Here is a 144179-nt window from a genome sequence, read left to right on the forward strand (position 1 = left end):
GACTCCCCCAGGCCACCTGGGCTGGGAAGCCCGGCCGGCTGCACGGCAGCAGGGCAGGGCTCGGCCGCACAGGGCTTGGTGGCAACCACGAGCGGGGGCTTGGAAATGCTTTTATTTATCGCCCTTACTGCGCCCCGGAATCACTGCAAAACACTCATCCTCGGCTGCTCTGACCCGCTGGGGATTAGAAAGGCGGGGGGTGGGGGGAATCTCACGTCAAAGTCACTGACTGTGAAGCCAATTAGAAAAGGAGCCTTTTAAAACAAATATATAGATACATTTTGTGGAGATCATGCCGTTTCTAAAATTAGCCCCAAGCCGGTGGAAAGAAACTGGGAAAGAAGTGGGAAGAGGGGGAGACCGAGCCTCATCTCTCCCAATAAAGCTCAAAGTAGACAGGATTAAGGATCGGGTCTGCTAAAAACGCTATTCCGGGACTCAAAAACTAACCCTTTGAGTAGTCAAAATGCTGCATGAAACCGGAGGAAGCACATGCACAGTCCGGGTAATAGCCGTGCCCGTGTCATTAGGGACATTGTTTCTCGGTGTCTGAGCCCTTCATCGCTGGTGGCGGAGCTGCGACACGCAGCCTAGCCGCGTCCGCCTGTCCGTCCGTGCGTCCGTCCCCTCCAGCAGGGCTGCTCTGCGAGACGGCTGCAGTGCAGGCGTGCTCGCCTGGCAGCTCCTCGGGGGCACCTTCCCCGAGATCCCCTTCTGATTTATAAGCGGAGCTTGTGTCTACATCCACAACAGTTTAAATCTACTTCAAAGGAGTTAAAGTTCTCAGACGCTCAGTGAGTGTTTTTGCTGAAAAGGGAACGTCTGACTTTCATATGTCACAGGTAATTTTTAAAAAAAGGCAGAGACTTTGTATTAAGCCCTTTCCATCTGCTAAAATATGTATTTCTCTTTGTGTTGGGAGCCAGACGGAGTTTCCTTCGCATGAAACAAAGTAGAATGTACTTTTCTTGTATTACTTTTGCTGTCACTTAAAATGACCCCAAGCCACAGGCATTCGATAAAACGCTTTCCGTATAAGACCCATTATTTACTTGGTAGTAGAAGAGGTGTTTTTTTTTCTTTTTTTCTTTTTTTTGCATATAGGCGACCCCGCTTCATTATTAAGCTCGCCGCTTTTAGTGGTGTTAAGTGTGCAATGAAAAAGGTCACTTACGGTGGAGGTTGGGTTCGGTTTGCGTTTTTTCCCCTTTTAAATCCCGACTAATTTCGGGGGGCTCGAGAGAGGCCGGGGCTTCCCTCTGCCCTCCCGGCGCTGCGGCGGCTTTCCCCCCGCAGGGCGAGGCGGCCGAGCCCGCACCGCCGCGGCCGGGGTGGGGGGGACCCGGCCGGGACCTCCGCGGCCGCCCGCGCACAGGGCCGCCGCGCCTAGGCCGGCCGCCCGCGACCCCCTGCACCTACCATCCACGTACCGCACCGAGTGCCCGGAGCAGGCCTGGGGGGGCGGCGGGGGGGCGGGCCGGGCAGTGTGCAGCTCGGGGGGGCCTGGGCGCGGGTCGCTCGCCGGAGCGCAGCGGCGGCACCAGCCGCGTCGCTGCCCGGGCCGCGCAGCGGGCGCCGCCGTGGCCTTTTTCCTCGCCTTTCCCCCCCCCAGCCCCTTTTTCCTCCCCCTCGAAGTGCTGCCCGAGCGCTTAGCGAGCCCCCGGCGGGGCAGGCGCAGCAGTCCGCGGGCGCGGGCAGCGGCGCGGGGGCGCGGGGGCGGCGCGGCCGCGGAGCGCGGCGGCGGGCTGGCCGCGATAACAAGGCAGGAGAGATTTAACTGGAGTTGGTTTTAAAACAGTATATTGTAGGTAAGAACAAGTCAGCAGAAACTTACGCGGGGGACCTGGCCCCTCTCCACATTCACATTTTTAGCATATAGTGTTTGGTGACAAGATCATACAATATTTTTAGCCACTGTATGGATGCCCGAGAGCTTGGAGCGTGGCAAAGGAGAACATCCACGAACACAACAGAGACTGGATATTTAACACTTCAGAACACAATACCGTCTTATAAGCAAAGTTTAATAAGGGATTGAAACACTTCGTTCTAGGCACATACATGAAAATAAGTGCATCTCGTACACCTCCTCTACACCTGCAAGTTTCTTGGCAATAGGTGGATTATTATTATTCATAAATATGAAAATTAATTGAAAAATACGTTTCTGACCTACGAAAAAGTTTATCTGTTTTCATCAGTGGGATAACACTGTAATGAATATATTTACATCTCATTGGAAGAAACCGAGAGCTTTTTTTCTTTTTTTTTTCTATTTTCCTTTTTCCCCTCCTTCCCACCCCCCGCTTTTTTCTACCGCTAGTCCAGCTGGGTCCCCAGTCACCCGCCCCACCGACAGGCAACGCCGAGGAGCTGCCCGAGCACATCCCGGGGCTGGGCGCCTCGGTGCCCCCCCGGCAGCGCCGGGAGCCCGGGACCCCTCCGCCGGGGGTGGGGGGGGTGGGGGGGCGGCCGCTGCCAGCAACAAAGCTGTCGCCTATGTAGCGTCCGTGTGAGCCGGGCGGGGAGGTGCTGATCTCCGTCCTTGTGTGCCCAGGTTTGAAGCCGCCACCCCCCCACTACAGCACCTATGAATACAGGCCGCGTCTCCCCACCGAAATGGCCTCTCCCCCCACAGAGGATCTGCTCGCGATGTTGATTATCCAGCTATAAGAGCCTACTGTATAGAGCTGCTCTCGCCTCGGATCTGCTGCGCCTAGAATATTAAAAACCCCAAGCGGGTTGGATTGAAGGATCTTGTTAATGCAAAAAAAAAAAAAAAAAAATCTGGAGAGTATGGAGGACAGCAAATTAAAAGAAAAACATTGCCAATGACTCCACAAATTGAAAAGCCTGCCTCATCCGGGTTTGTTTGGAGGGCGCAGGAGGTGTCTGCGTGTGGGGGGGGAATGTTATTTTTAAAGATCCAGCTTTATTAATACGTTAAGAAAGAGCTCCCTTGGTAGTATGTGTTCTTACAGCTCCGTCTCAGATCCTATAAAACATTAATGCACTGAAAGCTGTTACAGAGATCTGCACCACCAGCTAGAAGCATTGTGAAGCCTTTACCTTCAAAGGAGCTCCATTACAGAAACGATTTTTAATTTTCTTTACCAAAAAAAAAAAAAAAAAAACAAGGAAAAAAACCAAACCCCAACGATACAGGGCTTTTGGCACACATCTCCGGTTCCTGCTGTAGGTACAGTGCTTCACATGGGGTGTGCGCACACGCAGTCACTGTCCGTGTGGTGTGCACGGCCGCAGTGCGCACCCACACGCGCAGCCCAGCGCGCACGGACCGCGCTCGCTCCCCCGCGACGAGCAACCCCCCGGGCAGGTTTCGGTGTTACCGGGCTGGGAACACTGCTCGCACGCAGCGGTGGCCGGAGCGAGGGACAAGGGCGGTCTGTCAGCCCACAGCCCACGCAACACACAGGCACACGGCTCAGAGCACCCGCTCCCGGTCCTCGACTCCCTGGGGAAAGAAACCGCCCCCCCGACCACCAAGCCCGTAGCAAGCGAGCAACCGGAGCCGTGACCGCCGCACGCCGTGCCCTGGGCACCTCCGCACGGCCAGGGCAGCGCACAGCGACTGCAGTCCGTGCCATGAACGCTACAGGGAAACAGCCGGGTGTGAACTCAGCAGAAACTCCGGCTGACGGGAAAAGGTGGCTCCAAACGTGCAGGCCAGGGCGACACGCACGTAAACCGTGGCGAAACGTCTACAGCACAGCCCAGGCGGGGTGAGTTCACCTACGGCACTGCGCTGCCTCTGTCTCCAGTCGTCTCTTCCTAGGCCTCGACAACTCAGCCCTGAACTCCCACAGTCAAGTCAGTTTTGGAACATCACGTGGTTTATACAACTTTGTTTCCCCTAACAAGCATTTTTAAGTTCTCCCTTCCAACGCCAGTATCGTAGTTAAAGATCGAGGGAGTACATTTTTGGGTTTTTTTTTCGGTGAACTGTTGGCATGTTTCAAGCAACAAGACTCATGGGTTGTGGGGTGATAAGTTGATTTTTTTTGCTAAATTCTTTTATTTTTGTTTAAATTCTCACTTCAATTTTAATTCTTGAAGAACAGCTTCGACAACATATATCGCACTCATTATAAGAAGCAAAGGGTTATATCAAAAATTATTAGTATAGAATCACAGAAAACCTGGTTTGGAACCAGAAAAAAATACAAAACAGATATAGATACATAGACACAGGACAATTTTTTATAATTATTTGGAAAATGTTATTTTCCCCTAATTCTTGTTTCTTTTTTTCCTTTATGCGCATACGATGTTTTAAGTTTTACAAAAAATGAAAATAAAGACTAATATCTTACAAAATGAGTAACAATGTTCGTGGTAAGTGTTTGCGTGTGGGGTTTCTTGTTTGTTTGTTTGTTCTGCTTTCTACACAAGGTTCAGTTCGGCTCCAGCGCTTTTGTTTGTCTGATTGTTTCTGTACAGAATATATCCACATCAGTCCTCAATAAATCCTGGAAGATCCATTATTCTCCTTCTGGTTTTATTAAAATCCCCTCGGTCCTCTTTTTTTTTTTTTTTTTTTTTTTGCTTTTTGTCTTTTTTTTTGTTGTTGTTGTTCCTCCTCTCCAAAAACCTCCACAGACACCAGGTCCTTTCTCTGCCTCCCAAACACGGCCACGCGCGTGATCCCCCTCGGGGATCGGGTCTTTGGTGGCCCGCCCGCGTCCCGGGCCCCCCCTGCACCCCAACTGCCCCTCGGTGCGTGCGCTCCCGCCTGTGCCGCTCCGCAGTGTCCGTACCGGGGGTGCGGGCCGGGCTCTAGGAACACTGGATGGACATGTAAGGCCAGTTGAAGCTGCTCCCAGACAGTAACATGTCTCGGATGAGGGTTTCAATGGGGGTTTTACCTACCAAGCGGACGAAGAAGAGCTGCTCGATGACGGAGGAGGAGACGGTGCGCAGCGAGGGCAGCCGCAGCAGCAGCTTGCCGAAGCGGCTGGGCTGGTTGGGGTACTGGCTCCGCACGTACTCCTCCAGGGCGCACTGCGACTTCTCCTGCAGGCTCTCGATGTGCGCCGCGTCCGACAGGCCGCAGGCGTCTGCGCGGGCCACGCACACGCGGCAGCGCGGCGGCAAGGCAGGGCAGGGCAGGGCGCGGCGCGGCGGCGGGGAGGCAAGGGGCAAGCGGTTAGTGCGGCGCCCCGCCGCGCCCGCGCCCGCGCCCGCGCCCGCGCCCGTGCCCGCGGGGGATGCGCGCCCGCGGGGGATGCGCGCCCGCGCGCCCGCGCCGCCCCGGGCCGCCCCGCGCCCCCGCCGCCGCCGCCGCCCGCCGGCGGGCGCGGGAAGCAACCACAAGAAAAAGGCCGGGGGCGGGGAGGGGTCAAGCAATGAGGGAGGCAAGGTGCGCGCACGCGGCGAGCGTGGTGGCATGGCTGCAGAGGCCCGCGCCGCGCAGCGCCCGCGGCCCCCCGCCGAGCCCCCGCGGAGGCGGGTGCGCCCGTCCCCGCCTGGGGCCGCGGCCGCGCACCGCTCCCAGCCCCGCAGGCCGCGGAGCAGCCCGGCGCAGCGCGCCCGCATCGCCGGCCGCGCCAGGCAGCTGCAGCTCCCCGACACAAAGCTGCGAGCGGCGGCCGCGGGGGAGCGCGGCCTCGGCGCGGCCAGAGGCGCAGCCCGCGCGTACCGGCGCGTTTCCCCTGCGGAGCTGCGGCTACGGCCCGCGCACCTTGCGGAACGGCACCAGCTAGGCAAAGGCACACCGACCTGAGAGCAGAGCCTGGAGCCCTGCAAACCTCTACGTTTACATATTTGCACGCCTGTGCGTGTATGTGTGCAGAGGCATATACACACATATACAGAGAGAGATGCTTCTGCATGTCTATACGCACACCCCCCCCTATCTCTGCGTGGGCATAACCCCAAACAGAGGATAATTGTGCAGCGGCTGCTCAGCAAGAGACTCACGCAGCAAAGGAACCCACAGCCACAGAAACGTGGCGGGTTTGCCTCCATAGTTCACCTATCCACATTGTTTCGCGGATTAATAATAAATATTTAAAAAAGCATAAGGATCACAGGGAGGCAGTCAGCCGGCAGTGCGGTTTAATATAGATCAAAGCCAGACTTTGCTAATATATAGATCTGTATATGAATTAATGCATGTTAATGGCCCCAAAAGGACATTACAAAATTGTGAATGTAGAATTACGACCCTGGAAAGACACAACAAATTATTCAAAGCAAAAATCTGTAGCATCTGCATTTTTGAAGTTTATGTCTTTCTATATCAAGAACCGGCTTTACAAAGATTTCTGAACACCTTCATCTACAATACTATGGCCTCGAGCAAAAATACAAATAAAACAAGCCATAATTCAAGAACTTCTGAAGAAAGGAACCTTTGACCTGAGCTGTGGACTTGGCATCCCTCAGATATACAATTTTCTGAGCCAGGCTGTTCTGCTAATCCATACTGTACCTTTAACGCAACGATATTTTGCAACATCTAAAGCACCAGGTTGCAACATATATATGTATCAAAAGCACAGGCCTGCTCTTGTTTCCAACATATACCAGAACCACAGGCCTGTTCATATGTTGATTGCCACAAATCACACTCCATATTTACATATATCTTGCTATTTTACATGCATTATCTGCCCATTATGCATTAGGATCCTATTCAACTTCCAAACAATGCAATATGAAAGGGTTTTACTGACACCCTAGCAGGGCTTTTTTTTCTTTATGCCCCATATGCCATACCCTTAAGGTTAGTAAAATATTTATCAGATGTTTACGATAGGTGCACCTATACTGCAGGTCACTGGACAGTGTAGATGAGTGAGTTACTTGCTAGGAAGGTGACAGCAAGGGAGAGAAAAATGCGTCTTGGGTTTTGTGTTACATTTCCAAACGCTTAGGATTTTCTCACGCCGATAATATCTATTGAGCTTTAATTATTTTAAATGGTCTGGCATATGCGTTTATTTGGATTTTTTTCGCATCCTTAAAGCTGGTGTGGGGGGTGGTGGTAGCTTAATTCTCCATTTAAAACGGGATTAAAAATAATAATTAAAGGATGCAAAGCTCAAGTAGATTATTCATTCCAGAGAGGTGGGATCCATGGAAGTGATCCATGGAAAAAATAATGCAATACGTGTTTACCAAAGGTGAATTATTACCCCATCTAAGAAAGCGGGGCAATGTGAAAATTCTGTGCGCCTCACTTTTTTATGTGGCAGTGTGTCAATAAGGGAAAGCTCTATATTTCTTCCTGCAGTCTATGGAAAAGAAATTATGTAAATAAATAACCATTACTGTTCAGCACACTCCAGCCTTCCCCTTTGTAGTAGTGGGAATGTATTTCATGTTACGCGTTCAGAAGAGTTTAGTGTTCAGAAAATATAGGTGTAATCAGCTGGCATCTAACTAGAAATCAAAGTTCTTATTGCGCTGCAAATAGATTTATTGGATTTATGTTATCTAGCCTGGTCCTTTCCTGGAAACATTTATTTATTACAAGAAAGAGGTAAGTGTATGAACTAATAACGTTAAAAAAAAAGAGAGAAGAAGAAGAAGCAAGAAAGCAGCAGGTTTTGGGTCATGACCCAGTCTTTGGATGGCTTCCAGAATTTTCCGGATTAAATATACTATCCGGAGCCCAAATGTAAAAACCACAACAGGAGAAACCCATGCCAGCTTTAAATACTTAGTCCTCAGCGAAGGACTTAGGACAATATGCCTAAAAATGTCTTTTCCATCAGTCAAAGTTTGTTTAAAAGTTGGATGACTTTGAGAAAGGCTTCCCATGAATTCCCCTCTGGCTAAGCAATCAAAACAAGTTTAGTCAGAAGTGGAAATGTGTGGATGGGGGTAAGGGGAAGGGGGAGATTACTCCTGACAGCTGTATTTCCATTTTCTGAGATGCCCCACGCGATCCTGCTCCAAAATAATATTATTGTTCCCTTTCCCAGCTCCATCCAGGCTCTGCGCGGTTGTGGGACGCGGCTTCTCCCCTACTAAACATTTAATTATTACGTTTGCTTTTAATACATGGAAATGAAATGCTTTTCTAAAGCCACTAGCTACATTTCTGGCCGAGGTCGATCGTGTGAGGGAGGTAAAAGAAGAAGAAAAGAAGAGAAAGTGTGTGTGTGGGGGGGGAATCCCCCCAAAGTGTCCTCATCTGGGGCAACCGCCTTCCTGGGACCTTTTGCGGAGAGAAGCGCTCAGACCCAGTCCAGCCTCTCGCTATTTAGGCATAATCTCCTGAAGCTGGGTCTGAAAACAGGAGGGTTCTCCCAGATTGGCCCTATTTATTGATGAACATCCTGAAATGAATGGGAATGGAAAGTATGCAAGGCTGCAGGCAGGCTCTGGAGTTAAATCAGCCTGATAAATGCTGCCAGGTCTCTTTGTCACTTTTGAAAAACATGTTTCCATCAAGAAGACTTATTAAGACAAAATGCATTAAAATGTCGAGCTGGCTATTCAGTAAATCTTCCATTTGTTTTAAGATCTGCACTTTATCCTCTGCAAAGAAATATTCCCTCCAACACTAAGACTGCATTTGCACTGGAAGTAAAAGGGGGCAGTCACAGTACATGTCTTCGACCACCCTGCATACAAATTAGATACTCCTGTCTAAATAAATTATCTGATGTTCAAATCGATATTAATACTACATTTGCTACATTACAATATTGTGCAAATTTAAGAGTCATTTTAATACAATGTAAATACTATTTTTCATGCATGAAAGGCAACAAATATTGATGGATTATAAACTGCTTACTGTTAAACAAGGCCTTTGAACGATTTGCCATCTTTGTTCAGGAATGCTTTTAATTTTGCCTCGGCCTAGTTTTAAGTCAGATTTATTGGAACTATTTATTTATTAGCAGCTCGGAAGGTCAGTTTAATAACAAAAAAGAGAAGGAACCGAAACACGACAGAGAAAGGGGAGGAAAGAGAAAAAAAGAAAAACAAACCAGCCCCAAAAGTGGCAATTAGCCCCATCGCGGCGATAATTAGAATAATAATTAAAAAGTGACATTGCGAGGCTTCTTATCTCGCCTTGTTTCTATTTCCTACGTTTCCTCCATATCATTCGTCTTTGATGTTTATAAATTTCTCTCGCGCAGGTTATAATAATAAAAGATGCATTATATTCTTATAGGCTACAACCAGAGCACTTCAAAGGCGATGTTAATGCACTTTCCTGCTAGTTAATTTGAACCATCTATCATAAGAAAAATTGTTAACATGCATGCACGCATGTTTCCACCGCCTCCACTTAATTTGCTGTTTTTTTAGGCAATCTGTTAAAATTCCAATATTTGTGCGGTTTCGCGCGGCGGAAAGATTTATCTCCGGGCTGGGACGGGCCCCCTCCGACTTCCTGCTCCTGTTACGTTGTTGGGTATTTTCCCGAGCTCGAGCGCGTTTCCGAGGAGCCCCCGGCGCCCGGCGCCCGCGCCCCCATCGCCCCCCGCTCGGGGCGCCCAGGGGGCCGCGGCGTTTCGGAGCCGCGTGCGCGGTGCCCCCTCTCCGCGGCCGAGCCGAGCCGAGCCGAGCCGAGCCGCCGGCTCCCCCCCGCGCCCGCGCCCGCGCCCGCGCCCGCGCCCGCCGCGGGAGCCCCCGGCCCTGCGCGCCGCCGGGCCGGGCCGAGCCGGGCCGAGCCGAGCCGAGCCGGGCCGAGCCGAGCCGGGCCGAGCCGAGCCGAGCCGAGCCGAGCCGGGCCGAGCCGGGCCGAGCCGGGCCGGGCCGGGCCGGGGGCGCCGCCCGCCGCCCGCGCTCACCTGAGGTGAAGAGCACGATGGCCTTGAGGCAGCTGTACTCGGCCGAGTCGACGTGCAGCGCCTTGAGCTTCTCCACCTGCTCCTGGAAGATGCGGATGTGGTCCATGAAGGCCACCACGCGGTCGGCGGACATGGGCGAGGCGTGGAGGCCGGCGGCGGCCAGCAGCGGGGCCACGTGCAGCGGCATGGAGCACTGCGCGGCGTTGAGCACGAAGAGCTCGCTCCAGGTGAGCCGCAGCAGGGCCACCTGGTCGGTGATCTGCAGGTCGGGGAAGAAGGGGATGTTGCGGGCCCACTCGACGGCGCTGAAGAGCAGGCGGGCGGCCAGCTCGCAGATGTTCTCGATGCCCATGATGTTGTTGGGCTGCATGCACTGGCTGCCGTAGCGGGAGGTGGGGTAGGGCTCGGCGCGCAGCAGCAGCGAGATGTATCCCGAGAGATAGCAGTGCCCGTTGAGGGGGTCCCCGTTGGTCAGCGCGTACTGGCCCGGGTTCGGCTGGGTGGGCGGCATCCTTCCTCGCTGAACCGCTGACGGAAAGAAGGAGAGAAGCAGAGGAAATGTGCATCCGGGAGGCCGGCAGGCATCGCCCGGCCGCGCCGCCAGCCCGCCGCGCCGCGCAGCGCCGCGGCCCCCCGCGCCCGCCGGCCGCGGCCGCGGAGCCGGCGCCGACCCGCACCGCCCCGGCGCGGGCAGCCCCAGGCAGCGGCAGCCAAGCGCCCCCCGCCCCCCGCCCCGGGCAGGCTTAGCAAAATAAACACAGATTAAAAAGCGGAGGGGAACGGGGCGGGGGGGGGGGGAATAAAGGAAAAAAAGCCAAGGCAAACAAGACAAATCCGCCCCCGGCCCCCTCCCCGCCCGCAACAAAAGGCAACCCCGCACGTAAAAATAAAATCAAAGAAATCCTCCGGGTGGTAGGAAAGTGGGGTTAAAAATCACAGCCAGCTGTTATAAACATAGCCAAGCTCTGTTGTGCATCCCAGCCGACTGCCCTGGTAGCACTGAGATTTACAAGTCAACTGCTGAGATGCTTTTTTTTTTCCTTTTTAAATCATAAAAATAAATGCGGCCACATCCTTCAAAAATATCACATCGTTACCCTTAAAACTGGAACAGGTCACAGCCCCCCAGCTCCCCACCGCTAACTTTATTACACAGAGCAAGCTTTCCGTACAGGACCCCCCTCCCCCTCCCGGCAAAGTTCTCCCTGCTAAAAGGAAGAGAAAGATTAAATATTATCAAGGGAAGGGGGAAAATAAAACAAAAAGCTCCGAACTTACAATAGCCAAACATTCGTGGAAAAAAAAAGGGACGGTGTAATTAATATCTTTGGTGCGCTGTCGCCACTGCAAAAGCCTGCAGTCAGCGTTGCACAGTGAATGCACAAGCTTGCAACTGCAAAAACACTGGATTCATTAACCATCTCCACACAGAGCGTAAGCATGCCTCGAGTCCCGAAAGCTGACCAAAGTTTTTTTTAGCGTGTGTGTGTGTGTGTGTGTGTGTGTGTGTGTGTGTGTGTGTGAGTGAGTGTGTGTTTCACTTCATCAGTGCCAGCGTTTTAAACCGCATGCCTTGTAAACAAAGGTAACTTAAGGAGAAGATACGGCTGCTCAGGCTTATTTCTATGCACACATGCACACGCACACACATGCACACGCATGCACACGCACCCGCACACGGATAATTCATCTTTGCAGCATGCCACATTTTCCCAACTTTCCCTTTTCTTCCAGGTCAGCAGAGCACGGACGTTGCCCCCCGAGCCCTCCGCGTCTGCCGGGCCGGACCTTGCTCCGCCTGCCCTCCAGCCCACCTCTCCCTCTCCGATCTGCTTTTAAACTTGGCAGTTATTTTTCAATTAGCTGCAAGCACAATCCTAAGTTTGTTTTTTTTCCCAGACGCCTACCAACAGCCCCTGGAGCTACCAATGAAGTCGTCATATTTGCGAGCTCTTTCAGATCTGGAGCAGCTCCATCCCTTTTCTTGTGGCATATAAAATATAATTTTAAAACCAATTAAGGCAGTAGTAATCCCCACTCCGCAAAACTGACTGTTTCGCTGATGTGACTCTAAGACATCTTTAACGATAGTCACCGGATAAACTTTAACTGTAAACCGAGAAATATATTTCGAGGAGAAAAGAGGGCAGGAAATCTTCCTACGCGAAAATGAGCCTTAATGCAAGGAAAACCACAGCAACTCTCGTAAAGGAGAAGAAAAAGAAATAAATAACGGAGCACTTGGAAATGGTGAGGAGCCCACTGCCAGATGCGGACTATGAATTCTGCTAAAATGAGAAGGATCGGTAAATAGGTTATAAATCGCAATTTGTATGCAGGCTTTAAGGAGAGGGTGGAGTTTGATGAAGAAATAAAATGAGCAGCGTGCTGAAAAAATGACAGAAGTACAGAAACCCGGTTCAGTCACAAACTTTCCTTTGAACGCGTGGAGTGAAAACAAGGCCACATCTCGCACAGAAGCACACGCCGGGGCACGGGAGGCACGGGGAAGCGCAGGGACAGCAGCACATTTCCCCCTCTCTCTTTTTCCCCCCTTTTCTTTCCTACTTACACGTCTTTCATCTTTCTTTCAGGAAAGATGAGGCCGGGAATGGATCTACCGAGAAGCGTTGCGGGTTTTAAAAGAAATGATGGGGCGGGAGGGGGGGAAGGAAGCTGAATGGAGGCACATCTCGTACAGAGGGATGCATCTCCCCCCACCTCCCCCCCAGTCTCATGCCAACAATAGACAAAACCACATCCACACGCACACAGAGGCGCGCACACACACACACACACACGCGGAGATAGCGGCTAAATGATAAATATTTACCGAGCGATCATAATAATAAATTCTCGGCACAATGAGCAGGGAAGGGACGAGTGTGGCGGTGCTGGGGAAGGGGGTGGGGAGGAGCAGGAGGAGGGCAGGAGGCACAAACCAAAAAGCAAAAGAAAACACCACCAACCACCATCAACAATAACAACAAAACCTGGTGCAAAGCTGCCAGATGGAGTGCAGACACAGGGAGAGATTGACATGTGCATGTAAATATAGCGAGACCTAGATCGCCACGGAGAGCTGTAAATATATATATATATGTGTGTGTGTGTGTGTGTGTGTGTGTGTGTGTGTGTATATGCGCGTGTGTGTACGCATGTACACACACACTCTCTCACACACTCGCACACACGTATATGGAGGCACAGGAGAGCGATAGCGTAGTAGGGAAGAAATATTCACCTTCCCGCCTCATGCCCACTTTGAGGCACTTCTTGAGGCGGCAGTACTGGCACTGGTTGCGGTGGTGCTGGTCGATGGGACAGTTCCTGTTGGCACGGCATGTGTACGTTAAGTTCCTGCGGACGCTCCTCTTGAAGAAACTTTTGCAGCCCTCGCAGGTGAACTGGCCGTAGTGCTTGCCGCTGGACTTGTCCCCGCACACCACGCACTCGATGTGCTGCTGGCTCTGGCCCGAGCCCTGCTGCCCCGGGCCCTTGTCGCCGGCCGCGCCCGGCGTGGAGGGCGGCCCCGGCTGGCTGGGGGTCTGCGGCGTGTGCGGCGCCGCCGAGCCGCCCTGCTGCTGCGGCGGCTGCTCCCGGGCCGGCTGCGCGGCGGCGTTGGGGCCGCTCGGGGTGCCGCCGGCCACGTCGTCCTGCGGATCGCGCCAGCTGCTAACTACCATTGCCATATCTCGGGCCCGCGGAAGTGCCGGGGAGCGGCGCGTCTCGCTGCGGGCCGCCGCGCGCAGGGGCGGGGGGCGCGCGGGGGGCGGGCGGCCGGGCGCCGCGGCCGCGCGCGGAGCGAGGGCACCGAGCCTGCCGCCTGCCGCCGCCCGCGCGCCGCCGCCCGCCGCCGCCGCCGCGGCCGTGCCCGGGCTTTGCCGGGGTTTCCGCGGCCCCCCGCTCGCGCTCGCTGCCTCGCCGGCGCCGGCGGGGCGGGGGCGGGGGCGACGGAGGGCTGCCTTCCGCGCTCCCCGCTCCCGGCAAGCGCCCGGCTCGCCGCTGGCCGCCGCTCGCTCCGGCGCTGGCCCGCTCGGCGGCTCCTCTCCCGCCCCCCCCCGCCACCGCTTCAAGTTGCAAAATCAGAAACGGCAGATAGGGCTGTCGGGAGAGGCATCCAGGAGAGCAGCGCGCCGGGCACACGGGCGGCTCACGGCGCGGCGCGCACACCCGCCCGCACACCCGCACACACACACACACACCCGCGCACACACACACACCCGCGCACACGCACACACACACACACACGCACAGAGCAGCGCCCGCACAGCCGCGCACACACCCGCACCCGCACCCGCACCCGCACACGCGGTCCGGGCGCTAGCAGCGCGGAGCCCGTGCAGACATAGAGGAAGCCGGAGCGCGGAGGAGGAGGAGGAGGAGGAGGAGGAGGAGGAGGAGGCGCGGGAGGAGGAAGAGGAGGAGGTCGCGGCCGCCGCTCGCCGCTCGCCGCCGCCGGGGCCCGGCCGCCGCCGCCGCCGCGGAGGCTCCCGCCGCCGCCGCTGCAGCCGCCGCCGCCGCCGCCGCCGCGGGCTCCGGGGCCGCCGGGCGGGCGCTGGGGGCACGGAGAGGAGCCGGCCGCCGGCGCTCAGGGCATGGAGGTGTCCGGGGGCCAGGTCCGGGGCAGGGCGCCGTCAGCCATGCAGGGCGGCCGTGCCGGGGAGCGCGGTGGAGGCGGGCTGGGAGCTGAGGCAGTTTGATTTCGTGCCGGTGGCGGTGGTGGCGGAGGAGGCTCCGGTCGCGTCTCTTTCTCTCGCGCTCTCGCTCGCTCGCGCTCTGTCTCTCTTTTTTTTGAGGAAAAAAATACAAAAAAAATCGGATGTGACTAAATTCGCAGAGGAGACGAATTCACGGCGAAGTGTAAAAATAGAGAACGGGAATAATAATGACACACGCAGGAAAAAGAGAGATCCAAAGTAGGTCGAATAAATAAATCCTCTTCTTTTCCTCTTCCTTGCCCCTTCCGTCTTCTTCTGTGAGAGCACACGGCGCCGGTTGCAAAAGAATCGGTGGAAATCGCCCCCAAAAAGGTTCTCTTTTTTGTTTGTTTGCCTAAAAAAAGTATTTCGGGTAAAAACTCATCAGCCAGAAGCAAAACCCTCCCCCAAAATAAAAAAATAGACAAGAATAGTCAAAATAATAACGGTATTAAGATGTGAACGCGTTCTCTCTCTCTCTCTCCGGGCTTTTTTCCCCCTGTCTCTCTGTCTCTTTCTGCTTTTTTCCCCTGTTCCTTTCTTTCCTTTTTTTTTTAGTTTCACCTCTCTCTTCTTCTCTTCTCCTGCAGAAATGAAGCGAAAGACACAAGGAGGAAGGGTGGAAAAAAGAAGAAAAGGAAGGAGAAGAGGGAGAGGAAGGGGAAAAAAACAACTAATAGAATATGCAAGAAAGGGGAGAGAGAGAGAGAGAGGGGGAGAGAGAGAGAGGGAGAGAGAGAGAGAGAGAGAGAGAGGGAGAGACCCAAAAAATGAATGCGTTTAAACGGGAAGCCTAGCAGAGCAATGTTTCCGAAAGGGGGATCTGCGCGAATGTCTGTATATAGTGAACTTTGACACTACTATTGAAACTGACACGTTTCTATGGAGATCGCTGCCTTATATGGAGCTCGTGTCAAGGAGCCAAGAGAAGGGCTGCTGGCAACTGATAATCAAAGGCGACTGACTGGTCAGAGCCCTGAATTGGGGGGAGAGAAAATGGGAGGCTAAGGTTAGCCAAGCCTCCTTCACTCCATTGGTTACCCCCCCCCCCCAGGTCTTTTTTTTTTCCTCCTTTTTTTTTTTTTTTTATTCGCTGCTACCTACTGACTGGGATGGGGAAGGGAGGGGAGGAGAGAGGGGGGAGTGAGGGAGGGAGGGGGAGCGGGAGAGGGAGGAGGGAGGGAGAGGGGATTCTTCTGACAAGCACAATTTACATTGAGATCGCCCTGCGCTGCTATTTACTTTGAGACCTGATTAGTATGGGTCGGCGATGGTCTCCCTCGCTGCCGCTCGCTCTCACACACCCCGGCACACACATCAAAAGCGGAGGATGCATTGCGATAGGCGGAAAGGGGAATTAAAAGGGAGCGATTTGGGCTCACCGTGAAAAGTTTTTCATATTTTAAAATGGGATTTCTGTGTCTGTTTTCAATTGCAAAAGCCAGGCGAGGGATTTTAATGATGGAGAAGGAAATATGCTTCATACAATAAGGAGTGTGTGTGTGCGTGTGTGTGTGTGTACACACTCACTTACATATTTACATCTGCATATACTCCCGCTCCACTTTGGGCTATTTTTGTTGTCGCTCCTTCGCGCTCTCATTCCTCACCTAATATGTCCACCCTCCTCTCATCACGCTGCCCATCGCCCCGTGGGGCTCACGGTGCCGTGAAGCGGGATCAGGAATCAGCACCCTTCTTTCCTCGGGGAGAGCATTTTGGGGGGAGGGGGTAAGGATGGGGGAGGGCCTGGACCAGACCCCGCGCGGGTCCCTGCGCCCTCCGCGCACCCTCCTGCGGAGCGCGGCACGCCGCCGCGGGGCCCCGCGGCCAGCAATAAACCCCGAAAAGTAAGTTGTGGCCGCGCCGCCCGCGCCGAGCGATGCGGGCGGAGCGCGGGCCGCGGCGGCGGCGGGGCCGCGCCCGCGGAGGGCGGCGCGGCGGGGGCGGGCGCGGGGGGCGGGCGGGCGCGGCGCCCCCTCCGCCGCGCCGCGCCGCGCCGCGCTGAGCGCCCGCTCCGCTCCGCTCCGCTCCGCTCCGCTCCGCCCGGCGCGGCCCCGGCGCGGCCCCGGCGCGGCCCGGGCGCGGCGGCGGCGGCGGCGGCGGCGGTGGCGGTGGCGGTGGCGGTGGCGGTGGCGGCGCGGAGCGGGGCGGAATCGCTGGATCCGGCTGCCATCTAGCGGACAGGCCGCCCGCCGAGCGCTGCGCCGCCGCCGGCTCCGCGCCCCCCTCCGCCGCGCACAAAGCCGCTGCCTCTTCTGAAGCAGTAGGAAGCCACGAAATCTTTTTATGGCTTTTTATCCCCCCCCTTTTCCTTTCTTCTTCTTCTTTTTGTTTTTTTAAAGCAACTGCACTGGGGAAAAGAACCCCCTTCTTTCTAACTGTGTACCTCTCCTAGCCTCCTTTCTCACGAGCCGCCCTTCCCTGAAGCCTCCCCCTTCTGCGAGAGGTTTAAAATTTGCCTTAGGTCGGGATCCTGTCTGTGACAAAGAAGAAACAAACCCTAAAAAAAAAAAAAAAGGCGAGAGAGAGAGAGAGGGAGAGAGAGGGAGAGGGACTACCCTCTTCTTAGCTCCCATAAAAGTTTATAATCAGATTGGAAGCCGGGGGAAAAAACTGCAGGGGGAAAGGGGATGAAATATATGACAGAAGTTTTATTGTTATTATTTTTGTAAAGAGATGTTGCTTTCATTAAAAAAAAAGAAAGCCTCAACTTTGATGTATCACGATCACAATTTTATTTTTGTGTCAGCGCTGAAACCTGAGGCTGAGAGGCGCCTGGAGAGGAGAATCCTTCATCATTTCTGAGCCCAGAATAAACGCTCGATTTTGTCCTGAAATAATGAAGAGATTTTCAATGAGTCCCTTGGCCAAGCCGTCTCTATTGTACATTGCATTGATAAAAAGGATGTTATTGACTATGCAACAGTAGGCTCCTTTCCTCCCTCTCCTTCTTTCCAAATAAACTCTCGGTCCTGTCTCTTGGTCAGTGAAAAGGTGAAACGAATAAGATTAAATCAGACAAAAAAGCGAGCTCCGTATGTATATCATCCAGATTTTACTCCCCAGACTGTGAAGAGACAGGGAGTAAAAGAGGCAGAGCAAGACACACAGAGAGAGGGAGAGGGAGACGCAGAGAGAGAGAGAGAGACAGACAGAGGCACAGACAGGAGACAGCCTGGGAGAAGCTGGACCGACCGAGCCGCCGCCGAGGTCTCCGCGCAGCGCGCACGGCCGCCGCTGGGCCGGCCCGGCCGAGCCCACCCCAGGCAAGTACCGCGCTCCGCCGGGCCGGGCCGGGGCCGGGCCGGGCCGGGGCCGGGGAGGGCGGCGCGGGGCTGCTCCCGCGGGGCTGCGCGGGGCGGTGCGCGGGGCTGCGCGGCGGCCCGCCTGGCCGCGGCAGCTCTCCCCCTTGGCGGCTGCGGGCTGCTCCCCGGGTGCCGGCGCGGGCCCGGGGTCCCGGGGTCGGTGCGGCGGGGGCGGGCGGCGGCTGGCGGGGCGATAGCGGGCGGGATAGGTGCAGCCCGCAGCTTTCAGCATGTTGTCCTGGGACATGACATCCCCCCCCCCCCCCCCGGGCACAGAGACGTGCGCGGTATTCCCCCCGCTCGGACAGCGCAGTGTTTATCGGAGCTGGCCGGCGCCGATATTGCAGGCACAAGCACCTACTCCGCGTAAATACCGAGCACGACTTACACTGCTAGTAACGGCGGCCGGCTGCCCGGTAAGGAAGTGTGAGCATACTAATGCTCTTGTCTTTCACCTGCTCTGTTTGTTATTTGATCACCTAATGAAAAGATCGATGGCAGCCTGTTTATCTGGGCGATAGTGTCAACAGATTAAAGGGGCAGCAATCAGATTCCTCTGAGCTGGACTGAGGCAGGAGGAAGCCCAGACCCACTCGCATTGCTCTGGTCTAGAAGGGTGTGTGTTGGGGGGAGGTGTTTTCTCCCCTCTCCTTGCTGTAAATGGTGCTGATTTTCATTTGCTGCTTGTAGAAAGCAACTATTAAATATGCATTTAAAAAAGCCGAGGCTTCAAGGACTGGTAAAGTTTGCGGGATTCCCGAGGAAAAGTCCATCTTCTGTGTCCTGTTGTTGTGCGGGGAAGGAGACTGGTAGCAGCTGAGCTGGGACGGAGTGAATCTATCAATAAAACTGGTCTCATTCCTCAGCTGCCCAGGTTAAAGCAAAGTTCAATCGACAGGAGGCATTTCCTCTCCCCGACAAATTACAGGAATACTTGAAAGTGGTCACAACTCACATTTAATTGAGGAATGAGCTTTGATTGCTTTTTAACCTCAGCGGATCTGGAATGGGCAGACGAGACCGCGCTAGCAACGCTGTGAGGCTGGGGACTCCCTCAAACTTCGTGTTCACTTTCCCTCGCCAGACCCCGCTTTCCTCAGGCGAGGGTCCAGCCTGGGAGCTGGAGGTCGCAGGGTTCTGGGGACGATTTATAGTTTGCTGTTTGGGATTTTCCCCCTTTCCCTCTTTCTCTTTCTCTCTCTCTCTCTCTCTCCTTTTCCCTCCTGGAGTGACCGAAGCCGGGACCGCGCTAGCTCCTCTCTGCTTTGCAGTTCTCTTGTCCCCTCCGGAAAGGAAAAGTTAATTCTGGCAATTAGTGGTGACAGCTTCTAAAACCTTTTTCTGACGGGAAGCGGGAGGAAAGCATAAAACCCAGTCGAAGGTGGTATTATTCTGTAAATAACACAGGAGAATGCTACATGTAAACTGGGGGTCGAGATCTGTATTCTGTATTTTTCAAAACAAATGTTAAGTGCCTGCTTCACCTGCCAAGCTCCACAAAGCAATATGTATAAATACACATACACACCACACACGCGCACGTACATACATATAAATATATATATATATACACACACATACGCATACATACGCGGTGGAGTACATGAAGGGCAATAAATACCTAGACTGCTGTCATAGGACCCAGCGATCGGCTCTGCCATGCAAAAATACATTTCTCGTTCCCAGCTTTTAGCATTTCTAATCATCCCCTGCTCGGACAAGAAAATGCGTTAAAGATGGGAAACTATAAAAGAGCCCTGGCATTTTGAACCTCCGTTCCGCGAGCCCGTGCGCTGCCCGGTCCCTGCCGCCCCCGCCGCGGGTGACCGCCGGCGCTGCAGGGCAGCAGCCGCGTGAACCCGCCCCCGGGCTGCGCTGCCGCGGAGCTGCGGGCGCGGGGAGCGGGGGGACGCGCCAGGCTGCAGCGTCCGGCCGGGCCCGGCGCGGTCCCCAGCCGGCGGTGCCGGGCCAGGCCTCGGCAGGGCGCAGCGCCCGGGCAGGCCTCGCTTCCCGCCGGCAGGGCCGGGGCCTTTCCTCCCAGGCCTTTTTCCTCTTAAAAAAATTTTTTTTTATTTTTTCCTTCTCCCTCCCCCACCGCTTTGGCCACATCTGAAGGACAACCGAGAGCTTTTAACAGCACAATAAAAGATATATTGACTGCAGGTTGTGTTTTATAAGGGGGAAACGACCGCTCCCTGCTTTGGGAAGTAGTCTCCGGTGGGTTGTATCACCCCGCGCAGCCGGGGGGCGGGGGGGGGGGGGGGGGGGGGCATGGCTGGCCTCTCCTCAGGTTTTTAGGCTGTTCACTTGCAGCCAGCCCGCAGCACCTGCCCGGCACCTCCCTCCTGCTCCCCCTGCTCGGTGGGTCACACCCCGAGGGGGGGGAGTTCTTTATGCAGACCCCTTTCTATTACCCAGGGGAGCAAACCACTGCGAGAATAGCCCCCCCCCCCCCCCCCAATTTTCTAGCATCACTTGTGGCAGCGGCAGCCTTCAGGCCCCCGCGGCAGGTAGCAATAGCTCCGCGGGGCCAAGCGCAGCGGGAGCCGCCGAGGGGCCGCGGGCGGCCCCGGGGGCCCCGACGGGGCCCCCGGAGCGCCCGCGGCCCCTCGGCGGCTCCGTGTGCCCGGCCCGGGCGCGGCCGCCCTCCCTCCGCGCCCACCGCCCGCGCTCCCGGGAATTATTTTAGCCCTCATTGGCATAACGCAGCGTGACAGCGGCCCCCCCCCCCCCCCCACTCCCGCAGCCTCCCCGCCACCCCCTCGGCAAGGCAATCTGCCGTCAGCGCCGTCTCCCCAACAGCCGGGGCTGCTGCGAGCTGGGTTTTGTCATTTGTTCGCTCTCAAAAGTTCTGGGCGCCAGCGTCAGCCTGCAAAAGCAGGGCGCTGAATCACAACTTTGCGCTCGCCATCCACCCGAACAGCAACGCCTGAGCATCCGAAGCCTGCCTCGAAAAAAAAAATTAAGTAAAAATCTGTGCATGAAAGTTAAAAAAGCGTCTGCGCGGGGTGGGCAGAGCAAGCGCCCAAAGCGAAGGCCACTTGTCTAGAGGTATAAAGGAGCATGGCAATTCCCAAGTAAGCTCCAGGAAAAGAAACTGATGACCCCTTGATGCAAATCAAACCTTCCTATATAAGGCAAATCTGGGAATCATTTTCAACACGCTGGTGAATCCAGGACCAAATATTTACTTTCGGCACAAATTAAGCCGCGGTCATCTAAGCGCCGAAGCCAAAAGAAACAAAAGTGTACAAAAGCCATTAACAGGAGGCTTTGCGTTGAAACACATCTGACTGCATTTTAAATCCTCGACTTCTGTTAGGGATGAATTCGGTGTTATTTCTTATTCTGAATTGGGCTAGAGCTTTTGATGAAGAGTTGACGTTTGGAAACGAGTTTGAAAGTTGCTAGATTGTCCTGACGATGCAATCGACTGTACTATATAATCATCTCCTTAATAGTTACCTGTCAAAGATCCCATTTCTTTTACTGCAGAGATTAGTCTATCAGAAGTAGGTCTGAGTTGGACTTTTCGCAGACCAAAGATCGAATACGTTAAAGCATTTAATGTCACTTCCTCCCCTGCCTCTAAGATAAAACAGTGCAAAAGTGTTTTGCTCGGGAAATGTGGCTGGTAACAACAGTGGTGATATAATCATATTTACCTCGTCAGAAGTTGATCTAAGTAATAAACCTTAGCATTTTCACTTAAACTGTCAGTAGTAAGATATGTTTATTATGGCGTATTCTAGCTGCGTGGGGAGGACGAGGATGAGCTTTAGGTAAAGTTTAAACGAAATAGAATAAACGTATCAAATCGCTCCAGCCCAGCACAAAAGCTGTAAATGGCTGCTATGTATTTTACCACGCAAAGGCTTTTTTATTCACACGTTTCTAGGGGCGAAGCCCGGGCATATACAACGGTGTCGTTAATAAAGTATACAGAATTGCATGATCCTACCAAACCGGGCTAGAGTTATATGTTTTATTGTTAACCCCTTGCACTGAATCTTCTGAAGCTGAAAGGGAAAAGGAAAGGGCTTTTGTCCGAGCTGATCCTTGGCTATTCTGGGGCTCAGGTTGGTGTGAAAGGGACGAGGAGGTCACTCGAAATCTCCTTTTATCTACTCCTATTTTCTCTCTGGATCAGCAACTTTGAATAGACACCATCTAATCGCTCGTAATGGAAAAGAAAAAAAGGAGAGAGAGAGGGCTCTGGAGCGACGAAAACGCGGTCACTCTGGGAGCGCCGGGCCGGCTGCGGGCGTGTGTGTGCACGCGTACCCCGCTGCCCCGGGCGCGCAGCCCCCGCGGGGCCCCTGCGCGCCCCCTGCGCGCCCCGCACACGCGTGGCCGCGGCGTGGCCCGGCTGCCCCGGGCTCAGGGCGCGGAGCCGGGCAGCGGCGGCGGCCGGGGCAGAGCCGCACCGCGGAGCCCTGCGGGTGCTGCGCTGGCGGTGACCCTGGCAGCCCGGGCTTGCTGTAGCTCTTCCCGCGGGTGGCAGGGGGCGGCTGCTCCCCCCGGCCGCAGGGAGGGAGGCGGGGGGGGCCCGGGAGCCCCCTCCCCAGCCGCCCCCCGCCCGCCGGGCGCTGGGCTGCGGCCAGTGGTACCAAGTCCCTGAGCCCGAGTCGTGCGCCAGCGCCCGCGGGAGGTGAGTGCGGGTTCCTGTCGCCCACAGCGGTCGTCTCTCCAAGGCTGGCTATTGTGTTTAGAGAGCCAGGGGGGAGGGAAAGGCAGACAAAACTGGGGGCCGCTGGCCAATAGAAGCAGCTGTGTTCCAGGGGCTAGGGACCTCGCGATCCGAGCCAGGACACCACCTCCTCCCCTCGGGCCGCTCAGAAACTGGCATTTCTCGCTGAGTCCAGGATGCTCTCGCTGTAAATTCCTTTAAGTGACTACTTTGTTGCTAAGGCTACAAGTTCCCATCCCAACACACAAATCTTGCTCACTCCAGGACCAGCCCAAGCCCTGGGCAGGAGTCTTGACTTAAGAAACCTACTTCAAACTCCTTGGAGTGCCTCCCTGCTAAATACCTGCTCAAGCCTGCAGTCCAAATGAGGGACTACACAGTCCTGCCCCTCCTCCCCTCCCTCCGCTCTCCCGTGATACGTTTTGCTGGGACCTCTGGTCAGAGGATGGCGAGAAGAAACCCAGCCCAGTAAAGATTAAATTAAGTAGAAGAAATCCAGCCGGTATATATTTTGAAGCTCCGGTGGGGCGTCAAACCGATGTTTAACACATTTTTTCCACTCACTGTGCACAAGTCCTGAGCCTGCACCGCCTTTTAATTTTTTCCACCTTGGAGGAGGAGGAGGGGGAGGAGGAGGGGGCATTTGCGAGCACTGACAGAAAAGGGCTGCCCCGACCGCAAACCTGGCCCCGTGCCCCGCCGCCGCCGAGGGGCGCCCCTGGGGGCCCGGCCCCTGCGGGCTGGGGGGCCGGGGGTGGCCCAGGCTGCCCCCAAATGCGGAGCTCCAGCTGAAAGAAAGGGGCTCGGCGCTATCTTAGCCCACCAGCCGCCTCCTGCTTCCTCCCCGCACCCCGCCGCCCTCGCTCGCCCATTTGGCCAAACCGGCTGCGGCCCCTGAACAGCCGAGGAAATACTGTTTTAACAGCCCGGCTGGGCACCGCGGACAAATGTTGGCGACCCCGGAGCCCCCCGGTGCCCAGGGACCGCGCAAGGGCTCCGCGGCGAGAGCCCGGCTCGCTCGGTGCCGGGGGAGAGGAAGGAGCCCGGAGGCGCCGGGCGCCCGGGAAAGTTAGGCGTGACTCGGGAAGCGCTTGCGAATGCAAATAGAAATGAATAAATAAACCTCAAACCAGGTAGTTTGGGTGTAATAGTTTAGCAGGACTAATTGCAGACAATGGAGCTGAAATGACTTCTCCAATTAGCTGCTGGTTGGAGTTTAGTTGGAGGAACTGTCAGCTCCAGCGATGGGTAATTGCTTTATTGCTCACAAAACTATCATCTATTTAGAACATATGTGCTAATTACTCTGGATGGGCGTCGGAAAAGAGACCATAAATCTGTTAGCACTTTAAAAAGTCTAGGGTACTTGTAAGCAACCAAGCTCCCTTCCTTGGTGCGTTAAAGGCGAGAGTCAGTCCTGGATGACAGTCTTCCCAAGAATAATAATAAAAAGATAAAAATATCAAAATAAGCCGCATGTGCGCTGGGGTACATTTGCGACCCTGGGGCGGGGGCAGGGGGAGAAGTGGTCATCTCCAAGTCAGGAAACCTCGTTCCATAGATCAAACTAGCGCAATAAATCACTGCTGTAAGAACGATTCTCCTCCTTAGCTTTCCACTATTTTTTTGCAAAAAGATTAGTTTAAAAATCTTTTAATTGGATTACTCTGGAAAATTAATCTCCTTTAGACTTGCGAAGTTTGTGTACCAAATATTTGGAATTAATTCACTGTTACTAAAAGCATCCGGGATACCTTTTGTTGGAACTAACTAAGAGAAAGAACAGGTAGGGAAGGTGACATTTTAATGTATGCATTCGTGTGCTCTCAGAGCTCTCTATGCATATTCATTGCTATATATGTGGCATTATAGTGCACAAAACTACTGTTGTAAGGAGATAAAACAGAATTGTTTTTTGGGCTGCTATGGATCAAGGCTCCATCACGGGGTGGGTACCCCTGGGGAGGAGAAATAAAAAAGGAAAACATAGGAGAATTTGCGGGGGGGGTGGGTGGGTGGAAGCCCTGCTTGATGGCCGTGGCTGATGCCAGCAGGGCCGCCAGGCGCCTTCGGGAGCTGCTGCTCCCTCCGGGAAAGCGGTGGCTCTCGGGGCCGGGGCGCCCCGCTCCCCAGCGCCTCCCTGCCCCGCGCCCGGGGGAGCCTGGCGCTGCCTCTGCCCCTGCCTGCGGGGCGGGACGGGAGCGGGGCGGAGGGGAGGGAAAAAAGGGGAAAAATAAAAGTTTTGCCTGCTCGAGGAGGAGTCCTGCAGGCTCTGCGCTGTGAGGGCGCATCCCGGGTCGGAGCTGTCGCTGCCCCGCTCACCCTCCTCTACAGGCGCTGCGCTCCGCACCTGAGCCGCGGGGGCCCGCGGGCGCGCACCCCCCGCCCGGGGCTGACCCGGCACCGCGGGGGCCGCAGCGCCGTCGCGGCCCCTGTGCGCCCCTCGCCAGCCGGGGCACCGCGCCGGCACGCAGGGGCATCCCCTACTTCTAAACCCAGCGCCGCTGCGAGCAGCAGCCCTGCGAGGTGCGGTTAATTGGCGGGGGATGAAGGCGTAATGACTTGCCAGGAAGACGATCGCGATTCTCTAATGCGCTCCCCCCCCCCCCCCGCCTTCCCTCCCTTTTTGTAAACACCGACATGCCATCTCTCTGCTAAAAGAGCAATAAAGCGGGATTCATTTGTTTATTTTTACTTATTTATTTTTCCCCGAAGGAAACAAACCTGCAACTTGTTCTGGGTGATTTATGCGCAGAGTGTGACGGTGCCGGAGCCGCGGCGGCAGGGCGGGCGGCGGCGGCGGATCCGCGCCGGCGGATCCGGGCTGGGGCAGCGCGGTGGGGCGCGCCGGGCCGCAGCAGGCGGCAGGGACGGGGGGGTGTGGTTGCGTGTGTGTGAGCCGGGGTGCGCGGGCGAGCGGGCAGCGGGGCCGGGCAGCAGCAGGAAGGAGCCTTTTGCCCTCCCGAGCGCTGCCCGAGCTCCGCGCAGCGCGGATGTCACTTCGGCCACTTGCGCCCGTCCCTGCCAGGGCCCCAGCAAAGCAACCTCTCCCCCAGCGAGCAAATCCCATCCGCTCTCCGGCGGGTTTGCCTTTGAGGCACCTTCTTTATCTCTAATTAGAGTTTGCCATTTCGGAATCAGCATTAAATTTTTAGCGTCAGCCGTTATTGAACGGCGAAGCACCGAATGGGATTATGTGCATTTAATAAAACATGTGATACAGATGCACGCATACTTCTACATCAGCCGCACGGAGAGAAAACATACACAGAAATGTACGCACGTAAACCCACAGAGGTGGATGGATATACCCAAATCCCATACTATAACTTAACACGCTCGTACTCAGACATGTATCCAAGCCCAGATCCGGAAACCCTGCACACACAGGGCACACAAGCGTTCACATACAGCCGTGTGTGCATAGTGTGTGTGTAGACACACATATGTGATCCCTGTGGGGATACGCACAAGTACGTAGCTATTTCCAGCCAGAGTTTATATACTTGCTAAACAACCCTGTGGTCTGCAGTGAATTCATTATTACGGTCCTAATCCGGCCGTAAATCTGTTCGGTGTCTGCTCACCTTTTACCTCCGGCTCTGTTTTTTTTTTTTTTCCCTTCTACCTCGTGGCTTTTCCGCTACCTCTGTTGAATTGCACACAGGTAAAAGTTTCACGTCCCTGTGCTGTAGCTAAACAGATTAATATACACTGACAGACTCTTTATCCCTCTTCGCACAATGTTAAATGAATCTTAAAGTCCCTTCTGAGACAAGCGGGTCTGTCTGTCTGTCTCCCTGTCTATCTGCTCACGCTTTGGATGTGCCCTGTGGAAACTGTTTACAGTTTGGAAGACTCTAACCTTGATTTTCCGGCTTTGAGCTCCCTCTGGAAGCGGAAAGAGCAATTACTCCACATTACTGTACATATTTTATTGCAGTGATAGATCGCAGGTGTTTCAGCTGCGGCTATTGTCTGCCTCCCTCCCGCAGCCCTTTAACCGGGGAGGAGCAGCTGCAGGCAAGTCCCGGTTACCGGGAGCCGGCCCGCGGCCCCCGCCGCGCCGCTGCTGGGGTGCCCGGTGCTGCGCCCTGCCGCGGCGCCCCACCGCCCCCGCGCAAGCCCGGCGGGCGCGCAGCTCAGCGCACCGCTGCCGCGCTCGCCCCGCGCCGGCCGCTGCGGGGCCGGGGCCGGGGCCGGGGCCGGGGCCGGGGCGGCCTCGCGGGGCTGCGGGAGCAGCGGGGCAGCCGGCGCTGGCGCCGCGGCCGGGCGCAGTTGGCGCGGCGGGTCGGGGCGCGGCGGGGAGGCACGGGCTGCTCTCACTCCCCGCCCGGTCCCGCGGTAGCGGACGGACGATCCCGGCGGGGCTCGGGCTCAGCCCTGCGCGGTCGGGCGGAGCTGCCACCACTGGACGCTAAGTTGCTGGGATTTCTTTTTCTTGCGTTGGAAATGCCTGCGAGGGCCGAGGCGTTTTGCCCGAGGAGCGTTAGCTGGGTGCAAGGGGCACATCCAGCCTGTGGGAAGCAGCGGCATCCCGTCCGTTTCCATTTGAACTCCCCCGCCCGCCTCTCAGCCCTCCCGCTTTGGATGAAGGCAGGAGGCAGCTCAACTCCCCGCAGCCTGCGTGCCCCCCCCGCCCCCCCCCCCCCCCCGAGAGCTGGGTCTGCGCGAATGCGCCACCGACGCCGTGCGGGGGGGCGGGGGCGAGTGGCAGCGCGGCTCGGCGCCGTGCGCGCAGCGGCGTGGGCGGCCGGCGCACGAGTGGCCGCGGGGGGAGGCTGACGGCAAGTCCCCGCACACGCGTGGCACTGCCCGGGGCGACACGCCTCCACCCGGCCGTGCAGCTGCCCGCGGGTGGCCCGGCGCGCACGGGCGCTGCTGGGGCTGCAGGTCCCGCCACGAAGCCGGCGAGGGGCCCGGGGGGGTAACGCCGCTGCGCGGGGGGAGAAGCTGGTTTTGCCGCCGGCGGCTCGTGCGCGCTGCCCGGGCGCCCCGCTTGTGCGCCGGAGCGCGGGGAGGCTGGCGGCCGCCCACGCTCGCTATAGATAGCTCGTTTGTGGAAATGCATTTTCTCAGTTTAATTGCAGGAACGCTTAACGTCTAACGCACGGTGCAACGCATGGCAGGCAGCAGCGACCTTGCGAGATGAATAGAGGCTGTCTTCAGCCGAGAGGTGGGGAAAGGGAGGGCAGGGGTAGCGCCTGAGCGTGGGAGCCCAGGCAAAGAAGAGAGCGGTGTGTGGGGGGGAGTCCAAAACAAAGACCCAGGCCAAGGAAATGGCTAAAACCCCAGAACAGCGCGGTTTGGCTAGAAAGTGCCTGAGATGGTCGCTTTTAATTTAAGCTATATAATGGCCCTTTTGAGAGGAAGCCAGAGGATTCATTTCCAGCGAGTTACAAAGGTGCAGGGTGGAGGCAGCCGGCTCGGCGGTGCCGAAGCATCCCTGAATAGCATTAAAGTGTGTCATGGATCAGTGTCACGGTGACGTATGGCACCGCGCAGGGATCACTGTGAGTGACTGGCGTAATAGACAGGCAGAGTGGACCAAAGTCTCCTTGACAATTCTTAGTCATATGTCTTGGGGGGATAGTTTTACATTTGTGATCCGTTTATTTGGAGCCAATTCCGGGAGAGACACACGAAGAACATGACTGACTCTTTCTAAGTGGGATGAAGATGGGCTTACATGGCACAAAAGATTGCGGGGAAAATCTGAGGAGGTCGCCGGTTTCGGTGCAAAGCACTTGGCAAAACACCTGCTGTAGCTAATTAAATAGGACGCCTCTGCCTTCTCCAGCGAGCCTGAGACAGGGGTGGCTAAACCGTGCACTGCTCAGCGCACCGCTGCGCTCCCCAGCAATCCGGTGCAGAGTTAGCTCAGCATCGCACACGTCGCCTGCCCCTCATTAGGATACCCTCGTCTCGGATCACGACCTGAGGGGTGTAGCTCGTATCCTGTTTCTTAGGCGTGTGCTCTGCGCCGGGCTGTGAAATGCTGAATCTGTGCATAATATCAAGTCGTGCTTCGATAGTAAGTGAGAAACACACTAAAGTAGCATCGGCGTAGTTTCTCCAAGCAGACAAGCGGGCTAGGAAAACGCACGTTTTAGAAAGCCACTGAACTAAGCGGGCTGCACACCAACATTTACCTTGCGCCTTTCGCCACGACGGGGAGAACCCGAGAAACCGGAGCTTCGGTTTTTCCTTTTGTTTCCAGGCACCCTCAGCTGAAAGTGGCGGTCTGGGCTTCTTTTCCCGCCGCGCACTCGTCCCCGAGGCTGCGCCCTCGGCTGCGGCGCCGCCCGGGCTCCCGGGCCCCAGGAGCGGGCGCCCCACGGGCCCCACGGGCGGCGCGGCGCTGCCTCGGGAGCCCCTCGCTCTCCGCCGCGGTGCCCCGCTCCGCAGGCAGCCCAGGGGGCTCGCAGGGGCCCGCTTCCGCAGCCCGGTCAGGAACATTTGTCACCTCTAAAACCACCCAGAGGCGGTATTTATCCCGCCGAGAGCAGGACGAAGAGCATTCGCCCTGAAAGGGGAGTCGCAAAAGGGAAACCACCTTTCAACCCGATACCGCAAAAACGGCGGCTCCAGATGTTGTAAGAAGTTCACTAAACGTGTGAGCAGGTAATGCGGGGAATAGTGACATTGTGAACAGAAAACATCTAATTAACAATGACTTCATTTGATTGGGAGGATGAAAAAGCCTTTTTAAATCAATCCAGATTTACTGGCCTAAGCACAGCCAGTTTATGAATATGGAGGCTCTATCGAGTCTGCCTTCTTTCAAGATGTCATCTGAGGGGTAATAGTATAGGTGAAGTCATTTAGTTACACTGTGGAAACTTTTATAGTCCCTTTCTTGGGAATTTAATTCAGTGCTTCTTCATTTTATTAGGAACAGACTGACTTCATCAACTGCGCTCTCCATGTTTAGAGGCACGACTGCTTGAAGCAATTAGGCTCCCCAATTAGCATACTTCTCCTGACCCCAGCAGCACCGCCAGGTCTTTACATTATCCATCTCTTCAAAGCAGGGGAAAGTCAGAATAAAACATGCCTCCCAAGTGTCCGCGGTGGTGAAACCAACACGCAAGCGGGCTACCAAAATTACTCCTTTGCCCTTAAGGGCCGGGGAAAAAAGCCTCCTAACAGCACCCTGGTGTTTATGTTTCAGCAGCACGGGCGGCCCTTCCCCGGCTCAGTCATTCCGCTGCGGTTCTTCCCTGGGCTGTTTTGCGCGTTTTGCACGGATTTCGAGCGTGTCGCGAAACCGCCGACTACCTAATGGCTGTTCTGCCCCTCGGTTTCAGCAGGGTCTAGCGCGACGCACCGCCGAGCGGCGAGGAGCCGCTGCGAGAGCCGCTGCCGCGGCGGGGCGAGCGGGGCCGAGCGCGGCCGAGCGCTGCCGCCCGCGCCTCGGTGCTCCCGGCCAGGAGAGGCCCCCGGAGCCCCGCGCCCGGGCGCAGCGCCGCCTCCCGCCGCTGCTCCCCGTCGCCGAGGGGGAGCCGCGCCGCCCGCCGCCCCTCCGCAGGTGCCTCCGGAGCCCAGCGGCGCCTTGAGCTGCCGGCCGCCGGGGAAGGTTAGCGACCCCTCGCCGCCCGACCGCCGCCGCACCGCGCTCTCAGCACCGGGTGCGTGGCGGTGCCGCCGGCGGCAGCAGCAGCGGCTGGGGTGCCCGGCCCTTCGCGGACGGGCGGTCAGCGCCCCTCGCCCGGCCCCGGCTCTCGCCGTCCCTCGGCATGCGGGCGACCACCGCCGCGCACCGGCCCTCGCCCCCGCCCGGCTTCCCCGTCCCCGCCCGCGGGCTTCCCCGAGCACCCGCCGGCGCGGTACGGCCCGCAGCGCGCCCCCCGCGCCTCCTCGCCCTCGGGGGCACCCGCAGCCCCCGGGGGCCTCGAGGAGCCGCCTGGCCCCGGCGCCCCGACGGCCCCTCCACGGGTCCCGTAGCAGCACCCGCCCAGCACGGCCGAAAGGACTCGTGTTTTCCAGCCGTACTGAAACCCCGCGGAGGGGATGCGCGGAGCCGGCGCTCAGCAGATAGAGCCATCCGCCCAGAGCTTCACGGCACTACGGAAGAAAAATCTCTATAAAACGAAATAGGCAATCAACTGAAATCTATCCTCTTTAAATAAACTGATTCCTTAGTATTTTCCCAGTGTTGCTGTAAGTTGTTGTCTATGATGTCCCCCAGGGCTCTTTCCTCCGCTCTCTGATTTGGTGTATAAAAGCAGCTCTGAATGATGGATTACTGTGTCATTGCAGCCTGCGAAGGATTAATTTGTTTCATTGATTTCTCTTTAGGCAGATTGCCAGAATTCTCTGCTTCCCACCTTTCCCCGGGACTTCCAGCAGTAATAGACAGTAATAGCCTAAGACAAATCAGCCCATTCTTGTAAAAATAGAAACACAAAATCCTCAAGTCCCAGGAAAGCCATAAAGAAGTTTTTCCTTGCTGTGCTGTAAAATTACCGATTCTTAAAAGGGAGTCCGACTTCTCCGACCCCCTCCCCCCGTTACAGAAAAGCTTGCAGGGCCCTTTGGAGGGGCTGTTTTAATAGCAATTTCAGCGAGTAGTTGCAGGTAAATGACGGGTATTTGCGGTCTTGAACAAATGTTTTGTTCATGCTTAACAGCCGGGGTAGGTGTCCTAGATGGACTAAGTACACCTCACAGTCAATTCTTTCTTAAAATCCGGGGCCCCTCTATAGCTGATCTACTACCGATCAGTCTGCCTGTCTGGGCTACCGCGAAGAAACGCGGTTATGTCGGGTCTCAGAGAGCCTGGCCTGCCGTGGGGGTGGCCGGGACGGGGCTCCCTCAGATCAACTCGTCTGCATGCTTTTGGGTGAGCTGATCGCAAACTAAGGCCTTGAAACACTGCCATGTGGCAGGAAAAGGGGACCCTGTCCAGTGCATGTTATGGGGAAGGGCGAGGGAAGGAGAGAAAAATCCCATATTGCAGCCTGCTGCTGGTAGTCAAGCCACAGCACTGCCCTTTCCAGAACTGCTTTACCGTCTGCAGACATGGGTCAGCTGTGCTACTCTACTTGTTTTCGCAATGCAGCACTAAAAATTGTATTGATTTAGTGTTCTCAAGTTAAACTTTAGATGTAATTAGTCATGTGGTAAAAAGTAATGTTGTCATGTGCTAATGTCTTTCCAGTTCGGGCTTCTGCAAAGCTATGCCATGCCGAAACAGCACTTTTGGATAGCACTGAGAGTAGAGAAGCATTTGTTTCACTTCTGCATCTGCCTTATGATGAGAGTAGCTCAATAGCTACTTTCAAAGGGACAGCAAATTTATTGTACTGCATAGCACAGATACAAGTGCATGGCAAACCTAGGAAATGCTAGAGTTTTAACCCTATTTTTTTCTGCTTTCTGGGAGGATGTTAGCCTGCTACTTCCTATGCTAATTTACTGTAATTTCAGGTCAAATCCATCGCTTGGGTAACAGCAAGATATTCTTGCTATAAAGCAAGAAAATATTCCTTGTCCTGCCTGAGCACCATTCGTATATTTACTTGCATGAGATCCCTCTATGTCACGTAAAGTCCAGCTTTTCTCCATCTAATGTAGCATTTGAAGGAGTTGTAATAATAGTCATAAGGAGGGTTATGTATTCGCTCCTGGGGATCCCTGCAAATCCGACATTCTCCAGGGAATGTCTTCCCAGCGGGTTAGCCTGAAGTAAGGAAAGGGTGGCTGCCGCAGGCACAGCAGCCTGGAAAATGCTGGTGTCCTGGGGAAAGCCACAAGCTTCCCTTCAAAGGCTTGTCTGGTGCTACAGAGCCTCCCCTTTCCTGGTATAATACAGCTTCATTTGGCCCAGCATCCTGACGGTTTTTCACTGTCAAGCAACTTTGAAAGGAAAGGCACAAAATGCAGCAGCTGGCAGTTTCCCTGCTCCAACAGCCAGGCCCAGAGAGGCTCGGAGGTAAAAGCAGGACTTGCCTTGCTTGGGAGCAAACACTCTCATCTTCTCCACCCCTTCCTCCTTGTTGATCTTTTTCAGCTCACGTAGGGCAAATTTTCTGCTCCTTTGCCAGACACCAAAAAAAAGTTTTGCTCTTGGCAAATAATAACAACAATATTCTTGGCTTGGACAGTCTGAGTTACAAATGGAGACAGATTTCCACCCCCGTCCTTCCCATTTGCAATGAAACAGGCAGAATCCCTCACAGATCAAACTTAAAAAGCTTAAGTGAAGCTCGCATCCTTTCATCCCTGCAGGACTGGAGAGAAACAGAGTCTCTTAGATTAGCAAACACTGACCTCTCGCATAGCTCTGGATGTAGGATTAATATCTACTGAAGGGACAGCTGTATGACCCTCGCACATACACTAACGATACATTAGGGCTGCCACTCTATCAGTTGGGAGAAGTCTGTGTGAAGACATGCTTTCCACTAGGGAACAAAACAGACTAGAGCTAGCAAAGCCATTTGTGCTCTACTACGATGCACTTTAAAAAAACTTGCTTCTCGTTTCTGGAACTCAAAGCACAGATTAGCCGAAATCTGCATGCTTCACTGCGAGGTTCTGCTGGATACAGACCACACACACAATTTCCAGCTGTGACCCTGGGATCAGTACATCTTTGGGCAAAAGACCTATCTTCCTATGCCAATGCTGGATTTGCACATAGCAGAACATTACTTAGACTCTGCCCACATAAAGTTTAGACTCCCCACAGGATTCTTACCGGCTGTGCAATATTAGCATATCTATTCCCACATAGATAATTTAGAAGAGATTTGTTTGTCTCCAGGATTTTCCATCCCTCTCCCTTTATCTAAAAAGAAGAAGAAATAGAGGTGAATATTATGTTTGTCAAACTCTCTTCCCATTAAGTAGGAAAACTTTATGCTAGGAAAACACAGGTCCATTGTTTCCTAGGGTTCACTGGATAAGATACGGACACTGGGTCACACCCTATTTTCATGTTAGTCTAACTGTTTTCATAACACACGAATTCCACAGATGTAACAGCAGGTTCAGTGCATTTTTGAAAACATACTTATTTTAGTTATATAAATGAAAATAAATGCTTATTGTTTAATCCTGTATATTAAACACTAATGGTTTCTTGGAGTTATATCCGCACAAATATTTGGATGTTCAATATTGAACTTTCCAGCCCTTGATACTAGGAGAAATGACAGTGCTGTGGGCTCCCAAGCACGCCACAGAAAGAGAGAGGGGTGCGTCCTTCAGAACAAACTCCATCAAAGCCTGCATGCCTAGCAAGCAGCCGTTCAGGGAGTACTAACCTGCAGCATGGTCCGTTGCAGATTCATACCGAACCTGTTGCCAGAGTTAGGTGCCTAAGCTGTTCCCTTCTCAAGGCAGGTGGATGAAAAGGTAACAAAGGTGATGAGATAAAATCGGCACCTTTTTATCCAAGAGTGCTGTGGTTACTTACACTTACCAGAATGTGGGAATCCCCTCTCCTTCCCAAAGGAACTTGTGGACACACGTCTCCTACAGGCAGTGCTATCCGATCTTCATTAGCACAAGCGAAACAAAACAGAGCGATGAACTACGGAAAATATTAAACCTTGATTAATTGTCTCTCTGGATCACATCAACGTAACTGCCTGTGGCTGGAGAGAAAGGTCTGGTGAACAACACTTTGTTCGGCTGGTGTGCTGCAGCAAGTCATATATTCATTTTTTCCCGCTGAAGCTGCATAGACTGTCTCCAGACAAATTGGTCAGAGAGCATGAGAAGACATGCTGGAGCTTAACTGTTAAGAGTTTTCTTTTAGGGGGCAATACGGAGTGGACAATGTGTATTCAAATCCCTTTGGGCAGAGGAAAAGTTACATCAGCTTCCAATTTGCAACAACCAAACCAAATGCTCATCAAATACCTAAAAAATGGCTCCTCTGTGGTACTTGCAAATGGAGGCAGGTGGCAGAATCCCAAATCCATGAATCCAGGCCCACGACCAGAATAAACTTGAAATCTCAGCAACTGAGCTAAACGTGACTAAGGCCTGCACGCATACTGCAGGGCTACAAGGCTGGGCACTCTAAATGCTCGGAAAAATGGCCACAGGCACAAATACTGGGGAGATCCTTCACGTGTTGGAAGCTTTTATCCTAAGCACACTTCTGGAGATACTACTTACCTGATCCAGAAGTTCATACAGAGCTGTCTGACTGTAGAAAACTGAGGTCGAATGTGAGATATATCAGATGGAGCCGCAACACATGCAGTAGTGTAGAGACAGTGCACTGCTAACCGACCAAACTGTTAATGGGCCAAAAATTATCCAACAGAACAGTTTCCAAGGACAATGCTGATTTGACAGAAGCATGTTTCAGAAGAATAATCAATTTCATCACTTTTTTAAATAGGGAAGCATCAAAACATTTTGTTACAGCAATCTCAAAATCTTATCCATCACGTCTAGTTCATATAAAGACAAGAAACAAGACTAAGGTGAAAGAACCTGTCTTAAAAATGAATTCTTCATTAAGGTTAAAACAGTGTATTTTGAGTATACTTAACAATTTTCTGACATTTTCTGAGAGTCTTGAACTTTGTTTTTAGTTGCTAGAGGCATAAAATCTCAGAATTCTCGATGATTCAAGTATTGGCTTTGGTTGGCCCTTATCAACAGGCACAGAGCAAAACAAACTGATGGAGAAGAGAAACAAAGCCACCTTTTCTGATGGGTACAACTGGGAATAGTGTCTTGCTAACCCTGAATCCATCTCTTTATATACTTTGTATAAGAAAATTGCTAGGCCCTGGGCCCAACTTCTGGATAGTATTAATGGGAATATGCAGACTGAAAAGGTAAACATGCAGTCAGACCTCTGACACAGTTCATTTTTGCCATGTTCAACAGCAGGGAGTAGCTTTCTTCTTTACTGAAGACCATATATCCCTAACTATGTGTGTGAGTAGAATGAAAGTATAAACAATAATGGATAAATGAAAGTAATGGAGATCTCCAGGGCTCTATGCAGATGAGAAACTTCAGGGAATCTCACCTACGTTGCTGTCAGTTTACTTCTAAGAAATTAAGCTCAAATTGCCCAATGAAAAATCAGAAAAAAATTGGTATGCCAGGGTACAAACACAGTCAGACTTGCCAAAAAGTGGGCACCACCACTTCTACAGAAAATATGTTCTCCCAACAAAGACCAATAATTGCATTTTTCATTGAAACAGACAATGACAAGCAACAGCTGGTATGTTGTGGGTGTCTAAAAGTCTGCTGCGATTTAACTACAACTTTCCTTTCTTTTTTATATATTCAGCTAGAAATTTAAATGAGGTTGCCTAATGTATGAAATGGCATTCAAGTGGTTAACACTCTCAGACTTCTGAGCAGTATTTAGAGAGGAAGTATGGTCTCTTGCCCACCCATTAACCTCTGCTATTATGGGGCATTTATACCAGCAGCAGTAAAATTCACCTCCCTGTTGTATGTGTTGTTATATCAAAGATCAAAGTTCTGTAGTTTGCAAAAACATGGAAAGTACAGCATAATTAAATCTATTTGTTTAGCTAAAACTCAGTGTTTAATGAATAACAAATTTCTACTTCTCTGCGAAGGGCATGAACACTGACACTGTATGAATGAACATGGATTTCTTGTTTTAGTTTTTACAGACATCTATTTACTTTTCAGTGAGCAAAAAGTTAAAAGTACATGGCTTATTACATGGGTGCCTCATTACTATGACCACAGACAATGTGTTAAAAATGGTGGGATCCTACATAGTTCCAGTGCTTTACATAGCTATTAAAATTAGCTACACCAACCATTCCTTTCATTTTACACTACGTTAAACAGTGCTAAAGAAATACTGTTCTGGCTCCAAGCAACTTTTCAGCTGTACTATGTTTCAGGATACTGGGGAGACTGTCGCTAGTAAACCATATTGTAAGTTCCTTTCGGCTGTTTGCTCAAAGCGAAAGGGAAGCGCGGCAGTCTGATCCCAGGAAGCACTCCTTTCTAACATGACAACCCTAAAATTTCTGCATGAGCTCATGACTGCTGGAAAATGATCCCTGCTGGACATCCATTTCTAGAGTGGTCAACAAGAACTTACAACAACTGCTAAAGGCCCCTATTCAGCTAGAAACTTATTGGCAGTGACTTCAGTCGGAAAAAGTATCATCAAACCTAAATCCAGTCAATACTGCACACCAGACTAAAACTATATTTTGACTTCGTGGGTTTTTTTTTTTTTTTTTTTTTTTTGCATTCTAAGCCATTTTTAAGGTGACATTAGCAGGGAGAAATGACATTAAAAATGAACTTTGTTACTTCTCCATCAAAATTAACTGTGTTTTAACTTCTGATTTCAGGATTTCCCCAGGCAGTTGAATAGTAAAGATAAAATTATTTCAGTATTTTATTATGTTAAATTTTCTCTTCTCAGCTTAGTTGACACAGCTAGAATAATCCAGTCAACTTTGCTATTTCATTTTTCGAACTTCTGTTCTTGTTTTCATTCACTGACACAACAGTATCCCATCTGGACAATAAATATTTCCATAGATTTATGTTCAGAATGCTGCATTTTTACTGGAAATAAAAGATGTTCGAATACATGAATTTTGCAACTGGTTACACTTCCACTGTAGTTCAGATTTGGTTTGATGCTGTCCCTTTAAAAAGACAACAGCCTTAGAGAAGGTGGAAAATGTAGGCTCTGATCCGTTGTGATTATTTTAAAGTAGCATGAGAACATCTGTAACAGTAGGGATGACCACCCTAGCATCTTGGCTATATTCCAGTTTGGCTAACTGCATCCTGTTTTGCTAAATTCAGGTTTATTTGGGAGCTTGATCCAAAGCCTACTGATACCACTGAAATCAGTTTTCTGTACAATTTCAGTGGATCAGCCCCTTACAAAAGATATTCCTACTCTCAAAACAAATCGTGTTGTGTTGGTCACATTCTAGTACGGACTGGACGTACTTCACTGCTAGGTGAAGTTATGCGCATGTCCTGTGTATTCTTTTAATGAAGAAATAACTTTTGGGTTTAATAGGAAAGTCTAAACCTCACATCTGGATTGCAGATACAGGACCAGCAAAACACTTAAAATCCTTCTGTTTAAAGTATTATCAGTGCAGTTGTAAAAATATATACTAAATGCATTTTATTAGTTAACACTTCTTCTTTCTCTGTCATACATAAACCCCTCACCATGTAAAACAAAATTACATCAGTATAAATGTAAAACAGAACAAGAGGCAAAAATTTGTTAATAGATCTGCTCTGTACACAGGGGAACATGCCAAGAATAAGGTATGTCACGAAGTGGGTGCACTGATCATTTTTAGATCACAACACTGTCTGATTCAGTTGTCAGAATACCAAAAACACATATTTAGAAAATTAGAAGATAACAATAAAATATCAAAACAATGAGTTGAAATTTCAATGTGTAATGCTACCTGTGTGGTTGAGAAGTTTTGATCTGTAGCAAAAATCTGAAAAAAAACCTAAACGTATTTTAAATCTGCACTTCTACATTTAAACAACACAGGTATTAAGCTATGACTTCTGCAGAAACAGTTTCCGATTTAGAATGGTTGTTTCTTGTTTATAGTTCTATCAGATCACTGTTAAAAATGCAAAGTTGGAGGTCACATCTTATTAGATAATCATACAGCGTACGATTCTGTAGTGTCCTAGCTACAGAAACAGGGTAAAGCAGCTGCTCTTAAACAGATGCTATGGTATATGAATTATGTCATTTCTATAGTTATAAAACAACTTGAGAAAATGTACTGTAACAATATGATCTATGCTAGGATTGATTACCCTAAAAATCCTTTCAAGAGGAAAAACAGAGAGGGGGAAAGAGAAAAACTGTTTCCATCTAAGTTTCATGTCCTAAAGGTTTAGCTTCTGTGGAGAAAAATCTCGTATTTGGTTGTTACATACAGCAGTCACTCCATTTGTATATTCATTATGCACATTAAACATTCAAATATATTCCTTCCAGTAAATATGAATAGTTTAATTTGTTCTACTGAAAGAGAGACAACTATCAGAAATAGCAATAAAAGTCACATAATGAAATAAGAATACTAGAAAATCCACGGATTTTAGTACGGTCCATTATTCATTCAATTCCTGGCAGCCTTTATGATTACAAATCACTTGATTGACTAACTAGACATTCTCAAAGTGAATTATGAATCAGGTTCATTTTTCCTGCTTGAGAGTTGGTACATGTTGTAACTCTTCCACTTTGTGATATATCAAGTTCTTGTAAGAGTAATAAGAGATATAATCAACTCTTTATTTCAGGACAAATAAATTGCCTTCTCAAAAATGAAATGTGGTTGCTAACATTTTAACAGTGTGCAATGTAATTCCTTCCTGCTATTCTCAGAGTGTAATCTGCTGTGATGACACAGCTTTTGAGTATTTGACTTTGCTGAAATTATTTTAAGTGTCTTACACCCACACTCAATGCACATTGAGCTCCGTGAAAATGTGGCACTGGGACTCAGACCGGTCCTATGCCCTGTGGAAAACAAGCCTCAAACATCTAAATAGCAGGCGACATTTTGCCCTTTTGTGACTAGCCCTGATCTAAGGTTGGAAATGCTGGACAGTTTTAAAGCTGTTTAAGTTTACTTTGAAAAAAGTAAAGTGAATCTCTTCTAAAGTGTGCTTGACCCTCAAGTCCTTTTGCACGAAGAACTCCCTCAGGCTTTTGTGGAAATTATGCAAGTGGAATGACGGACAGACTGGGGTGGGAGCTATTTGTAGAACAAATGCACAATCAGATCCTAAATCCCCCCTAGAATAGGTTTAGTGAGGTGCATTTTACTTTCGAATGGCTACAGGGAACCCAAGTTAAAAAAATGAAAACCAGATTGAGGCTGCTTGAAATCTGTGAGAGTGTCCAAGGTGAAAAACCACTATAAAAAGCATTTATGCCCTGCATCTGTATATCAGATGCAGCCCCAACTGCTGGTCTGACAGTCTTAAATAACATCTCTTAATACTTGTGTGCAGGGGGAAGACTGTAGTAGTGTCTGCCCCGGGCAGCAAAGCTAACTTCCATACAAGGAAGCACGGAATAATATGGACTGGAAATGGTGTGGCTGTGGAGTACACGATAGACCGCAAGGTCTGAGAGAAAGGGTACATAACGTCCTCTGGTACACTCACTGAACAGTACATCTTCCCACACTGGGTTCTGTTCAAAAGCCTCAACAGAGTTCCTAATTTTGCAGATAGGAGAGGATTTTTCTTGCGGTTAGAGAGACAATCCCAGTGTTTGGGTGCTTATTTTGGCTCCGGTAAAGGGACAGACTGATACTCAATGGGTCCACATTATTTATAGAACAATTTCAAAGACTTTAATTTCCTCCCCTTCCCCCCAAACACAAAAAACATATCTCTAAAGCAGGATTTTGTGAGAGAAAAAATGTATTACCACTTCATTTTTTGGAAAATCTTAATGTGGTCATTCATTTTAAAAACAATGTTTAAAGACTTCAGATTTATTTCTTATTCATCTTTCTATCTCAGTTCTAATCCTCTAATAACCTTAATTAAATGCTGAGTCGTTTAGAATATTATTAAATAGCTTTCACAGGATTTTTTTTATTTCTGATCACATCATGAATACAGATTATTGAATATTCTATTCATTTAAAAATTATGATTAAGAGTATAATCCCCCAAAAGATGTTTGTAACAATTTTAACTAAGCTGTATTAATTGAATTAGGGGATAAGAAATGATTTAAAGGGTGACCGAGAGGTAAAATCAAAGCCCACGCAGTTTTAAAATCTAGTGGATTAAAAGATTGGTCAGAATGGAAGAGGTGGCAGGTCAAAAACTGAACTAATGGTTCAAATAGAAAATGCACTTACCTTTAGGCCACGTGCCTGTCTTTCATGGAAATCATGTGGAATGGCACCAGATGTAATATGGTTAAACATGAAAGGGAAAAAGTGCTCGTTACGGGTCAACAGACTGCACATTGCTCATTGTCAGGCAAAGGTGTGGAACATGAAAGGACATGGAAAAGTCTGCTAGAGTGTTACCACGTCTGACAGCATTGTGTCCCCTGACATGCCCAAGCACACCAGAGCAGGTCTCAAGCATTCATATAGCCTTCAGGCTGGCATCTTGGCAGAAAGTTGTGTGTTGAGCAGCACTGAGACAGCAATGGCTTTGATGCATTTGGTTTAGATGTTGAATGTGTGCCTTTCCAGCATTTGTTCCCATAGCCTTGCACTTGGTTTGCAACTCACTGGTTGTCAGCATAGCATAAATTCTGTTGGGCTATTTTTCCTATTGTTTTCAAACGTTCACAGGGGATTGCTTCAGTGCAGCTTTTCTGGTGCTTTCCTGGGGCCATCTCCCTCCTCTTAGCTACATACATGGCTTTACATATGATGACCCTAGCACACCACCTCTCTTAATGGGAACATAGCTCTAATGTATTTCAAACCCCGTCAAGGTATTTTTACTTCTATTCTTTAAACTCTGCGCAAGTAACTGAAGCTACTCACATATGAGAGGAATTTCCAGAGTCCTTGGTAATTATGAAAATTACAGTACCCTATGCATTCTCTAAAGCGGACCTGAGAACAAACCAGTGCCTGTAAGGCTGAGACTGAAGAGAAGGAAGATATACAAGCAAATTAAAACCTTGATCCAGAACTTAAACTAACAGGAAGTGATGACCTGGGTCGGGCATCTTTGTTTAAAAGATGGACAAAGACAATCTGGTAAAAATAGGCTTAAATACAAGACTATCATCAGAGAGATTATTCTCTGCATATCGCCTGCACATGAATTCCTGAAAGTTACACAACCATCATTTGCGAATTAAAGCAATCTACATGACAGCTTTAAGGAAGAGCAGAATAAATCAGCCTGCATTACCAAGAGATCACTGATACCAGGCAGACTGTGCATGTTTCCTCTTTTTTGAAACTTTTTGCTGGTTTCATAAGCTTGGTACTGGCTCAGGGTGCCCAGGGGGAATCTAAAACGTTATGCACCCCAAATAAAGCTGTGGAGAGGCTGGCTGGGAGAAAGCAACTCTTGCACCCTGAAGAGAAAAATATAAAATACATTTAAATTTGATCATGAAGGCTAAAACACTGTAATTACTGATGGAAGCATTAGTTTTATTGGCTCAGTTATGTTGTAGGCTGGGATTTAATCTGTTTAGATCTTTTTCTTCCAAGCTTAATAGCTTTAATTATTTTTGCAATGGAAAAAATCAATACATCCTTACACACTATTAATAAAAAAATCAAATATCATTGATGTTTGAAAACAGAAATCATAAAGAACATATGGAATTCATACAACTACATACAAAGCAGAACATTAATAAGATTAACCTTTACTCTATCAGAGATTTTCAAGAAATACCACTATATTTTTTGCAATGGCTCGTATCTGTCATTTAACTGACATGTGATCTTTGCTACGTTTGCCAAATCACTGAGGCCTGAATACCATTCAGCAATGTTAATTTTGTTTTCCTATTCCAGCCTTTACACAATTATTCTCATGGCAATCATTCTAGCCTTGAGTATAAATAATACTTCAAGTGGTTTGTTGATATCCAGAAAATGATGTGTATCTACATTAAGAGGTTCTGGAATCTAATGGGAGAACCATGCATATTATTAAGCTGAAATGCCTATTTCTTTCCTCCCAGATGGGAAGTAGTACAGGGTAGTGCCATGGCATATGCATTAATTTTATTCCTTCCGCAAATTTTAGCACATATTATTTTTGCAGATTTTGAGTCTTTGCCTCCTACCAAATATCCAGGAGATTTAAATAGGATTTTTCTGCAGAAAAGATCTCAATCTTAACATTTAGGACCCTGGATAATTCTCAGGTGAGCTAGAGAATAAGGGCATGGGAGCAGTTCTGTTCTGGAGAAGAATAACAAAAGATTGTTTCAAAGGAGGAATCCTTGTGGATTAACAGAGGCAAAAAGAGAGCCTGAGAGTAATTTTGCTGGCTTCCAAATTTCAGGTTAGATCCTACAGATTGGGTATGCTTGTTCTGAAGATTCTGTTCTAGCAATAAATAAAGGGCACATTTTAATCAGGGGGATAACAGCTAAAATATAACATAAAACATACATCCTTGTATCTGTTTGCCAACAAAGTTGCCTCATTAATATACACACACATACTCTTCTATTTAAAAAGCAGTCTTTAGCAGTTTCTTGCTAAGCCTGTGGACTTCTTGCACACTGTCTTCCACAATTTTTATTTCATATTATATGCCTCTTCTGATCCCAAGTCTTTCCTTTTTTTTTTTTTTTTTTTTTTTTTTTTGTCCAGTGGTATATTTTTCCTCCCCAGAACCTGAAAGACAGTATGTTTACACGGGAGTAAGTTATGTGGGAGCATTTCCTTCAGCACTTTGCAGATATCGAAAAGGCCAAGTTTAAAATCAGGATTGTTGATGTTTCCAGATGTGCAAACATGCTGAGGCCTCAGCTGAAAAAGCTGATGGTCTGAGGAGATACAAGACAGTATAAAACACTGGACTTCATCACTCTTTTCTCTTTGCTGCTTTTCTTTCTGTAACTTTGTCTTTATGTATGTTTGGACTCCACAGTTCACACCCATCATTTAAACCTGCTTAGGTACAAGTTACGTACATCAGTTAGTGGGAGTGGCTCTAGAGAGCCAAGTCTAGAATTGGTATTCACTCTTACGAAGAGTCCTGTTGGGCACAGGTTCAGCAAATTGCTGCAGATTCAGAAGTTGACTGTCCTGCCAAAGACTGGAATAAAATTTCTCCTGTGCTTAGTTGAAGGCTAAGCTTTCACTTCCAGCTAGAAAGAGGAAAACAGAGATAATTACAGATGAGACAGTGGGTGAAGAAAAGATATGTGGTATCCTCCATAATCCACAATGCAAAAGAGTTCAGGAGCAAACTGAGCAATAAATCCTACCATGAATGGATATTACCTTGTGGACAGTGGGGTGCATCCACACCAGAACTTTATAACCCTTGAGAAAATTTTTCTGAGTTTTACTTTCTTCTTGTGCAATGTGCAGATGGTGCACATACTATCACCAAACCCAGCACCTCCACATGCTAGAACAGGACATGTACTGCATCTGAGAGCCCCGCTGGCTAAAAAGCAAGAAAGCTGCCACTAAGTTCTACCCTGGAAAGCAGGGAGGTAGTTTAGTGCTGAACATAGCAATGGAGTTGTAGGTTGGGGGTCCAAATTTGCTGCAGTTCCTCCCAGGGACATTTAAAAGGTTTTAATCTGGCAAAGTTTGTGATGGAATAACCCTTGTGACTGGGGACCTATAGGACAGCTCAAGTCGGGCTTCGTACGAGTGTTCAAAGGGAAAGAAAAAAGCACTGAGGTAGGACTCCAGTCTGAGGACGAGCTGAATTCCAGCTCAGTGGTGCCTTGACAACCCTGTCACTCATAAGGGAAAAGGTTTTTGCTTGTAGGATTGAAGCAGTCCCTTTTGAATTTTGCATTTGAGCTGTTTTATAAGGCAAGGTATTTTCTCCACAAATGGTAGATCTCCCAGCTTCCTGCACACTCAGAATTTATAGCAAATTGTGACTACCTGTCACACACGCATGATACCTCCAGTAGGCTGACTGGCTGTATCTTTCAGCTCTGGATCATGCATGCAGGCCTTCAGCAGGAACAGTGGTTCTCACTCTCTGGAGGTTTTCTGAAAGGACATATGCATCTTTCTCCAGAACAGCGAAGGACAATATGGCGTACTGGTGCATATCACTCCATCCGAGCAGCACATGCCTCAGCCAGATCAGCACCAGCTATGTAACACGCATTCTAAAAGAAGAGATCTGATGGCAAAACACAACAGTGCACAGCCAGCTGCAAGTCTACACATAGATCAAACTTTGCAGTACCTGTCTAATAGGTCTTGGCTTCAATTCATCCCACCTACATTTAATATCTAACTTAGAACCCTCTCTCTCCCCACTGACTGGTTGGGGGAGTCTGTGGTCACAGCACTCTTAGCTTAGACATCTCAGTTAAGTGGTATCACTAAATAGGATGAAGCCAGCCTTTATTTCGGCAGTTCTTTTTCTGACATTTTTTTCCCATCAGCATAGATGTAATCTTTGTCAGGATAACTGCTGTTGTGTCTGAATTCTCCTTTGTGCTCTTCCCAGCACTACAGGCAACGCTGTACTGCAGCATCACACCCTGCTTTGGAATGCTGTTCCCTCAAGACTTCCATGGCACAGAGCGACGGGTAATGTTTTCTGAGCTTCTTCCACTATTACCACATTTTCTATAGAGGTTCAAAATGGATTATTTTCATCTTGACATGCAAATGCCTAGGCTGTGCCCTTGGCTGAGATCTCAGCATTGACTACAGAAGTAAAAGATATGGGGGTAGTAGCTCTTTAATATCACATGTGGAAGTGGCAGTCTCATTTCTTAACAAAAAAAAAAAAAAAAAAAAAAAAAAAAAAGCCACCTTAGCCCATTGTGCCTTGCAAAAAAGAGCCTAATAAAAATACTTCCTTATGCACTTATTGAATACTGTATTCACATGCAGTCTGCAAAGAGGCAGATGAACATTATGTGCAACTCAAGATCTTACTACTGTACACTGATCTATCCATTTGCTGTGCCAAAGTATTGGTGGGAAGAAAAGATACACATGAATAATTTTATCAAGTCAGATTACAAGCCTAAATATGAACATTTACTAAATGATGGAATTAGATCAGAAGTAGGAAAGATTTTTTAAGGCTCTTCTCTAAATGCATACAGAGCTCAAAAGGCCAAATTCTTCACCAGTTTCCACTCAGTACAACACCAATTAGGTAAATAAAATAATATGACCTGTAAATCGGTACAGGATACAGCCCACAGAAGATGTTGATACGCTGTAAAAGTCATTGAGTGGTTCTGTGTTAACATGAAAGAAATGATATCTGACCACAAGAGCACCAGCACTGACTCACTGTTTCTAATTATTATTATATTCTTTTTCTGAAACAACAACAAAACAACATCAAGCAATTGCCTCCTGGCTAGTATTCTCAGCAAACCCTCATGACTATTGACTCAAATGAGCAACCCAGCAAGTAAGATGTTAGCTTAAATGAAAATTGTAACAGAGACAAAAATGTCAGCCTGGGAACTGAACTAATAAGGGAAAGAATGTGCATGAAGCTGCCGGCACAGTTTTAAACCTCAAGAAGAATAAAGGAAAGCACAGCTACTGAAATTATCTTGCGAAGCTGAGGTAAACAACAAAAAAATCCACATCCATCTTTGCTTCACGCAAAGCTGATGAGTGCAAGACTCTTAACAGTTATGGCTTAAGTATGCCTTTACACGTTAAAACTCAAGACAGGGTTTATAGTACATAGTGAATTAAGTGAGGACTGACAGTTTAGCAATCCAGTACCACTGCCAGCCAGTCAATTTTCCAGCTTTTTGGCTTACTTACAGGAAAAGTCAGAAGCTCATGGTTTCTGTGACAACACAGGGTTAGGTGACCTGGATATGTCCTTCGAAGCAGTTCCTGAGGAATAAATAGGCTGTTTGTAAACAGGATGGCAAAGTACTCTCTCTCAAGATTTCGAGTTCACAAAGCATGAGGCAGCAGGGTGAGGAGTCACAGGGGAAAGGTGACAAGCCATATTGGGCCTGTTCTGTAGAGCCTCTGGCTGCCGTTCAGACTGAGGTCTTGGAAACGGTCCACTGACAGGCCTCCTGCCAGGGGATTTGTTACTGTGAGAGCTTGGCTTAGACAGGATTTTATTATAAAAATTGTCTTGATTCTTTTTCTGTCTTATTAAAATCTATCCCACCCTTCCTTTCCACCCCAGAAGGAGGAATATTTTGTATATATCTTAGTGAAACACACAAACAAATTCATTTCCCACAGATAATATATTCAGGGTGATTTGCTTTTCAGAGTCAGAAGATCAAAATGATGAATTTATTATGCAAAGTAATAATTGCAAATTATATTGGCAAACTCCATTTCAGAAAAAAATAGGGTATTAATATAACTAAAAGGATTAAAAAATACTGGCTGTTAACTTGGGGCTACTGCAGATATTTTAGGAGGTTATATATCTCTGTTCCACCTAAACCACCAAAGGCAGTAGCTTTCATTTTAAAGGTCTAGTGAGCTACCATAATTAATGGGCCCACCTAACAGCATATGTCGCACTTGTATTGAGTGGTAGGACCTGGTGCATATCATGAAAGAAAATGCAGGCAAAGCTTAGCGTCATAAAAATTTGCATTTCCTTTTAGTTTAATTTTTAGTGCAAAGAAGTGAAATATATGAGAGTCAAAACACGAAAGAAATTCACTCCAGGTTTTAGGTCAAATTAGTCTGGGCCTTTAGTGAGGTGAGTGTGGGAGACACAAAGCTGACTGAACTGCATTTTTTTGACTCTCTGGATCATTATAGGATCCTCAAGGCTGTATTAACAATCCCTTGGAGCTATATAGCACTTTCCAAGGATTACTGGAGCAGTTCAGCTGCACCAGGTGAACCTGAGAGCAGATGGCTGTTCCACCTCCAAGTCGCCCAAGGACTGCCCCCCTCTTTTGGTTCTTTATGGTCAGCAACAGAAAGGTTTCAGGGTAGAGGTCTCTAATGCGCTTGTCAGCCATAAAAGATTTATTTGCTTTGCTGGATCTATACATTATGCCAGGGATACTCAAAAGATTAATTTGCAATCAAGGTCTTCTTCATAGTAAGTACAGCTCTCTGCTGCTATAGAATCCTTTTCATCTCTGGCACACATGTCCCATTAGGAAGTACTCTGCAGTAGATTATATTCTCCAGGATAGTTGAGATTTGTGGGTAATTATGAGAAAAATAAAGATAATGTGCTTGTAAACCCTGCAAGTAATAGTTGCTGTACTAATGCTGTAATTCATTGACATGACACCATTAGAAAGTGATGGAGCTTGTTAAATTAAAAGCTGTTAGTGACATTTTTAACATACTTTTCATAAAAGCATTATGATCTGAGGAAAAGGATGGAATTCAAGTGCTCCAAAAGTTCCACTTTGGGCTCTGGCACACACGCTAGCTATGCTCTTAAGCTAGTCCTTAGCGCTTCACCACCAGTGAGGAAAATGCTTGAGGATCACCTGCCATTACTAAGTCCAGTGCAGTTCCTCAAGAATTCGCATTTTGAGAGCCTTAGTATAGCTAGGCTCCCAGGCAATGTCAACAGGCATTTTAACCCTGTCTGCTTGTAGCTACAGCCTTATGCAGTGTGCCTTTGAGAGATGGGGTGATAGGTATATAATATTTGAAAGGGACTTTGAAGATACAGATGCTGTGAGACTTCTACACATTATTACAAACAGAGAAAAAAATGCGTACCACTTTTTTTCCTCACATCTTTTCTCTTAATGTACATTATCAACAGTCATTACTATGAAAGGAGTTTCACCTTGTGGAAAACAAAGTCTTTGGAAAAAAAAAAGAGGGGCAATTGCATCCAGTTTTCTGGTCAAGTCAGTCTGGGCATTAGTATAGATATAAAATATATAAATATTATATATAATATATAAACATAATAATATATAAATATAAACATAAATATAAAATATAAAATATATAAACATCAAGTTAATATATGAATGTCACACTTATGGTAAATAATTTCTTCATAGAACAACAAACCTCTGTTTTGCTTTTCGAGCAGAGCAGCAGAAACCATTCCTTTCACAGATTATTACATGGATCTCAAGACCAACATGCCTTAAAACTGACAAAGGGAAGCAGTCTGCAGCCTCCAGCACCTCCCATCTCACCCAGTCTGCAACACCAGTAACAGGCACAAAGGTAAACCTATTCCTCAGATGTCACAACACAGTTTCTCCAAGTAAACATCTAACTGTGCTTTTTTGTTGCTGATAATCTTGTTTTGGTCTTAGTCTTCCCAGACAGGTGAGAAAAGACCAGTCAACTCCTGTAAAAAGACACTAACTCCAGCTAAAAGCATAAATATAATCTGAAACAGGAACTGCAATTCAGCAAAACCAGACAGGGCTAAATAAATACTAAGCCAGTTCTCTCTTGGTACTTGGACAGCTGTGCTTATGAGGGAGACAGTTTGGGAACAACTTTGAGTATCATCAGAAGCATCCGTTGATAGCCATTTTTCTGTGCTTGATGTGCCAGCATTTTGATATGGCATGAAAAGTTCCTGTCACTCCCATTATATGTTTGCAGGGAAATTCCTATCCCAGCTGATGACACAGAGAGCAAAGAATGAGCTAGTAGGACACGTATTAGTGAGAAGCCATCACTCCAACAAAACACGTGGCATATTGTTTAGCAACAAGTGGTGAAGTATTACAATGGTTACAACTGAACTGTACTTGTCAAATAAACGTACTAAGTATGTCTTATTTCCTGCTAAGGTGCAATATGGTCAGACAAAGCTAGCTAGAGATATTCTGCTGCAAGCAGAAAATGCTCAGATTAAAAACCATGCTGGTGACACCCCAACTGCATTAAAATAATAATATAAAAATGGAAAGTCAGCTCTGTACTTCCTTGCTAAGGTATAAAATCTGATTTCAAGGTTTTAATTCTCTCTACTGCCTTGAAACTTGCAGAATCATTTAAGTGGGATTTTACCTAATTTCATCCTTTTAAATGTTTGGCAGTCTAAACTGCCTCTGCTGCCAATGAAGAGAGAGAGGCATGTGCAGGAGTCAATGCAGCCCGAGAGAGGCAGGCTTTGGATAACTGACTTCAGAAGACGTCTAGGTGATCTAAGTCTTAAGTGCCTCAAAGGCTGGCATTACAGCAAAAGGGTCCCAGACTGAAATCCAAAATACTGAATGAGCAGCCTGTGTTTCCTGTCCAGCACCTCAAAATGGGTTCAAAAGAGCTTACAGAACTGTCTATTCACTTGGTAGCCAAAGAATCTCCTGAGTGTAGATCTTACATGCTTTTTTCTTTGTTTTCCAAAGAACTGAGAAGGGATCACTGTTTTCTGTTAAAATACTTCTGGAAGAGGAGACAGAAAGTGATAGTGCCTTCCCCCTTCTTGTATGTAATAGCTTTATTGTCAGAGCAGTCACACAGGAAGAAGGACACGTGGGTCCCATTTCCCCTTCTGCCTCGGGGCATTCAAATTCACATTTCCCACCCTTTAGGGAAAATGCTAGAGTCAAGGAGAGAATTCAGGATTCATGGGGCCAGTAAGTGAACATAAAAGGAAGCACAGCTCTAATGCTTAGGGCATCCTTTTGGTTCCACTCTCTGCTCCCAGGGTTGTTTCTGCGTTTTATTTAAAGACTGTTTCATGTAACCATACACAGTCCTGGGAGCAGGAGTGCACAATAGCATGGTTTCGCTGCCTTCCGATAACCCACACAACTGAACTGTGCCTCACAAAAAGTATAAAATGCACACATTTGTGTGAAGGAAAATTAAACAGATTGGGACTACTCAATTGACAAAAATGAGTATGAAGTAAGAAGAATAACACTATTCACAATAATGAATCATACTGAAGGTAAATCAGGTTCTTCTGTTTATCTACTCAAGAAAAAAAAGTTTAATGAAGCAGAAAAGATTCTAGTAAAAGGAAGTATTTTTTTCCTTTCTCATTTTTAAACAAATGCCATAATTAACCTGTTGAACTCACTGCTACTATGCATAACTTAGGCCAAGAGATTAGCAGGCTTCAAAAAAAGGATTAGACATTTATACGCACAATGAAAATATCCATAAGCCAGAGTGGACAGAATATGATCTCAAACTCTTTTATAGAATAGCTTACCTCTTAATACCAAGTGAATCACATGTACCAACTCCTATATTGTCAAAGATCTTGTGAAGCATCTCTGCTTTCATCCAGGATCTTTACACATCATCCCTATAGCAAACAAAAAGACAGCTAAAATATAATATATATTTCTGCATTACTGCTATTCCAAGAAAGCAGTTGCTGAATTGCTTACACGGAATAGTGATATTTACAAATGTATACTACATTTGTGTATTTCTTAAATTGGAATTTTTACACTGTAAGTGAAATTTAGCGCTAGTAAGCAAAGAAAAGGAGAAGCACCATCTGACCACCAAGCTGTCTAAGGTTCAGGGACCAGAATTCTGAAGCCATTTCCATAAAATGCAATGCATACCCATGAGAGTTTGAATTCCCACTTTAAATGTACTCTTATTTGGAATAAGACTTCTCATACACAAGCAAGCTCACAGACATGGCCTTTATAAAAGTATATAACTATACACCAATAACACAGGGAAAAAAAATGGGCATCTACCAGACCCTCCATGTGTGCATGCCATGTGGGCTGAAGGTCTAACAGTTCTCTTTCCACCCAGTCAGTCGTGGGTGCAAACTAATGCTTGGAAAATCAGAGGGCACTTCTGAAAATTAGGGCTGGTATCATCAGCTGTGTTCTTGGTGTGGTGAAAAGAACCCTTTCTCCCAGACTCAGTTATTAAGAAGTAAATAAGGACAGGCTGATCTTAAAATAACTGTCCACATTTTTTAATTGGATTTAGTCTCCAGGAGACCATAAAAGTTAAGAGAAGACTAACTCTCAGATTATATTAAGACAATAGGTATTTACTGTCTGTGGTAATGTGTATCAAATGTATAATCAAATTGCCTTGGAATTTATTCCCCGATCTCTTTTTCCTGTACCATTTTATAGCAAACCATCCATCCCTTCTAGTTCCTAAGCAATGGGGCTTTCCCTCTAGCCCTTAATGACACTATTTCTCTAAACTCAGTCAGCATGAGGAGACCAGCCCATTTTTGAGTTTTCAGGTTTGTGCTGAATATATTACTTTACTGCTGTGAAGGCTTAGCGTGGTTTCTTCTCACTGTTTCACATTCTCAAATTGAGAGGAACAATCATGTGCTCTTTATATATAATACAATGAGTTAAGCACTGGCTGTACCTCCCGAGGGTCCCTGGGCCCTCAATTGTCACTGAAGTCTTTGCAATTCAGAGACATCCAATAGCAAAAGTGATCAGGACCAGAGAAAGTGTTTCCTAGTTACAGCTCTTTTAACTGATTAAGAGTTATCAGCTACATTTAGTTATGAGTGATATGTAATAATTCCAGAGGCACTTTGCTCTTGGTTTGTAATTTGTCAGAGTTACTTTGTTACTGTTTTGCAAAAGCAACAAAGGGTGTTGCAATTGTGATTCATTTGGGCAAATTAAACCTGCAGTGGGATTTCGAATGCAGGCATTTGTCCCCTGGGATTACACATCCGCAGTCTGTGGAATTATTTCTGACATTTCATCCATCATACGTTCAGAATAACTACACAAACTGGTGCTGTTCTCTCCCTACTCAAAGAACAACTTCCATAGAACCTTCCCACGGAAATATCCCAACCTATTAGTGTCAGGAAATTGTGCTCAGAGAAGTATAAGAAAAAGAAATATCTTTCACAAGTGAAGGCAAAAATGTTATTGTACATCAGTAATGTACATGGGGAGCTCTTTACATAAATATATCAGAACGGTTCTTCAGCTGGTGTGAACTAGAACATCTTAACTGGTCTAGATCTATTGATTTTGTTCGGGTCAAGAATTTACACCACAGGATGACCAGATCTGTAACTCTGAAGATCTGGACTTGTTCTCCTTACTAAATTGCCAAATTGGTGTTAAATGAAATGGGAGGAGGACCGGTCCTCCTAATTTAAAAAATCCTCTCATTTGAAAAATTAAATTTTAAAGCATATAATTAGTTTTCAAAATAGCCTCTCACACCCTACATTTTTCAGCCTTTTCTCAATGTCGAGCACACACTTTGGTGGGCAATGTGTTTATTCCAACCAGTTCATTCCCAGATAAATATGATAAAACTATATTAGCTGTAATATTTAAATATCCTAGCATCAGTGCACAAAAACTCTGGACTAGCTCATTATTAGAGAATAATACCCCCAAATTGGTTTCCCACTCTGAAGAGACCTCCAAGGATATACTGCAATTACAGGAGGGCTTTTTTCCTTTAATAACTAATATAATGTGCTTTGAAGTAATGTGGTCTCACACTGAAATCTACAATCAAACACCTAAACTAACAGAAAAGGTAAAACTACCACAAGGGAGAATTTAGAAGCGGAAGTATATAATCAGATAATTGAGAAGAAAGTTTTGAAAAGGATTGCAGAGGAGTAACAGGAGATATTACTGGTGTGTTTCTTACTTCATTGTTGTTTTCTTTCAGTAAAAGTTCTATCAGCTGGGGAGAGTTGCTCACTTCTTTGAAGCTAGCTCTTGTTTCTCTGAAATCAGATTCCCTATTCCCAGGGCTCCACTCCGCGATGCCAGCACAAACATACATCAGCAGCTGCACAGCACTTTAAAGAGTTAGCAAGACACTATCAAGCAATTACTTATTCCATTTTAGATCTACGCCCATTATTTTCATTTAGCAAGTTTGAAGTTGGGAGAATAAAAATCAGAGAAAGCAAATAAACATTTTGGAAGTCTGCGCATTGCACAAGCTCACCTACCTTTAATTAAAGAGACAAGATCCACAGGTGAGAAATGCTGATGAGAAGAATAATCCCTCACTCATGAATAAAGCCATATAGAGCATTTTGGTCTTCCCTTTGATGAACATACTGAGTTTTCATACACTGAGCCAGTGCCAGCCGTACGTCTGCAGCCTGATCGGGAAGCAGGTGCAATTCTAGCTATCGCTGCACTCTGACAGCAGTGTGTGAGGGCAAGCTTCATCTATGGTGTAGTCCCTTTACAGTCAGTAGGGCTGTGCTGTGGGTGAGTTCGGTCTGTAGAATTAGGTGAATTGAATTGGAAATTCTTGGATTGCTCCCACAGAATTACTCATTTTTTTCACTGAATCTAGATTTCTGCTGATTTCTAGAGTGTATGTGTGTGTGCGTGTGTGTGTGTGAAATACAAGCTATTTACAGAAAGGGAGAGACTTTTTATATAAACAAATGTACATTTATCCTTTTGCCCGAGGTTTATGATAACTAAAACCATCAACAAACATCTTATAAAACAAGCAACAGTGGAAACATGAACTGCCTTCACCCCAGAGGAGTCTGTGTGATTGCAGTTATTAATAGTATTCACAGTGTCTTCCATTTGATACCAACAAAGCCAAGCTCCATCCCTACAAAAAAGAAACAAAATCTCCCACAACTCCCTGCAAACTTATGAGAAGAGATGGACTTTGCAGTTCACCCTCAAGTTGTCTACTGGCCTGTAAGGCATTTATTAATTTTGGTAATAGAAGTACAACACAGATTAATCTGCAGAAAAGCTAAAGACATACAGATACAGTTGACCACGGTGAGGAATTCAGAATATTTTAGGCCGTAACTTCCTGACACATCATAGTTTTCTAAGCCTTTAGCTTCCTAAAACTCAGCCTTTTCTTATACAAATAAGCCATTCCCTGCCTAAACAGAGCCAGAGCTTCTCGTAAGTACAGTCAGACATGCCTGATTGCTGTGAACGCAGAACTCGGATATTTCGAGGGTAGCAGTGTTAAACTGCAGGCCAGCTAATATTCCTTCTGTTAGTTGTCCCCTTCAGCAAAATTGTGGGACTGCAGAAAAAGGACCTTTCCCCTCTGCTTCCCTCTCCCCCTTCCCTTCCCTGCAAAACAATGGTAGGTTGGCAGTAAGTCTTACTTCTAGGTGAGCACTGGGAGTGAAGCTTCCTCCTTATATTCTAGCGACAGAGGTGGCCAATATTCCTGTGAGAAAGATCACTCAAACTCTTCAACTGATTTATAACCTGACACTTCATCTATCCTCCTTTATTAACCTATGTATGAGTGTATGTAACTGATTAAATATCTCCAGTACTAGAATTTCAGAAAATTATGCTGCAGACAAAGTGAATCCTGGTCCACCAGAGCATGGGCTCAATTCAGTAATTGTACTACAGGAGCAAGACCTGAGAGGTTTGTGAGCAGTGCTAGGAGCCAAGCCTACACTGACCTTTTTTGGTTACTTTACCGCCTTTGTCCCAGACCAGTTTAGTTTCACTGAGAGCATGTGTTTATGAACCAGGACAGAAAGGGAGAAGGAACGAGACAGGGTGAGTGAGTGCCCAACGCATCAGGAATATAGTCAACTGATGGCTAAGAATTTTCCCAGACAATGTAAAATTAGGTTACTTTATGCAGTTTTATCCCCTAGACTTTTTTGAAAATATAGTTCTGCTTCTAAAACATGCACAAGCAAAGAAAGATATTGTGGAGGGTTACTAGAACTAGCTGAGTAATTTATGCTGGGAGTGAAAAACATAATTTACCTGTGGCACCCATATGGTGGCAACAGCTTTGTTAGTACAAACAAACAATGAGAATAGTTTGGGATAAACAGGTCTCAAGGAACATTACATGAAACTGGTTCACTTTGGTTTCAAAAATGGTCCCAAAGATGCTGAGGGAATAAAAAAACATTTTTCATTAGTCCATTCTCCCATAATGTTCAAATAATTAGGATGTGAACCTAAATGATAGACTTAATCTGTCTTTCTGACAAAAGGGTGGAGGCCCAAAGAAGATCTATGCTCCATGATGACCCTCATTCCCTCCATCCTTTTCATGAAGCAATACATAAAGCCACATACTAGATCAGCCCTTGTCCTTAGTTCCCCAAATTGTTCCTTATTTCTAGGCCCTCTGCACCTGAAACCTTCAGAAAAACATTAACAACTCAAAATGGCACTGACAGGATGCAAGACACCTACAAGGCACTGTAATAGTCCTGCTCAGCAGAGAAATTTCATTTGGATGATAAAGAGGAACTGACTGAGAACCCAACACAAAATCAACTACTATGCTGTTCTTTGTTTCCTGGCTTTTTATGTCTAGGGAGAGAACTAAATACTTCTAGATGAGTGGAACTAAATTTTAGACAGGTAAAGTTGGGTGATTTGAGTGCCATGCATTTTTTGCAGCAAGGTATTTCTATGAACAATATAAAACAAAGTCCTTGGCAAATAAAGAGAAGTTTTGTAGCATTTTATGGTAGCACCTATGCATCTCCCAAAAGACATGACAAAGCTTCAAAAGGCCATAACATCATTTCATGTATGACAGTAGCTGAAAAAGACAGCACAAGGCTCTAGGCTGCACAGAACAGCTTGACTCTGTATTCTTGAAAATCCTTAGAAATTCTGCCAAAGGACTGGACTAGGTATGCTAGGAATGCTGGATTAGGCTAAGGAGAGAATTAGACTCATGGGGATCCTTTCTAGCTTCATTTAGATTCCTGGCATTGGTCAGAAGTTAATAAATGTAGGTAAGCAATTATCAAACTGTGTTTCGGCATATGCACGTGGCATGTGTTCTGGGGAGAAAATCTGCATTTACTTTGAGCATTTCTACACATCAGGGTTATACAACACTGGAGGCGTCAATGATGGCAAATCAAGATGAAATTCCGGTCCTGCTAGGGTCAAATGCAAACTTTGCTTTTTATTTTATGTGGAAAGCTTGTCCCACTTAAGTCAAATGCAAACTTTGCTTTGACTTAAGTGGGACAAGCTTTCCACATAAAATTTGCAAATTTCTTCATTCAGACATAATGTCCTATGTATCAAACAGCTAAGGTCATGAATGCCTAAAATCAATATGGCCACAAAAGGCACACAAAGAGGTAAGTGCTCAACCATTATTGCTAGAACTATGGTTTCCTTACAAGAAAGGTTAGCCCTGACTAGAAAGTCTATTGCGTGACAACATCACAAAGACTAATCAATCATTCCAACAGCCAACACCATATAGGGCATTCAGAGTAAAATGCTTATTTCTGGTCTGCAGTGTGCATCACTCGACTTTCTGCAGTCACTCTACATACAGAACCTTTGTTGACATCAACAAAGCTGACAAAAAAGTAGGTGTGAAGGTGACCCTAACTTCTGCTTTGATTAAATGACTTTATAAATTGTCGCTTTGGAGGGGGAAAAAAGGGAACATATCATTAACCTCTTCCGAAAGAACTGTACCTCAACCAAGTATAATCATTTTCCTAGATTAAACCACCATGACCTCTTCTTACACTACAAATATTATCTTAGCTCAAATGTGGTATCAGTAAAAAGATACTTAATATATTGACCTAAAATAATTTATGCTAGGACTTGCCTGTGCATGGTGCATTCTGGAAAGGGCCATGCATCCTCCATTGCAATTATTTGCTAGAACGTACATTACAAAGGACTGAGTTCCTAAAGACGAGGGTTCAGTAAGACTGTCCTCACTGTAAACTACCTCTAAGATATCACTGAATATTTAGGATGAGTCCTGAGCAATTCACAAACACTCAGCTATTTTTTTATTTTATTAAAAAAAACAACAACAAAATTTTAAAAAGATGCATAACCTTTAGCTATGGGAAGTGTCAAAATGGATCTAAATATCTGCCAAGAACTAAATGATCTTGCTTTATTCTTATCTGGGTATCATTTTGCTCAATCAGAACTTTAACATTCCTTTCTTATTCTGAGTGTAAGACCACGCTATTCACACTGGTTTCCAAGTATGACAGATTCCAGCCCAATCTGATACTGCAGTGACTGTTCATTTCCCACTGGTGATCACCCCCTCATCTTATGGTTGCAAAGAGAAACACAGAGAAGGATCAGAAGAATCTCTACAGTAACAATGTACACTTTACATGCAGTTATATTCTGTCACTGAAGCTAAAACATTGTGGCCTGCTTCCTTACCTTGTCATTTGGTTTGGCGCAAATCTTAAAACTTATTTGGAGATCAATATTATTTCTTGAGCTTGTTTCCTTTTCTTTTTTTTCTGTATCTTTCTTACTAATATTTTGTATGGGTCGGTCCATGCAAAACAGCAGATACATAAAATACAGAAATTTCTAGACAGCACACTGGCAAAGACCTGAAAATGCCGTTCTTAAAAGAACCCTGAATATTTTCTTCATCATGTATAATTTGGACTGCACTAATGAAATTGCTCATGCATATACTTGGTATACAGGTTCTTAGGATGTTTTCATTTGTTAGACTATAGCTCCACTATACACGTCTGTCTGCTTGTTTTTCACTACTTTTTTAAAGATCTTCTCTCTAGCCCTGCTTGCAGTGCATGAGTTTAATTAAAATCTGCAGATGTTTTCCACAGACTACGTAGAATGGGATTTACATTTCACCAGTGAATGCTCATTGGCTCTTGTTTGAATATATGTGTGCACATTTCAAATACATAGGTAATAAATAGATCCTTTCTCAAGAAACAACAGCAAAACACAACAATGTACAAGCATGCACTCTGCATAGCAGTGAGAAAGAAGACTTCAGTGAAGGACTATCCCAGATCTTGTAGCTGTCACTTTTGCAGTATATGCAGAGATAAAGAGTATATACAAGAGATAAAGAGGAAGCTATAATATAAACCTAGAGAAAAGACTCAGTTTTCATTCCACTTTAATTTGCCAGAGCGTGATCTTTCGCCCACATGCTGAAAACAGGAACGTGTCTCCTCTTCCAGCCTGCAAACCAGCAAGCTAAAAGATTGACAGCTGCTTGAAGAGAATGCGCACCTTACCCTTAGTGCCAGGCAGACAATGTTTTAAGCACAGCCACAGTGATGAAAGGGCTGGGAGGGCTCACCTTTCACACCCCAACTTAAACAAACACAACATAATGTCTCCGCTGCAATCCAAGTCATTTCCTGCTGTGGCATTCCGGACACACACTTGGCTCACTGCATACTTTAAAACATAACTAGTCTACATGCTCCTGTGTCATTTTACATCACTGACCTCAGCCTTCTAGAACTGCGGGATAATGCTTCCCCTAGTCATGAAGGCATCGTCCTACTGAACTGCAGCTTTATGTTTACAGAAGAAAAAAAGAATTAAAAAGTCCTTGTAATTAATTATTGATACAGATCAGAACTGGCCTCTTACTTTTTGAAAACCAGTGTAAAATGTTGCAGCTAGAGAGTTCCTTTCCACTTAGTTTTTCTCAGGAAATTGGGTCTGTTTGCTGCATGCATACACATAGAGACAGACATCTCAGTTCTGTCTTTAGTTTCTTCTCATGAAAAGCACTCTGACTATTTAACAGGCATGTGGGATCCTGCATAAATTATGCAGATTTTATATGATTCAAATGATAAAATATAAAATTACATTGCATTTTGAGTATGCACATACACAAACCACGTGGAACATTAAGGTTGGACTGGAAATTCCTTTTGCTTATTTGTATTTTTTCATCCAATAGCCCCACTGATTTCAACTGGGCTGAATAAGAGGTCTTACATAAGACCACAGTCTGGTCTCACTTTAAGGGCATTCCAGGGCTCCAGTCCTGCAATCTGATCTGTGCATAGACACACACATACTTAGCTGGTGTTAGTGGGCTGCTTTTTTGGCACTAGAATGCATTTCATGGATCAAGGCCATAATGGTTAAGTTAAATACCCCCAGAAGAACACAACAAAGCTCCATTGCAACTTTTCATCTGACATTTCTTAGATTACATTAATTCTTAGATTCACGGATGTGTGCTGTTTCTCCACAAATAAGATAAAATGGTTTTACCATGGCTTTAAGAGGACAGATGAACTTCACACAAAGATTATAGGTATTATGAACCAGTAGTTTTTAGTATGTTTGAGGCAGACAATAGCAATAGACCAGTAACGCCTACAGAAAAGAACTGACCCTTTTAGAATACCTGTTCTCTATGGGAATCTTCCTTTGAATTCTTTTGCGCCACCTGTTTTTCCTTGTCTTTACCTACACTGAAGTTTTCAAACTTGCTTGTGTATATTTTATCATCCAAATTCCAATTTAGGTGCCTAACTGAAAGTTACACCTGTTTTCAGAAAGAATAAGTACCTATGAATGCTGTTTAGTTCACACAAAGATGGATGTGACCTCAAAAAACTGCCACTTTGGCGCTGAAGCTGAGATTTCTAGCATTACATATCAGGATTTGGAGATGTTGGTGTTTAGAGGCTGGATCTGACTGTTCTCGTATCCCAGAGGGATCTGCTCTCACAGTAAGGTAGATTCTGGGCCAACACCTTTTGAAGTCAATGGAAAGTCTCCCACTGACTTCCAAAACAGGCTGAGCTGGGCCTGAAATCTACAGCATATATTTTTCTTTTCATCCACCAGAACAATCTCCCTTATCGGTATCTTGGGTATGGAAGGTAAATTAGCTGCCCCAGAAGTTTAACAGACCCTTACACAGAGGTGCAATTTCTGCATCAGTGAAACAAGGTACCTACACATTTTACCGGACTTAAAGTGCCAACCTGTTTTCACTACTATCCATTTTAATATTATCTGGGATTAGAATTACAACTACTCTTTACAGTGTACTTTTCATATACATTTAACTGGACTCCATCTGGCTCATTCACTGATTTCTGTGCAGTATGTTCTTATTCTCTTTTTACAGACCTATCAAAGCCCTCACTCCTTTAGTACATGGCGTACTGGTAGGCTGATGCACCCACATGAACGCTGTTCTTCCAGTGGGACTCACACATTGGCATGGCCGCCAGGAATGACATTACAAATGGAAAGACTTGGGCTTGACATGAATAAAAGTATCCTGTCATACCACAGATGAGATAATCTTTAGTGACATAACTGAAGATTACTTTCTAAAGTATCAAGACTAGTTTAATCTTAACCTTTCTGGTTACTGACTTTCAAGTACACCATCATGAAGTCCATACATATCTATAGTTTCAATTTTTAAACAGATTTCCGTAGGGTGTAAGCAAAAATGGTGGAAGGCCCAGAAAAACTTTGCTCTGGGACTTCAAAGCTCCTTTGGCTCATAAAGCAATGCTGATGTGCTACGTACATAGAACTGGTTTTCTGGGTTAGAGCAGGACCGGAAGGTCCTGAAAAGAATCCATCCAGAACTGAATGTTTTCTGCATTTTTTTCTTTGGCTCACAAAAAGTGACGTAGTTCTCTACAGAGGTGCAGAAGTTCAGTAACCCATTGTTTCAGGAACTACGAGAGAATATCCAACACCCCACTTTGGACAGTCATTTCAATGGCCATCAGGAGCTGCAGAGCATTTTGAAGGGCATCCCAGAGGGCCTTCTCCTAGCTGGATTTACAAGGAGCTCTGCTGATCCTTTGGATAATAAAAAGTCTGCACAGATTAATCAGGACAAACACTAGATTTCTTACCTGTTTATCACTTCTGTACATTTTCCATTCAGCAACTAAGTTACCTGTCCACATGTCTGGCACAGTCTCCCTTGTCTGTGCACTTGAAATGCACAGAACAGAGCCATCAAAATCAGGATGAAGGCAGAATCTGAATCAGATTTCACTACTGTAGTGGAAGTAATGCTTCTTGGAAGGTTACTCGTGATATATTTCAACTATCTTCAGCTAGTTGTTTAAGATGAAACTTTTGTTATGATTAGAAAAAAGTACATCCTTCTAGTTAAGCTTCTTGTTTTTGCTTCAAAAAGACACCTTGGGGCAAAGATCAAGATGACAAAGCTTAGCCCTAAATGTAAAGGTTTGAATGTAAAGGTCAGAAAAGTTTGAATACTTAAATGTAAGAGGTTAAAAAAGAAACTAGTATAACTCTTTAGTTATATTTGTTTTCAATACTAATCTTACCTATACATATGGAAAAGAGGGAGATATTATCAGTCCAAAAAGATTTTAAGCCACTTTCCCTGGCAATGAAGGGGATAACTCTAATGAAACAATTATTTGCATGCTAATATCAACAATAATGCCAGAAAAATTAATGCCACTGAGTGCAGAGGAATGTGCAAACCAAATGGGGGTCAGAATCAGGAGAACTGAAATGTGAATATTCAATTAACGATAATAGAAAAGATGTGGGACATGGTATGTAAATGAAGGCAGCCTGGGGCCAAATGTTCTCAATAGTGAAGCCAACAAGATATTAAAAACACCCCACATGACTGTGTTTTTCAGCTCATGAACAAATACATGGTGAAAATATGTTTATCTGTTCTAACAGTGAAAACAAACACTTTCCATAATGTATGTATTAAGAGGATGTATAATTTTCACAGCATTCATGGCTAGGAAAATGTGACTACATAAAATAAATGCCATGGAGGGGAGGGGGGAGAAGAAAAGAATGCTAAGGACAGACGCTTGAGCAGAAAAAACTTGCTAACCAGAGGTTTTTACATGGACCATGGCATCCCATGTCCCACATGCTGATTTCTTGAGCAGACCTGTTGCCAAGAAAAATTTTTCTTGGACTCTAGAATTTATAGGATGTGCTTGGCTTGCATCAAGAACACAGCAGTTTCTTCCTCACACAAACAACTCTATCTAGCTAGGCTGGATATAAACAGAAAGACTGCTTCACTAATTATTTATATAAAGACAAAGATAGCTCCATTCTGGAAGGTTCATAGGAACTTGATTTTTTTGTTTTTGGTCTTACTTTCTTTTTAACTTACAGGGCTGTCAGACTCAGCTGAAAAGCATCTAGACCTTCATCCACAGGAAGGTAATTTGCAAGTTTACTACTTTTATTCGTGTAGTTATATATTTTCTTGAGACTAATGATATTGCTTATATAATAGTAAGGTAATTATATAAAGCCAGGTTTTTATCTAGACAAGAAGCCTCTCTTCCTGCATGACCCCCTGGCTTTTGAGACTAGTTGTGTACATAAGGAGTACTCAAGAGTTACCAAGACTGAGCTCACTTTAAATGTTTACATTACAAGAAGAAGATTCTGACACGTCCTGGAAATGCACTACGCTGGCACACTCCAGCAAACACACCCCTGACTTTTTGAAGTTAATGTGACTACTTTTCAAGTGAAGTTCATTCATAAGTGTTTTCAGAATCAAGGCAATTGTTTTATAAAGTGTGCCCCAGCCCCTTTCCCCTTTTGTCCCCTCTTTTAGACCAAGGAGTTGAAATATTGAAACAGGTTTAGGGTGGTAAAAGCAAAATAATTTTCTGAGTACTACATATCATTTTCCTCATTCTCTCACTTGTGCAAGAAATACAGCTACTTTGGGCTGAAGTACAGCAAGTACTTAGCAGCTTACAGGAAAACAACAGTGAAAGGAGGTAAGAGAAGAAAGAATAATGCAGCCAGTTGAAAAACAAGCTGCATTTCAGACAGGCAGAGTACTGCTGAGGTGCAGTCAATTAGTTCCTTAAACTGAATCTTGCAAGTACTCTTACTCTATTTTAAGCATATCTTAAGAGACTGTGGGATTGGGCCTCAGTTTAGACTCTAGGATTAGCATTCCTCTTGTGCAAAGTACCATGGAATTTTAATGAATACGAGTAGTGAGAATTTCTGCCGTCTCCCAGAGATTTGTTTATTTACTGATTTAGAGACATATTTAACATCTTACTTTAGTGGTGCATCTGCACCAGCGTGATATTGGGGCAGTGGTTAAAAACCGCACTCTGAGAAGGGAGTGGTGTCTGAATCATATATGCTCCTAGACACGCTCTCTGAAAAAACTGTTCACAGCTTAAACAATGATATATGAAAAGGTTTCAATAGACAAAGCTATGGTGTCAAGGAGTCTAGCCCCATTTGTTATGGGAGCTTTCTCCATTTAAATAAAAGATAAATTTAAGATAAGATTTGAGTTTCTATTGCAAACTTATGGCTATTTTAGCTTAGGACCAGGACATCTTTAGTACCTGATTAGCTTAGCACCTGGTTTGGTCCAATAAAGTTTTCGCACTGAAGTAATGCAAACAGGCCATTCATCCCAGGTCCTCAAAGGCAGCTGGGTATTTAACTCCATTTGATAGAACCTAGCAGTGACTTTTAAAGGTCTGTATTCTTAATTTTTCTTCTTCCCTTTAAATCTTTCTTCAGAGTCCCAGGGACCCACTAGCAACCCAAGTAAGGAGAATAAGATTAAGATCTTTCTGAGACCCTTTAATTTGGCTCATAATTAGCCAAAAAGCTTTGGTTAGCCTGAGAATCAAGACAAGCGGCCCAAGTATCTTGCTGTGTTCAAAACGTTGTACAAATCTGCTACACAGTATTAAGAAAACTGATCAAGAATACTGTTCTTAGCTTTGAGATGAGGTATTTTGATCTAATTAGTAGACAGTAGTAGTAGATAGCATCACAGTAGATACTTTGGGACAAAGTTTTAAACCTTTCATTAACATTTGCTTTCATGCAAAAAGTAAGTAACTGCATATATGATATCTGGTCATACAGTTTTGAAAATCTGGCCTGTATACTTTCTGTTAAACAGAACCAGATAATAACATGCAACATGATCATTTTTATTTCAAGAGTATGTAATGTTTTGGATGTTAATTGCTTCTTGAAATGAATATAAATTTTGACAAATACCAGGAAAGCCAACAACCTCAAATTAAAAAAAAAAAAAAAAAAAAACCCAGACCTTCACCACAACCCACAAATCCTCCCAAAGCATTTTACATAGTTTCTGAAGTTTAACCACACTCTCAACAACCTTCTGGTTCAGTTTCTCAAACTACAAAAATTTGTGTCCATCACTTAATTTGCTTCACAATAGCACAGGTAAATGATTATTTCTTTGCTGAATTTTCATATTTTTAAAAAGATAAATGTTTTTGCTACAATTTAAGAGAGTCACTTTTTAAAAAATAAAAGTTTAAAAACTGCTGGAGCCGAGACAACATTTGGTGAAATCTGGCTAGATAATATATTCTCTCCATGATAAATTCCACAGAGTGAATATTCATAGCTGAAGTAGTGTTCCCTGAGATACAAAATTTTTAACAGAACTGAGATTGTGTTCTTAACAGCCTACATAAGAAGGGTTTTTTAAGCAGCTAATTACCTCTTAAGTAAATTAGTCTGCTTGTTCCCCTACTGACTCTACTCTCCCTAAAATGTATCAAGTTACTCTTGTATTATTTCCCAAACAATAAAACTATGAAAAATCAATAGCAAAGTTCACATGAGCAAATGGTTATCTTCTGCATAGTTCACTGTACGTTGAGATAGTGATTTTATGAGTATGGGGCCTGATATTTTTCATAGAGGTGTTTCAGTTAGGGAAGTCAGTAGCAATAAAGCTATGGAAATGGTAGCAAAAAGTCAACTGCACATTTGAATACTTAATTTTGTGGCTATAAACAGCCACGTCACATCTCCAGCAACAACAATAGGATGGTTTTCAGCACTGCTCTACCAAGCAGGCATGTTTTCTATTTTCTTCTTGTATATACAATTAAAAGCATTCCCAGCAGAGAACTCTGCCTTGCGTTCACTTCTGAAACAGAACATGCGGAGAAATGGCTCTCAAAAGTCAAAATTCTGCCTTTACTTGGGCCAAACAATGAAAGAGTGGCTCAGCAGTATGCCATTACTTCTAAAGCTTCCATTAGAAGTTTGGATTCACTGACTAATTGTCAATACTTGCCCCCATGTGCAATTAGTAAGAACATTTCTGTTCTAAAGAAAAGTTGTTTTTCTTTTGCACAGAAAGGTGAATCTACCTTTAATCAGACAAGAGATAAAGAACTGCACATAGTAAGTATAGGCAGGTTACCATCTTGCTCTAGGATACCTACACCAGTGCCTGCATTCTTGTTGAGTAATAATGAGATACCATAACCAAACAGTAGAAGATGCATGTCAGATGGTTTTCCAATAACATTAGAAAAAAAGCAGCTGATGTATGGGATATTGAAGGCAGATTAAGTTGTTAATGTATATTAGTATATTCTTAATTTCCTTTTAATTGAAAAAGACATATTGACTTTAATTAGAACCATTTCACAGGAACTGTCAATTAGCACATGTCAAACTAGTTAATTCAGAACAGAATTCTTTTAATTAGGGTCTGCTTTCCTTTAACTGTGGGGCCAATGAAATCAGCCTTTCCTTATCAAGATTTTAAATGTCTCTAAGACATACAATACAAATGTAGTCTCTTATCTATTATTAGAAGCCCATATGGATAACATTAAAATGATGATGCTGGCATTGTTCATGCAGCACAAATCAGAGTTTCCTTTATGACTGCCTGAAAAAAAAAAAAGATGGCTTTGAAGAAAGACTATTTTAAATACACAGATTTATCCTACTTTAAAGAGACTACAAAATTTATGACATGCATGTTCACATTTAAAGTATTATTTAATACGTCTGCTCAAATAAATGGGCCTATTCAAACGTTTTGTGTGTTCTATCAGCCAAAGACACATAAAACATTTTCAAAGCATGCAGTAACGTTCTTCCCTTAAATGAACTGTAATCAAAAAGGGAAAACAGACTCAATGATTTTTTGGGGACAATATAAAACCAGCATTGTTAACTTTCATTGCATGTGAAGATTTAACACTGATTGCTAATCCAGTGGCTGCAAACACTAGTGAACTAATGTGATCTCAGTTACCAAACAGCATACAATCCTAGTCTTGACTTTCACATATATTTTATAAATATGTCTGAGTTTGCTGATGACCCTTGATTCACGACTTATGTAAGCCCCCCCCTTGGTTTCTGGGGTTTGCCATGTGCAACACCTGTAACACTGGTGATGTGTCTTCAGGAATAGGAGCAGCTGAGAAAAATATAACAAAAAATGTAAAAGAAATGAATACAAAATCTAGACTTGGTTTTATCATGAGGTTTAGCCACTGTTTTACTGACCTATATCAACAGAGGATTACAGAGATTAGTGAAAGGAATACTTAATAACTGAACTGTGGATTCCAAAGAGGATTATCTGGTAAGATATTTTATGTATCCTGATGCTTTGTTGAACATATTAGGGACCTGATTATGGGCCTGAGTAACTCAACAGTAAAAGAAGCATCGCTGCCCAAAATGGAGTATAATTGGAATTCATTAAAATTTAAAGTGTTCTAGAAGTATACTTCATCTAGGATCCTAACCAAACCCTTTCTTTTTCCAGGACAACTTTTTGGTATGTGATTGGTAATACTATTGCAAGAACGCTGCGTGCTAAAATGTGTGTTAAGGCTTCTAAAAACCTTTGAGTAGTGGATGAACTTTAACTTAATGAACTATTGAACTGAAAAACTGTGTCCTGGAAGTTCTTTAGATCGTGCAAGAAGCTCTGCAGATCTGTCACTTCACTGCCCACCATGCTGTACAAAGTGTACCTTGAGTATAAATTAACAATTGTACTGCTACTTTTTATGCTACCTATTTACAATCACATTTTAGAATAAGACCCTTATATTTATTCATTAATCCTATTGTGGCCCACATTAAATCTCTACTTATCAGTTTAAATACTTACCATAATTTAGAATTACTTAAGCAGATCTAAGTCACTTTGACATTGAAGTGCATAACCCAACTTCTTTTACAATATGGCAGAAACAATGCTTTGGATTTTGATCATATTGCTCAACTGGTAGTATATTGTTTGCTTCAAAATGGCAAGTAGCCATAACCCTTCCTTTAATATCATCCCAACATCAGCTGCGCACAGGAATTATGGGTATGTTCACCACAGAAGTTATACAATATTAGGTGACTGCCTTTATGTTTATATACTATGTATTATGCTGAAATGCTCTTAACTGTAGGAAATTCCATGTTAGATTACAGTGAACTTTTCAGTTCCTGCAGTATCACAGTCAGGTGAGTAATAATTTATCTAATCCATATCTTACAGCTGGGACAACTGAGAAACAGTTGTATGGTGAGAAAATAACCTACTCAAGCCTTAAGCCATGCTGGTTAAAAACGGAATTCGAGCAGAAGCTCCTGATTCCCTTCTGCTGCATGTACCTCTCTGTAAATATACTAATAGCAGCTCGGTGCACCTCTCAGCACAGCCCACTATGTGCCGTATCCTTAAAGCAGCACAAGCAATTTTCTTCCTAATTAATACTAAGACGATTCATTGCTCAGCAGCAGCAGCACTAATATTTACACACTTATGGATCTCATGATTAAGTAGCAAGCTTTGACTTCAATTAAACCTGACAGGTTCTGATAGCAAAAAGTCATTACAGAACTGCAAAAGCACAGGTACTGTAGCAAGATCTTTACAATTATCTATATAATATCTTTCAGCCTCTGTTGGCTCCTTGATCTTCTGTGGCAGTCCCAACTTCTCCGTCAAGTTTAGTCTGTGAGAAGTTGAACTTTAAGGAATAACTATTTTAAAAAATATATGAGAATGCTACAATATACAATGGATTTCACCCAGTTTGACATTCATTCTGGAATGAGTACTTAATAAAGATTGCCCGTTTGAATCATGTACTGTTCATGTATTGTTCATGAATCAAACCAAGAGCCATTTAAAAATGACTAGCATTAGGGAAACTTAATAGCTTTTTAACAGATTATTTAAATGACTGTAGCTCTGATTTCCAGTCATTCTATCCAAACAGCTATGGCAGAACTACCCCTGAAAAGGGAGTAACTGTATGATTAAACTCTTTTGTTGTTGGATTTAAGAAATGTTTTATAAAAGAGAATTTCTCAATTATGTATTCATCTTTCAGAGCCTGGGCATGGAGAGTGTAACAATTTGATCAAACCCCGCTGAAAGAACTAATGGTTTGGGGGATTCATTCCATTTTTTCCAATCACAGCTAAGAAAGCATTTAAGTACATGCAGAACAGACAGTCTGTGCAGACTGACCAGTGTGTAAATCACTTCCTTGGTAGTTTCTGGTCTCTATAGTTTGGCCTGTCTAATACTTCTGCAGTGTGATGTGACAGCATTCAAGCAGTGCATTTGTGCATTTTTGTGGCCAAATTATTAACTCATCTAATTCCTTGTTTTTTACTTTGTTGGTAGTATACATCCAGATGTAATTCAAAACAGCAGATACTTTTATCTGTTTATGTGCTTGTTGGCTCCTTGACATGATATTGCCAATGGCTGAACTCTCAGTCCCTTGCTCCTTTTTCAGGAAGGGTTTTTAGCCGTGACAGTTGTGCTTGTGCTAAGCAATTATAGCAATCAGTTTACAGCATCCAAAAATGTAGCCCCCGCCCATTAAATTGGGAGAGTTTCTAATTCCAAGATGAGTCCTCCAGACCAGTGCTTTTAATTTACTGTCATTGTTTTAAAGCGTAAGCCAGTTTTTCTAGGGAATTATGGTCCTTTGAACAACTTGCTCTCAATTTCACAGGCTATTTCCAATAAACACCATGCATCTTTGTATTAATGATGAAAACTGCTTACACAGAAAAAATAATGCTAAGGTACCTAATATATACTGCTTACACAGAAAAAATAATGCTAAGGTACCTAATATATGTACAGTTATTTGTAATGCAATTTTGTAGCTGAAAACAAGGACAGTCAGCCTGCTACCCCATCTTGTCTAAGAAGTGATTGGTGGACCATCAGCAGTTCACTGATCATAGATTATGAGCTGCTATTCTAGTTCACACGGTATCTACAGGCATATTCCTCCAGGTCACATCGCCTCATGCTACATCAGTGTTAACTATTCCTTTATTAAATAATTCTCCAAGCATAACTAAAGCATTTGGGTTGTTAACATACATAATAAGTTACATTTAAGAAGGTTTCAAATCAGCACATTGTATTTTGTAGTGAAGTCATAAAAATATGCTAACATGATAAGATCTAATGAGGGAAATGTTGCATGCAGATGTCTGTTTGCCTATTATCCCATAAAATGACTGTATATTTTTATTTATATGAGTAATGTTAGACACAAACACGTTACCAAAAAAGCATTCATTTAGAAAGTGTATAAACACAATATGAGTCTAATAGAAGACACTGTTTTAAAACATGTTTCTAGTGTTTACAAAATGAAGAAAAATTAAAAAAATAATTGTTTCTAAGTACATCTTTTTTATCGCTCATGATGAGAAAGAAATATAGGTTCTCAGCTGGCGTATTATTTCTGATGTGGCTGCGAAGTGAAATTTGTGCTTCGCGTCATGTATCCTTTACATGATGCAAAGGAGTATAATTTTATTTTTGTTTTATTTGAAGGCTCTGTCTAGGCACATTGGCCACCAATTTCATTTTTATTGCAGTGCATGGATAGCAAAGTCACATATCCTTACGTTAATGCAAAGGGCATAAGAAAGGAAAGGGAAAGTATAATTTTTGTTGTTGCTGTTGTCATTTGAAATTTCCATAGTGTCTGTGCACATTGGGTACCATTTCATTTTTATTGCACTGCACTGATAGCAATGTCACATATCATTAAGTTAACACCAAGTTAGAAAAAAAAAAAAGAAAAACATTTTTTTTCCTGCTATTACCATTGTTTGAAATTTTTGTACTGTGTGAATATAATTTCTGTGGGGAGGTAGAAGCACTAAAATATCTAATATCCAAGGTAAAAAAAGGTGTATCTATTTAAGTTTTCGTATTGCTGTAGATGACAGTGACTAGAAATGTAATGCTACTCATTTCTTATCTGTGGGATAAAGTTTTTTCTAACATCTAGAAATGGTTAGTCTGGAAACATCTATCTTTCAGGAAAATTAGGATAATCCCACAACCTAATTTCCCCAAATCAGTAAATTTTATTAAAGGGCTTACCTCATACATCTTAGAATACCTTCTACGTCCATCTCACTGACCTTCAACCCCTGAAGAGAGAACGTGACCCACACTTTGGGATATGGAGGGTTAATAAGCAGTTGTGGTGGATCCACTCTTCATCATTGACATGTGTAAATGACTGCCACTAGGATGGACATAGTGCTCATCTAAATGGGGAGCACCATGCTGCTGTGTGGCTGCTCTGTTTTACGTGACAGGTCACAGTACAGGTCAGCACTAATAGCAGGAAGGATTACAGCCCTTGGGCTCCTTTGGGAAATTTGTGCCTAAGTATGGTGAATCTATTGCCAACGATTGTCTCAGTTTTGGAGGGCAAAAGAGGCCAACTTGTTTTATTTTATTTAATCTATTATTAACCATTCCCGTATCATGCCCAATACTGTCTCTTTATCCTTGACCTTTGGAGCAACTTTGTTGTTGTCCTGTAATTCAATGTCCCTTTTTAAAGAGTCACCTTTGGAAAGGCAGATACAGGGCTGCGAACAGGAGATGGCAAGCAGGACCTACATACAGCTACAGAATCTATAGTTGCTATAGACTCCTAGTTTGGATAGCCCCAGTGTATTTCAGCTGGGACCCCTGCTCTTCTCTACGTAGAATACCAGAAACAGGCTTCTGTAACTCATACTTGAATTAACGGCTCAAGATAGGCTGCTTCTAAGGAAGCCCTCTTTCCTTTGCATTGCGCTCGCAATGTTCTCACCTGGAGCTGACAAGGGAGTTCAGTCTATGGAGGATGGTGTCTGCCAGCGTATTCAAATGCTGTCACATCCCAGTCCTTTCTGTCACACAGTTATTTACAGGTAAACTCTTTTGGGGCATGTGGTTTGGACCCCACATGGACACAGATAAATCTGTGGCAAGTCCGAGCTGGTAATATGGAGACACTCTGGAGGCTCTGTTACTTGTAGTAGGATGGATAAACCAGTTTCCAGGCTGCTCTACCTTTGCCAAGGAGTGGGAAAAGGAAATATCTAGACTGAGATTTATGGCGCCACAACAATCAGTCTACAGGAACCAAGCTGAATTTTGAAAGACAAAGAGAACCTAGGTCAACACACACTTAATGAAAGCTGTATAACGTTAAACAATCACAGATGTATATAATAGATTTCACTGTGTCACAATAGGCTACATCATAATAAACCACCTGAACAAACAAATATATGACAGTTAGTATGGTTTACATTTTCAATGCATTTCCTCTTGCAAAGAGGTTTGCAAAAGCCTCTTCTTTACCCATTGCCACAGGCTACTTGTGTGCAACAGCAGCATTCTATCTTCAAAATGTCACATACAATGAAAGAGGAAATCATAAACGAAAGAGTGGTCAAAGGAATCCCATGAGTCTAGCCGTTTACACTGAATTTGAAGTGTTAGTACCTGTACTGCTGCTGCTGTTCCTTGGACGGTGTCCATGAAACAAACACTTTTCTGCAAATAACCCAGTGACAGCGAGGATTGCTTGTTCCACAAATGACAGTCACAGATGTTGAGTGCAACCTTTAACAGTGCTGGTGTCCTTTTCCTCCTCTACCTTGAGCAAGACAGAATAACAGTGAAATATTTTGTTAAAATAAGTTAAATTGTTAAAATGTGTTAAAAAAGCAGGATAATGCAGCAGTTTTGTAAGAAATGCTGGAACGGGACTATGCTGCTGAGCTCTCCATCTGGAAGGAAATCCAGAACCACCCTTTCCTAGCAAGCTGCAGGAAGAACAGGAGAGTGTGTGTTCGGGGGGTTGTAAAAGACAAATTTTAGCTTGTTTCTAAATGACTCCATATGTTTTTACTTGTGTTGTATACTTTCCTCTTGGCTATACTGGGACCTTCTGTTTTATACTGGCACGTCCCAGAACATTTTAAGTTATAAAAGACATACTTATCTCAGGGCTCCACAAAGCATGATTTCTTTTCCCCTAGATTTTTATGAAGCTCAGTGGGACTAATTCTCTACTGCTCTGCACCTTGTGTAGTCATTTATACTAATGCCAAGTGGGTGTAAAATGCTGGCTATGACATGCCTTCAAGCAATTGAGCTTGAGCTCTGGGATCACACACCAGAAAGTTGTGTCCAAATCTTACATCTTCAGTGTGTGTTAAGCCTGTCCAGATACTCCAGTTGTTAATAAGCCACTTTCCCTCCCCCTTTCATCTCCGTAGTAAAATGCTGACAAGTCTTTCTCACAGTACTTGAAAAGCAGGAGAGATCAGACACACACATATACACATACACATATATATGTATATATACGATTTCCCACTTTTCACATCATAGATATTAAATCTATAGTAAATCTGCATATATACATATATATGAAGTGTTTTAAAATGACAGGCTTTTAGCAAAAAATTAGTCTGAAATACTGTTATAGAACACAAACTCTTAGTGTGAAAACTGTGCTATCTGAAAACAGCCTGTGCCAGGTCTGAGCTACGGGGAGGAGAGGCAGGGGAGCTGGGGGAATTCTATGTGCAAGCCGTTTAATGCTCTGCCTGTGCCAGTCCCAAGCACCGGGCTGGATACCAGGGGATTCTTATTTGCAAGCAGTTTAACTGTTTGTCCAGAAGAAATGGCAATACACCATTTCTCAGCAATGGCAATTTATTGCTTTACTTGGATACGAGTCCTGGCAATTTTGGACATCCACAGGATACCATGCAGAGTACAAGGGCTCTAATCTTCAAGACTGGCCAACATTCCCAGAGCTCAAACCTCAGCTGCACATTTTAAAGGTCCAAGAGAGACCTGGGTGGGGCTGCAAGCAGTTCTGAGTTTGAGAGCAGGATAAGCTGTCCATGTTGACATAGCCATTACTCATTATAACCATGTTGACATAGAAATCACCAAAGTTCGGCTTTGGTAATTTCAAACCCACACTGCAGTGGCTGTATAATGCGAGGAACAATAGAGAAACAGACCCAGCATACAACACATTTTAATCAAACTCTTCATATGGTTTGATTTCTAAAGGATCTCTCCTCTGCCTATTGCCTGCATTTTAGTGGCAGTCACCACAAACATTGGCATGAGACTGACTTACAATGGAAAATATTAGAAGGAAAAGCAGGTTTTCTCAATATGTTGAATCCACTGCCAAAATCCCTTCGCAACCCACCTGCACTCTGAAAATTTACTCATCAGGGTAAGCAGAGTTAAATAACAAGGAATGGATTCTACCTGCTGTTCATATTTTTAAAATAAAGAAGAAAAAAAATCATTTTTATCATAATCAAACTCATATTGATAATATCAATTATCTTCTGTGCTAAAATTCCTCCATGTAAAGCTCTGGGATGAGTAAAACAGACGATGAAGAAACATGTCCTCAAATAAATTCTGAGTTTCTGTTAGAAATCTTATCCTTGGGGCCTTCCAACAATAAACGCTTTTGACCTGGTAGCAGCCCACATCTCTCATCTCAGGCATTCTTCAATGTATGAGCTTTGTTCTTACGCACATCTTGAATAATTTATTGGATAAACTTTAGAGCCAAAAATTCCTACTTCTTCTAATTTGATACAAGATCATTTATGGCTCTGGTAGCTGAGATACACACAGTCTAGTCTCATATCTTTGGAAAATTAAAAAAAAGTAACTGACTTATGGTAACCAAGAATTGGTTTTGCCCCATTCTTTATGAATAGGATAAATTAGGTACTGATAGCTTGTAAACATTAGCATACTTTGGCAAAGCCAATTTAGTATGAAGCATAGTGTGGAATAGTAACTGTCCTGATAGTAATACCAGGAAAAGACAGCATTTTTCTGAGGGCTGTATTTACCACAGGCAAACCTTGCTACCCCTGTTCATTCCTTGCTCAGGCAAAACTGCGTTCCACGGGAATTTTGCCTGAACTGGAGAAATCAGGATTTGGCTGTATGTAGTGAGTTAATTTCCTCCCTCCATGAAGTCATGCTCTGATTAAAAAAGAAGTAATTATAATTTTTCAGCAAATTAACTCTAAGTTTATTAAAACCATTCAGTCTGATAATCTTTATTGTCAAGTTGTATTTAATACTTATTATGAGATTAAACTACTAAAGTATCTGTAGGTCTAGGAAATATCTTCAAACCTCAGTTATAAAAGAACTGTATTAAAGCAAACATTCAGATTAATTGATAATGGAACTGTGTACTGTCTGACAGCAAAGAAGGAATCTCAGAATAAATCTATTAGCACTGGGTGGAATCTTGAGGTCATTCCCTACTCTCTGCAATCACTTTCCTGAATGCTTATACATGTAAGAACTGACTAAAAATGAATTAAGAACTTCAAGATTTAATCTGACTTTATTAAAGTTTCTGCTGAGTGTTTACTGCGTCTGAACAGCTTATGTAAATATTGTAAGCTGTTGCATAGCATGCAATTACTGTGCAATAGATGAGGTTATAGGCTAGTTAAAAGTACGTGCCTTGATTATAAAATAAAAAGAACCATTGCAACATTCTGCATAATTTCAAAAGGTATGTGAAAATAAATTTATCAAAATATAATATAGCATCTTAATGTTTACAACAAAATATTAAAATCTTAGATATAAAATAATTAACAAGTACTTTTAAAACAGATCATTTCCCTCTACATTTGAATACATTTAATAAACAAAACTACATAATAAACCAAGAGGCTGCTAGCATGTTCTACAGAAGACTTGTTATGTTTAGTGAAAAAATATGAAGAAACGTGCTAGGACCTCTTTGCAAACCTCTTCTAATATAAAAGTAGTACTAGCACATTTGGTCAGTCATGAAGGATAGCACAATACGGTTTGGTATAAATACAAAAAAAAAAGTTAGACTGGGCCAGAAATTCAACAGAAAAGGCCTTGCCCATCTCCTCATAGAGATATTTTTCCAGACCTTCAGTACAACAGTTGCATTTTTTTTCAGGTTTTTATGTAATTATGGGTAATATTTAAATTTCCTTTTATTGATAAGTATCAGAGATATTGAAATGGTGTTTGATAGTCTGCAGAGGTTCTGTCATTTTCCTGGCATATGAAAGGGATGAAAAGAAAATTATTTGGAAGCAAAATGATTACTTCTCTGCCCTACATAGATCTTTATATTCATCATAGCAACTGATATCATGTCATGCCATGTCATCAGGTAATTTTGTGTATTATCCAACAGCCATTCTATTTGGCTCAAGGATGCATTCCAGAGATTGGCTGAGAAGGAGAAAAAAGTTCACTGAACCAAGTGTTTCTCCCTTTCTCTCAAAATACTAGTATCGGAGCATTTATCATAGGACACTGCATTCAGTTATGGAGAATTCCTTTCTGCAGAACATGAGGGACTTGCAGATTTCAGGGTGACTGTTTCTTGTAAACTGAAACACTGCTCATGGATTACATTGTATGACTGTCCATCCCTACATCTATGCCACATACGGGAAGTTAATGTGGAAAAAAATCCCACCATTTTCTCCTCACTTTTCAAAGTTAGAGAGTAATTTCCTACTTCATAATATGTTATGCAACATAAAGAAATATATAATCTCAACTTCTGCCTTTCCCATGTGGATTTTCTCACCCTTGCTGATTGTGGTGCTGATATTTGAGAGGCACGTGCGCATGCATGCACATTCTGCAAATAACTGTTAACAGGTGCTTTTGTGGACCTAACTGGAGTGGTTTAAAAACTACAGCCCTCAGATGTTCATTCCTGATCCTCAGGTAGAAGTTACTTCCCCTTGATAACAGATTTTGTAAAAGTTCCTAGTCTGTTTAAGCACCAGATAACCCAGCTTAATCTAAAGAACCTGGACAGGAGGTTAAGATCCACTGGTTTGGTTATCACCAAACAGACTGAGATTGTCTCCAGTTTTTTAGAAATATCTGAGAAGCAATTACTTCTATATTGGATTTCCTAATCACAATGGACCTCTCCATGAATTCAATTTGTTCATAACCTTTTGTCATATACTATAAAAAATCTTCACGTATTTCATACACTCACACACAATTATATAAACAAATTATATAAATATTTACTTTATAAAAATACAAAGTACACATAAAGTGCCACATAAAATACCCATTTATTAGCAAATGGTTAACTGCCTGTGCCAATCAATGCCTGGACTGTATGGTTACCTGTCGAGTTTGCTATGCCACTGCAGGAAGTGGAAAGCAGTAGCAAGGAAAACATCGACCAATTGACAGTGTGGCTGGTTCAGCAGAGGTTCCACCAGAGATGAAGGAAAGGAACAGTGGAGTTCCGGGAGTCCAAAAGGCCTCTATGATTTTCTGGAGCAGACTATAAAGTCTGGAAAGGCAAAAAAATAAGGCGTTTTTTATTTCTGAAAATTGTTCTCTGTAGATTTGTTTAGTATTTTTTGTTTGCACACATGATTAGCATAATAATAACAATAACAATAAACAAAAGAATGTGACAGAATTCCAAAATGCTGAACCGGAAAACACTTATGGGAGGGAAGAATTGTTCTTCCCTCAGCTTTATACTTTTTTTTGGGGATATTCTCATCAGAAAGTTTCAAAAAGCACTAAAAACCAGACATCGCCTATGAATTAAAGATGGAATACCATCTTGGCTTTCTAATGTTCTTCCAAATTCTTCTTTATGGTTTAAAACCTCGAAAAGATATTTTGTCTGACCAGTTCCATGCTTTCTTTTCCTAATAATATCATTAAAAGCCCTGATGACATTCAGGGTAGAACAATAACTGAACATGGTAGACACAGGAAGGCACTGTAATTTATTATTTCAACGTTAACATAACTTCTTACAATAGATTCAGGAAAAAGAAAAGGATTAAATTAATGGCCTATTTCATTTCGATTTTTGTTCAAAATAAAAACGTAATTGATTTTCTGCCTTCCAAGTATAATGATGCTGATTTGCATTATGAAATAAAAAATGAATTATTAGGCAATAGGAACTATTCCCACTGATGAGAAGGTCCATAGTTTTTTCCTCAGCTTTGTTTAATATGCAGTATCTTCTACAAGAAACTGCTTTTTTTCCTTCTACAAGAAACTGATTTTTACCATGAGATCATACAGGGCCAGATAATGCCTAGACCTAACAGAGCCATATGAAAAAGTTGGAAGCCACAGAAATTCTTTGCATCTTATATAGCTTTGGCTTAGATGACCAGGATCTCAACCCTGGAAAGCATGAGAAAAAGGGGCAGAGAGCAGGCAGACTCCTTCCCAGACACCAGACAGAAAATCTGACTGATAAAAGGATTTTGCAACCTGATTGACCACTGCAACTGGGAAAGCCAACACACCACTGCTTTCCTCAGGGCGGTGCATCTATTCTTTCTTACTGCCATGGGCAGTATATAACTAGCATACATTATCCCAAAGGAAAAATAACGGTAGTGAAACCAAACCAAACCATTATTTTCACTCTTACATATTTAGAAATACATCAAATAGATTGTAACACCTTAAAAATGGACATTTTAAAAACAATTACCAACACATTCATCTATTTTAATTAAAAAATACCAAACTTTCCGGTAACATATGCACTACCAGGTGCAGACACTGGTGCAGGTTTAGTATTATCCTCAATAAGCCAAATATTACCACTGAGTCATGGCAACCTGAGGAGAAATCTCATCTGTATGTAATGTTGCAAGTCACTGTGGATGAGTTGAAGGTGAAAAGAAAAACTTTCTAGGACTATTAATCAAAACGTGGTTTAGTTTAAGGGTGGCATTTTATTGATGTCTATTTAGTTGAGGAGTATATTATCCAGCAGTGATTAAACCATTTGCAGCAACGATTAGCTAACATTAAGTTATTACAGTTAGAGGAAATGATGGCAGTACAAAGTATTCTCTTACATAAATAACAAAATATAAGGTATATGAGTGTAAATAGTGAAACAGAAAAAAAGTATGCAATCACAGAATCACACAATGGTTGAGGTTGGAAGGAACCTCTGGAGATCATCTAGTCCAGCCTCCCTGCTGAAGCAGGGTCACCTGCAACAGGTTGCCCAGGACCCTGAGCAGATGGCTTTTGAATATCTCTAAGGATGGAGACTTCGCAATCTTTCTGGGCAACCTGTTCCAGTTGAACAATACACTTGAAACCATTAAAAGGTTCTAAAACTGATTTATCTGTGATCACCTAATCTTATTTGGGTCTACCTCTCCTCTAAGCTTTCATTTTTTTTGCCAAATGAAAGACAATCATTAGGACTAAGCTGATTCCTAACTCCTATGACTTCATGTTTTATCTAAAGCACTTGGAAACAATCCTGTCTCAGCTTTATTTATTTTGATTTGGATTTAGGTAAAATATAAACTTAAGAAGGGACCTCAAGAACTCAGAAAAACTTTAGAGTTGAAATTCTGACAGGTAACATAAACTAGAACATATACTATGACAGGCAAAGAACAGTCAAGAATAAAAGATCAAAGAAGCTACGAGAAATAAAAATAGCCAGAGATTTCTAGAAAAGAAATCATAATTTTAAATTAGTTAAGAATGCAAGGGGTATATGTGTAGACAGTACATATGCCATTTAGAATGCCAAAGACAGAGGACAACCAAGTAGAATGGTGAATTAACGGAGGACATACATACCTAAATTTCTTTATTCCTTCCTTTCTTCACTTCACTTCACTTCACTTCACTTCACCTGTCAAAGAAGGGCTGTTTTTTACCATACATTTCAGTGGAGTTTTAGTTAGTTAATGGGGATTCCACAAATCAGTCTAAGAGATAGCTGTAGAAATCAGATTTCAGATAATATTTCTAGACGTTACTATTCTCTTTTTCATATTCTCATCCCATTATCTCAGTTTACTATCTTACAGTGGTTGTCATTAAAGATTCAGCATTAACCCCAGTTACCACACCAGTGTTTGAAATACTGAGCCCATTTTTTCTGATAGGATAGCGACACCAGGGTAGGTATTTTAATGGCAAACTCTCTCATTATTTTTTTCCCCATGATTACTGTTTAAAGCCTTCAAATATTTATAGAGTTTTATCATGTCTCCTCATGGTCAACACTTACCAACAGTTAGAACATAATCTTTTCCAGCCAATCAGCTTCCCCAGGCTCTTAATGCATTTTTGTTTCTATATTCTATTCCAAGGTCACTTTTCACAGGAAATAAAAATGTGGTCTTAACAGGCTGATGTATGGCATAAAAACAATGGAGCATTTTGAGGGATTCAGTTATAGCAAATTGCCAGGACTGAATAATCTCCCTCCAGAATTCTGAAGGTAAAAATTAAGTACAATATGTATTGATAGGGATAAATATTGTCTTTTTAAGATAATAACGGTAATAACAATATATAACCCTCCCCCCCACAGTCCCCTCCTTCTTACTGATTGGAAAGGCATTAAGCTCTGGTTCTGCTTTCCTGATTTGTTCTGCAGGAGCAGACTCTAGAGCCTACAAGCAGGGTAGTAATGCTGATGAAGATCTGTGCAAGATCTGTTTGCAAAGAGCAGCTAAGTAGCTTGTGCTACAAATTTTACGGAATCTCATATTTAAAAATGTAACAATAACTAAATTGGACCAGCAATGAGATAAGGTTTTTGGGTGTTTTAAACCTGTGATACAGGCACTACTGTCATACCATCATACTAACCACATGCTGTTGGCTACAGGAGCACATCTAGGTATGTTTGAGAAGGATACCGTGAACATAGGTTTAACTTATTGTGTCAGATTGCAAAACAAGCACTTAGGCCTCGGTCTGAGGTGACTGACATCAGTGGAAACACTTGCACTTGGCTTTAGACTCTGCTTTAATGCAGAGTCTGTAAAAGGTAAAGCTAGGTCAGTGGGGGTAGGCAAAAAACCAAAGGGCATGTCCTCAGTTATACTCAGACCCCCGATATAAAAAATAAAAGGGAACACGATTAGACAAAAATAAAGGATTGTTCTCCTATCTGGCTTGAAATCAAACTGTGCAATCTACTGCCATTCACTCAGATATTTGGACTAGATTTTTTTTAAAGGGTTGGATTAGTACATTATTAGTATTCATTATAAGTATTCTCATATAAACAGACAAATATGTGACTATTTAGGGTGAATGCTCTTTTTCAGCTTCAAAATTCTGCAACTTAGAGCGAAGTTTGGCTATCTAAAAGTAATCAAACCGAATGCTTTATGCTGTACAGTAACCTTTTTGCCTGAAGAGGTCAGGAAGGAAATATTTTCCCACACTAATGGGTAACCTCAGTTTCATTTTTCAGTGGCTGACATGTTCTTGAGGTACTTGCTTGTTACCACTGGAGACAGAACGTGCCATTATCTAGTCCTTTGTGGCAAAGCTGTTACCACTCCAGTTAGGAGAAAATATTTAACATTCAAGAAAACATTTAATAGTTGCTCCCTTTGCTTCTCAAGGTATAAGTTAATCATCTGTCTTTCTACTGTCCTCTGACTTTTTGTCTAGCTCAGTTACACTTTCAGTCATTCAAATCTAATTTTAAAGATATGCTGTAAATCTTTAAATCTGGGCTTTATTTATTAAAAAACAAACAAACACAAAGCTAACATATAGCATTCAATAACTGTGATTCTCCTATATGCGTAGGTACAAAATTCCATGAATACACCTCTGCCTAATGAGAAAGCACAGATGTTCTGACAAGCAAGAACAACAAATAAAAAAAAGTTGCTATTCTGTCAAATACTGTGTGCGTATCAGGGATCTAGAATACAAAGCAGACTTAACAGCAATCACATTTTGAGTAGAATTCACTTGAATGTAACACCTTCTCCCTCTAAGGTTTTGAATGTGGTATCTTAAAGTAAGATCACACAAATTACTCATTCTGGGAACAAAGGCTCTTTTTTGAAAGCTGTCAGCTTGCTGACAGTTATGATGAGCATTTACTTCAGGCTTGTAAAACATATTAATCAAACTTGTTCCTATAGCTTCAGTCCAAGGAGGGTTACTGTTTCTTTTAGAGAAATGTTTTACATAAGTGAAGAGCTCTGAATACGTATATGCCTTGAATGCAAACCACCATCTATGCCATTCATTTATTCATAATGAATAAATAGTAGTCTGCACCAGGCTTAAGGAAGACTGAAGCAGTATACGGAAATCTGTTTATTAGGAGACTATCTGCAGAAGACCTATGCACCATTCATTGAACCTTGAAAAACATTTGAAAATACGGGTTGCATTTGCAAACTTCAATGTATGACATGGAGAGCTGGCAAGCTGCCTGGTTTGTACTTAAAGGATTGTCATTCTGGGAAAAATAAATTTCTCTAACTAGACAAAAGTCAATGTTTTCATGTTTTACTGCAATCAAACTGATATGGCTGACAATTTAATGTCTCAACACTTAAAATATCTGTGGATAATCAGTTACCTCAATCAATCATAACTACAAGATTTCTCTATTTTCAAAGCCTGTATACATATGACTGAGATATTTAACAGTTTAGAGAGAAACCTCCCCATCCTTAATCCTTCATGATTTCTCTTGAGCCATGCAGTTATTTTTTGCAAATGCATGATTTGAAAAGTGCCGAAAAAAAATTCCAACCCTGCACTGCAATCAGATTTTGAAACCTTTGTGTTAATGTCCTGTTTTATTTAATTTTATGTATATTTTATAGTCTGCTTGCCTGTCAAAACGATGTGGAAATGTGCCGGCATTCCAGCTGAAGACATCATTATGAGTGAGAAAATGCTCAAGGCTTTTTCAAAGTGGGTGCTGAAACATACATTTCTCTTCTCTGACTCCAGGGGATGCTACCAGCTGCCCCAGTGGACAGGTATCGTGAGGTCAAAGGCTAGCGGTGCCCTGCACCTTTACGATTTGACTGTGAGCAAAGTAGATAGGTAGTTTCTCAAAACTAATAATAAAAATAGCAACAATGATGAGAAGAAGAAGAAGCTGACAACAAAAATGAAAAGGAACCTGCAAGAAGTGAATTCTGGGTAGCACAACACTTGGCAGAGCTGATTTTAATATCTGACAGGTTGAGTTCACTAATCTTTGCTATTCACATTGACGTGAAACTTCATACGGTTTTAGAGATTTGTATCTATTAAGACATGCAGCAGTGTTCCTACAACATGAGAACAAGTTTGTTAGCGCCTACCATTCTTCTTCAGTGATAAAAATTGATATGAACTGTTTTAAATGCCTGGCAGATAATTACTCTGAACACTCAATAAGGAAAGCTACACCTTTAGAGCCTGCTTTATCTTTAAAAAAAAGAAACCCAAAACACCAACAAGAAAAAACAACATTCTTCTCCTCCTCTGCCCCCCACTCCCCTCCCCTTTGGTTCTTTGATTACTTGGAGCCTTGTAATCAAACTAAGCTTAGTTTCAGGACCCTTGGGGCAGTATCTCTTAGTTCCCTGTCAGGCTGCGTTGCAAAACAATCAATCTTGCTCTTGCACTCACTTGGCGGAAGTGCCACGACACGAAGAGTGCAATGCTTTGCTCTTGCTGTGAAGCTTCGATGACAAAAGTTTTTATCAGAAGCCGACTGTATTTAGGGTTATGAATATGCAATGACTCTCATTAGTATTGAAGCACAGGAGCATGGGCTGACATCCCCCGCCACTTTTAGCTGCTGCAAAATCGTCTAATGAATTGTCTTGCTCTTTCACTCACACAGGCTTTTCTGTTATGGCTCCCAGTTCCAAGGGGAGTTGCCCAGTTTGAGAATACTATTGACTGCAGAAATTAATTGCCAAGAACTGCTCTTGATTTTGTTAAACAATGTTGAGACAGTGTTTAAATTGTCAAAACAGAAAACCATTAAACTCTACAGGAGATGAAATCATCACGAGTGAAAAGAACCTGTATGTCTATATACCACGCGTAACAATTCACAGGCACATAGGGGTACTGTAGATATGCATATAGCCTTCTAATCATACATACACATATGGACAAATATACATGTACATATCAGTGAAATCAGGTCTCAGAAATCTGACTTTCTGTTGATTTATCTATTATTCTTCCAACTAGAACAAACAGGGACAACAGAAAGTTCTCCAAATGAACAGGACTCCAGTACAATGCTATTTGATCAACCCTTTAATATTCTTTCTTTTTCCTCTGGGACCCTGCCAAACATTTTGCAGTTCACACATCTGCAATCTTTCATGAATAAGTTACTGATGAGGATGTTTCCAACAAATGATTAAGGTATCTGGCTTGATTTGTAGTACTTGAGGAGATGTGAAAGCATTCAGAAAGAAGTGGAAATGACCCTTTTTCCCAAATGGTTAAATTAAGTATTTTTTTTCTATTCACCTGAAATTTCTTCTGACATAAAAGGAGCTTTTGTGACTCTCTGCAGATTGTGAAGGATAGAGTGAATTGAAATGGATAATATATTCTAAGAGGCATAAGTAGCATTCTGAAAGGTGTGCACATACTGCAAATAATAAAGAATATGAGGTCTTCCCACGAAGATGTCAGCCCCACACAATTCTTAATCCATTTAATCAGTAATGGAAATGGTCCCAGTGCAAGGAGGAGGATCTGTTTAATTTTGACTGCGATTTTTGGCACTGTTACTCTAATGTGAGCTTAGCTTACCTCTTGACCCAACCCCAGGAGTGCTTGTTCTCATCAGCTGGAGAAAAAAATAAACACAAAGAACATCTACATGTTGGGAGTACCAAATACAAGTGCAGCTTAAAGTAAATGCAGTTCTGACAAAAGTGGCTCAAGTATCATATATCAAACACTTGTTACCTCTCTTGGCCTTAGTGATTGCACGTGACTAAGAAAGAGTGAGTGATAAAATCTGAAGAAAGATGAAACCAATCTGGACCTTTTTAAAGACCATCAATCATTCTGCGCAGCCATGATATTATTAGTTCCAGTAAGCCTTGTTCTCCCATTTTATGGACATCATAAACCCCCCACCCCTAGACCAATGCTACCATGGGAAATCATTTTTATGGGCAGCATCTTAGTGTGGACCAATCAGATCTAATCACATAACAAGCTACTGAATTATTCAACGTTCTCCCCAATTTTGCATTCTTCCTGCACTTTGCTGTCACTGCAGGGTTTTAAAAGTCTGTGTTTTTACAATATTTATTAAGAAGATAACCACACACAGGAATTTTGCTTTCTCAATATTTTTCAATGATCATTTATTCCTTTAGAATGTTACAGTATAGACATTACTATATAGAGAATATTCCTTCTAAAAAGAATAGCAATCCACAATGTGGCACTCAGCTCTAAACTCTTCCAGCTTTTAAAATACTGAATATCAGGATAACAATAGTGAAACGATTGTGTTCAAACATAAAATATTCACATTTACTGAGCAAACTGTAACCAGCATGTCTCTTAGCTGTTGCTATGAATACAGGGCTCACATTGTATATGAAAATATTTCAGTTTTAATTGCAAATCTGTGCAGAGATGATTTGGGGTCTGTAATTAGCACATAAATTCCAGACTTTGTGACTGCTATGAAAACACACATTATTTATGGAACGATTAACTAAACATAATTCAGTGTTTTTTGCTTTCAACAACTACTGTATAAGTCTGATTTAATAAAATGAGAAAAAATTCCCTTCTCTTACACTTCGGTTTACATTATGAAGCATTCATTCCTGTGCACTGCCATTCCCCACTCCACCTGCAGTGGACTTTGCTTTCAGTGACTCTATGCTTCCCTCACACCTTGGGGAGGTTTCTTCACAACCATAAAGTGCCAGGCACTTAATTTGTTTAAAATGAAAGCTTGGATTATGCAAATAGCTCTGAACTGAACGAACTGAGTGTGTTTATGTGACCTCCATCCTCATGCTTTTCATCCAGGCTAGAAGTGGGAATAGATAGGAGCCCTGCCTGAGCTGGTTTTAAGCCACTGTATGCAGATTTCTAGTTATCTGGACAGAGTTACTAGAAGGACAAAGTGGTGTCTTGTTCCCACCCACTTACTGCGAACTGCAGGCTCAGCCACTTATAACTCTCGTCGGTTGTAACTGGCAGAAAACATCATCTTTTCTGTTGGAATTCTTCCTTACGGGCAATCCCATGTATTTTCAACATTAGTTGTTCACACAGTCCTTTCAGCAGCAATAATTTTTGGGACTCTCTAGCATCCTAGGGTTTAAAAATGTAATTTCTGGTTATACAGAACTGAACTTTTCCCTTGCCAATTTTGCACTTATCTCTAGGTTAAAGGTTGGAGCTGCCAGTGAGGGGCCTGGTCACTGTGTGTACACCCAGAAGCAAAATGTTCATCTGCCACGTTAACAGATGAAATAATAGAATAAACACAGCTTAAGACAGTAACAGCAAAAGTACGTAGTATGGACTTAATTTACATCAGGAAGTGACCCACTTGAAACTTTCTCCTTTCTTAACTTTTATCACCCTCTTAGAACTACTCTGTATACAATTTTGATATTGTTGAAGTAAAATTCTTTTCCACTCTTTGCCTGATATCCCAACTGAGAGACACCTACTGTCTCACTGACTCAGCAAGTCCGGAGAGCTTCTATATCATGAACCTGACTCGGAGACTTGTATACCATAATACCCTTAACAACCACCACAGTAATAATAGTAATAATCATATCAGAATCAGCTCACCTCTCCCAAGGCTGCATCCGGACTGGCTTTCTTCCCCTTGCATAGATTATAATGTAGGCCTTATCCACGCAAACACCATGCCTTTAGGAGTAGTCCTCAGCAGCCCTAGTGGGAAGAAAGCAGGTGGGCTAGATCTCAACCCGGGGCAAAAATGTGAAGGTTCTTCATGTGAGGCTAGTAGGATCTGCCTGCCAGTGTTCAAACCTTTGGCAAACAGCTGGCTCCTGCTCTGGAAGTGATACCTTCCCTTTTGTCCCTTTGATTGTCAGTGATAAAGCAAGGCAGAATACGTGCAACTACATACCGCACAGCCCTGCAGTCAGTTTTGAATTTAGATTTGAATTGTGATATCAATGTCACGGTGCACATGCTCTGAGAAAGTAGTTACGAAGAATAATTGAGAGATTCAGTGTGAAGCCACTGAAAGCTGTAATTTAAAGTTCCAGTACTACTATTACCATTAAAATTTAAAGTGACAGAGGCCCAACTATGAATGGTTATTTTCTTAAATAAAACCATATTTCTATCCTATGTGAAAATTCATTTCTGACTACCAGTCACTGTCACCAGAACCTATCTTTGTGGCTTCTGGTGTCAGAAGAGATGGCGAGTCTTATGCCTGTGACAATGAAAGAATCAACAGGGAAGCAAAGCTGGGAGCCTCTTTGGAGACAGCCGGAGTAGATTGATTTGCATGAGAATCAGCAATGTCTCCAGCCTCTACACTTAGCAAAATGAAGCACAACTTTAGTAGCGCATAAGCAGAGATTAAACAGGAGCCCAGACCTAGCCCTTGGAAACTGGAAATGGTATCCAGGACTTACTAGCCAGTATATTCAAGTATACGAAAAATGCTTCTGAGTATTTATTTGGCTGGTGTTAAACCTAGAAAACAGATGAGCAGGTCATAGAATTATAAAATAACTTTAAAATGTCAGTGGGACAGGTGGCGGGAAAGCCGCAGGACTGCAAACTCTTGTACTGGTCTCACAATATTGGTGTTTTTTCCTCAAAGTCTGGCATGAGGAGATGCGATGAGAACCTGAACTTTTATTGAAAAAGGAAGCTGCTGCTTTCTGGGAACAAATAATTTCTTAACAAAGAATCTCTTAGAAAGTGGCAGAATTCTGCTTTCTTTTGCACAAGGACTTCCAAAAGTCAGAGCAGTATTTGGCTCACGGGTAGCTGTAATGCAGTCTAGGAATTTATGGAAGTAGAGCTGTCGTCGAAATACCAGCCAGGCCATCCAATGTACATACGTAAACAATTCACATCAATCAGATGGATTTATGTTCATTTATGTTTCATGTTATTATCAACATAAATGCATTTCAATTCCAGAGACAGAACAATGAATCCAGTGTTTTCAGGTGAGAGCAGTGACACACAAATAACCTGGGACAGCTACCAACAAGTATCCAGGTGGAAAGGAAAGCAGAGGGCTTTTTGAAAACCTGACAGAATCAATTATTTCTCCTTACAAGTGATATCAGCATATTAAGTTATCTTCCTAGCCAGCTCTCAAGCAGCTGCATTCAAGATCATGATACATGGTTCTCACTTTCAGTGATGCTACTAAATGGGAGGATGTGAGAAGCTTTCAATACTTTGGTCATCATCAGCTAAAACAGCTGTCTTTTATAAACCTTGCATGGAACAAAAGTGGAAATGATCAGAAGAAGAAATCAGAGAAATCCCTCAAACTACACTAGACAGCATTCATTGGGAGTGGTTTAATGTAGAACAAGGATGTTCTCTTCGAAGGCACCTCCAGGGAAGCAGGAAATGACTGCAAGAGCAGAACAGAGAAATATATCCACCAAGTCACAGCATAAACTCTCTGTTTAGTAGTCAGGAATATCTACGTTACAAAAGAAAGCCACAGAGCAGAGTATGGAGACAATACTGTGATGTAGTGCATCTTTTCCCTGGCTACTTCTGAGGTCAGGCATAGAGAGCATCTGTGAAATAGGCGTTTAATTATGGACTATAGACTGTGATGGGCAGCAGCCTTCTGGAATACTGGCAACTGTTGAGGACACTGAATACACATATATTCAGTGATGAGGACTCAGCGCTGTCTGCTACTTTAAGTATTTGAAAAGGGAAACTGCACTGCAGCCAGAGGCTAGTACTGCTCCATACCAGATGCTGTATAAACACAGAATCAAAAAATCTGTTCTCTGCATCTAAGAGTTTACAATGTAGGTAGTTAACTGGAGAAACTTTACAGCCCTGCTAAGACAACGCTAGCAGTGATTCTGAACTCTTGAGGTAAAAATTCATCCCTTTTGTTACTTCACTGGCATCTCTGCACTATAGCAAGAATGCATTTGGTTCTGTGTTTGACCTGACTAGGGCTGACTCAGAGCTGCTCTGCAGTGTAAGTAAAATTGCACCTTGTAGCAGCACCAAGGCAGCTCCTCCAGGCATCATCCTTGTGAATACCAGGGCTAACTGACCTCCTTGATTCAGCCTGGGCTGAATGCATATAAACAGCCTGGGCTGAGACAGACTAAGGAGATGTAGAGGAAAGGGGAATCCAGCTCTGCTCTCTCCTCTTTGGGGCAGGCCATCACCTGCAAGGTATTTTCCTGCAGCAGCAGTGGTGCAGAACTGACCTATCTGTGGAATTGGGTGGCATTACATAAACTGCTTCTGCTCCTCTTTTAAGCTGTTGGACCATCCAGGAACAGTTCTGTTACCACTGACCGTGCGTCTGTAATAAGCATGTTCCTTCCTTTGTGCCTTTCTGACGCTTGGGCTCTGCAAAGAGCAGGAAAGAAGGGCCCCAAAGAAGGCTAATTAGTGGTGGCCTGGTGAATGCTTGTGAAAGCATTCAAGGAGGAACACATTCTGTATAGATGGACAAAGCTGTGATTGCTCCAGATTCAAAAAAGTAAGTTTTTATGTTATGCACTGTAGACTTTCCTTACCTGTTTTAATTTTTAACAGACACATTCCTTTTAAAGTATCAGGAGCAGTATAAGTTTAATGTGAGCTCAGAGGACCATGCAACACAAGCATAACTGACTCACTGCCATCACTTGCTATAGATGCATTTTACCTTCCCCTTCTTAAGTCTGTTGAAGTTCTTAACGGAAACAGAACATGCTGGAGAGCTGGCATTTGACACAGAGCTTACAACATACTAGTCAATATTGAAATTGGATTTGAATTACTGTGCAAGTAATTGCCAATAAGAAAACTAGAGTAAAAGAGCTGTGAAAAGACATAAAGCACCTGCATAGGCAAAGGAAACCAGGAGTAACCTCTGTTTACAGGGGTCAAAGGTTTGAATTTTTTATTATTGTACCAGGGAACTGAAACCGCTTTTTAGGTGTGTGGCTTTCTCCTGTAAATTTAAAGTTTTGTCTTACATGGAAGTTTCGTGTCTTTACACTAATCAGTGTCACAACGAAAAAGGCCAAACAGATGAACAATATTTATACTGAACCTTTGAACTGTTGTCCCAGTACTATCACTCTTTTTAATCACAGAGTAGTTCAGTGTTTAACTAACCTTACTTTCATCTTCTCTGTCTCCCCTTGTGCTAGATTACCCCAGCTGCAATAAACACTGAAGAAAGCTGTAACATCCTGAGTAGTGACTATAACTTGTCCTCCCCTTAATGACAGGTTTATGCAGTTCGTCAAAACCCATCATCTGAACAAATAAGATTGAATTACTTCAATGACTGGTGGATTGGACATATGTTGAGCTGAAATAAAAGCAGTGAGGTATCTACTTATTAGGGGTTTCCTAATAGAAGTACTCTGGGTGTCTTACTGAAAGACAGCCTTACTGTCATCTAGGGTGTTTTCTTGGAAGCCTAAATAGTAAAACAAACAAACAAACAAACAAAAAAAACCCCAACCCCCCCAAAACTGAGAAACACAATATTTGCTGTATTCACAAGACAAAACCCCATAATTGAGAAAACATCACTGTTCAAAAAATTTGAAGCCACTCCCAATTATAGGGGATAGACTGGTGCAGAAGTCATCACTCTCTGTTCCAGGATTACTGACAATGTGCAAATATTGCACACAGAGTTCCAGACCAGACTGATGTTTCTGTTAAAAAGGTCAGTAGTGATGGTGTCAGTTGTACGTAACAGTTCCCAGTTAGGTTTCAGGGTAAACACCACGCTGAGTAGAAGCAGAGCTCTTCTATTCTCTCAGTGCTTTTTGTTTCTCTTTCTTAACAAAGTGCTTAGTAAGAAGCAAACCAGAAACTCAAAATCTTTTTGTAGGTTTTTACAGAGAAGTATGACTTCACAGCCATTTCTTGATTCTGCAAACAGGTATAACTAAATGCACACAGGTGGTATAACTTAGTGACTTGTGGGAATTACTCCTTACCTATAACAGCATGAACCAGAGAAGGAGAGGATCTACTTAGTTGTAGTTTGGGGCTGTAGTTCCATCTTCAGCCCTACCAATGACTCTCTTGGTAGTCTTCATAATGCCATTTATTTTTTCTGCATTTTGCTGTATTCCCCCAAAAATGAATATATTAACACTTTCCAATCTCATAGTGAGGCTAAGAGTCTTGATTTATGCTAACAAAGCATTTTGAGATCCTTATACCTTTACACAGAAATGTAGAACTGTAATTATTACTAGAGATTAGCTGGCAGGTAACGTGTATCACCTTACAATATCCCCTTTTTTTCCTTTCCATTAACAGACCTTAACTCATATCTTATAAAGATACTATTTGCACAGGAACAGAGGTGAACAAGGCCATTAGAACTGTCACTGAGACAAAGGAAAATGTTTTCTAGTTGAGACAGCTCATTAACAATCTAAGCGATGATGGAATCAGCACTTGGGGTAACTCCAAAACCACCTACTCAAACTGGCTAGGCAGATCGTTAGAGACAGATCCTGGTGGCTCCTGTGATTTATGTTCATGGCTATTAAAAGCAAAAGAAAGAAAGGTTTCAAAGCTGTGTTTGTATTTGCCAGCAGAGCTGTTTGTGATTTCCATTTTGTTGAAGATTTTTGTTTCTGTTTTATCCATTACCAGACAGAAAAAAAACCAAAGACTTTTACTAATTCTTATCTCCTGCTATTGACATCACAACCAGATACACATTTGGAAAAGCTACTTAGAGTATTCAGTTCAGTTAGTATGTTAGTGGTGTTCCTGGACTGGAGAATGTATGTAACTATGTATGCTCCATTATTTACCATTCTTTCAGCAGAGGAACTAGAGAGGAGGAGAAAAGGAAAGGAAATTTGTAACCTGTTCATCTGCATTCCTCTATCTGTGCAGTACTTATTCTGCCAGACAAATAGAAAACTAGGATGTATGCCTCTGTCAATTTACACCTTCATGAACAATAAAATGCCCTTCTATATAAAATAAATAAGTGGGCACTACTCTAAGGCTCTCAGTTTATGCTTTCTTCTTGTCATATTCTTCCCTTAGTTCTTTAGTTTATGAAGGAAAAAATACATGAATTACATTCACTTAGGAGCTGGAACCAAAAAGGCTCCCAAAGTATAGGCTTTGGAAGAGAATGCAGAAGCCATCATTAAAACATCTTTCACTTAACCATGTCTACATTAGGAGTACCTTATTAGGTATGCTGAAGACCGCATCACTGGGGGCAAAAACTTTATCAACTTTAGTTTCAACTTCAGTTTGGCCCTAATTCCTGAGAAATATTGAGGGTATGTTTAAGGGGTATGTTTCAGACTATCTTTACTCAGGAAAGATAGTCTCATTTAAACCCATTTGAGACCAGTAGGACCCTTTTAAATACAGGCATATGCAGTTCCTGGCTAAACAGACTACATTTTCGGACTCAGCAGGAAAAAAGAAGTGAATGTTGCTGTACGACCCCCATTTTAGTCCTAACATCATAGCTCCTACTTCCCTGGATATAAAAGGTCAGTGGTTAGGCAATATATGCTCTGATTTTGGTTAAGAAAGATGTTGCTCTAACGAGCCTGAATTACATCAGCCACAACTGTCGCCTACTGGGAACCTTGAAGCAGTTACCCGTCGCCAAATTGTCCACGTATGGTCTCACCAAAGGCATGGAGAAGTATCCCAGCTTCTCTCAGTACAATTAAAGACAAAACTCCCCAAGCCATTCCAGTACTCTAAGAGACTCTCAGCCTCCTCTTCTAGGTTTCTCCCTGCTTTCAGGCAAAGGAGAAAGAATTAAACCAGCAGACAGAAAATCAGGGAACAACTGCATTGCTGGTCAGGTTTGTTTCTCCAGCTCTGTAGTAGGCTTGAAAAATGCAGCAGCAATGGGAGGGTGAACAAAGGACCAGCAATGGGACTGTCCTCACACAATGAAATTAAGCAGTCCAGAGTAGAATGACCTGAACTCTTGGTATAGACATAGCCATAATGTTTTGAAGGATGAGGCCCTTGATTTAAAGCACCAGTAGAAAACTAGAGGTAAGTTAAACTGTCAGATATAGTGAAATGATGACAGATCTGTCCATGAACGTTCAGGTCAAAGAGTGGATGTTCCTCAGTAATATTCAGGACTATAACCATACACAGCAAGACAGACACATGATGGCGGAAAGAAAAGAAAAATTCTCCTTCATCCCCCACTATCTCAGCCCACTACCCTGCATAACCTCTTGTAGCTTGAAGCAAGACAAGCAAGTCAGCATTTCACACCATCCGACAGCTTTGACATGACAGGTATGGTATTTTCTTACCCACAGAATTGCCAAGGAAATCCGCCCTAGCAAAAGTGCAAAAGTTTTCAGTGTAAGGAGGTGGGGTGCAAAAACTGGCTTGTAGGCAAAGGTTGAAATGACTCAATCTGAAACAAAATGTAAAGCAATTACTGTTAGGGAAAAAAAAGATCATGCTGACATTTAAAGGCTGCAGTGATAGTATCTGTCCCTTCCAAGGCTGACATAACCAGCCTTGATCTGATCCCCAAATGTTTTTGGATTTTTTTTTTTGGTATTTGGGATATCCTTTTTTTGGAGGTGGGAGACACTGGCACGGGTTGCCTTAACCTCAGTTGTTGATGCAGAGAAATAATTGCCACCCCAGAAAGGTAATTACATATGCCATTGTTTATACGCATAATAGGCCTGGAAAAGCATGTTCTGCAGATAGAAAAAAAGAAAATCCTGCTTTCACATCAGGGCGGTACACTATGTAAAGTGACAGATTGCCACAAATAGCATTCAAATCCTTGCACATTAGTGGTTGATTTTTCTTCTAGGGAAAGAGAGAGGGGGAGGGATGAACACTGTGGAAAAGGGTGGAGAAAAAAAAAGGAAGACAATTTTGTTCAACAGCCACGGTAATATATCCAGTGGTTTTCGCTCTCCTGATTTCTGCTAAATGAACCTGATCTTTAAGAAGTTGTTTTTAAAGTCACTGCCTTAAAGGGACATATTCTGTTTTTGCCATCTTGTGCAAATACCACGTCTTCTAAAGTGGCCTTAATTTGAATTGCTCTGAAAGCAGACCAAATAATCTGGTAGAATATTGTATGGCACAATGCATCCCCTCATTGTGCCTTTAGTACCACAGAGAAAGTGAATTTAGGTCACAAAAGGACAGCTAAAGTCTCTCTTTTTTTCCCCTCCCACCATAATATAACTAACAACAAAAGAATAAAACAAACAGTGTACTATGATGTCAAACCCTTTCTTTTTTTAAAATGCAAAATATGTATTTCTTCCAAATATTGAAAGTACCAGGGCTGAACAAAGAAAAAAATACATATGTATTTCGATATTGAACTGAGCATTGTTAGATGCTGAAGCAATTCATAGCAGGCTATTCTCTGCTGCAGTGTCCAGCAAATTGCATGACCTGCTTGTTAGGCTTGACAACAGTGTTTTACCTAACAAAGGCCTCAGCAGCTCAGAGCAGCAGAGGAATGTCAAAACGAGCACATTTCACACACAGATGTGTGACCATAATAGTCTATAAGGAGATGCATGGGGTGGAGGGAAGGGGATGGGGGTGGGGAAGGCTAACAGTTAGCAGTAGGGACATGGCCCTGCTGACCACATTTAATCAGCCCTTCTGTAAACAATTCAACATTTTCATTGTTCTCTAAAAACTAATAAAGAGAAACAAGCACTTTTCATTCATCTTGAAGTAATTTTCTGTCAGGTTTGAGCCCCTTGTGGCCTACAGCTTGTGCATTGCTAGCTGTGTGATACAACAACTATTTCAATTTATTTTACAAACTCTGGCCATTCACATGTCAGTTAGTGTTCACCAAGCCGGCATCTGAAATTGTGCAGTTAACGAGTTTTACAACATTTCTATCAAGAGAAACTGTTTAGCATAACTGACTCTTAAGGAGTTATTATACCTCTAAAAATCCATTTTAAGGGGCATTATTTAAATAAAATAGAAAAACGGTTCACTGCCTTTTAAAGGGGCTACAAAAAAAGTCCATCAGATCCAGTGCAGTAATCCTCAGCTTAAAGCACTCTTGAGAGCACTTCTGGGAATTATCAGCATAATGAAATGTTTTGTGAAATGTCCAGATAGATTCCTCTACTCAACAATTTTACTGCACCATATTTATTTTCCTCCTAGTTTTTAAAGAAGTGAATTACTTTTTTGAGAGGATGACTCTACATTGTGCAGATTAACTGAACACATTATTACCAAGGCTGTAGTATAAGTGAGAGGTTCAGCTTGTGTGCAGTCTATATACATCTGCAGAAAAAAAAGTCAAGCCCTTTATGCTATACCCAGTTCTAAAAGGGTTAAATCACAATGAGGCTTATGCAGATTTGCATTTCTCTTGTACTGCATTTTTCCCATACTCTTAAACAACTTTGTTATACAATGGCACCTGTAAAATGCTTTATTGAAAACAGTTCTTAAGTTAATTAAACAAACAAAAAAGACTATAATACTGAAATTTGGTTTCAAATGCTCTAAAAAGGAAAGGTTTCTGAATTTTAACTTAAAGGGTAGCTATCTACATATCAATTACGATGACCAATGCCCCAAATCTGCTAATACCACGAGTCCATAATAGTAGAAAACTGCAGCATAGGAGTAAATTAATCTTAACAGATTAAACCACCTAATAGAGCAAAAACCTCACCTGTCACATAAACAAGCAAGTGTTTCTGCCTAAAATGAGAACTGTCGAGAGAAGAATTATGCTACAGTACAATAACAGGTACAATCCACAGAATGCATGGCTTATCTGCCATTATTAATTCAATATCGATTATTATCTAGTTCAATTAATAGCCTCAGGATTAAGCACTATCCTCATTCTCTTTAGGCCAGCATATTGCCAGCAAATGCCAGCAAATTTGGTCTGATGTTTTGAGACTTTTCCACACCAGTTCAAAATGGAACACCTAACACTGTCAGTACTGGAGATCTGTGAACAGAAGTTCAGTAACTCTGGTCAACAAGACACACAGGCAATGGTTTGTGGTCTTCTCAGGAGGGCCATCTCAGAATGAAGTGATAACATTTCCACAATTACCATAGGTAGTACTGTACAGGCAGTTCTAGAGAAGCTGTCTCCCATGGTTTATCACTCTATTGACAGAAATGCATGCAAGATAGCTTCCAGATTGACAAATTTATGATTGGTCAAGAATATTAAGTGAGATAACAGACACTTTCCTAACAACCGGGCTACAACTAACTTTTGCAAGATGTTGAGCATTTTGGCACTCGCCCTGAACGTATTAAGTTTTAAACATACAGTCACAGGCAGAGCTGGTTACCCCACAGTTAAAACAGTGGGGTTTACAATCAAGAGTTTTTCTGGATTGGTGCCATACTCCTTAGCACTGAGTTTCAAACCTTTAAATAGCAAGAAAACACACAGAATAGGAAAAAAAGGAGAGGGTTTTAAAAATATATTGTTCATATTTATGTCAGAATCAATGAAAAACTTAAATAACTACACTTAAATAAGGCATAGGTGGTCAGGCTGCTGGAAGGTAGGGAAGGAGGACAGCTATCAGGTTCCTAGAATAGGAACACCAAAGATATTGAGAGTCAAAATTGAAAAGAACTCAGTGCACAACAGAAGCGTATCAGATTCCAGAGAGGAAACCAAGGGGGCACATGATTGGAAGTCAGTGATCATTTCTTATGAGACTGATAATAGGAACAATGACAAAATAATCAAAGCAGGACAGGAGTGAGCTGAACTTAATCCTAATGATACTATGCAATCTTATGCATTCAGGCCCAATAGTCCCCAGTTTACTGTGTGGTCAACTAGTAGGTGCTATAGCAGGAACAGGAAAGGTCTGCTGGGATGAGGTAGAAATGGGTTAGTAGGAACTCCTACATAGTCCCAATGTTAAGACTGTACCACTCCCTTCCTTCAGAACCCCACTTCTTTCTGCTTCTTGGCATGAAGAGGGTTTTGATGAGGAACTCAGAGCTATATCTACAACTGGTGGCAGAGGCAGGAGCTCTAAACCAAAAACATACAGATAATCTCATTTCTGCAGATCTGAGAGGGGCTTTCTTTGCCATCTGACTGGGAGGAGTGAATAAGATGGAAACACCTAAGAGGAAGCCAAGGACAGGAGGCAGCTTTACTAGAATCATGTATTTCAGTACAATTAACTATAGTCATGTGTTTTCCATGAGTTAAATATTATGTCAGCAAGATTTCTTTGCCCCCTCATTATTTATGTAAGTATTTTGCCAAAATGGAGAGAAATACTTTTCAAGCATGGATGGAGATGTTGCTTATGTTCTGTTGCACAGTGGAAAGTCTCTTCTGGGGGTCAGAAATGTTTAGATGAAATAGAAAAATAAAAAAGAAGGCAGTCTTTGGGTATGACAGATGTAGGTGCAATGCATGAAAAACTAATAATTCATCTATCGTGTGACCAAAACCTTGAATCCTGGTCTGTTGTTTTATCACTTGTTTGCATAGTTTCAATGTTTTGTGCAGCAGTTATTTCATTTGTTTCTTGTTTCTAAAAAGACTGGTTTGCTTCCCCAAGAAACAGGCACATCTAATTTACAGGCGATTGCAATATGGTTTAGAGGTACACAAACTTGAAATGACCCGGCTTGTGTGTCAGAAGGGCCCTTACGACATTCTCACAGAATTCAGTGCAGGAGAAGTTCTCTGCCAACCAGCTGTGGGTGGGAAGCACATTGGCTTGGTAAACGTGTTTGTCCTTAGCTCTGTGTTGCTGGGAATAGACTGCTTCCGGTTCCTTAACTCACTTAAAGCTAGCTTGGGTATCCTTGATCTCACACTGAAGGCTACAGTGTGGATATCCCAAATCACTGATAGGTGAATGTAATTATTTTAGCCTTATCCTTACATGTACAGCCCTTCTTCTGGATTATATTCCTCCATGTTGCTGGGCTAGCTCTCTTCCATCCTTATTCCCTGAAGGACACTTCAACACTTCACTTCTATGTAGGGAGCATGGTCAGTGTAAAGCTGGTTAAGTGCGCTCTACCTCTCTGCTGAATTTGTCTTCTTTGTTAAACTTTTTTCTCCTTTAGTGAAAGTTTGGAAACGCTTTGCAATACCAGGACTGAGTAGAAAGAACATTGCTACTGGAATTGAAAACAATTAAGACACCATACTTCAGGTTTAGGTAGACAAGTCTGTCCTCAAATTATACTTTAAAAACATTCAAAAGCACATAGAAATAAAAGCAAAAACAAAAACTGAGCTGCCGCCACATCAAAGCTGACGTTGTATGGTAAGGAAGACATTCCTATTCATACCTTCTCTCCTTAGGTAGATGTCAATCTAAATGCCAAATTCCCTTGCTTTCAGCAGAGCTATATATCAGGATAATGAGATTCAGGTCCATGTCAGTTTGGTACCACTAGTAATAATATCAAAAAGACTTGGTCTGAGATACTGGTGACCTTTGATATTCAGGAAGAAGCAAAGCAGGGGAAAAAGGAAAAAAAAACCCCAAAGAAATAAAAAGAAAAAATTTGTAACTTTTCTTTCAGCTCACCTTTTAAGTATTGCTAGCTGACCGTTAGACCAACCTTCCTTGGCCTTGAAGGATGCGATGACACAGCTATTTGCAAGGAAGTTCAAAATACAAGTTGCAAAACTTAAAAAACACAGCAAGCTTCTTTTGCATGTAAAGTTAAACCTGATTAATGTAACCAACCTCTGTTACTGTTGCAGCCATCTGTGATAGTCGGAGATGCAGTCTGCTTCTATCTCTGCATAACTTGCCTATAAAAATAAAGGCATAACAATGTGAATATTTCTTTTGTTGCTTTTTTTCTACCCTAGTTTCTAAGAAATAAAGCTTTTGTGATCATTGAGCGGTTGTGTACTGTCCTAATGACTTTTGAACTCACTAGCTAACTACAGCTGAATAGCTAAAGGTATGGAAGAGATTGTGAATCTAGAAGTACATGCAAATTGGCAGCCCGGCAACAGACCTTCTTGTGAGCCCAACTTTTATGAGACTCCTGAGAATCCATGCTAAAGAGATGCTTTGGAAACCAGGCTGCAGTAGTTCAACTACTTATGGAGTCCTAGGAGGAGGACAGTGGGAATCAAAAAAGCCTTCTGGCTGGAAAAAGAGATGAATACTCCATATCTAACTTAACTGTGTATGGATGCTCTAGTAATAATTTGAGCATGTATAATTTCAGCATACACAATCGGTTAACATCTTTCTTCTCTCTCTCCCTGCACATACACACCAACAACTTGCTTACTTACAAAGCAGAGCGGGAAACTGTTTACCCCTGTACCTCACAAGGGTCAGGTACATCCAAGTAATTATTTTTGACTAGGTTTCAGCATATGGCAGGCTCTTCCCCATCCCGTAACATGCACATTGATCCATTAACATCCAAGTCAGCTCTCAGCTGTTTTCCCATTTATTTCTGGACCACTTCAATCCTGATTTTACCTGATCACTTTACCTTCCCCCTCCCTTTTAGCCAAGCCAGATGCTGTTCACAGCAAATGGACTGCTTTCAGCTTCACTCTACCAGCTGCCTTAAAAACATAAGGTTAGGCACGAATTCACTCAAAAATGCATCATTTGCAACTTCATAGGCATGGAGATCTGTTCGTTTTTAAAGGATGGTATAAAAGAGAAAGGAGAAAGAATAGGCAGCACACACGTTCACCTCATGAATCCAGAAGCTAACTGGATATACAGGAATCTGGGAAAAAAATGCACGTCCATTGATTTAAAATGTACAGTAACACCTGTTCCAAAAATGTCAGGGCAACCCCAGCACGAGGCCAGACTCACAAAAGCCCAAGTCAGAAACCGAGTGAGGTGGAGGAGTGGGGTCCAGCTCCAAAGTCACATCCTGCTTTTTTCCTCATTCAAAGACAAGTCAGTGTGTTCTGGCCTGGGCTCCCATCACTGTATCAGAATGAAAACAAGCAAAATGGAGACTTACAACTTGTGTCATTTAATAGCCAGATTTCGGTCGTCAAAGTGGTCTGGGCTCTGTCCTGGTACATGATAAGCTTTTGACAGCAAACTGCCAAAGAAACTTAGCCACACATCCCTGAGGTAAACTGAATCCTTGTCCTTCCTTTGTCATCTTAGCTGGCATGAGGACTGCAAAGATATGTTTCCTTAGGGAAGAGAACACTCTGTTTGTTTGGGCTCAGCCATTCTCTTGAACTAAGCCACTATTTCTATTTTCACTGAGTACAGGATTCACATGCTTTCATCTATCTGTGGGGAATTTTCTTCATATGAATAACAATGGAATCATTGATATGGCGATTTTCTTGGGAAGGTCTTGTAGTAGGGTTGCAAGTCAGACGTAAACTCTAGCTAGCAATTGCATGAGCAACAAATAATATCTTAAATGTCCTGAAATGCTGGTGCTTGATATTTCAGAAGTAGCTTTTATTTATCATGCTGTATGTCAGCTACCTGTCTCAGATGACGATAATAGCTGTTCTTTCTGGATGAAAGTCAAAAATAAAAATCTTGCTGAATTTTAGAGGCACTTCAAACATGTATTTTTGCATTGTACAGATATTGTACAGATTTTGTGCAACACATTGTATTGTACAGATATCTTACACCTTTACCACATTTAGAGTCAAAACCTGAAACAGAAGAGCGGACAATATTTGAGCACTGACTGGCACTAAACTGATATTTGTCAACATTTCATAGTCAGCCAAAGCCTATAATCACAGTCATATTGTGCCATAGCTCCCATGACAAGTCCCATTTTGTGGGACTTCACCCAAATCCTGCAATGCTGTTGTCCCCATGCTTGTTGAGATAATGGAATAAGGAGTGGTGAAGAAGAAAACTGCAAAGAGATATATCAATCACTGCCTATTCTCAGTTACCAGCTTTCAAAGTTCATGGTATACTATTCGGATGAACGGAGGCAGATGCCTTGAGTGGTCTGGTCATACTCAGGCCAGTAGAACTCTATTCATTGATCCTAGTGGATTTAGATGAGATTCCATGCTCTCTGTCAGCGGAAACATGACACTGGATAATTTACCAAACTTCTGAAGATCCTTGGAAAGAAAGGGAGAATGGGAAGAGTCTCTCCAAAATGCTTTTAAGAATATTTTCTTCAGTCTAATGATGCCTTGCAGTATTTCATGTGCTCTTGCGTTAGTGTGGCTAAGGAGAGAAACATGTATTTGCAAGGTTCATATGTCACCTGCAAAACTAGTCTAAGAATGTGGGAACTGAGTCTATACTTTAGAACTTGAACAACAGGTCAAAATTAAGTTTCAAAATCTCATACTAGAAAGCTAACCACAATATTAAGAAGTCAGGAAAAACTAACAACTGGAAGTGAAATGAAACAGTGATTTATTTTGTCAAAATAAGTATAATTAAGAAAAATGCATGTATCCTGTCATATTTTTGCCATGTAAATATACCTGAAAATTCATAGGAAAAAAATAGCCCATTCAAATATTAATACATAAATTCTTTGACCCAGGGCTTTCCGAAGTAATTTGCCCAATTCCTTTGAATGTATTTTCCAAATGTACATCAAACTATCCGCAGTGGTAAGCCATGCTGCAAATTTATCATGCCACATGGTTCTGCAATACTGTAAACAGTGATTGCAGAAGGAATGGATGCTATGTTAACGTCCGTTGTTTTAAAAGAACTCTCAAAGAGATAAAAAAGAATGGCTTAATGATGCAAATGCTTCATGTGGATGTTTAAATAAATTTACTCTGGGTTTATACTAGTTTATGAACTTGGTGAATTACTGAGTTTTGCTAGATTTTTATCTAAATAAATGTGATCTTAACAGGCTTTCAAACCAATTAATTCTTTTTTAAAATAGCAGTTGCACAGGTGCAACTTTTTATGTAAGACGAGGTCTAAATTAGGCTACATCCGAAAAGTCAAGTGGTAGCAACCAAATGCTTATCAACTACAAAATTATCACAACTGACTATCTATCTCTGTTATATGTCGTTACATTGTTTATCACAGAATAGTTCCATTTAGGATATAAAAGGTGGCTTTCTCAAATTTCTGTGCAATAATTTCTACGTAAACTCTGAAAATGTAACTGATAATATGTCAATGATTACTACACAAAGAGGTTAAATATTACAGCTAATTTCCTCACTGAAATCCAATCCAGGGATTAGCAACAATGGGGAATCTGTTTTATTTGCATTTAATTTGTACCTTCACACTATTATCTCCCATGTTTTAGTTTCAGGAAATGTGGTCTCAGGCTATTATAACCACATTTCATGCTGCAGTTGCACTGTTATTTGAGCTCTATGGTTGGAAACGACCTACTGAAAAAATAAAGCCAGCATACTTTATTTTAATTATACTAGAACTGTGTCTAAATACAAAAAAATACTACCGTATATATTTAATATGGAGCACAGATTAACAGTTTTATGAGACATAAAATCTACCTATATCATTTTCTATTTACAAATCAGTTATATATCTTTCAACAAAACAAATGCCTATAGTCTAAAAATGAATAAGGAGAGCATCAAACTAGCAATCACATAAGCAGTAAATAACATCTTAATTGGACTGGAATGCCGGAGTTTGATTTTTTGGGGACTAGCTTTTATTTATTGATCTATATGGCATATTTATCTTTTCAGTGATTTGTACAAGTCTATTCCCTTTCCTCAATATTGGATCCATGTATGGTTTTATATTGCAAATCCCATCTGGGGAAATAGCCAAGTAAGAGAAGCACTGTTGCTTCTGGAAAAGCCATCCATTTAAAAGCTTTCACTGAGGCAAGGATAACTTCACAGTTTTTACACTTTGTCTTCTGATAAAAAAGAAGGGGAAAGAGGGAGAGGGAGAGGGAGAGAGAAGAAATGCTGCTATTATGAAGTTGCCACCCAATGCATGCTTCAACAGTTCTTTACTCTTCACTGGCTTGGCAGCAGTGAGAAAACAAGAAAGGATTCTGTGTACACTGGGAAATGTCTTTTAAATGTTCCTGTGTATGTTCCATTTACTAGTGAGGTTAGCAGACAGAAATGGATAAGGTAGGTTATATACGTCATGTGCAAGCTCTGGATTCAGTTCTTCACAGAAACATTTGCGTAGATTCATTCTTAATATATCTGTAGTATTTCAAGATAAACTGCACTTCACTTTGCACATTACGCTCTGCTGTGCAGCTGAGAACTGACGAACTTAATCATTCGCAGCCAAACTGGTTGGCAGAGAATCCACCTCTTTTCTAAAACATAGGTGTCCACTGCTGAGGTCAGCATTGGAAGAAAACAGAAATCTATCAATGACTCTCTTGTTCCTTATAAAATTGTTTCTGGAAATGTCACCCTGGAGACATTGTTTGGTTGTTTTGCTTAGGACTGTTAAAGGTTGGCCCTTAAAAATACTTTTACTGTTGATGGTAGAGAAAAAAGTTTACCAGCAGCAATGTTGTACTTACTTGACTTTTGCTTTTGTGAAAGTGGTTTTATGAACACTGAAAAAAAATAATGCTCTGATATCTGTCATTGCTCTAGTATAACCTTAACTGCCTTGAAAGGAGCTAATGAAATTTTTTGGTGTGTCTTTTAGAGAATACATTTGCATTTGACATAATTAGTGGTAGGCAGATCCAGCTACATCCAGGGGGAATCTCAAGACAACTGCTTTGCCGACTATTAGTGCCTAATTTCTGAATGTCAAAACCTGCACATCTTAATTTCTAGAGAATAAGCTCAATTGAACTTGCTCCCCAGTTATGCAAAAACTGCTCAGATAAAACCAAGTGGACACCAATGTAATGAATGTGGTTATTAAATTGTTTCAATTGAAAGAACCCTATTCTTACACCATCATAATGGGAACAATTTATCCCCACTGATCGGCCTGTCTCTTTTTTCTGAGCTCTCTTTGATCTTGAAGCATATTGCAGTGGTGTGTCCTATTGAAAAGCAAAACTGGGGCAATTTTAATGCTTTTGTACCTTACCAGTGCTCTATTTTTTCGCTGTTTAAAAATAGCTGTTAATTATAAGTGCAGTTTAAATGTCTCAAGTGACCCAGAAATGCAGGTTGGAATGAGACAGATTGTGTGTCTCATATAAAACAGATGTACTTTCACAGAGCAGTCTGAATTCAGCCCTCAATATGTATCTTTCTCTAAGGTTATTTCAGGCAGGTATTGAGCTTGTCTAGCACTAAGCTATAAAATCCCACACATTTTGAACAATGAAGAGAAAACTGGATCTATATTTACCTCAAGAATAAAAAGCCTCTTTTTCTGTGTGGGTGTATTTTGCTGGTAGTGCTTGATGGGATGAGGGCATTTCCCCTACGACTTCCGAGACCCAAGAGACCAGATGCCTCATTTAATCTCCACCTCTTCTGCCTCTTGACGTAGTAAGCCTCTGCTTTTAAAGAACATTTAGCGGTAATAAACTTTCAGGAGCTCCTCTTATTTCGACTGGATTAAGCATTTGCACAAGTACAAGCCATACCTCGCAGATATGAAATTTCAAGCTTTTCTGGGTTTTGAGTGGCTTGAAGAAATCGTCTTTTTTTTTTCCTCTCTTCTGCCAACAATCCCTTTTAATTCCTGTCTGTGATGAGGTTCATCAACAGAAGTCTGAAAAGTAGCATGCAAATTAAATTAAGGCATGTTAGTTATTTACTGGAGGGCCTGAACATATCAGGTATTTATATGTCTATTTATTTGTATGTTGTTAGACAGCAATTTACAGACACTTCAATTCAGCAACAAGACTCTATTTCAACTTTCAGATTAGAGTAGAGTGTCGAGTGCAATGAGTTTGATGAGCTCTCCCCTGTCCCCACAGATCAGCAGTACACATTTCAGAGCCGCGACCACTTCATGCAACTGAATGGTTTAATGGTGAAAGCAGCCAAGGGTCAAACGAGCTTGGATTGTACATTCAGAGCTCACTCATTAAGAGAGAATGACGCCTAGTTAAGGGGTGAACGCTGCAGGAAAGACTAGTCTGCAACTCTAGGAAGAACCTACCTGCCCTGCAGCTGAACAGGAAACCTGAGTCAGAAGAGCATTTGAAACTTTTTCCTCTCTGCTTGATTATTAAACATGACACAACTTTTCTTCCCTAATGCCACCCAAGAATAAAACTAAAAAAATAACGTAGCATATTCAGTTCATGGGCCCACAGAACCTTTCTCTGAAAAATCAGAATTTTGAGGTTCATGCTCTGAAGACAGTCACATGATATATAGAGAAATATGCTAATCTGATCGTGGGAGTAAGTGCAAGGGGTGAACTACTTTGTTTTCAGCACCCCAGGAGACCATTTTCAGTGACAGAGATTTTAGGAATTAAATCAAATTTCTTAGCATTTTAAATGCTTACAAAACTTCTCAATGTCAGGGGATGCGAACAGAGTAACTCAGCTATGACACATTGGAATATTGAGAGTCCAACTCCAGGAAAAGCCACAGACCTTTCTAGTTTAGAACATCAGCCCCCAAAAGACTGCAGTGATTATATCTGCCTTTGGGAACTTTCTAATTGTGGAAATAAAAGTGCTTCCTTTAAGTATTCCCACAGTAACACTTAACACTATCATGATGGAAAACATAGATCTGATAGCAAGTGAAACAATAGCACATCTATGCTTGAAACAAGAAAACCAGCATTTGCAAAAAAATACTCGTCAGCCATCACTATTTTTTTCCTCTTTTTGGAACTATATCTTGGTGCCTAAAGGATCTTTCAAGACACTGATGTCATGAGAAATTTTTCTATTAAAACTCCGTAGGCTTTTTTTCAGTCCGTAAATTTTCACATTGCTATTTTGTGAAACACACAAGACTGAACTTAAGTTTAAACATGTGCACAAATTAACCACCTCTTTGACAAAGCAGTACAAAATCAATCTTAGGCATGTACTTAGATTTGAGTGCTATGCGGACACGAAATGGACACACGCTTAAAAGCTCTGCAGCACTGAGACCCTTCATTTGAATTTAGGTGTTAATATTTTAATTGAATTTAAAATAATGCCTCTTAAATCTAGGTAAGCAGGGACAACTATACCGCTAGAAAAACTTCACTGAATGCAAGAAAACTTCATCACAATGGTGATTTAGACCCATGCTACTTTTCATGCTTTAATTTTAAATTTCTCTTTTCTACTAGATGAAGATAACCCTGCTTATGTTGCTATATTAAAATCAAGGCCTTTTGATAGAAGAAGCAATGTGGGTCCATATTGGAAATGACTTTTTTTTTTTTTACACAAACAGAGGGTGATCAGTTTAGAAAAGGTATTTATACCTTGCCGTTCACAGAAATAGGCAAAACAGAAAATTTGTGTCACTGAAAGGAAAGAACAATCTTACAAAATCAGAGTGGGTCAAAAAATATGAGGTGAGAAAACATGAAGAAACAAATCTCTAAAGAGGCAGAAGTTACAAAGATTTTTCTGAAATCTTCAGTAAAGACTATACAGATGATGTAAACAATAAATAGGTAAAAAAAGAACAGCAGACTGAAAAGTTAACAGGCAGCAGTGACAGAGGACTTCGCTGCTTTAAGCCCACCTTCATGACAATACTTGTGTATGTAAAGTCCTAAACTGGCTTCTGTCAAACAGCTAAACCTGGTTTTACAGGCTAATAGTTCTATTCAGGTTTGGCAGAGTTCTTGTGAGCCTGCTGAATCTTTCTGTTGGTAACATTAATTAGAATGGTATTTTTTAGACTGATAAACAATCTTTCAGTAAATTCCTATCTGTCAGGAAAAAAAAAATACCACTGTGTCAGGGAATTAATTATGCTTGCTGAGAATAGTTCCGTTATGATTTCTCCCCTTATTTCAGACATAAAACAGAACAGCTGTATGTTGCATATCAGACAGAACATGCACACACATATATATGCTTTCTATCTTCATCCTTTGAATTTGCTGTCATGAATGGTAATGAGCGAACCTCAAATATTTGGAGGCTCGATTTAGAGAGGGACACGATGATTTAAATGTCTAGGATGCCCAGTCTTTCCAGTTTACTCAGCATTAACGGAGCCTCTCCTATAGTATGTTATCTCATTTCAGATGCTACATGACTGAGGACCTTTGGAGAAAGTCCAGAGGAGAGGAACAAGAACAAGCAGAGGTCGAGGAAATATGATTTATGAAGAAACAATGAACTGGGGTTATTCAGCCTACAGAAGAGAAGACTGCCAAGGGACACTGTCACAGTCTTCCCACACTCAAAGGCTTGGTGCAAAAGAGCAAAAAGATTTGTCCTCTCTGAACAAAGAGCATTAAACAATTAATTATAGGCTTCAATTGCAGGAAGACGGAATCAGGCTAGCTACTGGAAAAAGTTTTCTTCCAGAAAGGCAAGCAACAGATCAGATTTTTGGAGGTAGTTATGGGAGTATACCATAACCATAACACAGTGATGTATTGAGGACAGGTCAGACAAAGATCTGTCATGAATGGATCTGTCACAAATAGTTATTCCTACTTTGGGCATGGACTTGAAGTTTTTTCAAACCTTTTGAATATATCCTCTTCTAACTGTTCTTTCCAATTCCTTCCCCAGTAATCTGCAACCCACTGTACTGCTTCCTACTGTAAGACTTCCAAATACATTTCTTGTCTTTCATAAAAATGCATTTATCACCATCTTGCCCCTTCCCTTTCCATTTCCTTCCGTGGTTTTCTTCTCTCCATCGCAGCTATCCATGAATATCTAATGGACAAACAAAAATAAACTGAAAAATACAATGTGAGGAGCTAGAATGGGTTTGTTGGTAGCCAGCCAGTGTCTGTAATTGTGATTACAATATCCTCATAATCGGCTAAACTTATGATTTGTGTTGTGTCCTTAAAACCAAAGCAATGGTCCTAAAATTAATGCCAGTGTTTCAGTTGCATCTGAAGTTTGTAAGTGTAACAGCTTTACATTATATTTTTCTAATAAGACTAACATTTTGCTTTCATTTTTTGCCCACAAGTTCCTCAGCTTTCATGCGGATGAGGAGCTTGAAGCCAATTTCATCCTTACGGTGATCCCCAAACTGTTTCATGCGAACTAACAAGCTGTCCTTAAAGAAGGGACAGAACCAGGATCCTTTCCAAATACCATCCTAATGGGAAAGCTTCTTTCAGCTGTCTCTAACTCCTCCTTTTTGCTGTCTTTGTCACATTTTGCCTTTTACTGTTTGGTTTGATGAATTTTATTCTGGGTGATGTAACTGCTTCAACAAGAAAAGTGGAGCATATTCTGCGTAAGAGTTGGTATGGCAGTTAAGACATTTTTCAGGGAAGAGAAGGCAGTGGCTTTGAGTACTAGAGGCAGAAGACAGACTTTATGTGGGGTAAATTCTCCCATCACAGAGCTATTACCAAGACATAAGAGAAAACAACTGTTCTTGTGGCCATGCTTTAAAAGAAAAGAATGACCACACTTCATGCTTTTGTTTTTTTGGGCTTAGTCCCAAGTCAGAGTTGTTGGTGATAGTAACCTAATTGCCTTTCATACTCCTAGACATTTCTGGAATTGTAGTTGCAGAAAACTACTTTTAGGAGAAGTAGTTCCACAAAATCATGTAATTATTACCCATATCAGTACTCAGACATGACTGTGTCAAATACTGGATAGATGCCAAGGCAATGAATTTGTAACATGCTGTAATCCAAGGCTATACTGAACAACATCTGGGGTTTGATTAAAAATATACTTAGTTGCATGCATACTTTCAAATACTTACATACAGTGGATATACCATAAGCAGCTTAGTCCTATTTCCCAGTGCCCCTGTTTCATGTTCCCACCCACTGCATTCCATTGCTACTACCTGTGCTGCTACCCAACTAAGGTGCCATCAGCCATACGCTTATCAGGTGTTGTCTGTCACAGTGGATAGAACTGCTGGCAGAACTGCCAAGCACATGCTGCTTATTACCTCTTTTGCTGTATTTGCTCTATTTGCAAGGAAAATGAAAGAAAAACTTCAATATGCTGCATAATGCTTCTGTAAATTATATTCCATTCAAAACAGCAGAGCAATTTTTACTGCTTATATTTTGTGCTATCCAGCCCTTTAAGACAAACTAGTGTAAAGCTAAGGATGCTTTCCCAGGTGCTAAACCCACACTAATCACTGAGGGAGTAGGAAAGAAGAAATCTGAATTTTTGTGATTCTTGACCCGTTACTCTAAATCCATTAATACACATGGATTTAGCATGATTGGACCTGCTGGCAGCCAACTAATGGACTGACTCTGTAGTTGGTGATAAGGAAAATGATTCTACTACAATCCAAGCACTTCATTACCACCTGCCCCATCCCACCCACAGGATACTTATTTTCTTAATTTTAAGATTTAAAGAGTATATACAGTCTAAAAAACAACATCAGTAGCAAAACAGTTACTGCACATCACCTTTGTGCACAGAAAACTCTGATATACCCTTTGGATTTTATACGTACACTAAAATTACATGACAGTTTTCTTCTGTCACAATTCCTTGCTGTCACTGTGTTATAGGGGAAAATTCACTAGACATTTGGAGGGAGAAGATGTCCAGCCTCAGAGGTCAATTTAGTTAGTATATCATTGTATATGATATGAGTTGGTTTAGTTAAGTGCATCATTTGTAGCTTTTATCCATAAAGTAAAAAAAAGTCAAAAAAACCAGTTCTCTTTCTAAAACAGTACAGAAGATTCAAGAGTGAGATGAAGAGGATCTGCCTTCTGTTTCATCTGCTGCCTTGCAAAGCAAAACTTTGCATCAATCACATAACTCTTCTGTGCCTCAGTTTCTTTTCTCTAAAATCATGATTACAAAACCCCAGAATATTTTGAAGAGGGGTTCAGACCCCTCAGAGAACGAAATAAAAGCAAAATGATACTGTTTTCTTAAAAGCACCTGGGGTTAGATTACTGAACCCCACATTGAAATATAAATTGGAACCTTTTTTTTACTAATCATGTAAAACATATAGCTAATTGCAACAAAACTAGTAGGGAAAGTAACGAGAAGCTTCGGAAGACCTGATGTGACAAAGTGAAAGGAGATCAATTAGATTAGAGAGAAAATGAATAAAAGCTTGATCTTGTTCTCCCTGGAGTCAATGGCAAAACTCTCATTGACTTTATGCAGCATGAACAGATACAGAAGATGACTTGAAAGAACAAACATGTATGCATGCATAAATGGTACAGAGGAAGTCCATCGCATTTTGTGTTCTCACTTATAATAAAGAAAGGGCCAATCAGTAAAACGGAAATGCAAAAATTTTAAAGCAAATAAAAAGAAATTTCCCTTCTCACACAAAAACTCTGTAGAATTTACTGATACATAAAGACTGACAGGATCAGAAAAGGAGGAATCTTTTAAAGATAAGAATATCCAGAATAATATTAAATGAACATGCCTAAATCCTGAGAAAATCAGAAAATTAGCAGGACTTAAGCACAAACTGCCTAAAATTGTGAAGAAACTACTCTCAAGGTAAATTGTCTATTCTGAGACTTCTTGCAGCTTTGGCTGTCTTGCCATTGTCAAGGTCAGAGCAGACACTTCCATACATCTCCTGTTCTCATGCATCCTTAAAGTTGGAGAACAGTGTTTTTCTTTTACAAACTTTTCAGACAGTTATGTGTATTGGATTTATTCCTTATTTACTGAAATTAGAAGGTGCTGCAGATACAGAAGTTAGAAATGTAACGATGGGAATTACTTATTATTTCACTGTTTTCTACTTATCACTGTCTGGATCCTACACAAATTGTTCATTTTTAGACTAGCTCTTGAAAGTTACTAGTTAGTGCTGGCATCACCGGAATCTGGATCTTATAGGTGGAACTACTCAAAGTGTGTGGGAATTTCACATAGCCAAGTAATTCCGTATAACCATTGTTACGAATTCTCCCTGGTATGTTCAGTGAGAGACTGTTACGGGACACAGGGATAATAACATCTGAAACAGACACTTGAATAAGAGAACAGGAAAACAGATGTGTCCTCCAAAACATGATTTTATTGTCTTTGGATTTTTCCCTCCTTAAATTGCTCAATAAAGTTTTAAAATAATTTTCCTATCACATTTAACACAAAGAAATGTTTTTCACATGTAATTTGTACCAAAGGGGATCAAAAAACATTTGTTTTGATGACACATAAAAGGATGGTGATAATACTTTGGAATTATATTTGTAAAAACCTTACTGTGAAAGTTTTTTGAATTGTTTGTGTGGGAGAAGAAAGGAAGAACAGTTAAACTATTAGTTAAAGTATTCAAGCACCTGAGTTATAGATTATTTATCATTATAATACAATTGCAGAACTCATTGCCACAGAATGCTGTGAAGTCCCAAAGTATAATGGAATCCAGAGAAGAACTGGATAAATTTCTTGATAGATTTGCTACTGGCTACTAACGGTTGAAACTTGCAGATCCCAAAGGCACTCATGGAATGCCAGAGGCTGGGCAAGCGCACGAGGTGAAGTACTGCCCCTTACTCTGTCTGTTATAATCTTCTTCTGGGAATCTCGCTACTTGTGGAGAAGAAACTGCATACTGTTAAAGACAATACGGTCATTCTTAATTTCTAATGCTGTGCAATATGCAAGTCCACTCAGGGCTGAATCTACACAGGGATTTAGGCACAAGGATGTTTTGGGGGAATGGTTGCAAAGAATGACAGCAGGTAATTTGGAGAAAGCAGAAAGCAATAGTAGAACAGAACAATATGTGGTACCTCATGTGAGGGAGGAGGCTTGAAGTGACAGAAGGAGCTTAATGAACTGAACGTTCATGGATTTTGGACAGGGTCTCTTCTCTCTTTCCTCTCATCATTGAAACCTCATAGAATTTGACAGTCTTTAAAGGAGAGGGGGATCAGATGCACAGAGGAAAATGGTGAAGCATCACAGAGAAAAACAGGGGATAGGCAGAAATTTTGCAGATGAAACACATGCTTAAACATCTGATGAAACAGAAACATTCTTTTCCCTTAGGTGGAGATAAAGGCCAATATGCTTAAGGTGAGTGCATCCACTTCTAGAAAGTGTAAAAACAAAATCAAAGGCAATGGTTTTCAGAGACCTATGTACAGAGACCAGAACACTAGACCTATATGGAAACAGGAAGTAAAAGCAGAAAATAACTTCACAGAAGTTATTCCATTTTGACTAGCCCTGTGGGAAGCTATGAAGAGTTTTTCAAAAAGTATAAGCAAATCAATGCCTCTCAGTCTCTAGTTTAAGTAGACTATTAGCTCAGATCCTCCTGAAAATGCTGAGGTAACCAAGTGAACATCCAAAACAATTTATGTCTTGAAAGTGAAGGCACTGCTTAAAAGTGATTCTAGTATTCTGTAACACTGAGTCATTTGTTTTGAATAACTGCTTGTGAATAAAAAGAAAAGTAAAAAAAAGCCCATCTAGAAATAATGGGGCACAGTAATTCTCATTTTGTGGCCCTTGTGAAAGCAAATTTTTGACGAAAAAGCCAAACGAGTATGTTGAAGACTGCAAGTTTGATCTTAAGGAATAAATAGAAAAGTAATGTAAGATGCAGATATAAAGATCCTCAGTGAAATGCTCAAGCCAGAGAAATCATGGCAAAAGCTAATCACTTTTTTTTACAAATGGTTCTACAGCTGGTTCCTAGTTTAACATCTACACCCAGGGCTGGCCTCAATGATGAGGCCAACCAATACATCAGCTGCCCAATACAAAGTTCTACTTAGTCCAGTTGTTAACCATTATACCTTGCAAAGTGTAGGAAGCTTTGCTTAGGAAAAAAAGATGGGCCAAATCTAACCCACCTCTGAAGTGAGTTTTTCATCATACAAAGCTTTGAAGTCTCAATATTGTTCCTAGAGATTATGTTTGTAATGGGTAACATCAAAACTGCGGGGACAATACAAAACCTATACAAGGTAATCAGCATCATCTATGAGGAAAACAGACAATGAAACATGAACCCCATACTTCTAATACAGGCAGTAACGTAATTCTGATATGCTACTTCTCTCCTTTCAATAAAAAGCTGTTAAACTGAAATACAAGCTCTAATTCTGATACATCTTGTGATGGTTTTACAATGTTATAACTCATCTGACTTAGTTTGGGATCAAAGCTGGCCTCCTTACCACTTCATTCTTTGCATCTCCATTATCTATTAAAACAAGCTGTTTGCAACTCAGACTTAAACATTGTAAGAGTTTATAAATGAGCTTTAACCTCAGGTCTCTCATTAATTAGGATATCTAAAACTTGTTGTTTCAGGTAACACAGCCATTTTCTCAAGGTATTTGGAGACTAAGTCTCATTCCAGGAAATATCAATTAATTCAGCGCCTAACTATTTGGAGGGTAGGGCCCACTGGCCATATCATGGAAGTACAGTAACTTGTCTCATAAAAAACCTGTTCTGTAGCATTAGTCGAAGTTGACCCAAATTCCAAGTGAATGTATGCTTTTTTCAGTTTGTTTTTTTTACAAATTCATAGTACCATTCAAACTGCGTTATTTTTCAGAAACACTTTAGTTTAGGGGCATGATATTCCACTCTGTTATCCCAAACATCAGTTTTCCACCTGTTAAAACCAGAGTCTCAGCAGTGCCCTTCCACCTACTTGGGCTATACTAGTGTAATGCTGGTATTAAAGAGTGAGATTCAGAATGCAGGTCACCGCTGAGACAGTGCAAGGTGAATTCATATGGATTCACAGTACATCATTTACTGCCAACATACAACCTCTCACCTTGACCTGTAGCAAGGGCAGTGTGAGAGCTATAAAGACTTGTACTGAATACTGGAGCTTTGGGAATGGGAGTGAGACTTGCATTCGCATTTGCCAAAATGTGGTGCTCATACTACCTGGACGCGCCATTCCTTGCACCAAGGAGGTATCTCTGCGTAAGCCCCGATTTTCCTGGCTTGGCCATGGCTCACAGGTTTCTGCTACAGGACCCTGGCTCCAGGAAGAGGATGAATTTTGGAATCCAGTCTCTGTAGGATTAGAGAAGGACTTGAAAGGAAAAATTTGGAATCTATCCCCCTGCTTGCAGTTTCTCTGCCAGTCCCAAGCGCTGCTGGGGGCAGGTTTGACCCGCAGCTTGAGGAGGGAGAGCCTTGCTCTTGAGCGGTGCCTGTGCTCTGGGCTGGGCAGTGGCACAGCTCTCGGGGGGGCATCGGAGGGCAGGGGCAAACAGCGCTTATGTGAGGGTATGGCCCTGCTGGCTCAGGGGCACTAGCCTAAGCCTCAGGCAAAAAGAGATAACTTCTTGCCCTTGGTGTTAAAATTTCTTCCTACATCTCCACTCCTATCCAACAGTATTTGGGAGGGTGAAGGGTTCCCCTTTGCTGGCAGGGAAGAACTAACTCAAATCACCTTGTATTTTATTCCAGTCACGTACAGAGGTAGTTGCGATGGAGTGGTTGCTGCACTGTAAGTTCACAGAAAAGCTTACCCGATGATAATTTATTCATACACTCAGGCCTTCAGTTGTCAGCATCTGAAGGTGAAGATCACAATCATTTAACATTGTAAGTGTAAAGTTACATTGAAGTTAAAAGTGCATTTTGGGCTGTATAAGACCTTCGCTTTATGTATTTGTTTACTTGCCTAGTCACTCTAAATTGGCATTATTAACTGCACACATGAAAATCAACACAGATATAAGTTAAACACTCACTTGGTCATTAAAAAAAATTAGAAACTAAAAATCAGAAAAACAGTTCTTTTTTTATTTGTATTTTTCTGTAGCCACGAATGTGTAGGCCAAAATAGAACTGCTTAAAATCATACAAAGCAGAGTAAATACAATTTCTTCCAAAGCTGTAAGTTTTCAAATACAATCTCCTTTAGTTCTATCTATGAGGAATCCTTCATTTTATAGATCTTTCTTGTTTTTGTCTAGAATTGTTAAACTTATTTCCAAGTGACCTGTAACTTTGTTAAGGATATGAAGGTAATTGGATAATACACTTACCATTCAATAAATTGAGAAATGTATTTTAGCTGTGTAAATAGAACTGACTCAGCATTCTTCTTCCCAGTTTAATAGCCTTTTCACTTGCAATAAAAAGGAAGCCCTGGTTTCATATTATACCACAACAGACTTCTTGCAATTGATTTGAAAACATGAACCACAGAGCCTGTTGCCAGGGGGGACAAGCACCACCAATGCTGTCACCACTGTCCAGGGATGCCAGAAATGCTAACCAAGTAATGAACATGATTTACAAAGCCAGATCTACCCCTGGATTGCAGGCCAAGAGGCCTAGACTGATGAAACACATCTGGAAGCCTGCCCACTGGAAACACAGAAGTGGAATGGGCATAATTTAATGCCAGACATTTTTGGGAACGGGCCCAAAAACATCTTCTGTGAGAGGAAATGAGAGAGGAAATAGCTTGTTATTCAAAAAGAGAGAGAAAGAGAGAAAGAAGTGAGCTGTGAAGGTGAGGATGTGGCTGGCTAGGAGGAGAATGTTCATGCACAGTATGCAGAGAGGAAAAGAGCTGTTGGAATAGGAAATATCAATAAGCCAGCAAAGATAAGAAGGAAGCAGGGCCTGTTTGGAAGGTAAACAGTTCATGATGGAAAGTGTAGCCTAGCCAAGAATAATAATTTACAGATAATTAAAGGAAAAGGCTAGCATAAATATGAGAAAAACTACAAAAGCCTCAAAGAGGACTTAGAAAAACTCCATTAACCTTAACTGTTCAGCATATTACAATTGACAACAAACAGGAAAAGGAAAGACAGACAATATATAATTAAGTCCCAGACAACCTACCTTTTAATAAGTGCTACCGGTCAAATTTTTATGTTGACTCAGGCAATAGAGGTTACATTAAGTCCAAAATTATAACACAAACTGTTAGTGCTGGAAATTGCCACTTACAAGAAAAGCTATCAAATGCTATGGGTTCCAAAGAACTACATTCAGGGAAGCAGCAAAGTACTTTAAAAACCTCACATTTTTATGTAAAGATTCGAATAGAGACAAAATCATTTAGGCATTAATGGGAGACAAATCTTGCCCGGCAATAGGTGTTATGGGTCAATACTAAAGTGTGTGTTGTGGAGAAGCTTATAATACCATACCTGATCTGTAGATAAATCTGTGGTAGGATTTCATTCTCTAGTGCCCATTCTCAAGTACTGAAAATTCCTGAAATTACAAGCAGAAAAAAATGTGTTTTCATTAAAACAATTTGAAAAAGGCTGAAATAGGAGGGAGGAATGTTAGTAAGCAAGCTAGTGAGCTCTGTATGTCTCTATACTCTCTTTACTATGGACTGGCTATTCTACAGGAGAAAAAACCTTTTACTGTAGCAACTGGCATAAAATACAGTCTTGGACTCAGAGCTGCCCTTCTATCATTTCCCAGTGACCAAGCCCCATCTTTGCGCATCTAGAATGTCTCCCAGAAGAAATAAATATTATCATGCAGGATTCCCTTCGGACACTAACAGAGTTAAATAGAATGGTTTTCCTTTCCAAGAGGAGAATCTTCTGTTTTTCACTAGAATACCAGAAGAATGAGCATTCTTATAGCATTTTAACAGGAAATACCCATAGAGGCAATTTCTGTTAATATTTCAATATACTGCAGGGTAACAAAAATCTGCAGAGGTTTCCAGGGCTGAATATATACATACCTTTTTTTAAACACAGCTTTTGACATGGAAAATATACTATTAGCAAATAGATCTTTTATTCCTACACTTTCAGATTTCATTGATGCTTAAAGGAAGGTTTAATTCTTATATCTCTGGGGGATGAGGATAAAACCACTCTCTGACACACACATCATTTTTTTGTGACATTTTTTAAAATTATATGGAAGAAAATGTGAGAATGGGCATGTCAGTATTTTACCTAGCATGCCCCAAACCAAAATGTAATTGAAAATGTCCTATTAAAATAACATGATAAAAATGCTTATTTTTTGTATGTTGCGGAGGGAAGGATCGGTATCATTAATACTTATTTACTACTGGTATATACATGCTTGAGCTGCTTCACAGTCCTCTCTCCTGTTCACTAGGATGATAGCTAGAGGCAATCAAATAGGGGCCAGCAGTACAATGCCCCTTTGAACAATGTTCCACAGAAAAGACATCTGCTGTGCATACAATCTGTCTTTCAAGGACTAAAAGAGGTGTTACCAACATTTCACTTCCTCATACAAATCTCTAGGTTCCTAAATTCCACATATATGCCATCATAAATAGTATAGTTTTCTTTGTGAGGACACACAGCTTGACTTGGGCATTAAAAGCATCTTGAAATTCATACATTCGGACTGGATAAGACATTTCTTCATTTGTAGGGCCTATATAAATATTGTTGTAGGGGAGATTCAGCTGAACCAGCAACTGGGAAAACTGAGTCCACTGAAGGCAAATGTATTTCTTATTTCTTGGCTACAATATTAATAAGTGAGGTGTGAAATTCCCCTTTCATGACATGGTATTTGCAAGTAACTCAAAGCAAAATATTTGTGCTACATTCTGTTCACCCTCCTCACTCCATTAGTTCTACCACCCTCAATGAGGCTGTGCATAAAACAAGCTGGATTTGGCTTTTTATTCTGTTTCAGGTAGCTGCAGTTTGGTTTTACACAGTGATGGACTATAGATGCCTACATTACATTTAAATTATGTTTACTTCATCTACTTCTAATTGCCGCTAGTGTTCGGGTTTGGATTTCACGGTGTCATAATCCTGTAAGAACAGCAGCAATAAAACAGTAACAATCTCCTGAGATCAGTTCATCAGGAAGGGCATGGTACTGCAAGTGCTACTGGATCCTGAACCTGAGATTATCCTGTAGCTCTGCATTGTGCCCCTGGGACAGTTCACGGGGCTGCGGAGGTGGGAGGAGGTACCCACCAGCAGCTCTGTGGTGCCGCCGTCCTGCTGGCCATCTTACCTCCTGCCCCGTCTGTCCCGGCAGCAGCTGCTCTTCTGTGCAAGCCTGCTCCATTGCTACAGAGGAACCGAGACTGCATAAAACTTGGCAAGGCCAGCGGTTCCCAGATCATGTCTCCTATGGCAGCTCTGGAAGCAGCTCAGAAGCAGAGGTTGGATGGTTCGAAACGGGGCTGTGGCAGGCGATTCAGAGGAGAGTCGTGTTCGCTGGCCTCGCCCGTGCCCTGGTGCTGTGACTGGCTCCCTGGTCCTGATGCTAAAACACGTTAGAGAAGTCCCACGTTTGAACCACGTTCAGGTTTAAATCTTCACCTACCTGAAGACAAATGAAACTCTACTTGACTACCTCATCTCTTCAGGGCCAGGGGTAAAAGGATGTTATGGCAATATTTAGGAGCCTACAAGCTGAGCGATATATCACTCCTACCAGAGAAATCAGAGAAGTTCCTAGATTTAAATGGACAAATGGGAAAATGGCAACCCCCTTCGCAGCCTGTTACAGACAGAGAATTGTGTATTTCCAAATGAAATGGAGACCAGTGGCTGTTCAGTTAGTTCCTTTGCAAAACAAAAAACAAAACTAAAAAATGATACCACGCATTACCAAAACAACTGCGTGCGGAACAAGGCCAGTGTCATGATGAAGGCCGAATACATTAAACCACGTGTCCTGTGAGAAGGGCGTACTTGCTTTGGAAAGGGTACGGCTTTCTTATTAAATAATGATTTTAAAAAGTTTTTAACCCCTGTAGGCTTTTGCAGCGTTTCAACATAAGTTGCCAAAGATTTCTTTTATTAAGGCGCTTTCCAATACTAATCTACTTAGTCAATATCTTACAGTTCTGCATATGTATTTGAGGTTTGTAATTTCAGCTTTAAATATGTATAAAATTTATTCCGATTTTCCTGTCGTAGTGCTCCTCTCTTCAATTTTCAATGGAGCGACTACAGTAGGTGACTACTGCTGGGGCAAACTGCGATAAGAGTAGCTGCTGCTGAGCCTTTCAGTGGCAAGTGCCTCTAAGCCTTAGCTGCGCAGAGCAGCTGCTTGGATGGGCCATGTCGGCTGACTCAGACAACACAACTTGAAACATTATTATAATAATGAATTCAGATCTTGAGTGAGTTGACAGCACTGGATTTACAAATCCATTCTAAAACACACAGGATTGATGCTGTACTTTAATTAGCAGCCTGGCTGAACCTAGACTTTCAAAACGGTGATACTGCAGTGTATACACACACTGCTTAAGTAAACAGCACCTTCACAAGAGGCACTCCAGCTCAGCGAATTTCCTTTAGGTTACCAGGTTGGCCATTTGTCAAGTCTACAACATTTGGTGGCTGCTGGTAATGGATTTTTTGTTTGTTTTATGAAGAGTTTCATTCAAATACTTTGAAGAACCTTGGCAGCACTTAAGTGAACACAGCTCACTATGGAAAATGAAAGTCAAAGCAGCAAACTGTCAGGATATGCCAATAGCCTGCTAGTTTGGAGAATTCTGAAACTCCAAGACGATACTTTAGTTAGTTTGCTATAATAACAAATAATTCTACAGATCTAATCTGAACACAACATACTGAAATGCTAATGTGCCTTTGGGTCTGAAGAACTCACAAAAGAGTGATGCAGGCGTTGTGTCGGCAGTGACATTACCTACATTATGATTTTCATAAACACATCCAGGGAAAAAAAGGATGAACTGATTTTTCTTTTTAAACAGGAACAGGCTGTACTTATTACAAGTCTATAGGCATATGAATAATCTTCCTCCTCTGATTCCTTATGCACTTTAGTAATCCCCATCTCTTCTGCTCTTTGAGCTGGCTGAGCTTGTGCGCTGTGAGTAGAATACATACTCTTCCTCCCACCCACGTCTTCCAAATTTGCATGTTGAAAGTAGCCACCTAAATTCATATTCAGACACCCAGTTTCCAAAGCCTTAGAACATCTGAAAAATAGTCCTGCAGGCTGGACACTAGATTTGCATGTGCTCCTCAGTATAGAAGTAATAATTAAAAATACACCATATTTGAGGCAAAAATATGAACCTGCCTGTCATTGCCGACTTCTCTATGAGCTGTATGATGGTGATGACGTATAGTAAAAAGGAACAAAAGAAAAGCAAAATTGCTACAAGTATACACAATATGGATATCACAATGCACATTGCAAGTTGTCCATCTGCTATTAAACATCTCTTACTATAACCATTGACAAGAACGTATGCAATAACTGGGCACAAGGAGAGAGAGAGTCTTGGAAATCCTCACTCTATGTAATCCTCTTATGATTAGCAGGACAAAGAACTCAGCAGATACGGCCTAAGGTAGTCCATCTCCTGCTATACAGAGCGTTAACTCCTCACAAATGCTTCTGTACCAGAGTTGTCCTCTTAAAATTAGAGGGAGGACTAGCGTGAATAAAGAACACGGCCTTTTTGCCAGCAAGCTGCCTTCTTTCTTAATATATATACACACACACAGCCCTTGGCAGGGTGATCTGCTTCCCTCCAATGGAGTTTCCGTTGTGTAAGCTCTTTTAGCAGTTTTTAAACAGGGAGGGAAATACAGTCTGCTTGTCAAACACCAACTGGACATACATAAAATACACTCAGAAGTCTATAGATTCACTGTATTTTATAAAGGATTTAGTTTCACACACTCTGCAAGGTCAAAAAGCAACATCAAAAGAGAAAACTCCTTCTGGGATCATGTCTTATGTGTTGAGCATTACCACACGCAGGCAAATAGTGGGTGACTCATACCTGCTGTTTCTTGACTCTGGGTTAAACTTGGAACATAAATTATGTCAATCTGCTCATGTAAAATTTCCACAAATTACGGCTGGGTTGAGTTATATGGCACACTTTATTTTCCCCAACTGCAGGTATATTTGAATTCAAGTAGGCTGTCAAGTAAATATTTAAAGGTGAAACATATAAATGAAGGCAGAGCGCAACCACTAAATGGTAATGTTATGCTCCTTTTTCATGGCATAAGAGCCATAAGATTATGACGCAAATATGAAAGGATATCTTGATTAAAAACAATGCATGCTACTATAGAGTGCCCTGAATAAGGCTCTTACATTTGGAGAAATGATAGTTTTAAAATTGAAAATCAAACATTTTTTAATTAAAGATTTTCTTCTTTCCTTCCAGGCCATGATTGTATCATTATTGTTCAGGATATTATAAATGCCAGAAGATGCAAAAGAATTAAGAATCAATTAAATATTAATAAATTGTAATTGTAGTTGAAGATTGTAGAATATTGAACATATAGAATAAGATATTGGCTAGGAATGATGATGGAGAAGAAAGTGTTAAAAAACACAATGGGTTTTTTTTGAGACTGATTCTCTTTTCCCTTTTGATCATAGGCTAAGTTACAACCATCTGTCTGTTTCTGCATCTATCTAAATATGTGCCTGAATACATTTTGGGGGGTTATATCTAATTTACCAGACCAGCAGAAAGCCACATCCTCTTTAGATGCATTCACTTTTTAAAGCTTCAGATAAAGAGGTCAAGGTCATAGCTGAGCCAGCTTGTACAATAGGAATTGAATCACAGTAACTTTCCCAGGTCGAGAAATGCAGGTAGGAGTTCTGCTCTGATTCATTTCTTCTTAAGCACATTCAGTCCTATCTCATGCTTGAGAATATTTTTTAAGCTATCCCTTTGTTTTAGACCTTCCTGAGCAAAACCTCTGTGTAAGCACTGAGCAAACAGGAATTTGTTGGTTTTAAAAGTACAGCTGTATGTTCTGAGTGCCTTGGTGTCTGTGCTTCAGGTGAGCCCGGTTTGAAGGGAAAGTTTGCTCAGCGGATTCTTAGGGGTAGTGGCGACCAGTCAAATCACAAATAAAACTCTTGTGTTTCCATGGGAGAAAAGAGAAAGAAGGGTACCTCTTAATGAGCAAGACTCAAAAGTTTAGCACAAACAAGGATTCTGGAAAATGAAAGGTAAATTTCACTAGGCAGCCCAATGGTTTACTTCACATACTGCACAGGGTAAGAGAAGAATACAAAGATTGAGGTTTGGAATCTATGTCGTTTAATATTAAAGTCTTCCGTTGCCAGAGATAAAGTACTGCAGTCATCATGCTCTTGAAAAGCTGTAAGTTCTGCCTGTAATTTAGTCAAATATATCATAAATTAGAACAATAATTACAGAGACTAAAATTTCACCTTTTTTGAAGCCTATGAGTTGGAAACCGTTCAGGGACATCATTCCCAGTGCATGGCTTAGGGATCTAACCCTGCTTTCATCAAAGAAAATTCTAGCACTGGCAGACAGGAAACACATGAAGACTTGAGTTGCTGGCAACACAGAAATTTCACACGGGACAATTTAATTAGTCAGGCACTCTTCTTGTATCGTTCCAGGTGGACCACTGAGAATCAGTTAAGCTGTTTTTGTCTTCACAGGAAGGTAGCATAAAGGACTGGGCACATTACCTGCTCACCACAGGGTTGTGGGACATACATGTTCATCTAGATATAGCAGACAACTAGGCTAATTTACAGGGCATATACAACATGTGCTATGGTATGGGAAACTAATGCGGCACGGTTTGTATTACTACTGCTAAAGTTTGATGCATTTATAACTGATGGCATTTCAATTCATAAGCATGTCTGCATAGCGCACCACGGTACTAGGTAGACACACCTCTGCAAGGCTAGCATATTCACATAGTCCAGATACTACCATACCTAGCTTCATCTGTGACAGCTAACTTGAATATCTCAGCCTAACACTGAGCCTTTCTGTTGTCATGCCCAGAACAATACCATAATCAGTCATTGATAAAAACTGATTGCTGCAATTGTTTGTAGAATCCAAGCTTAGTGGCAGCCAGTCCCCCCAAATCCATCCTATTTGACTACGGCAAATTTGTCAGCAAAAGACCCTTTCTGTGCTAAAACCACCAAAACATAAAAAGCTACAAGAAGAGGCTCCCTATAGTGTGTATGATTATTTTGATGTACAATTTCAGGTGATTTGCAATTGAATTTTGGGCATAAAGCGGATAAGCGTTTTTTAAAACTTCAGACCAGTGTTACTAGAAGTATGTCTTAAAAATGAAGTAAGAGTGTAATCAGCTCATCTGCAAAGCTCTTTGTTCACTGACTACTAGATAACAACTCCTTCTCTTGAAAGAAATCATAGCAACTGAATACAAGATGCTATTTTTATTTTGCAAAATGAAGCATAATTATTTAGAACATTTTCTAAAAGAGCACTTTGTAACCTAAGAAAAATACAATGCAGTAACAACATAATCTCTTAAAATATTCTTTCATTCTGAGCAGTACCACCTCTGTGTATATTCTCAATAACATTAAGCAGAAATATAAACGACTCACAACTGTGTTTCTGGGAGGTAAAAAGACTCAGGGACCTATGAAAGACCAGAAAGTACTCCAAAATCATCCTGTAACTCCTGGGAGATTTTGGGGTATGGGATGTTAGTGTGAGACTCCATTACCTGTTTTATAACTATTTTACAGCCCACATGCCATAACAGCACTAGTTTAGTTTTGATATACACTTTCACATATTTCTTTGGAAATTATTATTACTTTTGTTTGCCAAATTGGGGCAAATTCCAAATCATGTGGTATTTGTTTCATATGTTCAACCTCTGCCTAAGTTCACTGCTTATATTTACAGTCTGTGTTTCACAGTGTGTGCTGTTGCTTCAACATTTTATTTAGCAAAATAGAAATAGAGGAACAAATAAAGGCACCAAATGTGAAGTATAGCCAGAAGGCTTTGACAGAAATAACAGCAGGGCTACTTCATCTTTACAGCATTTGATTCAGTGACATTGTAACTGACAAGGTTTCTGCTTTGAGCATTTAATTCTGTAATTTAAAGTACAATTCAATACAACATAAAAAGGAGGAATGTCCAATTCAGTCACACGGATAAGTCCAAAAGTTTAAAGTGATATAAATGCTACTGTATTTGATTGTATCTTTTAGTATTTTATATGTAAATCTGCTACCTCCATGTAAAAAATAGTGGTAGTCAGACATCAGCATATTTTGCAGATGTCTGCACATTAGCTAATAATTAATAATATGATTGTTTGTATTACGAATATGATATCAAGAATTTTAAATTCATGGCAACTTCATAAATTATACTGAATTTTAGAAATGGATCAAAGCATAAGAGAGTAAAATTCCTAAGTCATTCAGGAATAATACAAAAATCTACTTCATCAAAGTATTCTTCTCCAGTGTGTTACGATATTCAGTTTCATACATTAGATTATATGGATGCTAGAGTAAACCTTCACATTATAAAAGGAAATATTATATTAGATAAAACATGATTAATATGAATGTAAGAGGTCAAAATTTCTTAGTGATTCTTTGAAAAAAGGGAGAACTATGACTTTCTCATTGTTATCTCTTTTCCTCTTTGGGGATACAACACTTTGTCACATTAGCTTCTGATTAGTTACACATACGGTGAAAAATTATTATTCTCAAACATCAGAGTCCCCACCTCCTTGTAGAAGGTATTATTATTATTACATGTGGTTTTACTTGCCAACTCTGATAATGCAGAACCTGATGCTATAAAAACAAAATGCCTGGACAATCTTAAAAGGTATGCCTGCAGCACATTATGAATAAAGAGACAGATGATTGACTGGAAATGGCAAGGCAACAACTTAACTCCACAACAGTAATAACAGTAATCATGAAGCAAAAGGGCAGGGCAATATTTCTAACCTGTTACGCTCTACAGTGTCCCCACTGAGTTCTAATTGCCCTTTCTTACCAGTTCTATTGTAATACTATTTTTAAAATCAGATTAATTGGATTTACTCCTAGTTTAAGCTGGTGTGATATAAAAATAATATATAGAAGCTATTCAGGGAAGATCCAATTTACCTAACAAGCAGCAATTTCACTACTGGTTGGCATGTTTTGGCTATCTAATTCTACAGTCCCTAAGCAAAACAGAATACGTAGATGTGGCAGGTGACTGAGCTCTGGCAAAAAAATGAATTACTTGGGTACACCTACCCTGTGTCAGCTGCTCTGTGGTATCTAGCCATGTTTGCTGTGAAGAACTCTAACATGCCAGGTTCTTCTTTAACTTAGCAGTACCTTACCTCACGCTACACCCCATTTTCTGCAGAATGCAGACCTTTACTGCGGAGATGCATGAGAGGAGACACTATGGCAGCATACAAGATAATGAATGCTCCAGAGAACGCAGAACGCATGTTTCCACTCCCTCTGTCCCATCAGAGAAGTGTAAGGGGGCATTCAATAAAACCAAAAGGTAGAAAATTCAAGAATCATAACTGAAAATAATTTTTCACTTAAGATTTATAAAAATTGTGAAACTCCTTATCAGAGAGACTCTTGGAGGACAAGGAAGTAATAGGATTTAAAAAGGATTAGACATTTATATGGATATCTGGAAGAGTCAGGGGTATAATTAAAGATACCAAACATTTTGGAAGGACTATTAAGCCTCACATTCAGGTCTTACATCAATCTCTAATAATTAAGGTGTGACTCTCCATGACTCTTCCAGGCAGATGCGAGCTTGCTCTGCCGGTACTCTGATGCCAGTGGACGTGAAACAGCCTCCCACAGCGTACTTCAGCTAAAGCAGAGCTGAGCCAAGCGAGAGAGCTTGAGCAGAGCTGTCAGCTTGCAAAACACTGTGTATGCAAACTCTTAGAAGGCAACCTAGGGATTAGAAAGATGTTCTTCTGCTTCTTTTACTGTGGTGCAGCTCTGCCCCCCTTATACTGGTCACTGCTAGGTGCAGGTATAGAGACGCTGGGTGGGAACCATTATGGTAACTGCTGTGTTGCTGACAGCTATTGTTCTTATTCCTGTCTGCGTATTTGCACAGAGATGACTCCCAGAACACTTGGTTCTCTCACACGTGCGATGTTAATGTAAAGACAGAACTACTCTATGCTTTAAGAAAACACAGAGTGTACAAGGTCTGAAGTGCCTGCCGTATTAGCTTTAGCTTTTTGTCTGGGCTTTAGCGAATCTATTAATGCCCTTTTTGTATGTCTATGCAATAGTAAAACAGCAACTACAGTAAACACTACATCTTAAAAGGTTGGCTTAAATTTTTCAAAATGAAATTAATATTTAGTTATTTCTGTAATTTACTCTCAGAGGGCTTTTTCAAGACTATTGTGTATTCAAGCAGAGCTCTTTCTGTCTCCAAACTGCTAGAGCTAGTTGCCTGACAGGAAAGAGGAGGAAACATTTAAACAAACATGAAAAAGTAATGTATAGTTTGTTTTCAAAGTTTGATAATATGACTTTTGATTCGTTTCCCAGCTGACTATTATAGCAGCACAAACAGGATTAACACTGTGTTGTGTTTCTTCATAGGTGGCAGGTAGGGATTATTTGTTTCTTTGCACCATCTCCGTCTCACCACAGCGATTCAACCAAGGCAGTGGCCCCATTCTGTTCCTGAACTCTGTGCTGGGACACGGAGGAACTGCATTTGCTCCTGCAATGCTCTTACATGTGTGGTAAGAGATGGTAAAAGAAAGGAACCTGTCACTAGGCTTCTGTATTTGTTGGCTCAAGACATTGACCAAGACTTACAAAGCTGGTAGCTCAAAAGTAGGCTCTGGAGTCTGGGCAAGTGGACTGACTTTCCAAAACTAGCAGCAGTGTTTCACTATGCTCTTTGCCAAAGCCCAGTTTTCTGTGATATCTAGACAATAATTCTCAAATATATTTTCACAAGCTATTGAAAAACTTAGGATCTTTTCTTTCCTGATCATTTCTGAGAATATGTTTTAGGCTCTTATATTGTCTCAGTCCCTATGAAAAAGACAACCTGACCAACTGTGTAGCACATACTGTCATTAAAACATGACCAAGTCTCATTCAATTTAACTTTAACAAACTCAGGCACGTGGGTAGTACCACTGATCTCAGGTCCACTGCACTGTCCTAACAGCACATGGCATCACACTGTCACTTTCATAATAGTTCTCTATTGCAGAATTATGTCTTTTAATTCCGTTACTGAAGAAACAATACATACTTAACGAAGAAAGTGCTACCTGAAAATCATGCAAGAACTATGCATTGAGATAGATAAGGATTTTTATACAGACATCTTAATACAATGGATATCATAAAACACCAGGGCTTCTTCACAGGGATCTATTTTAAAATATAATAAACCAGAAGCTGTAGTAGTTCATTTAGACTGTGGATTAATGTGATATATTGAATTTTTGCCCATTTACATTGCATTCACATCCAAGTTTCCAGCTTTAACCTGTCTAGGTTAGGATTGTTCAATGATTATTTTATTAATATATTCCTTGGATTCACTTCCTGAAACTCCTTCAGCCTTTCTCTATAGCCTGGGGCAAATCTTTTACCTCTTCTGTGTTTCATTTCTCCATCTATAAATTGTGAATAGTAACATCCTCTTACTTCTCGAAAATACTATATGAATGACTATATGAGCATATATAAAAGAATGACCATGTAGCATTTGAATACTGCAGTAATGGCAGCAACTGTTGGAGACATATTCACCCAAAATTGCAATGGCTGTTTGAGCACCATGGGAAATCACTCAGCCAGGTCTGAATAACTCATCATAAAAGTATCTGAGAACAAGACCTTACATTACAACTATTTTCACTGATAATGGTGGCAGACAAAGACAGTGGGCTTTGTCCCTGCAATCATACTTATTTAAATACAGTTCAATAGAAGGCCAGAATTGAAAGGCGTTGGTACAAAGCTGGAAAATGTTGAATTGCTGATGCCTTTCATGCCCACCTGGAAGGCCTCAACCATCAGAGCTATTAAATATGAGACCTTTCATGAACATTAGCTGTTCTCTTTTTTGTTTTTACAAAGCATGGGTAGATGTGGCAAAGTTGTTCAGACTGAACCTCAGATGCACATCTTCCATGTACATAGCTTACTGCAGGAATATTTTCACAACAAAGATCCTCAGTGCTCTCCCAGTTGCCAGACCAGACATATCTATACATTGGGGAACTAATCAGGGCAAATTAGAACCACTGGAAACTTTGATACATTAGCCTTTATTGAATTTAACAAAGCTGTAGGAAATGACGGTCTAATTTCAATTTTTATATGGGTCTCTACAGCTTGCTAAAGACTAAGAGCAGGCTAAATGACACTGGGAAAGATTCTTACAACATTTATAAATATCTCACCTGGAAATACTTATCTCTAACAGTGTTCACTGTGCATATACCACAAAATAAAATTTTATGATGAAACCCATAATTCCCATCTACTTCTTACATATAAGAATCTAACTACTATGGTTGCATTAGGGGCCTCCCACAGCAACTGAACAAAGTTTGTTCATTTTCAGAAGAATATTGTTTTTGTCTATGTATTTTTTGCTGATGACACGTGGGTGAACTGCATATACATACAAGTCAGCTGCCTATGGAAAATACTAGCTGAAACAGCTGTGGCCAAAGGAGACAAAACTGACAGCGTGCAACCCCTGATCCAGCCCCAGATCATTTCATACCTGTTCTGAAGATCTAATTTTCACCTCTTTCACGTGTACAGCTTCCACCAAAACATGCACATAGCGATAGGCTATCTTTTGGTGGACTGGGATGAGGATCCAGTTTATAACTGAGAAAGGAAGCCTGATAGAAAAACAGAAAATCCTCAGCTCAGTTAAGAAATCCCTTTTCAACCTTTTAGAGTACTCATTTCTTTCTCATGGTTTGGTGTTTTTCTTCCTTCAGTCTGTGGCACTGATGCTGAATGCTGATAAGACTATTCTTGGTGCAACCCCTGGAACTCATTCAGGTACTGAACAAACCCTTGGACTTCTGCCTCATTTATGTACACCTCTGGCCAAATACCACCTCAGTAACACCAATGTAAAAACCCAAATAATATTTGTTATGTTGCCATATATGGCACAGGACTTGCAGGGGCATAATGGAGCGCATAGGTTGCAACACTGCAATGGACTGACTTAAACAGACATTTTACCAACATATTTAAAAATAAACCTTGCTTTTCACTAATACCTGTGTTTCTATTGCCCTCTATAGTACCAGTCATATGTAACAGGAAGGTTCTTAAATCTGCATTTAATTAACATTTAATAAAGCAAATCTTGCTTGCTTTAGCTACCTAAACTTAACTGAAGTCTGCCATCGAGCGCAACTATTATATGAAATTACTGCATAATAATAATAATTAAAACATTTTCCTGAGATTTAATATTTATTTATTCATTCTCATATTAAACACAAACAAGCACTATTGCTATTGTGCAGTCCTAAAGTTTTATGGAGGCTAGCAGTGAGAAAGACTGTAAAAGCCTGCTGTTTTAACGGGGCTGGCAGACACACACTCCTCTGACTGCACAGAACAGAGACGCTGCTTGCCCAAGGTCCAATAAAATTCTAAATCAGCCGTGAGTGAATCATACATTCGATTTAAGCAGAGATACCATTTTTCAAATGTGAAAGGATTCAATATGTCCTGATTTTGTACTGATCAAAACTTCACTGGTTTCTGTCAGAGTAAGGCAGGGCATCTGAACAAAAGAAACCCACATAAAAGTAAATCTAGCAGAGAGAATACATAAAATAAATGGTGTGTTAGCTGAGTATAGTTCTCCAAAATGGATTAAGGGATCAGGTCACCCAGTGCCTCAAGACAACTTCTCAAATCTGAAATACCCTGGTGTTCACTGTCAGTAAATGTCCTGATGGAGCCTTCTTAAAAATGGGAACCCTAACTGATCATCCCCTCTGGAAATGTACATAAAAGTCACAGAAACAGTTTAAAAAAATAATAATAGAAGAATAGGTTATTTACAAGTCAGTCTTTGACCAAAGGCCAAATCTCCATCTACTGATGTGGAGTGGCAGTTCTTTAAACCTTAGGCTAACATGTTGCTGTATTCCCAAGCTTTAAATAATTTTCCTTTGAAATGGGGAAGTTAAAACCCTTGATAAAGTATGCACGCACAGCCTTCACACTGAAATCCAAATCTGAAGTGCTTGCTCCACAAAGCATTTTGTATTATACACCTGGGGCATAACATACATGAAAGGCTCTACATGATTCACCTCACCTCCCCACATAACCTTGTATTTTTCTTAATCTTTTCACTTAGTGAGAACAGAAAGATCATTTGTAAAGATTACAGGAAAAAATAGAAAATCTAGAAAATGGCATTTTTTTGCTTTAGGAGTAAACAGGAGGTGGTTACATCTGATTGTTTATCTCAAACTTTATACCAATTTTGCCATGGGCTTGTTCACAGATCTTCCTTCCTGCCATTGGGCCTTGCCAAAGAGCCTCCATTTGTACAAGCATATGTCCCAGTAACTGGTCCTAGGGGTTTCCCTTGCAACTCAAGTCCCAGCCCGCGTAAATGGGACTGAACAGCAGAACTGACTGAAGCAACTTGTAATAGTTAAGATATTAAATGGAGAAATGGAGACTAGGATGTGCCGGTTTTCCAAAGAGGAAGCTGATATTCTGTTCTAACTCAAAGCTAAAGCTCATCCATTTAAAAAAAAAAACGTCAAAATGCAACTGATTTTGAATAGACATGTACTATTTAATCTGACTTGTTCTTCACATTCAGTAGCAAATATTTTTGGCCATTACTAGCTTGCTAGTAGACAGGTCTCACAGCAGAGAGGTCTCCCTAGCCCAATAACTAGTTAATTCTAAAGAAACAAATAACAGAACTGTATTTTTTCAGCTGATGAAAAATATCCAAATAACTTACAGCTGAGCATTAGAAGAATAAGCTATCATCTATTTAAAAGGGAAGTGCACACCCTTGGTCATTCTTCAACTGTCCTTCAAGTATCAACAGACATCTTACCCAGGCTACAACTCTGCTATCATCAGATCACAAACTTGACAAGAGAAATGATGTTTATTGCCCTGTGCCTCTTAAGCCTGGTGCCATTGAAGGCAATGCTACTGAGTAACACCATATTAGAGGAACTTCAAGGCTGATTGTACACTTAGCTTGTACGGTTATGGCAAATAAATAAATAAAATCAAGAGCTAATAGCATCACCCTGCCTTTTACTGTGTTCTTAGTTACACTGAAACAGGAAAGACATGACACAGTAAGCCACTGCATGCGCTCAGCCTCAGCATTGTATGAGCTGGTGAAACTAGCTTTGAGGGCACAGTTGGTGGGAGGATGGATATTACGAATTCAGAAAGCTGCTGATTTCAGCCCAGGTTATTTTGTTGATTGCAGCTTTTGCAATGGTAAAGAAGCTGTCTTATTCCCAGCAGAACCAGTGTTGGAAATATTCCCTGAGCCTGGGAACACTGCATGAAGAAGTAAGCATCAAGGAGAAAAAAGTCATGAACCGGGCTTTATATCTATTGGCATTGCCTGCCACTGGGCTATAAATTGATTTCAAAAGTAGAGCAATAAGAAGAAAGATCAAACCAGCTATAGGCCACAACAGAGTAGAATTCAGTGAGGCTCAGAGATGGGAATGAGATAGCTATAAACCACCTTTGCTCTTCTCTTAATTTAGTGCTGATCTTGTTCCAGTTTAAATTAGAGAATACTGACGGCTGCTCCGAGTTAGAAGAGCTGCCAGCGTTCTCAAGAGGTTTTCTTCTTTCTGCTGTTTGAGAAGTGAAAGTCACGCAAAGAAAGTATCTAGTGTCAGTCATAGGATGGGATTCCTTTGATGCTGGCATTTACTTAAACTATATACTATTTTAATATTTTACAGCTAACTTTGACAAGGACAATAACAATTAAATTAAAGCAAATAAACTGGTTGGCTTTAGATGTACCTTATCAATCCCAGTCCTTACATACATTTCTTAAAGATTTTGCCACTGAACTGTCAAACACATGATTAAAAAAAGGTGGCTACCAGAAGCCTTAGTGCTGGCGAACTTGATCCTGACCAATGTGTTTCTATCCAGCACAAATGCTAAGCAATTAACTCTTAGTCATGGAATATGCCAGTGTCAATAAAACCAGGATCCGGCACAAGAATTTTTGAAAAATAAAAATTATAATGTCTTGTGGGGTTTCACCACATTGTGCTGTTTTTTTGACCCAATGAAAATAGTATCCAACTGAAATGGATTAAGAAGGGAAAGAAGAACAGACACGAAGTTTAAGGAGACAGTAGGTCAGCACACTTTTCTGATGGATGACTTCTATGTTATGTTTTTCAGATAACATACAAACTACCCTCAGACAGCCCTGTGGCACACAGACTGTGTGCAGATGAAATACAGCCTCTTCTTTACTGGTTCAACTCTATGCCTCTTCTCAGCAATGAAATCAGTTCATCAGCCAGTTTCATGATTATGCTGTAGTTCAGAAAAATCAGTTAAGCATACACCTAAATCTGTCTTTATTCAGAAAAGTGTTAAAACCTCTTTGGTTTTAAGCATGTTTAAAATGCAGTGATTTCAGTGTGATTTAAGAATGTGGTCAAGGAAGTTTCAAGATCAGGGATACTGTCAGAAATATGCCAGGACCAGAAAGCGAGTGGTTTGTCGCTGCACTCTGAGTAGTTGGCACCAGCATATCCTCTAGGAAGACACTAATCCTGATTTATAGATTGCCAATAGCAAACTACTTGTCACATTGATTGTTGGTACAAAAAATTGACTATGGAATGTTCCTTCAATGCCACCTGCAATTCCCTGTTTTCACTAAATCTGGTTTTGGACAAATCATAGCAAATATAATTATTTCACAATTAGTAGCATTTGTGGAGGCAGGATGACGTCGAATCACTACCTTATTTGTGTGGTTGCTTTCTTATAGAGGGAAGAAAAAAACAATTTAATTCATCCTAACCAAGCCCTTAGGAAAGGCTTGAACTCTAAGAGAGTCAGTCTTCTGGAACTTCCATTCATGTCTCTTAAAGAAATAATCACACTTTACACTTACATAGCACCCTACATGTGAAGAAGTCAAAAAAGGCAAAGAGGAGCAGATTCCCAAGATTTTGACAGAAAAAAACAGAGAAATTCTCACGGGACTCGGAGAATTGCTGAGCAGGGATAGAAAATAAAGAGTGAGAAGATATTTTTTCAGGTTCTGCATCTTAGCGAAAATAGAAGTTCTCTGGGGGACTTCTCTGAAACTTGTCACAAAATTGAGATCTAGCCATCCTAGGCTAATGACAGTCATCAATGAAACTTGATTTTCTTTCAACTGTCAGGTTGAAGAAATAGCTAAAAGCAAGAGTGGAAAGATATATTCTTTTTTATTTTCAGATTTTTGGGTTAATATTACCTGATGATGATCATTTTGCAGAAGATATTCAATTGATGCTGTAACAGAATTTGCAAGGGTAACCAATCTGTCATGGTTATAGTAGTTTCAGGCAAATCTATGCGATTGCACAAAGGAATAATAATTAATTTTAAGATTCCTGCCTAGATGATATGCAAAGTTCTTTAATTATGGGAAACTCATGGCTTCTTGGAAGTTCTAGCTCTATTTTGACCCCATTACAAATGCAACTTATACACTTACTTACATAAAATAGCATAAGAAAATATTTTCCCTCTCTCAGCATTTCTGAACATAATTTCAGATCCCACTTCACATCTGGGCTTTTACAGTAGAAAGTAATTCAAACAACAGGCAGCAGAAAATAGCTACTGCATCATTCCAAAATATTTCACAGTATATATATGCTAACAAGGATTTCAGACTTTCTAAACTTAGTGCTTGTCTTCACAAACAAAATAAATACCATTTCCCTAATTAATCCATCACTTTAAAAGTTTATCATTCCTAAGACTATTTCATTTTAACATCACTCATTTTAACAGATGTCACAATTCAGAAAGTTCTATAAATAAGTATATTGAACAATTTAAAACTGAATATTATTTTGAAATGCTTGGATGCAAAATAGTATTTACATTCAAATGTGTGTTTCATTTAACAATATTGTCCTACAGTCACATTTTGTGTCATGTTAAAGGTAAGTTAACCCTCTACGCTTTGTTTAGGAGACTTTTTTTTTAATTTTGAAGTTAAAAGAAAATGATAAATTATTTCAGGTATTCTATAACTTGCTGTATGTAATATAAAACATACAGCTACTTAAAAGTCATCATACGGGCTGCCCCTGCAAAATACAGATAAACTGTTTGGTTCTTCCAAGGTTACTGGTGTCGGGAGTTGGGATTTGGCTCCGGCTGATGTAGAGCTAAAGGCAAGATACGCAATCAGGCTCTGGGTTTGGATTCTGAACCTTACAAAAAATGAGGAATTTTGCATTTGGGACATCTGTCTGTATCTGCAGCCTACATTACTGAGCAGGACGTTGATCTGTCCTGTGCATCCACCACTGTGGCCTTAGATGGCACTGGCACACTTTTTGGTAAGCGTGTGGCTTGCCAATTATTGGGCTTGTCAATATAGGCATAGAGCTGACGGCAGGCTCTGAAGAAGCACTACTTCTTTGATATGTTTCAATATATTAAGTACCTTTTTATTTGTTCATAAAAATGGTAGAGATCTTAGCAAGAAACCTCTATAAGATCAGCATGTTAGATAAGTGCATGTTCACCCCACCAATTACTTATCAAGAGAGCAAAGCACCTATGCAGACTTTCAGTATGATGTATGGCATACTCCTCCTAAATTACTTCTAAATGGACACTATTTCTTCGTTGCATTTTTTGTTCTTACCATTTCAACAAACTGTCTTTTTCAATCCCTTTTTCTTTTTCCTGTACCAACTCCAGCATCAGTAATGACAGATTACCAGTCAGTCAAAAAGAACTGGCTTTTGGCTTTACTGCAATGCCTAACCTCCTTCTCACTCACCTTCTGCTAGAGCCTCTGTTGCTTCTGGAGGCACAAGTTGTCATGGGATAGAAAGGCTTGCACAATCTTAGCTTCTACTGATATGCTACCTGGAGAACATTAAACAAGTTTTAACACAGGCTTCATCACACTGATTGATTGCTTTGAGAAAGAAATTGTCATTTCCTCCATGACTGCATTCTGGTTTAATTTCTTTCTTTGCTCCCGAGTCTTTCCCTTTAATGGCCCACAAATTTTCAACCTGCTTGCACACTCCTGTTTTTCTTTCCACACGTATCCCTATTACAGAGAACACACAGGCTTGCCACAGGAATCATGAAGGAGGTCATCCGAGTTGGTTCAAAGATCATTTCCATTCTGCAGTGTCAGCATTAGGAAATATAGCCAAGAAACTTACTTCAGCACTCCCCTTAAGTTGCTACATCACTGCATTCCTCCCCCTCTCCAAATATGAGTGTGTCAGAAAGTTTGCCTCAACTCCTACAATTCAGGGAACTGATGTCAGGGCTGTAATTTGTACTAGATTCTTCCTGGCCAAATCACAGACAAGCTAGAGCACTACATTGCTACCACTTTAATAGATAAAATAAACTGGTGGCACCTATAGTGCTCTAAGGCCTGTGTGAGAAAAACAGCATAGAAATGACAAGTTTTGCTGTTCTGCTGCTATTGTTGTTATTATTATTATTGTTATTATTATCATTACTATTACTACTACTACTACTATTATTATTTTGAAGCCCAGGAACTCAGCTACCTATGAATTTCACCTGGCATCCTACACATCAGCAATCTGACACCAAGTCCATGAAGACGCAGTTCACAGATCAACAGAAACATTTACCATAGTGATTCTTGAAACATTAGTTCAATTATATATAAAATGGGAAATTCTCAGGTAATAATGTGCTGAAGGCTAGTAAACGCTGACTTGTTAGGCGCGATCAGAACTCAAGCAAGGATGATTTTGTCTGAGGTCATTCGCACTATTGATCAACTTGTCCAGCTCTTCCTTCTACACTGCCATTCGCTCAGCATTATTTTTAACTCGCTTGCCCCAAACATGCGTATCAACTTAAGAGTGAGCTAACATGCTCACTTGCTCCTTCTCTGTGGAGACAAGCTTAAAATATATAGCCAAAGAACAGAACACTAAGCTTCAAAAAGCAACCAGAAGTTGTAAAGATACTTAGTGTCTCTTTGTAAAGTGCAGGTATCTCCGACTGCGAGCGTACCCTCCTGACCGTGGTGACAACCAGGCAGGCTGCTTCCCGGGCTTTATTCACTGCTTAACAATTGGTGGAACACTGCTACGTCGTCTTCCATTTTACTGTCATTTCTGCACTTCACTATGATCTCCTCAAACACAGTACTCTCAGAAACTGATGTTTCAGAGCCAGAAGTGTTGTCTCACTATTGTTTCACTAGCGCTTAAACATCATTCCTGGAACCTGTTTCATAAGGCTTAGTGTCTCCAGAAGTAGTATTTGCAATACAGAAGATACATAAGGGATTCAGACATGCCACTGCAATCAATAGCAAAAAGTACAGAAGAACTTCAGAAGCACGAGAGTTTCAAAGAAACTGGGAAAGTTGTTTTCCAATGTCATTCGGCAAATGTTCACTCAGTGTCTAGTGGGTGCCATCCTAGCCAAGATCGCCTGACTAGTGACAGTTTTATAAAGCTGAAAGCTAGCAATGGACATGTGCAAAACCAAAATCACATGGAGCTCTATCTGCCTCCATTACATTCATCTGTTCAGGGCACATTTAAGAGCATCACTTTTCCTCCAGCCACAAAGGTAAGAGATATCTGGAGGAGCTGAACCCTTTTTACCATATGTTCTCATACACAAGAGATCACTTAAACGAATATTTGCTACCAGAAGCAGCCAATTAAAATAACACACTTCCCAAGCATCAGACTAAACAGAGGGAAAACATACTAGATCCCCTTCAAAAGCCTATCTGGAAATGAAACAGAGCCTTTAGGAGAGTAAACATCTAGAGGCTCTAATGATGAAATGAAATTTTTAAGGTATCCCAAATAAAAGAAAAAGAGTAGATCATTTAAAAATTGATTAAAACAAATGAAAATAACCCTAAAATATCTTTCGCAGAACAGCCAAGTCCCTGACAAAGAGTACTGAATTGGTTAAAAGAAAACCTCTGATAAAAAACACAATTATGGTACCCCAAGGTTATCTGTTTATCAGATTTCTATTGTACACTTTCCATGTGTTCTTCTCCCCATACCTCAGCAGATCTTTCCCAATATTTTAAGCAATTTCTCTGAGCTAATAAGTGCCCTTCCTGTATTTTTCTATGGCCCTGTATTTCTTCATATTTCTGTCATAGCTTTTTAATGCAGCAGTCTACAATTACAGCAGCAGTCAGACAGAGCCAGAGAACCTATTTCCCCCTTAGGAAGCACTCTGAAACACAGTTTCCTCTCTCAATTTAGAATTTTTTTTTTTTAACACAAAGGGTCTATGATTTCAGGTCAGCACCAGTGAGCCTTTGCATGACAAACACAACAGTCAGCCCCGCAAAAATTATGTGGCATTTTTTTTCCTTTTAATTGCAATGGGTAGCTGCAGTAACTACAAATTCCTACAAGCTATCACACACCATTTGTGTGCTTGTTTCATCTACATTAAGAAATCCGTCAGAAGTTACAGGCAGCTTCATGGTTCCAGCCCTTTCTGTCTGGTGGTTTGCACAGATGACTATGTGAACATACCCAGCCAGGGAATCAGATGTTTTGTTTTTCTTCTCCTTGGGGTGACCATTGTCTCCAGCTGGTTCTGTACAGAATGAGTCATTAATTAAACCCGGATTCTTTGCAAGTGGCCTGTTGCAGGGCTGTGGTTTATTCCTGCCTGTTCTGCTTCTGTGAACAATATTTTGGGGGATTTTAGGCTTACGTTATTTTTATGATTTCACATTTTCTTCACTCTTCCTTCTGCCACAAGTATTCCTCTAAGAGACAGAAAGTGAAAGGCTTGGTGAAGAAAAACACAGCCACCTCCAAAGTGCTAAAACTGCAATAAACCCATCATCTCTAACAACAGCGGAGCATGAAAAGATAAAAAACAGCCTGCCAAGAATGTAGTAACCACCCATTCACTTTTAAATGCTCTCCACACTTCAATGCACAGACCTAATTACTTTTCTGCATTCCCAAATCCACTTTGCAGCACTGCAATCAGAAACCTGGCGTTAAAATATTTTAGACTCTAAGGATCAAGACTAATTATGGGCCTAAGCTGCACCTTTTGGTTTTCTTACCAACCAGCCGGCCCCCCTCCCCCAGCCTCTCCACCCCCTTCTCTTCTTTGGGATACTTTAAAGCACGCTCCACTAGAAGAAAGGCTGTCCAGTCTCAGTCGGGGGTGAAGTAAAGAGAGAATAAAACAAAAAGCAACTCAGTTCAATTCAGTAAGCTTCAATGAAGCTGGTATATTTAATGTGAGCCCAGGGTTAGCCTACAGAATTGCGGCAGAATGCAATATTCTCAACAAAAAAAGATGTGTTTAAAGTCGGGTAAGGCCCCATAAGGCTGTTGTTGGTGTTTAAGCAGTACACCAAGGTATTTAGCTCTAAGGGTTTCTAAACATTCCAGCTGAGAATAAAACCGCAGCTTTACAGTAGCTTCTTAAAGGTTTGGGGGGCTGGGAATGTTCCCTCCCCCTTGTATTGAAAAGTCAATAAACAGTAGGAAAGATCATGTCATAACAAAGATGAAGCCACCTATTATAGGGTATAGTGATGGCTAATGGTACTATCAGAAGGACTAATCCTATATATTAAATGGTGTAATTGTTATAATAATATCATGGTTATTAGAACACCCAAGCGTGAGACATTTTTCATTTTGTGCAACATGAAAGCCACCGCACGTTACCCAACCTTCCCATTGCCAGATGCTTGCTAAAATATGGCAATATTAAATAAGGACGTCAGTGATGCAATCTGCAGGCTACATCCCAAACGCATTTTTGATACATATATCTTATGTTCTGTGGCATTTACTAAGCTACTTCAGGTAATTTTGTCTGGAGTTACACTCTTAAAAAGTTTCATTCACACAAAACAATTATCTGTAAATGCTAGCACTAACATTTTACCTTTGTGAAGCACTTTCAGTCCCACTTATTTTTTAATTAGAAAAAAGCAGCATACTCATTTCAAGGGACTTCTGTGGAGCAGGTCTACAGGAAGCAGTCCTGATGGTACAGTTACCTTCTGGAAACTTCAGGGCTCAGTCTGAACTCTGGCATGCTTCCTGGGACTGCATCCAGCTAACCTGAGAGGGACACAGGTTTTTCAAACTCGCCCAGCTCTGACTCCAGGCTGTCACGTCATCTGGGGTTACCTCGATGAGACGACAACTGTGGGCCTTACTGTAACGTCATGTGCAGTGGGGTGAATCGGGGGATTTCGCTCCTTTCGGCATAGCTTTGCCAGGGAAGGACTTGTGTAAGGTGGCGAGCCTACTTTAAGAAAATATTTATTTATCTAAAGTCTCACTCTCTCACCCTCTTCCCTTTATATATGTACAGATAGACTCAGCTTATTATGAATCTCAGAGTTATAGGCACACAAACGTTTTAAATTGCTGTCCAGTTTACAATAATCAAAATTAAATAGTCATCCACGGTTGGTGTTACAAGGGGAAGGGTTAAAACAACAAGGCATTCTACGTGGCAACAGTTCACGTGAAGGTTTAAAAAAAAAATAATAAGGGAGCTCGCAGAGAGCACGCACATTGGCTTGCAACTACCAATTAACCCTCCTTGTTAGATAGGTAATTTATTCCACTCAGCAGCATCAAATATCAGACAAAAAGGTGGCCAAAACAGTAATTATCCTCATGGAATTCAAAGGCTTGAAAGCCATAATTCCTACGAAATAAAAACAGAGTTCTTTTCATAGTCTATGCTTCTTCTAAAGCCTGTAATAAGAGCCAGGCCCTAGCTGTGACCCTTTACACTTCAAGGTGAAAAAGTAGGTTAAAGAAAGTAATGGCAATAATCACGGGGCTTTTCTACATAAAACAGTCTCTGAGTGGAGGTCAAAGATCAAACACTCGGGGCACTACCTGCGTCACACAAAGATCTCTTCCACAATAGGAATGAAGAGCAAGACTGGCAGGAAAGAGCAATAAGGCTAATTCTAAAAATTAAGACTAATTCTAAGATTATTAGGAAAAGCCAGCGACAAAAAATGTGGCTTTCAAAAGTCTGTATTAGATTAAAAAAATGGCACCCATTCTCTGCTTAATTTTTTGAAAAAGTAAGTCCGAGGATTTCCCTGCACTTCACAGAAAGCTTCTATCAGAAATGAATGTTAAATATTTCCATTTCATCTTCATTCCCACCTACTAGCTACATTCTTCTGCATGATCTGAAGGCGCCTTTAAATTCTTTTTTGAACTGCTCTGGACACTTTTACAGAGAATTAGAGACGTGCACCTCTCAGGATTATTTTCGATTTTTTTATTGTTATTAAATCTATGGCTGATTCCATTTTTTGTACCATAGCAAGTCAGATCCCCATTCTGAGCTTGTGTGAGTTACAGGAACAGATTTCACATTAAGCATCATCAAGTGAAACACACTTCTCTTGCCCCCCCATTAGGGGAGTTTGAACGCACATCCCTACCACAATGGTGTGCAAGAACGTGCTGCACTTGCTGTATGCCCTGGGGGGCATTTTGTCAGGGATTTCATACAACCTGACAAAGATATTCCTTGTTTTTCACTTAAGAAGGTTACATCATACATCCAGTTACCTGATGAGTCTTTATTTTAGAGCAAGCTTTCAGTCTTACAGGCTAGACCTTAATATGCAAATACTGTTCCACTGACTTTACCTGGCTTTCTACCTTTCTTAAGGCTGGGCACATGTTTAACATTTTGCTGGACTAGGACCAAACAGCTCCGCACCCAGCAGGGCCTAGTTCTAGCACAGTGGAGGAAACGGCAACACAGACTCACAAAGAGGCTGGTTACCTGATTCAGGTTTTTTGCCTTTGGTGTTCTTCAAGTTTCAGCTGCGTAGGTATCTATGTGCTCCCTCTAGTCAAGTTACACTCAGTGCAGAATACAGACATATTTATACGCTCTACAAGTAAGTTAGTTTTTTTTTAAAAAAACAAAACCAGCAACAACAGCAACAAAAAACCAAGAAGTTTTGCTCTAAGATATAAACCTGATGGTGTAGAGAATTCCTAAATACTATACTCAGGCACACAGAACTGACCATCATTTTGAAACCAGGTGTTCTTGCTAAAACAACTACCATAAATATCACCTTTGATGCACATAATGGTATATAAACAACATGTCACAAAAATTGATCAGCCTTTTATTAGCTGACAGCTGACTAAGCTGTCTTCATGACTTCTGAACTGGTAGTGGAATAGGAATGTTCTGAATAAAAATTGATCATCATGTTTCTGGCATCGCTGACTAGCTGCAGGGTCATTTTATGGGAAACTTGAAAAGACACATATCATATAACTAATGCTTCCTATTTCCTAGGTAGAATACAACAAAATAATAAGTGTACCATATCATTCCTATTTTTTTTGTAGAAGGTAGTAATGACAAAAGACTTCTCTCATTCTTTGCTGCTACTATGGAATAGTCAAAAACTCCTTGGATGTCTGAACATTTTATATCATATAATCTAATAATTCGGTATAGCATCAGGTCACAGAAGGCTGATTCATCTATCTGACACATTCAGCTATCTATTAGATATATGCTAACCCCTATGCCCATACTGTACAGAGTACATTCTGTAAGAACTGAAGGAAAATATGACTTGACTTTATTTTTTCTAAAGGGTCAGAGAGGTCACTGGGGTGAAAGACAGAAGCATAGGTGCATTGTTCATCTAATATTTATTATATTGAGTGCACATGGATTCTATGAACATTTTCTGTTTGTGTACTGCCTCCCCAAGATTTTAAGACAGGCCAAGAGGGGCTGAGACATGAAAATGCTTTCATTTATTCTGCCATATTTGTTCTGGGCAACTTACTATCTGAATTTTTGCCACATACAAATCTTAAAGCATGCTCTAATGTATGTCATCACAAATTCTCCCTGTTAAGATATACTGCTAATTATTAAATTGCCTTTAATTTGTTTAATTCAAATATTTGCATTCATTGTCAGATATCAGAATTCATTTCTTCATGATGTAGTTTCAATTGGCAATTATTGTCTGATGACTCCTTAGGAAAAAGAAGCCTTAATGGCCACTGCCCTAGAAGGTATAATAATGGCCACATTGGCCTATTGTTTGAGTTCTTGGCCAACTAGCAGAAGGTCACTGAGCCTCATACCACTGATGTGATCTGACTGAGCATGAAGTTAAAATTACAGTCTCACAATAGGCTGTGATGTTTTGGGTTGCAACTTTGGCAATTAGCCACAAAGTGACCTTCATGTTTCATCCCTTAAAAGCAGAGTTACATTATTATTATTCCTGGCATTGCTGTAGTTTATTAGTTTTGTCAGATTTATCTTATATTCAGTTATTTGTCACATGAGGATTATATGGCAAGCTATGGACTATATGCCACAGTTTTTTTATTACAGCAGATGTTCCTAAAATAGATGTAAGCATCTCTGCATAAAACAGCCCCTCTGTGCCAAATTCCATCTTGTGCTAACACGGGAACCCAGTAGGATGAGAGGAGGAGTATAAAGAACCTTTATCCATTGCTGCTGGAATGAGAGTGCCTGAATTTTGAGAATGCACTTCAGATTGCAGTGCGTGCCAAAGAGAACGGGACTGGCCAAGGCCAAATCTTGGGTTTGCCCCTCTCTCTACCACACCATGCTCAAAGGCAAAATTGGTGCTACTCACTAATGCAGCGTAATTATTCCCTGATCACTGGAACTCAGGAATCTTATGCCATAATTCATCCAATACACCATATAAAGAATTTTTGTCTAGTATACATAGATCTCAAAAAGTGGCTGTAATTCTTCTTCAAATGGGCTCATTTTGGGTAAGGATTTGGGATGTGGCCAGGGTACCTAAGTCTCTGACCTTGCATCTTTTCCTGCCATGTTTAATCCCTGTTCTTCTCAGTGCAATCTGCAAGGTCATGCAGGTCTTCCAACATGATATTTTATTCTTCTTCTGTATTGAAAATGACACTAAAGCATCTGTTACCACATACAGTTTCCACACTCTTACTTTTGTGTCCCAGCCTTTAATAGGGGTTTTAAGTACCACTGGTCCTAAGAAAGAATCTTGAGAAGCTTCAGTAATAACTTCCCTCCATCCCAAATAATTTAGTTTAAACCATTTAAGTCTTTGATATAATCAGAAAACAGTGTTTCTTACACCAGACCTAGCCTCTTCAGCCTGACGAATAATTTCTTACATGGCACACTATCAGACACTTAATTAAAGCCTAGCTAGTTGAGATTTACTTCACTTCTTCTGCCTAAGCAAATCACTTATTTTTTCCAAAAGATCTGTCAGTTTGTCTGGCAGGATCTTCCTTTGGTTACTCACATTGCACTTAATCCCATTTTTCATTTAGTAACTGATGAAACAGAGGTCTGGCCTCTAAAATTTGTTCTGGTATTAATACAAGAATAAAATGTTTCTAGGTTATTGTAAGACTACCTAACAAAGTAGGACTGAAGGACTGGGCAGGGGATAGTCTAGACTGCTGTTGGCACAAAAACTGGCATACATTGCTGCAACCTTATTTCACTGATTGGACTAGTGGGTTTTGCTACGTCCATCTCCGTAACCACAAGCACACAACAGCGAGGAAGCTAGCCCCAGTTCTAGCGACACTGGACTCCAGAGGTGGAAAAACTAGCTTAAACTTCCAGGGAAATTTTAGAGCAGAAGTCAAACTCATGATTCTGAATATACAGGGAGAGACCTAATTTGTTCCGTGTGAGCAGAAACACTTACTTTCCTAGTACTATATTCAGCTATACTCCCCTATTTTTCCAATGTTGTTACTCTAGAATATATCATGTCTCTGGAAAGTTTTCAACATCTTCTGGGAAATGGTGTCATTTCGCTCAGTGATACAAAAGTACTGTCCAATAGGACGTGTTACATAGTATTTTCTCCTATTTTTAGGAGAAACAGCCACAAAACAGTTCAGAGAGTCATATTAGCCTTGTGATTTCCAGACCCTGGTTACAAAAAATGGGGTTTTGGAACCTCCAAGCAAAACCACACGCTGTCATGAACTCAAGGTGAGGTAAAATACACTCAGAGAACTAGGCAGAGCAGACTGACAGCAGGCTAAAGATCTTAACTGGCCACAACCCCCACTTAAACTCACATATGGCATTGACATGTGACGTCCTTCGAAGCTCATCTTAAAGCAGTTTTGATTTCCTGGAGATCCAGGAAGGGACAGCAGACTGCAACGGGAAAGTAATTTGCTTTTAAAATAGGGAGGAAGGAGAGAGAGGGCATGTGTTATACTGGCTGAAGGGATAAGCGCAGGACGAGTTATTTTACCAAGACTTGAGGGAGTGCGTCAAAAGCTGTTTTATATAATCGGTGGCTTCAGTATACCTTTTGTGGGTTTTAATGATTTTTAAATAGGCAAATTAGAAATGGAGAAGCAATGACAGCCATGTATATATACATATATACACAGTAGACTGTCGCTCTGACAGCAGACGATAAACATTCTTCAAAAAGAGACTATTCCCACCAGAGATCTCCAAAGTTTTGCTTATAATAATATTATAAATCTCAGCAATGAAAAAAGATATCTTTAGAGTAGAAATTCTGCCAGGAAACTTGCAAGATAATGAGGTAATAGGCCATGTGTTGTGTGACAAATCAGCCCAGGTTCGAAAGCAGCAATGATATGACCCTATTTGGCAGCACGGGAAGGCTGAGAGATTAGATTCCACCTGCTGTCAGTTAAGCTTTTGCATCAGTTTGCTTGTATTTGCCAGGATATCCACAAGCCTACGCAAATAAAAAGATGAATATATGTTTTCTAAACTGGATTATAGCATTTTATAACAAGTTTATTAAGGATTTAGTCCAAGTTCTTCAGTTATTGCTAAAGATTAAAGTGCTTTTCATTACCGACTGTTATATTATTCACATTCAAGCGTGCTTCCTTTCACTGGTGCACAGTATTTTTCTTCTGCCTTTGCAGTGAGAAATTCCAAGTGGATGCTGCAGGTACATGTTCGTATCAATCTGCCTTTTTGTTTTCCTTCATCTCATTCCCAGCTTCCACTTCACGCCTGCATTTAGTGGTGGCCATATGAATGAATAGTCTTCTAAGTAGTGACATGCTTCTACCGCTCTTTTCTAGCAGGGTTTGGTCTTC

The 144179-nt window shown here is 42.2% G+C and overlaps 1 protein-coding gene and 1 long non-coding RNA gene across 5 annotated transcripts; one reads left to right on the forward strand and one right to left on the reverse strand.

The window, feature by feature from the left end:
• Positions 1-2005: 2005 nt before the first annotated feature.
• LOC135324126 (nuclear receptor subfamily 2 group F member 1-A) lies at positions 2006-13543 on the reverse strand. 2 transcript variants are annotated; one of them, XM_064499670.1, is made up of 4 exons: positions 13024-13543; positions 9780-10307; positions 4891-5078; positions 2006-4806 (listed from the first exon to the last, which is right to left on the reverse strand). In XM_064499670.1, the coding sequence occupies exons 1-4, from the start codon at positions 13469-13471 to the stop codon at positions 4798-4800; spliced, it is 1173 nt and encodes a 390-aa protein (XP_064355740.1). In that variant the 5' UTR covers positions 13472-13543; the 3' UTR covers positions 2006-4797. The 2 variants fall into 2 exon arrangements, with proteins under 2 accessions (XP_064355740.1, XP_064355739.1); XM_064499669.1 differs by having other exon boundaries at positions 2006-5078; positions 13024-13542.
• A 3764-nt stretch (positions 13544-17307) lies between these two features.
• LOC135324168 (uncharacterized) lies at positions 17308-108376 on the forward strand. 3 transcript variants are annotated; one of them, XR_010385520.1, is made up of 6 exons: positions 17308-17748; positions 44645-44727; positions 48199-48312; positions 61941-61988; positions 81615-81773; positions 106086-108376. It is a non-coding gene; the product is annotated as an uncharacterized LOC135324168 (long non-coding RNA). The 3 variants fall into 3 exon arrangements; XR_010385519.1 differs by lacking the exon at positions 81615-81773; XR_010385518.1 differs by lacking the exon at positions 106086-108376 and having other exon boundaries at positions 81615-84576.
• The last annotated feature ends 35803 nt before the right edge of the window (positions 108377-144179 follow it).

Source organism: Dromaius novaehollandiae, chromosome W, assembly GCF_036370855.1.
Source record: "Dromaius novaehollandiae isolate bDroNov1 chromosome W, bDroNov1.hap1, whole genome shotgun sequence".
In the NCBI taxonomy this organism is placed as follows: domain Eukaryota; kingdom Metazoa; phylum Chordata; class Aves; order Casuariiformes; family Dromaiidae; genus Dromaius; species Dromaius novaehollandiae.

Bases quoted from the DNA above. Each gene is read 5' to 3' on its own strand.
- LOC135324126 (XM_064499669.1), bottom strand. From the start codon at position 13,471: ATGGCAATGGTAGTTAGCAGCTGGCGCGATCCGCAGGACGACGTGGCC. The intron at 10,308-13,023 runs GTGAATATTTCT...TCTTTCCGTCAG, and splicing joins AGTGGGCATGAGGCGGGAAG to CGGTTCAGCGAGGAAGGATG. The intron at 5,079-9,779 runs GTGAGCGCGGGC...TGGCCCGCGCAG, and splicing joins CATCGTGCTCTTCACCTCAG to ACGCCTGCGGCCTGTCGGAC.